This window comes from Hippocampus zosterae, chromosome 2 (assembly GCF_025434085.1).
Source record: "Hippocampus zosterae strain Florida chromosome 2, ASM2543408v3, whole genome shotgun sequence".
In the NCBI taxonomy this organism is placed as follows: domain Eukaryota; kingdom Metazoa; phylum Chordata; class Actinopteri; order Syngnathiformes; family Syngnathidae; genus Hippocampus; species Hippocampus zosterae.
In genome coordinates this window covers 23,882,908-23,987,636 of record NC_067452.1, presented here as the reverse complement: position 1 = coordinate 23,987,636, position 104,729 = coordinate 23,882,908, and the positions used below count along the sequence as shown (strand labels likewise).

Genomic DNA, 104,729 nt, shown 5'->3' with positions numbered 1-104,729 from the left:
GGCGATGTTTAATTTATGAGCCACATCATAAAATCCACACCGGCTATGGAGGAGTGGGACTGCAGGAAGCCGCCCAGAGACCTGCAACTATCTTTTGTATTCATTTTCAGTTTTGTAGGTAAGAAAGAATTTATTTTAACACACTTTCACAGTTTCTCATTTTCCAGCTACACAATGTAAAATGCAAGGGGGGAAACAACAACTATACAGTAACCACGATAGGCAACATAACAGGACGAATTGTTAAAATGCAGCAAATCATGCACATGCAGTGGTAATGACAGAAAGAAAAAAAGTCATAACTGAACTGACCAAGAATATTTACTGGACTGGGCCATAATTTTTCATCAGTGCCACATAGCACCACGCACTTCTTAACCAGATGTATGACAAAATGCCATTTTAAATATGGAGAAAATACGGGGGATACATGCAAAATATGTAATAATCTTTTGGATGAGCAAATAAAATATCAATTCCCCTAACGCAACAACAAAGGTTGTGATGCAAACAAAACAAACTATTGCATTAAAATGACCATTCAAGGGTGGCACAAACTACCGAACAACAAATCAGCAAGAATCATTTTGTGCACTTTTATTTCATGATAATCAATTCATTCAAAATCTTAATATTATCTGATGCACTATTTTTTATCCTACATTGTATTCCAAAGCCTAAAAAAAAATCATTAGACCTACTCACCTTGTAGAGTAGGGTAAGATAACATGATGTTACAACTTAAAACTACAGTCGATCCCAGCATATTTGCAGTGTGGCATCCATGCATTTGTATGTTCACAGATCTTTTTCTTTTTATATATTCTTTCGTATTTTGGAGGATCCCCTCCACTCCCCTTTTCTGTTCCTATTCAATGTTTATCAGCTCTTTTTTAAATATATAATTTTCAGAGTTTGTTAAAAGTTGCCTTGATTTACTGTTTAGACATTGGAGCTCAGTTATTCCAAACGGTACGTGCCTTGGGAAAACTGATGCAATTCTAACTTTACAAAAGACAAGAGAAATATGTGGCAACCAGTTGTCTGAAAGACTGTTGTTATAAGCTGTGTTTTCTTTTTCACTGACGTATTGCACAAAGATAATGCTCCGACAGCTGCTCCAGGAAGATAAACAGAAAATGGATGCATGTTGGGAAGCGTGTGGAAGTGCCCCCGCACTCGACTACAGCACTACACTAAGCGAGGAACCTTGCATCGACACCGATGTTCTCCTCTGGATGGTCATAGGCAGAGAAACATATCGCAGCTCCACACTTGCTTTCTTCTCACAGCCAAACCTCAGAACTTTCTTCACTTCACCCCAACCCTCCTGGCGGGGGCTGCAGACCAACATCGCCGCGGGCCCAGCAGGATCTCTTGGTACTCGCCATGCAAGCACCGCAGGGGAGCAGAGTGGCTTTTTTATTTTATTTTTATAGTGTATGCATCGCAGGTCAAAGCTGTGGGCTTGCCCAAGGAATGTTACCAGACCACAGCCTCAGTTGTTGGCACACGTTAACGTGGTGCAACAGAGGCCGAGTCCAAGAGGTGTCGCACATAGACAACCTGTCTGACTTAAAAGGCACAAATTTGCCTGTTAAAAATCTCATTTTGCAGCATCATTGCCAAAAAGAACTCCTGCGGAAAGAGAGACATCAAAAAATATACAAAAATAAATAAGCATGTGCCTTGCTCCCACTTTTTTCACCTGGGGAGTCCTGCTTTCATCTTTTTCTAGCTTATTTTCGTTCTCAATACTAACATCACTTCATCTGATGAATCTTCCATCTATTGATTGAGCCCATCAACTTGGAATAAACCGGTAGCCTCTTAAATCGCACACGATTGCTACTTTCCACTACATGTGTATGTACGACTTTCGTCTCGCTGTCTGACCTGTTCCCACTTTGTCTAAATGGCTTTTCTTTGAGTGTCCACCACCCTAAATCACAAATAAACTAAACTCTATACTCCAGGGGTCAGAGGTATCATCTGAGCACAGTAAGGGTCTCGAACATTTTAATGGCATTCTTAGTAAATAACTGCATAAGTGGCCAAAGCTTTTTGCAAATATACTTTTGGACAAACATTTGAAAGTAAGTACAAAAAGACTTTCAATCCCCCTAAAATTCATCCAACCACTTTATGTAAATACACAAAGCCAACAGGTTGAGGGTGTCCCAAAACACCACTTTTCTGACTCGGGAACCATTGCTACAGATGGAATTAACTTTGACTTTTGTGGACTTGTTGACCACATCCCCTTTGCATGAGACACACCTTACCATGGATGGGCTGAGTGATGCCCAATCTTTTGACTGACACTTTATCTCAAAAGTGGGGGAAGACCAAGTTCCAGAAATCTCTAGACTGACAATGGCCATGCACACAAAAAAGGCTGTATGATACAGGAAGGAACTACAAAAATAAATCTTATCATCTTACAGATATGGAAACAGCGCGTTAATGGCGGCCTGGTGGCGAAGTGCAACAAAAATTGTCAGCGATTAAAAGTATTTAAACATTTGACATGAATGAAAGTATAACCAACATCTGTAATTTTTGTAAATAAATCATTTGTGGTCAAGGACTGTGTGAATGGGCATCGCCAAATTCTCAGTGTCCTCTCTGCGGAATGCCAGGAAACTAATTCCTGAAGAAGTCATTCGCCAAGGGATTCGCATACTTTTTCAACCTGCTCTGTGAAAGTCTACACGTGTCGACAAAAATAAACGACAACAGCAACACTGAATTTTCCGTTACAGCGATCTATGCAAAGATGCTTCAGCCTCTGAAAATGGACGCAGTCTACCTGTAATTCCGCAATGGTAAAAACCACATTATGTAAACTGTTATGTTAAGGCTTTCATCATATCTACCTTGTTTTACTTCAAATGTAGCGCTGTTCTCGCTCGAGGCAAAAACATAAAAATCACTTCAGTGCCTGACATTTCAATTCTGTTGTTGGTGCTGTTCTGGGCCAATGTCAGATAGAACATTGTCACAGCAGGTCTCTGTGATGTTGTGTGATACACACACGAGTTGAAACTTCCAACTGGTGTTTTTGTCACAGACCCCTCAGGCTCTGATATTCTCCCCTCTCAAGTGAGATCCCCTTTTATGTTCCAAACGTACAGCCTATTCTTTGTATTGTTGCAGCAGGTCGACAATGCACAGACAGGCTTAATAGTCATGTGAGTGAACACACGAGCGCTTGAGGGGGTTCGGGTCATGTTTTGTCAGATGTGCAAGTGCGTGTCCAGCAGACAGGCAATAAAGTGGATCAGAAGAGTACTGCTATCCCGGTTACAATTCTAAATTATTCTTTCCCGACACGCCTGTACTATTTAAGGAATGTGTTTCAACACACAATTGTCTATTTCCCGACAAGAAGCACACTTTTCTAGAAACCTTGACTTAGATGTCTCGTTTTTGGTGGTGGTGTACTGTAGTATATATGTATATATGTTGAATTTACTCACTTTTATTTGCACAAAAATAAAAACAATCTGAATCCCCAATCCATTTTTTTAAAGTAGATGAACAGTCTACAAAGAAACCACCTGACAAAATAAAATTGAGTGAATGCAACACACCATTTTTTCCAGTGGAAGGATGATTTGATGAAGAACAACCAGTTTCATTTTCGCGAAGGTTTTGATTCCTGTAACCAGGATTACAAGACCATTTGGATTCAGATACATTTTATAAGTAGAATTATAGTCTTCTTACCAAAATGCATCTGGATCCAAATAATTTCATTCATACAACCACTTGACAAAATGAAATGGAGTAAATTCAAAACAACCTTTTTTTCAACGCAACATATCTTCAGTAAGCTTGAGGGTGAACTGGAGCCTGTCAAAGGTGACTATCGGGGAGAGGCAGGGCGCACCCTTGGAACAGTCACTATTCAACTGCAAGGAATTCATAATTCAATTCACTGTTTAGACAATCAACAGCGATTAAACGGCAAAAGTAAAAAACTTGAATTAATAAATGGAAGTATATTTAAAATGGAGTGAGGAATAAACCAGGACAATCACTGATCATGCCGTCTGCTATTGTTGGAAAGCTGCAGGATATTAGATTACATCCCGTGTGAGTAGAAACAATGTAATTTTCTTTGCTACGATAGATGCCAAGTTTCATTTATCTTCATCATTTGAATACCAAGGTCCTGCTGTCATAATAGTCAACTGTGTGTTTGCCCCCTCGCACAAAGCCATTAGGGTATCATAAATAAACTATTTCTGTGAGGCAGCTAGCAAAAAAAATGATGAAGCATTTCCTAAAAGCCAGCATGGGCTCATTATATTTTATTCTCTGCAAAATAAAGTAAAGAATAGCTGCTTTTTGTTGGATTGTGAAAAGGCAAAAAACAATTGCCCCCCCCCCCCACCCCGCATCGTTTGTACTTACTGAGCTCTGAGGCAAGTTTCCCAAAATAATCCATCAAGGACAACGTCTTGGGATTCCCATTAAACAAATTTAAAGAGCCAACGTAAATTATACTCTTTGGACTCCAACGTTTTAACAGCGGCACAGCGCGTTTCAAAAGACGTTTCTGGCCGCGAGTGGCTCAATGATGATTGCCTGAAACCATTTGGCAAAACTGTAATGGACATTCAATTATTGTTATGATTAGGTCAAAGTTCCACACTATCACTTCGAGTCGACTCGACTCAGCAGCCCCGAGTCGGGCATGTTTGAACCTCAGCGATGGCTTTGTGCCACTTTGTCTGCGCTAATCCTCTTTGATGGCCTTGCAAGTAAAGAAAGCAACAAGGCTTTTCAGAAGAAGCTATGTGAGGAGGTTTGCCTGTGCGTCATGAAATACCAAAGATTTTAGCCATGTTTAATACCCCCCTTTCCAGTGAAAGACCATATCTCGAAGCTCAACATTACCAGGCATTTTTATATTTGGGTCCTGATGACACCATGACGAATAAAATCCGTGAGCAACTTGCCCACCAATATAAAATGTAGTCATACTAAAAGCCAAGACTTACGGTAGTCGTCTAGTATAAAATGCAATTGCAAAACACTAAAAACAACGGGTTTAGCGTTGAAGTCCACATAAACGGATATTGACTTCAAGACATCGATTTTGCATTGTTCGCTCAGAGTTTAATGATCAGCAGTAAAGATCCAGACAATTACTTTCACACTGTTGAGGAGAACAATTTGCTAACATTTCCTGTGGCTCTTTCGTGACGTGTATGCTAATGCAATTTCGTTGCAAATATTAAAACACACTTTTCATGACAATGCCCTTATATCTGTATGTTGGAGAAGTGGTGAAGTGCGGGATTATGTTTGAACAAATTCAAATGATATAGTCTGCTGGGGGTTTTTTTCTGAGTAATGAGTAAAACAAGGTTGATCTCTTTCACACAGTCATACACTATAACAACGTGCACTAAAATGAAAACGGAGAGAATATGAGCATGTTTTATTGCTGTCTCAATAGATTGTTGGGTTAAGTAGGCAACAGTGTAGTTTAAATTTGGTTTGTCCAACATTTTGGCTCTCATCAACTCTTTTATCAAGTGGCGCTGGATCATGTTTGAATCAGGACCGCCCTCTAGTGGCCAGCATTATTTTATGTATTTGTTTTTAAATGAACATTTGTTTACCAGTGATTCCCAACCAGCGTGCCGTGAGAGCTCTTACGAATGATAACATTTCATTTCATTGATCAAAAAAATATTTCGAACTTAAAATATATGCCTTGGCTCTATAAAGGTTGTGAAAAAAAGTTTAGGCCAAGTTCACAGTATCCTACTGGCTAAGTTACCTTAGCGTGCCTTGTTAAGAATTTAAAAACACAACTTGTTCTTAAGCTCCATTACATCCAAATACACAAACCCAAAGTTAATATTTCGTCAGGCATGTTATTTAGACAGACACGCAGCTTGTCAACGTGCCGTACATGGCAAGGAAGTAAAAGTATAAGACAAAAAAAAAAAAACGGGTTGCACCAGTTCTCGCAACTTCACATTAGATAAGTGTTGTGCTGGAGGCGAGGCGGCGACATGTGCCTCAGTGTATGACGTGACACGACATAAATAGATTTCCATCCATCCATTATCTGATCTGCTTATCCTCATGAGGGTAGGGGGTCTGGGACCTATCACAGGCGTCTTCAGGCAGGAGGCTGAGGACACCCTTAATTGTTTGCCAACCAATTGCAGGGCACTTATAGACAAACGAACAGTCACACCCAGAATCTTAATCACACAAAATATGTCCTATTTCAAATGCACGTCAAAGTGAATCTGTATAATGACACTTTTCTGATCAACTCTAAAGCCACCGACACAGCTGATGGTGACACTCCAGAACTACAATGAAGACAAGAATTATTTACAGGCAACATCTGACATTCGTATCCCCTTGCAGCTATTGTAAAATCTTTGCACTTGTGTCACAAAAGGGAGGGACAAGCAATGCAGAACATAGTTTTTTTTTAATCACCACCTTCCTGCTGTTTGACTTCATATCCTGCCAAGTGCCTCAATGTGGTATCTTAAAAATGAAAATGATGCATGTTGCCAAAATTCCTGCCGTCAGCAGAGGCATAAAATAGATAGTAACAGACATCCGTCATTTCCTTTATCAGGATAATGTAATGTATTCTCTTTCTAAGATTTAAACATGAATTTTGAGTGCTTAACTGACAGTTTTAGGAGATATACTGAGTGCAATAGTGTGCATGTCTGCAATAAAGGCTAATGAGGCAGCTTATAAGGTACTCTAAGTGGATATGTAAATGTACACAGTACAGTGGAACCCCCCCCCCCCCCCCCCCCAACTATTCACTGGGGACAGGGAGCAGGCCGCCACACAGACAGCGAAAATCCTCGAATTCTGATGCATTTCAACTTTTTTTTCACCCCCCCCCCAAAAAAAATGACTCAGTGGAGAATACCACTATAAATGATTGGCTCCCCGCCAAAAGCAAATAAATAATAAAATACATAAATATTTTTAAAAGGCGAAAAAACAAATAAACAAACAAAAAAAACCAACTAAATCTGCAGGTGCCAAATCGAGAATATGTGGGGGTCCACTGTATAATATCGAGATGTTGATCAACACAGGATATCCATTGAGAAATACACCGGCTTCCTGCAGCTTTGAACATAAGATGGGAATGTTTGTCTGTATTTATTTACAGGTCATTAATTATGTGTAAGAACTTCATGGTATTTTGAGTGGGTGCCTGGCTCATCTTAGTCCCTAATCAGTCCGAGTTTCTTCAGGGCATCACGGCGGTCCATTCCATTTGCATCTCGAGGGGGGATTAGTACACTGATTCCATGCGGCCGAGGCAGCTTGTGAGAGTCTCTCGAGTGCTGCAGGGCAGAAGAGGAGGAGACACGTCGCCGAATGTCAGGGCTGGTGGCATGATTGAGGCACCGCTCAACACTAATTCTTTCATGATGATCTACAGGGCGGCTTAGGCGGAGCCCGGTGTGCTCCATGGCACCTGACCGGGAACCTGTAACCTTGGTTAACTGCTTGACCAGGTCTGATGATGTGAGAGAAGGCGATTTTAATTGAGTATACTTTGAACTCGCTAAAATATTGTTCACAGAAGATTGTTCCCGGCCTAACGAGCAAGGTCTGCCATGGTCACTGAAGGCAGTGGAGACAGACGGCCTTTCCGAGGCAGTCGAGAAGGAGCCAGGGGAAGCACTGCTTATGAAGCGATACGATGGTGTTAAATTGGATGGACTCGGGAGTGTCGGACTGCTCGGAGCTGGAAGAGGTACCCATGACCTTCGTGTTTGCGGGGAAAGTTTATGACTCGCCGTGGGGCCTGGATCAGTCACAGAACCTTTAAGCAGCCCAATCTTCTGGAGGGCCTCAAGGTGGATTCTCTCCTGGTTCAGCGGTTGTCGGTCGCTGTTCCCATTTGGCGTATTAGGTACTTCCGTTTGTGTTTGGTAGAGTGAGTGGAATGAAAGCCTTTTGGGTTTAGGGGCCACAGAGGGTGGGCTTTGGGGCTCTTTGGCTTCAGGATGAAGGTTCATTGGTAGAAGAGACTCCAAGGCGAGGGGACTCTGATGAGCTTTGATATCGAGCTTGTCTGTAGTTTTCTTGTTAGCAGGGGGGCTAACTGGTGGCCTCTTCTCCAAGGCTCTCTGATATAGCCGCTTCAAGTCAATAGAGACTGGCCTGCTGCTGTTGTCGTGAGGGGAGGCTTTGATGCTGTCAGGCTCTGGATCGGGCTCTGGGTCGGGCTCTGGGTAAAGTCCCGGATCATCCCTGAAAGCAGATGGTGGTGGGATCAGACCGAGGTCTAAGTCAGGAGTAATGTAAGGGATTATGTTTGGAGAGTCGTCAATGGTTGGTAAACCCAGTCCTTCAGTATGCGCATCGAGTGATTTGCTGAGGCCAGGGACCGAGTCAGTAACCAGAACTTGAGGTGGTGATATGACCGTCATAGATGCTTTAAGTGCTTCTGTGCTGGCTTTAGGAGCAGTGGTGAAGTTTGGTTCACAGGTTTGATTCCAAAGATTATGCCCCGCTATGTTTTCTTCAGTTACTGATATGTACACAGGTTTCTTGCCAACGGGAAAGCCACCCAGCAGAGTGGTCAAGGTCTCCGATCGCTGATCCATTCTGGTCTTGAAGTCCAATCTGGAAATAGCTACAAGACAAAAGCACAGTGCAAACGACTCAGATGACAATAAATAAACAAGCAAACATCTTGTCCACGAACAGAGATCATTTTCTTATATACCATTGACTTTATTTAGACCCATATTCTCTGGAGGGCGTCTAGAGTCTGGTTCGTCATTCGATAGTCCGCTGTCCTCCTGCACCTCCAATGCTTCAATGGTCTGCTCCAGATACATGATGCATGCCCTCTCCTCAGCAGATAAGTGTTCCATGCTGTCCTCACTCTGCAGACAAATATACCTTAGCGTTGGACACATCTCTTTCTCTCTTGACCTCTCCTTGCCTCTCTCGCTCTCTTTTTCATCATTATCATCCTGAATGTCACCGAGAAATGAGAGGAACCACAATGTAGTTAAGATCTTTTGATGTTCTAACAACTAGACGGGAACGAAAGAATACCATACCATGTTTTATTTTTTGTTGCTTGTGTTTCTTCATACTTTTACACTTTGTAGAACCAGCGAAATCCCAGAAGACCCTCTTTGACCATTTAATCCTAAAAAAATTGTTAAATTGGATGGTCTTCATGGTCTAATTGGGTTAACCATGGACAACAACGCAATTCAATACCACAAGGGGCCAGACGACATGTGTCTGTATGTGATGCAAGATGATTATAGTTCATGATAAGTCACTAAATAACTAGATCTAAAATTGAAAAAAATATTCCTATTCATAAAAATGACTATTCGTGTGCTTAATGATACTGTATTAATTAATTGAATCTACATTTTAAAATCATAAAACTACAGTGGAGTGCATACTTGCAGTTCAGCAATTCTTTTCCCCCTCCAAAAAATAATTAAATATCTTGTGTTCATTTATTAGTTTGAAATTTTGTGAGGGAACTCCTGATTTTTGGGGTATACACATATTGGAGGTTTATCTGCATATTTTGGTTCCGTTTTTGAGCTAAAAACAGCCACTGTATAATTATTTCATTATTGTATTTATCAATTCATGTCATAAATCAGATTTAGGGTTCATTTTAAACATTAATTTTGACATTGCCTCCGTACAGGAGAAGGAAGGCTGAACAATCGTTTGGGAATTGTAGTTTACTACATAGTACTACATTACCTTTGCTATGTCTTGAACCATATCTGAAACCAAGCCAATATTAATAATCAAACGAATAAAAACTAAACTAAAATGTGTTTTCTTTTTTGAAAAAACAAACAAAAACAACCCCACTCTAAAAACTAATTAAAACTACCTAGCTGTATTTTGTATAGAACGAAAAATAACCAACTATTATAACACTGATGTCATCTATTGCGTGCCGTACTGAAGTCGAATGAAATGGAAGGTAGTTTGACTTCTGTGCACATGAACAGAGATAATGGCTCGAGTCAAAAAATATCAGATACACAAGCCCTCTGGAGAGGAGATGATTGACTCACAAAGCCTGAGTTCATGCTGATCACACTGTCATGGCTTCCACTGCTCTCCTTGCTTCTCAAGCATGCGAAAGCGACAACATCCTTCATCGTATCACCCGTCGACATTGCACTGGGAAGAGGCTTGTGGGTAGTTCATCAAGCTGTGGAAATGGAGAAAATGAAAGAAAAAAATTGGTCCAGTACTACAGGGTCCGTCTATGTTAACAGAACAGTTTTAGTAGTAGCACAGGTGTTTTTTGTTCCCGGGCTCACCGTATACGGGCATCCTGGGTAATGGCATTTCCCATTAACGCTATGAAGAGCAATCAACAATGATCAGACACTGTATATGTACTGATGTCGTTGTGAGTTGTTTTACTAAACCCAAATTTAATGATTTAAGGATGTTATGAAGAATGCTTTGGCGTAAATATTGAAAGTGCAACCAGTGCATACACCTGGGCCCAGACGTCATCAGGGGGGCCCATGAAGGAAGGGGAAAAAAAAAGCCAGCTGTCCAGACCCCTGATTTTGGAACTAGAATAGCACGGGGCGAGTCAGTTACGATGAGTGGCTTGTATGGGAGGAGGAAATGATCATTTGTACAATTATCTGTCAGTCATGATTATTCTCAATGACGTGACTACAAACAGAATGCAATGATTCGCAAATTATTTTCAACCGAGAGGCAATTGAATACAGAGCAAAGGCAAGATTTGTTCCAACGGATTACCGTTTTTGTTCGCCACTCATTTTTTATTTGATGGCTGCAACACATTCATTAAAAAAAAAAAAAAAAGCTGGGACGTGGGCATGTTTACCACAACCTTTAAAAACACTCAATGAGCACTTGGTGACTGCAGACACTGACATTTGAACATTTTAGGCATAATTCTTTCGCATTCTCGCTTGAGGCGCTCAACTCTCCAGATTTCCCCTGTCGTAGTTTGCGGTTCATCATGGGTCACAGATCTTCAAAGAGAGACAGGTCTGGAATGCTGGCACTCTTTTTCAATGAAGCCACGTTGTTGTAACACATGCAGTGTGACTTGGCATTGTCTTGCTGAAATAAGCAGGAATGTCCCTGCAATAGAATTTGCTTGTATGGCAGCAGATGTTTCTCCAAAACCTCTATGTAGCCTTCACCATGAATGGTGCCTACACAAATGTGCCAATTAGCCGTGCCATGAGCAGAACTCCAAAGTGCCACAGATGCTGGCTTTTGAAGTTTGATAAATCTGCAGATTCTCACAATTTATTGATGGACCGTGGATAATGAAAACCCTACATTTCTTGCATTTTGTGCATTGATAAACATTCTTAAACTGTACCATTTGCTCATGTAGTATTCACAAAGTGGTGAAGTTAACCTCATCCTTGCTGGTGAACAACTGAGACTTTTGGGGATCCCCTGTGGAGTGTGCCAAACAGGTGTTTTTTGAGCATTCCTCAACTTTTCCAGGCTTTTGTTACCCCTGCCCCATCTTTTGTGGAACGTGTTGCAGGCGTCAAATTTAAAATGAGAGAATATTTGAAACACAAACAAAAAACAAGAATGTTCTTCAGGTTGAACCAAATATCTTGTCTTTGTAGTGTATTCAGTTGAATAGAAGTTGAAAGGGAGTTGTAAATAATTGTATTCTGTTTTTAATTTACATTTTACACTATATCCCTCCTTCAAAGGTGTTGGGGCTTCTATGTTTACACCTCAAATCACCAAATTAAGAAAATAATTTCAGGAAGAATCGCATTTGAATTTTGTAGAAAGAAATAGAAGAAAACATTATTACAGGTACCTGTGTGCCTGTACCACTTAAAAAAATTAGTGCGCAGCCAATTTTGTACAAGAACTGCAGTTAACTCATAATTGTAGCTTTCACAGAAAGTTAGTGTAACAACATCAGGTACTGTATTCTGGCCTGTCCATCAATATTACAGACCATTAAAGTGGTTGCTCCAGGGTCACCCTGACAACGAAAAAGAAAGTTATTTTTATTACAGTGTACAATCAATGCGAGTTTGAAGCATTAAGGTCAGTTTTGTATTAAATCATCACTGCTTTACCAACAAAGTTGAAAGAAATATGCAGTTATTTGTAGGAGGACCTTCAAAATCAAATCATTCCACATCTACCCACACACACACACACACACACACACACACACACACACATGTGTTCTTTGCATATTCATCACAGAGAAAGGTTTCTGTTCATCAAACCAATTTTAATATCACATAGAGAAGGAAATGCAACTCCTAAGTGATGATTTCATTTAGCAAATAGGTACAAAAATTAAAACCTATTAGGCTTTAGGTGAAAAAGCAATTGCACCCCCTTTGTTAAATCACAAAGTGACTGGCTAACTCCTGCTTTGGGAAAACGAGTTAAATTTCACAGGCAACACCGAAGCAACGCATTTGTTGGATCAAGAAATCACATAAATGGAATCTGTCAGACAAAGTAAAGTAGGCTACCAGATCTCAAGAAACAGACACATCGTGCCACGCTCTGAAGAAATAATAATAATTTAAAAAGTTATTGAAATCTATCAGTCTGGAAAAGGTTACAAGGCCATTTCCAAGAATCTGGGGCTACAGCTAACCACCGTCAGAGCCATTATCTACAAATGGAGAAAACTGTGAATAGGAGTGGTCGACAACAGTGGTCAACCAGCTAAAATTACTCCAAGAGTGCAACAGCGACTCATTCGGGAGATTGCAAAAGAACCTTGAACACCATCCAAAAAACTCCAGTTTGCCTCGATAACCCTAAAAACCTTTGGAAAGGCTGTGGATTAATGAGTCAAAAATTGAAAAAGTTACGTCTGGAGTATAAATGGCACAGCATTTGATGATAAAGAACATGATACCAACAATGAAGCATGGTGGTTGCAGTGTGATGGTCTAGGGCTACTTTACTACCACAGGACCAAGACAACCTGCTTTGATTGATGGGATAATGAATTCTGCTCTCTTCCAGAAAATCCTGAAGGAGAACGTCAAACCATCAGTTTGTACCCTCAAACGCAAACATTCTTAGATCATACAGCAGGAAAACGATCTGAGACACACTGGTGAGTTCATCTGTGACTGGCTCAAAAAATAAAAGTGGCCAAGTCAAAATCTGGGTATGAATCCAATTGAGATGCTGTGATGTGACCTTAAACGGGCAGTTCATGCTAGAAAACCCTCCAATATGGCGTAATAGAAGCAATTCCGCAAAGAAGAGTGGGCAAAAAATTCCTCCACAGCAATGTGGAAGACTCATCACCAATTATTGCAAATGCTTGATTTCAGTTGTTGCCGCCAAGGGTGGCACAGGCCATTTAAAGGTTCAGGGAGCAATTACTTTTCCACACAGGAACAGGTAATTTCGGATTTTTTTTTGTGCCTTAATAAATTGGCATTGAGAAACTGCATTTTGTATTTCCTTGAGCTGTCTCTGTGCAACGTTAAAATTGGTTTCATGAATTGAAATCTTTATGCGTGATAAATCTGCAAAGAACACAGAAATCAGGAAGGGGGTAAATACGTTTTCACTGCACTGTACATACGTTCAGAGAAGCAACCAGGCCTAACGCATTGGTTCATTTCAAGCAAACATTATGCAATCCAAAATACTAATTCACTCCTTATTTTTTCTGTCAGCAAATTACTATCCCTCCCATGAAGACAATCTGCAGAATGAAGGGAGAAAGTTCAGCACCTCAAAGCAGCCAACACCTGTGCGCTCAGGAAGGAAACTCGCAGGGTGCACCCACAGCTGTGACAGAATGAAGTCGTGAGTGGAATGTCACTTAGCTTGCTCAAATACCTTCATGACAACTGGGACATTAAAGTGAGCGCTGATATGTGCAGTTACTGGGCGTTGCACTCGAGGTACATGAAACATTTAAGTGGATCAGTCAGCCAAATGTATTTCAATGCGCGTTTCAAACAATAATTCTCGGTGTGATAGCATGGTATGGGTGTAACAATATGGTACAATTGCATTCAATGTAATGATTAACTTAAACATAAATTGTGTAACACAGAAGCGTTGTTTAATGTTTAAACTAAGTACACTTTCCCCTTACAGGCTTTCATTGGCAAATATTTGCAGTACGTAGATTCCTTAACTCAGCCTTTAAGCATGATAACCAATGATTACACAAGCTACAGTGGGTCCCTCACAAGAAAACCATTTCTATTTTGCATTAAACGATCATTACGAATGTTTTCAATTGTCATTTGGACTCAAAGAGAGAGAGAGAGAAACCAGGAAGTGCTGCAGACTATGTGGGGAGCGTCGTGTTGAGATAAAAAAAACCCCAACTAACATTCTCAGGAAACATTAAAAAAAAAGTTTTTAAAGACAAACTGATTCAGTGGAAGGACATAAGTAAAGGAGGGAAGAGATGAACACATCAAGTTGCGATTAACTCACATAACTCACCAGACAGTTGGACATGAATGTTGGCAGGTTGAGGTGAACTGTGTGTGGGTGTCATCCCATCTCTGAGGTTGTGCGTCCTGCCTCCACTGAAGCTGAGAAAAAGGGTGGGGCACTTTGGGTTCAACTGTCCTGTGCTAAACCAATCCGACTCTGCACATGTGGTCACGTGGAGACAATTAAGCAAACTGACTACTGCTGGAACTGAATGGTGTATAAATAAACTCCTAACAAGAAACACAGCAAGTGTTTCATGTCATCCTGTTGATGTATGCCAAACTGTTGGAGTATTTATTTTGATTCCAGCTGTTGTTTTCCCTCCACATTTAGAGGCAACTCGTTGAATGAAACCAAATAGTATAACTTTACGAGGGGTGTTATAATTGTCTACTAGCAGTTAGTTGCCCTCGTATGCCACAAAATTATTGGAGGTGTACTTTGAGGTGCGTTGTCAAATTTGACGGCATCAAACAAAGCACTGTTTCTTAATATTCGGAGGACAGTGCTACACCACCTTCAGTGTTGATTTTAAAATATTGAATGGTGGGTGTAATTCTAAATTTAGGGTGCCTTAAGGTTAATTCAAATCGGTTGGTGCAAGTGAAAAACCAGTTCTACCATGCTCCGTTTTTGTCAATGGTGTGCTTAACTGCCGTTTTGTTTTTTTTAAATTTATTTTTCCCCCAATCGATTCATTTTCTAATTCGCTCATCCTCTTAAGGGTCGTGGGCATGCTAGAGCATATCCCAGCTGTCTTTTGGGTAGTCGGCGGAGTGCACCCTGAACTCGTTGCCAGCCAATCGGAGTGCATGCATAGACGAACAACCGTCCGCGCTCACATTTACACCTCAGGGTATCAGGGTGCTCCATCTGGATATTATATAATAGTTAAACCAAACAAATAATTTCAGCAAAATTTCTCATTTGTTTCTTTTTTCCATTCTCTAATTCATTAAACCATTGGTTGTCTCTGCCCCTGACTCTAATAATATAAAATAAAATAAATCCAAGGCCCATTCAACATCATCATAAAAATGACTATTATGAATAAAGACAAACAAGGACAAACTCTCAAACTGCGCAATTTATTAATTGGACAATTATGAAAATAATCATTAAAAAAACGGGAAGCCCAAGATTATTTACAATCTTTTTTTTTCTGAAGTGAGGTTCCTCGTGTTCCCTCAGCCTCATGCAGGGTGTTTACGATATGTGTAACTTTATAAGACATAGTCCTTTTAATCTCTTTTGACATAAGTCAAAAATTACAAACATACATACTGTACATACATACATACATACTGTATAGAGATCTATAAAAGCAAAAATCATTCAAGTATCAAAATAAAGACCACTAGTTTCATGTAGAATGTTTTGCATCAAATTTGTCCCAAAATATTTATTCTTCGCCTCAGTGGCGTGCAAAGGCAAAATGGGACCATGCTTATGGCTGAAGGGGCCCTCATTAGCGTGTTCAAGACAGTGTACCATAAATTTATCCCCACTGGTCTGACGACGTACCAAACGAGTGTACAGTGCTCAACATAAACGAGTACAGCCACTTTGAAAAGAAAGCTTTTTATGCATTTCTCAGTGAACACAAGAAATATGGATATGACTCACTTATGGCTGATTTCTTGGATGCGCTTATCTATGTACTGCACTGTCAAGTGCACCCAAGTTGATATAGATATTATTGTATATTCATCAGCTGGCCAGCAAGTACAGTACCATTAACAGTGAGAAAAGTATTCTCCTTAATTTATTTTTGCACTGCAGCAAACAAAACAAAACAAAAAAAAGTCAAAGAAGTACCATCCTGCATGGCAGGTTTGGTGAATAATCACACAGGATTAATTGGACAAAGGAGCACGGAGACAAAGTAAGTTGCTGCATGAGGACAACTGTCCTATGAAATCACAATACATGGCAACAAGGTCAAATGCCAAAGCTGCACCCGGTTACATATCGAGAAAACAGTCTTTGTAGTGTTACCTCTGGTAAATTTAGTTTGGTTAAAATAAAGAAACCACTCCGTACAAGATTGCTGATCACAGTTACACATGTTGAGGATGAGATGATAAAGGACAAATTAAATTATGACTTACTTTTGTATCTTAAAAACACACACAAACCCACAAGATACTCCTCACTTTTAGGAGATCATAGATGCCCTCTGTACGTTATGAGATGGGCAGGAAGTGAAACTGAAGTGAAGGACGCTGTGATGTCGGACCAACAACCCCCGCTCTCCAGAGTGGTGGTGGTTCGGGAATACTCCTTTCTCCGCCCAAAAAACATAACATCCTACCCATCATTCAAAAGGGTTGTCCTTGAATACTGGCTGGCAGCCATGTTTAGCTACAGGGAAGATGACACATGCACCCAGTTAAAATATAGTAAAACTAACTGGACTAAAAGACATTAACAGAGTGATGTAGCACCCCCTCCCCCCTTTCCCATTTTCAAATAAGGCCAAAACACGGGAAGATACATTTGACTTGGGGAGTATGTAAAAGTGCTTCAATGCTAAGCTACATGACCATATCACAGTGTTTTGGGATGTTTCCCTCCTTTGGATTTATATTAACTGCTGAAAGTAAAGCAGACAGAATAGTTCAAGCCCAGTGATACATTAAAAAACAATAATAATAATAACAGGACTGCGGCATCCATGTGCAAGATGTGTGCAGCCTCTCAGCTGTGGGAAAGCGATGGGTGTCAGGAGTGAAAAGCCTCAGAGTGGCCGTCCCCTAGCAGAGCAGGAAAAGTACCGGGAAAATAAACCTCTTATCACCAAGAGTCAATAGTGAGATTCATGACTGGGGCTTGGAGGGAACAGGGTGACGGTGTCTTGTAGCGAGTTCAAGGAGCATACAAGGTAAACAGAGGCAACGAGCAGTGAAGGTGATTGGCAGGCTGGCAGTGGAAATAATACCAGCTGGAAGAGGAATTATAACATCAGACTGCTACAAGTGTTAAAGGAATGATTGGGAGGGTCGATGGAGTTGCAGTGAAAGGCACATGAAGGGCAATGGGAAGGAGAAAAATTGAGACCAGGCGCAAGTTCAGATGTCAGGAAGAGGGGAAGGTGGGGGGTCCACTCAGAATATGGTGGTCTCATACTTAGTGCTGATTGTACGCTTTGGTTCATTGGGATCCACGAGCCACGTGGCACCGCTCTGTGACTGGGAATCTCCCTCCTGTTCCAAAAGGGCGCCCTAGAAAAACAAATTAGATGACAATACGCATTTATCCTACTCTTTGCATAATGAGTTTATTGAGACTCCGATTCCTGAAATATATTTATCCCTGCGGGGCAAATAAGATATCCTTTATTTGTCCCACACTGGGGAAATTTACAGGCTCCAGCAGCAAGAATGTAGGTAGAAAGAAGAAAGAAGAAAAAAAAACAACAACAAACACCGTTCAATTAAGTGCAATATAAACACAAAATGGATAAATCGCAGTGCTATTTACAATTGTCGTTCACATCATTTAATTATTATTATTATTATTGTTATTTTTTATTCAGCAGCCTGACAGTAGTCGGTAGGAACGAGCGTCTGTATCTCTCCTTCTTGCAGCGCGGGTGTAACAGTCTCTGGCTGAAGGAGCTACCAAGTGCTGTCAGGGGGGGCTGGTGGGTGTGGGTGGGACTGGCCATCATAACTTTTAGCTTAGTTAGCAATGTTGACCTGACTCCAACGTGTGAGAACAGGCACTGCTCAAATCAGATCAATTCTAGTCAGGAGACTAAACTGTGACAGCCAAAAGTAACACTGTCACTCAAGTGTCACTAATACACCCCCCCCCCCAAAAAAAAATTGACTGTAAAACGAGTCACAAAAACAGAGACAATTATGTAGTCGCTTAGTGGGGAAGGGCATAAAAACAATGCCATGAGAAGCTGAAGGCAACATCACGTGAACTGGAGGAAGGAAGATTCATGCCGGCGTACAAGTTGCGACATTAACTCAACAGAGAAGGAGAGTCGTAGCCAACAGGGAAGGAGAGGCAAAAACGATAATATGAAAGTCATGATAAAAATGTGACAAGCATGCAACACCGACAGCTGAACACCCCATGATGCCTTTTAGCTCGCTAATTCAGCCCCAGTCGAAAATGTGTCCCTGAAGTGTACTTTGCTCAACCATATTCAGCAGCACACTCTCAGTCATGGTGTAATGCTCACTGTGGGCAAACATCAACATGAGGATGATTAGATTCTAGCATGTTACGTTTTGCTTTGTACACCCCGTCTGAGGATAGCGGCAGTAGCAAGATGTGATGTGGGAGGATAATGTGAAGTAGAAATGGTCAACCGACGATTATGATTGATTGGTGACTGCTTAGCACCTTTTCCTTGGTTCAAAGACCAACTCCTGCCTTTTGTTCATGTACGTTATGTTAATTGCAGTCTTTCAAATAAATCGTCCTTGGATAAGTGTCAGTGTTTGTTGGTCAATAAGTGACATTTGATCAGGCGGTGGCCAGCATTCGTTGGTTACGACAACTCCAGTGAGGACAAGCGGTTCGAGGAATGACTGAATCAAGTAATGTTAAAAATGTCTCCTGTGTCTTCTCGTAGGATGCTTTTCAAAATGCCAAATAATGGAATCTTGAATCCTGTGTTACTTAAATTCTTCTTCTGTGTTTTCTACACTAAAATTTTGACTCACCCCTGACCTCCGAACACTTCCTCGTGGTTTGGGCACAGGTCGGCTGGACTTGGTCTCGATGAGCTCTGAAGCAGCGCCCGCTGGTAGGATCTGCTGCTGTTTGGTCCTCTGGGCCTGCAGAGCCAGCTGATAGGCCACCTCAAATGCTTGACCCAGTGTCAGGATGATCTCATAGGTAAGGTTCTAAGAGAGCGTGATCACAAAGGGTGCATGCAGGTTTACGTTCTGTGAATGAGACATGTCCGAAAATATTTCATTTTTTGCCTTAGCTGTCTCCACGGCAAAACTATGGTTTGAGAAGACATTTTGCATGCATTAAGTCAATAGCTAAGGGGTTGTTTGCCACTTTGTGTTATACTGATAACAGAATTGTATTATTCTTTCAAATGTATTGGGCACAAGGCTCAAAACGTGTTTTGCATTGCGGAGCAATTTGGCAAATCAATGACTTAATTTGAGGAGCAATATTCTCATATAGAGGCAATGTTTTTTTAAACAATAAAATTACAATATAAGAAACTAACAACTGGTTTCCTTTTTTTTTCATTTCTTGAATTCACATCATGTACTGCAGCAAATTATTTTCTTTCTAGAAAAATTTTAAGGGGGGCAATTTCAAACATAAATATAAATTTGAGTTTCAACTTTGGATTTATAAACAGAATTTTGAGAACTGTTATTGTGCAGACTTCAAAAATCCAAATTAAAATTCTGGACTCTATCTTTAAAAAACAACAGTATTGACACTTTTTACTTTCTCTGCTATTTTGCTTTTCAGTTGTTGGGTGTTCTCGGCTTTAATGCGATTCCAGCCAATCATCTGTGAAAAATGAACTTGAATACCCAAGCACTTAATTCCAGTGGAACACACTAGCCGAGTCTACCTTGGGTTTGCTGAGCAATCAGCATGGCTTCTCCATCCTCTTTTGTCATCGCATCATGAGAACTGTAAGTGTCAGAAATGGAGCTTGCGGAGGCCTTGATTAATGATTTAAGAGCAACTCCGCAACATGTTTAGCCGCACCATTAGCCAGCCGAAGCTCATTGCTAGCTTAAGCTTCGAGCTTGCCTCAACCTCTGACAACATGTACAGTAGTAGGTGATGTAAGCAACACGGCTGCATCCAGCCTAGCAAAGCTATTAGGGGCCGTGTCCATTGTTGATTCTCAATCCTGCTATTCAATGTGTTTTGTTGAGGCACAAAATGTATATTTTGCCTCATGAACTGCAATGTGAAATGGCTTATTTTGATCCTTGAAGCACAGAATGTTTTGCTCTGACCGGAGTGACTGAGAAAAGGGCTCATTTTTTTCTGATTTTCAAATCCTTGACGGCAGCCCTGCCCATAAACAATAAAGAAGGGGGAGCCATGCAAAAAAAAAAAAAAAAACACAACCGGGGTTATACATTTCCTTTCGCAGTATTTTGATAATATTATGATCGCACTGCGAAAAGAAGTGCCGGTTGTCATTACCACATCAACAGTGCTGAACACGTGGCAGTAGTGATGGCTGGTCTGCAAGTCCTTGGTGATGTAGGCAAATGTGCACAAGTCTTCCGGGTCCTGGGCTGCACATGAAATGTTACGGATCTCATGCTCTGCGATGATATTCTGCAAGATGACGAGAAAGAGGTTAGCTCAAACTCTCAAATGTCTTCTGAGTTTCTACTTATATGAATATATTGTCGTTCTATTTTGTAAATGTGAAACACTGTTGCACAGCAGGTGCAACAACCATTTTTATTTGGGGGGGGGGGCACTTTGGGAGCAGGATAGAAGGTGAAAAATACATTCAAAAAAGCATCGACGTCATGAATCAATTTGCATATATTTAGCCATGGAGGTTACACTCCAGCTTGAACATACTCCAAAGACTCAAGCCACTGGTCGGTTAACAAGTAGTTTTGGCACCAAAATGAGTAGTGAAGCTGGAACCAGTAGGTGTCAGTAGAAGACCACAAGCCCCCCCCCACCCCCCCTTCATAATAGCAGAGTTCACCACCACTATTTTATTGTGTCTCGAGTTACACTGAATAAAACTACTTGAATATTTGTGCTAAGTATGCTACTACCCAACAAAGCACTGAAATCTACAGTTACTCACCAAAAAGTCGACCCTGACCCAAGCTTCAAATTCACTTTTCAGATGAAGTAGCATAACCAATTAGCATAACTGACCTTGTTGGCTGCATCAATGAACTTCACGCCTTTGTATGTAATCGAGAGGATAATGGTGGGGACTTTTCTCATTTGCTCTGTTGACCTCTGGAAGAAATAGCCAAATACACAAAGTGATAAGAACACACGGTTTGGACTAAAATGTAGAACATGTTACCTCTTGCACTCAGATCACATTATATCATCGTACTGACCCGCATTTTGGCACAGGCATCCTGGGTGGACTCAGTGCCCCGTAGCTCCTTGATAAGCATGGAACCCAAGTACTGTAAAGAAGCCCCGATCTGATTGTGGTTTGACATGTTCACCAAACAGTCAAAGCCAGTCGCTTTGCTGGCAGAAAGATCGTAACTCACGCTGGCTTCATAAGCGCAGGATTCAAAGATGAGCTTCTCTGGCTGATGATGCCAGCTCTGGACTGGAGCATATGGCGCTGCCAGACTAGGTGGGCGAAGAATCAGACGGGATTCCCGGTGCCGCTCCTCTTGCCGTTCCTGGAGAGCAACAGCAAGACCTCTGGCAGGTGCTTCTTACTAACATAGATACCTCTGGAAGAAGAAGTTGCTGACAAACGCACATGTGATCTGCGACGTTCATTGCGATGCCTTTGGGTGACGTCATAGTTGTTATCTGGCACTCTCTTCCTCACTGGTTCCCCGGCGGGAAGCAGAGGATCCATGGACTGACACATGGAGGACTCCATTTGACCAAGTGATAACGAGGACTGGGATGCTGGGAGGTCTTGGCACTGCAGACAATCACACATACCGGTAATTTGTTGATGATCAACGTAAATACGGTAAAATCCTGTATATTGTATAATACCTTCCTGCAACATCTAACTAAAAAAGGTGGGGTTTTTTTCTCTGTACCTGTGTATAATACGGGACCCTGATTTGCTGCTGTCCATTATCATCATCTGGTCACATTTGTGTTCCTCTATAAAATAAGATGGTTGAAAAATGTCCTCTTTTTCAGTTTTAGTCAAGTTTCTCCCTTTTACTTCTCCTGGTTTGAAGAGACTGCCAGGGGGGTTGGTGGGGACAGGAAAATACATCCTTGAGTGTTGATTTGTAATGAGCCTGTCAAGCTAAGTACTGACATATACGAGCTCATAAACGCACCACTTATTTGTAAAGTGACATCACAATGACTGTAGTGATGTCATCGGCTAAAAACAGCACATTTGAGTTAGCCTGGTTTGTTACAAAGTGAACAGTGGCAACAGCACCTGTACCGGGCTGTCAAGCATCCAAGTGCGCAGAGTCATTTGTGTCAAACAAAGTGCCTTTGAAAAGTAATTTGACAGCGCGCCCCAGCGCTGCTAGCCACTTGGGCGTCCGGCGCTGAGCGCTGGCAACAGGCGCGGTAAATCCCCAAAAGTTCTGCATAATTAAGTCATATTTTGCAGTGACCTTAATGAATGTTTTTTTCATTATGCCATTGTGTCGCAGCAAGTAGCCATAATTTCTGATGGCAATGCCTCAGGGTCTGGAAAACAAGTCAAGTCAGCCATTACGCCGCAAAATGTTTCAAATGAAAACAAATTGAAAATAAAAGCTGACTTAGGCATTGATGTCTGTCCATTATTTGCCTGGGCATGGTTTATTTTGAAGATGGCATCCTACCATGTTGGCGGCGTGACGCATTGCATGAAATATTGTTGCTACAATGCCTTGGTACTGTCTAGCACTGGTAAACATCATAAGCTGAAAAATGTTTGCGTTATATTAACACCTGTGTATACTACTCCCCCTCGATTCTGGAATATTGGGGGGGGGGTGCATCCTACACACGGCAATTTACCACAATCAAACGAGCCAAGCGTGGCTTTGTGTACAGATTATAGTGCTTTTGTACACAAAAGGTTGTACTCACCCTGATCTGAGACAACCGCGGTGGCTTAATGGGAGGTTCTTCATAAGGCCTCTCTGCTAATGATGCAATAATTCGCTTCCTGTGACCAAGCAGTGTAATCTTGAGGACCTGGATTCAAGAGAGCAGAGAGACATCCAGAATCAGAAGTCCCAATTTCCACAAACCCGCATTGACACCCCTCACAATCCATGTTCATCAGGCTTAATTACGCACATTGACAATTTCCAGTTCCCAAAGGTTCTTGACACAGTCCAGAGAGCGGTAACCGCTGGCCAGGAAGTTATGGAGGTACTCATTCAGGCCCAGATTCTCCAACCAAGAGGAGAGGGAACTGCTGCCGTCACAGCCCAGTGCTTTCACCTGCAAGAAGCAAGTCATTCCACCACAGTCACTCATATGAATCGAAGCGAGACTGGCACTTCAGTCTCTGCAGGCAACTGAATGTGGTTTTTACCTTGGGCAGGGAACGTGCTGCATGCAGGATCTTCTTTCTGTGGCCTGGGTCTGAGATCCCAATCTCTCGCAAGTCCTGCTCCTCCATTACATTACTCCCCTGGAATGCCACAGAAAGAAAAGTATGACGTTGCTACAAGTAAATGTACTTTTATTGAGTTCTGTATTTTGTTTTTGCAAAATGAACTGCGAGCCTGTGGGAATCAAGATGTGATGAATGATGAATGAACTGACTCCAAAAGCAATGTGCAATAAAATATCTGCATACATTGCATCATCGGACAAAGCCTGAGGTGCATTTATAAATTCATTCATTCATTCATCTTCCTAACCGCTTGATCCTCACTAGGGTTGCGGGGGGTGCTGCAGCCTATCCCAGCTGTCTCCGGGCAGTAGGCGGGGCACACCCTGAATCGGTTGCCAGCCAATCGCAGGGCACACAGAGACGAACAACCATCCACGCTCACACTCACACCTAGGGACAATTTAGAGTGCTCAATCAGCCTGCCATGCATATTTTTGGAATGTGGGAGGAAACCGGAGCACCCGGAGAAAACCCACGCAGAACATGCAAACTCCACACAGGGAGGGCGGAACAGGAATCGAACCCGGTACCTCTGCACTGTGAAGCTGACGTGCTAACCACTGGACTACCGGGCCGCCCCATTTATAAATGTAATCGTGCAAATGGCTTTTCTCTGTCAGGGATTACATCAGGATATTGCTGTCTGCAGGTTGGGGTTTTCTTTTTTTTTTTTAACCAAAAGTATACTTTGACTTTTGCTGTGAGATTTATGTATTTCTTATCAATGATTGATATTTAGCTGATGGTACAATAATGTCATTGTTAAATGTTTTGTAAAGTGCTTTGTTACTGCTGCAGCTGTTGTGAACGCGCTACATAAATTAAAGATGTCTTGTACTACATTGTAATTGATGTCCTATGACAATGCTCAATGCAGACAATGTTTGTGTTAAGGTTGAGTAAAAGTTGTCCTTAAAATTGGTGACTTAGAGTAGTGATTCCCAACCAGTGTGCCGTGAGAGCTCCAACGGTATGCCGTGGGAAATTACAACATTTTACTTCATTGATGAGAACATTATTTATTCATTCATTCATTCATTCATCTTCCGTACCGCCTGATCCTCACTAGGGTCGCGGGGGGTGCTGGAGCCTATCCCAGCTGTCTTCGGGCAGTAGGCGGGGGACACCCTGAATCGGTTGCCAGCCAATCGCAGGGCACACAGAGACGAACAACCATCCACGCTCACACTCACACCTCGGGACAATTTAGAGTGCTCAATCAGCCTGCCACGCATGTTTTTTGGAATGTGGGAGGAAACCGGAGCACCCGGAGAAAACCCACGCAGGCCCGGGGAGAACATGCAAACTCCACACAGGGAGGCCGGAGCTGGAATCGAACCCAGTACCTCTGCACTGTGAAGCCGACGTGCTAACCACTGGGCTACCGGGCCGCCCATTATTTATTCATAACAAATAAAGTAGCTTTGTCCATTTATCTATGCCAGCAACCTATAGTGACAGAAAGAACCAATAAAACATTGAATCTAAATGACGTATCTATGCTCTTTTTGTGAACATTTTGTTTGGTGGAGTCTTGTGCGATTTTTCAAACTTCACAAATGTGCCTTGTCTCAATTAAGGTTGTGAAGAGCTCTAAATGTAGTAATGTAAAACCCTGGATATATTGACTGCTACTTTCAGCCAATCAAAACAAGAGCCTGCACTGCAGGGTTAGCATTGATCACTACTAAACGTGACCCTTGGAGAAAAAAATGTTAATTCCTTCTAAGTAAGATGCTCAAACTCCTTTCTGTCACCCAATGTCTGTAAAATGCGGGGGTGTATCATGAGAACAGTCAAAGAGACATTAGAGCGCAGCGAGCGGCTGACAGTGTTAAATGATCTATCTCTGGTGACACACACTGTACACCTCTGAGACCATGTGCCACATTGATGGATAGCACAAAAAGGAAAGGCATTGTAAATCAATGACACAGAGCATGCTCATGTGTCACTTGGTGTTGACGAGCGTGTGGGGTCGATTTAAACGACCTTATATTTAAGGGTCTTAATGTGAGTAAACCCCACACCCCATATGTTTTAACGGCGAGGAAAATGTATCAATAATTGAAATAAAATGTATTAGTCTTCTGCAGCAGGGCCCACCAACACGGTATCCGTGGCCTCCCAAGGATCTCAAAGACTAGCCCGTGGGCCTGTTCTCAAAATAGCTCACCACTGATGGAACATTGTGATTTTCGAGGAATGTTGTAAAAGTCTTCGTTTGAAGACGTGAAACATTTATTTGAAGACGTGAAACAGTCATTTCCAAGCAATAAGGTACTTTCTCCCTCCAACAGTGGGAACCAACCAATAGAGTCTGCATGTGCCCAAGCATGACGGTAAGTAAGGCCTTATGTCAACGCTAGATTTAGGTGGGCATTTATTCTTAAGTGCCAATAAATAGTGTGGCATTGCTTTTTAACAAGGCCTTTCACTGTGTCCCTGCCTTCACAAAAACACTTCTGAGGAAAGAGGCTGTGGTCTGGGCAGAGACTGCAATGATCTCACTGGAAGAAGATTGGGGGTGGGGGGTGGGTGGGAAATGCATGAATTAGGAATCTTGCTGCACACTGACAGCTACAATCCGTTACTAAACCATTGTAGCTTTTTTTTTTGTAGGTCATTTTAAGATCATTCAAGTGAGTTTTTGCTACTTGACTAATCAGATCCTTTGATGGGAGCCCTGAGTGTGGTTTTGAAGTACCCAGAAAGTTAAAAAAAAAGGCGTAACATCTTGTCGCCTGCCATAGCAGCCACTGTATCAGAGCTAGACAGCGGGGGTTTTTTCCACATAAAGAGTAAAAAATGTTTTTATGAAGAGAAATGTTCTCTGTGCAGAAAACAATCAGGTAGTTTAAATCCTTAAGTCTGTGTTGTAGAGGTATACTGTATATTAGATATATACTGATCATGTTGAGTGAGCAAAAAAGCAAAACAATTATGGTTAGACAGCAAATTAAAAAAAAATGTGTTCACTCAATTCATCCGTCCATACAAAAGGCTTATCCTGACGAGGATCGCGGGCGTGCTTGAGCATATCCCAGCCGATTTCGGGCTGTAAGCACTGAACACCCTGAACCGATTGCCAGCCAATCGCAAGGCCTCCCTCAAATCATTCAACCCCAATGTGACAATTTAAGCAACGATATCTCTTGATTACTTCGGCTTACTTTCTAAATCATCAACAATCCATGAGTATTGAAATGTATGTTTTAATCTACAGATTCCAACAGGGAATTAGTGCTGGGGAAGCATTAAAAACATTCAACGAAGAGTAACTTTGAAGTATTGCTTGCTGTTAATAACATTATAGGGGGGAAGACGGAATTCAAAAGGAAAGAGGATTAAAAAGAAATGAATGCAAATCTTAATGTACACATCAGAGTGAAAGTAGACAACTAAAGCACACAACCTTCACATCCTTTCCCAACCCTGACAGCCACTCTTCGAGTAAGTATGACATTTTGATTTACAGCAGAAATAGTGTGTCAGTTATTATTTATATAGTGTGTGCTGCGCTAACACAAATCCATTCCATTGAAAAAGTGTTTTGATGAAACTGATTCAGGTCGATTGCACAGGTTACTCCATACCTTTCACTCATATTTGATCTTTTCAATGCTCTGCCTGCCAGCTACCCTATTAAGCATTTTCTTTCTCTGTCACTGTCAAAATTCATACGTCACTTAATTGAGATCACTCACTGAACAGAATCCTCTCTGAGTCATTAAATTCATATAACAGACAAGACAATGACCTATGCAGCCGCGAGAAAATGATGCAGAGGACAGCATTGTTACAAGGACTCAGTTTGAACTTGAAGCGAATGAACGGCAATGTAATTGTGTTGACAGGGTGCCAGGGCCCCAAAAAAAAGTTCAATATGAAATGAGACTTTACAAGGACAACAGGCACTCACCATGTAGTGAAGGTCATCGAAACCATTGAGGAGCAGCTTGCTTTCGTACTGAGGCAAACCCACCAGCTCCAGCCAGTCTCCAACAGGCTGCTGCAGCAGTCGGACAGCGGCACCTGTCGACAGTGGGACACGCCTCAGGAGCGAGAAACCATTCAGCCGGTAACAACGGCATATGGAGGATGAGATGTGACATAACCACATCATCTTTGACCAGCACTTCCGAGCACACCGGCAACAGGATGATGAAAGAGACGGTGTCCGCTGCGGGCAGGGGGCCATCTCCTGTGGGGCGGCGGCGACTGAACCACAGTTTCCAAAGACGCACCCAAGTACTCCCGTTCTCATGGGCAAAGACGATTGTGAACTTGCTGAGATCTTTTTGACTACCATTGAATCAGTCGTTGCTATGATACAGATTTTGGGACATGATAAAAAAAATTCAGGTCCTAAATTTTTGGTTCGTCAATGGGGAAGGTTCAGGAGAAACTGCCAATAATGCTCATTCATGACTGACAAAGATCAACCTTGCTCACCTTAAAACCCATCACTCATCACAGAGTGGCGATCACATTAGCTAGTGAAATCTTAGCCTACCACCTGGATGGGGTTGGACAGATTAGGACATATTAGCCTTAAATGAGATTACAGTATGTCAGTCATCCTCCTATGAACAGATTGAACCTTAAGTATTAAATGGAAAAAGTCACATTTACGGCTTAAATTTGTCCTTCTTCCTTGTATAGATCCAAGCACGCTCGTGATAATACTTGAACGTCATCAGACAAATCCATCAATGCAAATGCTCAGAAACAAACACAATTTATCCAGTCAAAGGTAGAATTAGTCACTTGGACATCAGTAAAAGCAGGAAATACGAATGCAATCTCATGGGAGATGCTAATTCAGCAAATTTATACCAGACTCCACCCGTCTCTGCTCAGCGAATGGAACTGATGTTGAGGTAGCGTCTGTCTTCTTTCCTGGTGGCTGCATGTGATGTCTCCCTTCCCTCCAGATCAACTCTCTCTCTCTCTCTCTCTCTCTCTCTCTCTCTCTCTCTCTCTCTCTCTCTCTCTCTCTCTCTCTCTCTCTCTCTCTCTCTCTCTCTCTCTCTCTCTCTCTCTCTCTCTCTCTCTCTCTCTCTCTCTCTCTCTCTCTCTCTCTCTCTCTCTCTCTCTCTCTCTCTCTCTCTCTCTCTCTCTCTCTCTCTCTCTCTCTCTCTCACTCAATCCTTGAATGTTACTCTTTCAATCTTAGCCTTGCTTCTTAAAGCCTGCAGGTGGTGATGTTTGTGTCGATGGGAGCAACCACATCCTTTAGAGACCCTGGACACCCTCATTATTATTAAGTTTGACTTCTTCTCATTCTGGGCTATTTCACACAACACCCTTTTCACCCTGACAGAAATCACTTGATCTGGCATGGGGCCAATCAAACACCAGAGTTCCCCAGACAAAACTAAAGGGGCGCAAACCTGGTCAAAATCCATCCGAGAGCACCTTCTGCTTGGGTAAAAGCTTGGATACTCAGATAGAAGCTTGAGACTTGAGCACACAGCAGAGCGAAGAGAGAAGGTGAGCAAGAGAGAAATGTGGCACCGACTGAATGACTGCAGTGCTCTCATCTTTCCTCAAGCCTACAAAGAAAGATGAGCTCATCCCCTGACATACGTAATGGTTAATATTTAAACAGCTCACTCCTGTACGTGGCATAACAAACAGGAGGTCTAGAATGACATACTGGTAGGAGGCTGGAGAGTACAGTATTTGTTTTGTCAATATACCGTATTTTCCGTACTATAAGAGGCACGTTCAATGAATGGCCTATTTTAACTGTTTTCATATACAGGGGGTACTGCATCATAAGACGCAGAGAATAGAAGAGCTCATCCGCCACTACACACCTGCCAGGCGCCTCAGGTCTGCGGACCAGACATTATTAGAAGTACCAAGAACTAAATGGAGGCTCAGAGGGGATCAAGCATTTTCCATTGCTGGTCCCTCTCTCTAGACTCCCCACTGAACATACGGCAAGCCCCCTTGATGCCCATCTTTAAAACCCACCTTAAAACTCACTTGTATTCTTTGGCGTTTGACTCAGCATGACTCAGATTTGATCTTAGTTTTACTGTTTGGTGCCTTCTACCATCTTCATTACTGATTTATTGCTTTATTGTTGGATATATTATATGTTGTATATATTGTTGTATATATTTTAGTTGTGATGGCTGTTTGAAAGTGCTCTATAAATACAGTTGAGTTGAGAAGCCACAATCATGGCTGAACTTGCGTTATGCATCCACTAGATCAGTGGTTCTTAGCCTAGGTTCGATCGAAGCCTACGGGTTCGGTGAATCAGTCTCAGGGGTTCGACGGAGTCTCTGCCATGGAAGTTAAGACACACCCGACTCAACATCGCAATTAATTATGATATGCCCGCTTGGCCATTACTGGCTGCTTCATTTTGTGCACAATTTAAAAATGTATACTTTATACTTATACTAATTGTATTTACTTTTTTCGGTTTTTAATAAATGTGTTTTTATGTCTTGAATTTGTAAAAAAAAAAAATCTGATTTGTATTATTCACTAATGAAGAGTTCGGTGAATGTGCATATGAACTAGTTGCGTTTGGAACCTCAAACAAGGTTAAGAACCACTGCACGAGATAGAGCTATGCAAAATGGAATACAATACATTACAGCTTAATTTATACAGAGCTTTCACAACCACTGCAGCTGTAACAAGGCTATTTATAGAACATGAAAAGTAGTCCAAGAAATCTAAATATTGATCCATATATAAGGTGCATCGGATTATATGGTGCACTTTCGACTTTTGAGAAAATTGAAAGCTTTTAGGTGCGCCATTTAGTGTGTAAAATAGGGTAATTTGTAGGGAGGGCTCTGGCAGACCTGATGAATCTGTAAACCGCAGGATTGCTATCCTCTTCCTAAAGTAATGCCAATTTTACTGTCAATTACCTGCGTTTGAATTATTTGAGTACAGTGGTACCTTTACATTTTTCAAGATACTAGCCATTGCTCTGTTTTTTTTTGTCTCAAATTGCGAGCCAAAATTTCACTTTGAGCTCCACTCACTCCACTACTACATGGCGGCAGCAAATTTTACGCCATACGAAAATTGAATATACAGCTCAACTGTACTTCTCTTCTTTGTACCAACAAAACTTGTAGAGATGCACTCAGATTTATTCATCTACCTATACAAATTAAATGTATTTTCAAAATATACCAACATTGAAAGAAAATTGTAATCTTACAAACAGCTGCAACAGGTTTGAATAATTGTTGAGGTCACTCCGTTGGAGTCATGGTTGTACTGTACCTGGTGTAGCGTATTGCTGATCTCTGGAAAAGTCAATGCCAGCACCAATTAGCGTCATGATCTTCTCTATCTGAGGACACAAGCGCAAGAGAGACATCAGTACCTGGAGGATCTATCGCTGTTTTCTCCTCCACCATCCACCAAAAATATCAACAAGATGCCCACATGCCAAAAAAAAAAAAACACCCCAAAACAAGTAAATAAATAAATAAAGGATTTTAAAAAAAAAAGAGCCTCTGCATTTTGGGTGAGAAGACTGCTTTTATCACCTTGACTGTTGTGTTCTTTCGGCTGAGAAGATGCTGCGTGTCCATTGTAGGACTCATAAAAATGTATGTTATATTAAAAAGGCACAGATGGTCTCAAAACAGGAAAAAAACTTGCAGAAAAGAGGACCAGCATAAGCCTTTGCAGTGTGTCCATGCATCGCTACACGATGCATGTGAAATCTTCCAGTCGTCAAGCACGATCATGATCCAACGGTGCTAAGAGCTTCTGTAAGTGACACTTGTTTACGATTTAATAAATAAGCAACTATTTTTAGACCCACGCCAACCCTGTTTCCTCTCCTTTGCTCCTCTGTTAAAAGAGAGCGAACTGTGCAAACTTTTGTAAAAACAGAAGGGAGACAGCTTTCTGATTTGGAAATCATTCAGTCACATCATTACGATAAATATTCCAAAAGAAATCACTAAAATACACAACTGAATTTTCTCAATCTTTCACGACACTGTTAAATTGCATATAGAATAACTTACAATTTGTACTTGATGTAGATTTTCTAATGCTTCGTAAATCTAAAATAAACCAAGTCATTTGGAAAGTCCAGAGGAGGAAAGGGAAAGATTTAATGCAAAATATTATAGGAAAATAAAATCAATTATCGTAATTCCAAACACATCCATGAATAAGTCAAAGAAACTGATCAAAGCCCCACAAAATGATTCCTCTGCAGAAGACAGGACCAAATACCAAGAGGACCATAAAATATTAAAAAGGATCGCCATCTTACGCTGTCATAGGAATTAGATCCTGGTGGATTTGTGCTGGGAGAAGACATCAGTTTCTGCTGAGAGAGAATCCACACTGTTTTTTATCCTTCCCAAACATACCTACACTCAGGTGTACCAAGTCTTAACAACAATCCTTTCCCCAAATGGGGTGAATAAAACCGCACATATAGAACATTGTGCAAAAAAATAATAAAAAGCCCTTGAACTTCATAAGGGAGTGTTGGGGGGCAACAGAAAGGAGAAGCAAGGGTGGCCAATGTGTTTTTGTGCTGCACTAAGACTTAAAATGAGAGGGGGGTGCATTGGGGGAAAGTCTGCCTATGAACAAGGACATACAATGGGTGGGGGCAAAAGTCAAAGGTGAGGTCGAGGTCAACAGCTGAAAAGCCCGCCGTGGCAAGGGATGGCGAGCTTGGGATTAAAGAGAAGGAAACACATTCATCAAGCTTTTCGCAGTCGGACTGCTGTTAGGATGACTACACAGCATAATTTAGCTGCTACTTTGTTGCTTATTAATAGACTCAAATGACACAGAAAGCTGAGATTCAGGCACACAACAAGCAATAGGTGAGTTTAAAGCGAAGGAGGCTTTTCCGGGTGAAAAAAGGTTGTCTCTGAGAATGCCCGAACCAGATAGCCTCAAATCAGCAAGTTGGCAGAAACACAGGGCTTGAATGCAAGCTGTGGACTAACTAACGACATTGTCAAGGGGAATGAATGCATCGCAGTAGCAAGCGGGTGTCAGCACCTCAATGGCACAGAGGGGCAAAGCGCTGCCAGCAATCCCATCAACTAGTCCAATGTCACGCTCACTATTTTAAAAACAAGGTCCACATGAAGCTACACACAGCAGTCGGTGGCATGTCAATCATCCCAAATCAGTTTGGTCCCGATATAGTTTGGCTCCACACTAAGGATAGAATAAACAAACTACGCTCGCTTTAGTCCAAATACGGTAGGTTTAAGCTTTCTGCAGTGTGTTCCAAATATATATATATATATATATATATATATATATATATATATATATATATATATATATATATATATATATATATATATATATATATATATATATTATTTATATATATATATATTCTGTATACCCCCCATGAGTTTGTAAATCTTTTCAGCACCAAATTCAATGTTTTGTTAAAAAGTGGAAGACATTCATTAAAGACTTGCCTGTCTTTATTTGTCTTGCCTCATTTCCCACATGATGGATCACATTCCTTTCTGAATAGAAAATACATTACTCAATTTATTTAATCAATTCTTATTAGATCTATTTATTTCTTTATTTTTTAGGTCGGAGAAGGCAGGGGTAGGTTACAGCACCGTGCTTGGGGTGTCAATAATTTTGGAAATCAAAATGTAGTATGTATAAAAAGTTTCAGCAAAAGGATTTTCGATCCTTTGGAATCCAAAGAATTATTCTTGCGTACGAATTCTTTTTGAGAGCAAAGATCTACGACTTGCTTTGGCCCAACACGAAGCTCCAATCGAAACAATATCAAACAAATTAATTTTGCGCAAAATACTGCAGCATCGACTTAGAAAAATTAACCTTCGGCCCGAAATCAATACTCACAAAAGCAGGCTTCATATATCAGGTCTTACGAGTGACATTCAAAAGTGACGGGTGTGCAGAAAAGAAGTGCCCCTTTTCCTCAGCCTTCCTTTCTCTAGTCCCGTCTGTGCTCTTCACATTGTGTCCTTCCCGGATTGTCATCTTAAAATCCGATCCCATTGACGGAGCCGAGCCCACGTTATCATGCACGTTACATACCAGCGCACACACTTTCGGAGTGCCTGAGATAGGCCAAGACCTCATGAAAGTCAAATATGCGTGTCTTTCAACCACAGAATGCATGAGTGTATAGCGCCAAAGCACAAAAAGATGTGAGGGTGGGGGGAGTTGTAGGTGTGGGAAAGATGGGGAAACAGAGTGTGTGTCTGAATGTGTATTTTAGCAAATTAGATGAAAAAGACGTGAAGTGATGTGTGCCTGCCTTCAAACCTACTTGATAGCGTGAGCGGTTGCTGGAGAAGGAAACACGGCGTAAAGGAAACAATTTGGGGGAGGATTTTCATTGTGTCTTATACTGAGGAACATGCAGACTGTGTTACAGTCATTCAAACTTCAACTACAACCAACACTCACTTGGCTGTTACAACCTAATCAAAGGCTGATTTTGGAATGGGCCTTTCTGATCAAGGAGAAGCACCGCTGCAGGAATGTTTCAGCTCACTGGCATATGCCCTTAAGAATGGGGCAAATAAAATGTTTACAATTTCAGAACAATCTCAGTTTGGGTTGCTAAGGAATAACAAATAATATTTTATCATCATTGGATTGAAATGTTATTTGGAGGATAATCTGATTTTGCCAGTGGGATTGCTAAAAATGCATCTCTTTAATCTCAGTAATTAATTTTACCAAACTTCAAAGTGATACATTTGTGGCTAATCGGCTGACCAATCCTGAAAGGACACAAGGGGTTTCAACTTTGGACAGAAGGTGACAAGACACTGTTGTGTTTGTCCACTCCATTTTTTTTTCATTTTCCAAACACCTTCCTGGATGATAAGGTAAAAAAAAAAAAAGTAAAAAAGCTAATAGAAAATCTTCAATGAATAATTAGGATAGTGTCCGAAACCTTGACGACACGAGTCTGGCAGTGTACGTTCCTCTGTGAAGCAGTCACTAATTAGCGGTGAGGAAAATAATAGCTTGGCTAAAAAAAGAGGCAACCAGGCAAACAACGTTTAGTGATCACACCTTTGACCCCACAGCCTTGCAATGAAAACTGTTCAATACGATTCAACAAAGAACTGTACTGATTTAACATTTGACCAGAACTAACTTAAACATTGTGTGGCGCACTCCATTCAGAATGAATACCGGTAGGGTCCTTCCTTGGATAACATCCACAAAACTGAAAACCCTCATACATTTGCAGAACATGACTGAAAGTCTGACAAGAAGAAGAAACTTCAAGGGATCCATGAACTGAGGCCAAATCTTACGCAGGTTGCTAAAAAACATTGATATGCAGTAAAACATCTAATTATGTCAAAATGTTCACTGAATTTGACACCGGAAGCACAATGTAGGCTATGGCGCCTTGACGTTGTGACAGGATTTCAACAAAGAGCTCAAACAAGAGCACTTTTGGGATTACAACAGTTTGAGCAAACACTTCATTGACACACGGAGAAAATCGTATAAAGCATGTTGACAAATTCAACATAGTTGAATCGGATGGAAAATAAGAGTGCCCGTACGGATACATGTTTATGTTCTATGTCAGCTGAGGTACCAAAACTGCATTTTTAAGATTTAGGAACAGCTTTGAGAATGGCACGTTCAATGTCAACTGCGGTGTGTTGGCATTGCTCGAATGGTGCTCTGTGCAGCGGGAAGCATATGCAAATAGAAGTGAGCGTAGCTGAAGGAAGATGTGCCCCTTCACTCCTTTTTGAATCTTGATTTACAAATCTCCGTATGTTGTCTTAGTTTCTCATCTTCTCTCCGGGTTTATTCCCGTATCCTTGTTCTGTCTAATCTCCTCCAGCACAGACTGAACATCAACATGCTGTTGGAGGGAGGGGCTGTGTTTGGCTCTGAATAGAAAGCAACACCCTGTTAACAACACCCTAGAAAAATGACAATGTAAAGAGATCTAAATTCAAAGTTGTATTACAACTAAGAAAACATTACGTTACCATACAAGACCATGGTTATGGCTTATCTTCAGGGCAACCTGGCAAATAAGAGAAGCTTTGTACATGGTGGTGGTGGTGGTGGGGGGGGGGGGTGTTCATGGTTCTTTGCTACACTTTTACAACACGTCTGATACTTTCCCCCGAATGAGTGAAATGATAGTAGTCACTCACTGTCTCAAATGTACAAATGTTAACGGTTAGCATTCTCTGCTTTCACAGTTGATCAAATTCAGCATCACTGCATTCAGCCAGCATTTTTAAAATGTAACTTTGTTCAAGGCAGTGGATTGATACTTTTGGATGACCTTTTTTTTAATGTCAATACTCACAATGGAACATTGAACTTACCTCATCCCATTCTGAGGTGAATGACGGCGATTTCTCAAGCCTTTTCTTCCCGCTGCTACAGTTAGAAACAGATTCACTTCGGTTGCCCAGTCCTCCGTCTTCCTCATTCGGAGGCGACACAAGCAGATCTGAGTCCGACTTGGAGAGGCTGCGGGCCAGCTTCAGGTCCCCGGGAGGACGCATCCTACCAGACACTGCCCCAGAGTCCCTGGGCTCCTTGTTCACAGTTGCATAAATGGCCTTTGGATCACAGTCTGTTAGGATGGAAGCCATACTGGGACGGCTAGGTGGGCTTGAAAGGGCTTGCTCTTTCACTTTGCCTCTTGACTGCGACTGGCTCTGACCAGGTGGCGAGACACCTGGAATCCTGAACGGCTCCTCACGGCAATCAAACACTGGCGACGATCCGTGCAGAAGTCCAGTAAACTGCTCTGGGATACCTGCACCCTGATCTGGGCTGAGCTGGGAGTTATCTAGACGAGAAAAAAACATCACAAGGTCAGCAAGGAGGGGAGAGTTGTTTGGGGCGACTGAAACTGGATGGAAGACCGAGCGTCAGATCCTTAGGGCAGGGCTCAAAAGAAACCGCCCGCCCACACAGGCGCTGAAACAGTTTTGTAATTGTTTCCTAGCAGGGGTGATGGAGAGAGGTGGGAGTGGAGGGGGAGAAAAGTTGGAGAAGACAGGAGGCACGTGTTTGCGAGAGAAATGTCAAGATTCCACAGCCGCTTTGCAGCAAGCTGAGGACAGGCTGGTGGTGCCGAACGCCTGCATTCTGTATGTGCTTTTATTCTCTATGGGAAACGTGACTGGCTGAGTCCGTAGGCTCACTTGTCTGCTGTTTCCTTTCGAGGGCTTTGCTGCATGCACACACGCATCATTCAGTATAAAACGTAGACCAGAAGGGAAGTGAATGCGTAGACTTACCAAAGGGGGTTCTCCACTTTAAAGAGGGCGCCTTCACCAACAAAAACAAATCCTTAATGTGACTGCATAGCAAGTGCAATTAAAAACAATTCGATTTTCCTCCTCCCTCCCCACAGGAATTTCGGCCACATGAGCCCGCTTTCCTCCATTAAGTCCACCACACAGCTTGGCTTTGCTTTAAAGAGGCCTAAACACGTTTTCCCGCCTGACTTCGTGTATGCACGGCTGTGTTGTGTGCGGCCGTCTGCTCGTGTGACGAGAATCTCTCTGTGTTTTCTGAATTCTAATTCTGGACTCGAATGAAGCTCAGGAATGGAAATTTGAATCTCTCCATCCTCAGTGGCCAGACCGGAGGTAATTAGCACAGTGACACATGCAGAGAGAAGGGAACGGACTGTCTCTGTCAGGGTCATGAGGTCAGGGTGTTTGGTGACTGGGAAACTGGGGCAGTGGTCACAAGAAAAACAGTGGAACAGTGGAGGTCAAGTCAAAAAGGACAACCTTGCATTGCCTTCCCTGGAGTCTGCCCACACCTTGAACTCCTCCTGTTACGCACTGCCAAACACTTGAACTTGAAGTGTGCATGTGATAAAAGAGGTGAATGGTTGTCAGGATACTTGCCAAACTCAAAGGAGTGTGAACGCCGTCTGAGCACATTGATCTGCTTTCTACAATGTCTCACCCGGTGAACCCTCTCCAGGATCACGACACTTTCTTCCTTTGCTCTTCACCTACCTTTTAGAGAGCACGACTCGATATTATTGCAGCTCATATGCTGCAGATTAGGTCACTACAGATGTGAAATACGTGTTTCCTTTGGCACAGCAAGCATCATGTTTGACGAATGATGTCATGTTTGGTTTGAAGAAATAGCTGCACTAGTGCCAACTAGCATTTCACCGCGCCACACTTCCTGACTGGACTTAGCTTGTGAGCCCATTTGTTCAGGTCAGCTACATGCCAGTTGCTTTCATTTTATCTGCAACACGATGTGTGCTTCTTCAACATATAACTGACCCATTTTAATCTGTGCCTTCAGTATGCTCCTATTTTTCAGCGGTCGCTTGAAGTTCAAGCAGAGCAGCAAGTTCCTTCAGGGAACAATATTGAATATTGTGTCTGATGATAAACACAACATTCGCTGACCACGCATTTATCTTCCACCTGCCCCATGCTGAGCGTACAGAGGGCTGGTGCATGGGACGAGTAATCAGATCTGCCAAACACACGGCAAAAGTCACGCCCACATGAGCAAAATGAAATATTTCGACTGAGACAGCTGCTTTGGATTACAATATGGCAAGTGAGTTCTGCCTTTCATTTGCTGGTATGTGTGAAGTTGGGAAGACCACGGTGTGACAAAACGTCTTTTGTAGTCTTCAGTTCAAATTGGAGTAGGGCATATAAATTAATTGAAACCCCCTCAAAAAATAACAAAAATGACGATTCCAAGTCATAGACCAAAGTCTTGGAAATCACCTCCAATTAATTGATGAATATATCACGGCTTTTGAGAGGGATGTCAGATGAAACCCATTTACAGCTTTACCTCAAAGGTGATTTACAAGGGGACCTTTTATGGAAGATTGACTTTTTGTTGCTTGTGGACAAAGAGTTGGGTCTCTTGGGTGAACCACAAGCCGTGAACTGTGACATGTGAACCACATATATCTGAGTTTATGAGCCCATTTTTACAAATGTGTCAATGCTGCTGCATCGTGATCCAACAGTGAGGATAATATACATAATAACCAAAGTCCACTCATAGTTTCTCTGTCCATGAGTAGCTAGGCTGTGAAAAGAAGCACCACTTTTAAGCCACGGCACTATTTGTCTGAAACACTACTGGTTCAAAGTCAAAATACCAGCAGAGCTGCATTTTGATAACTTTTTGATATTTTGTGACATGGGCTGCATTTTGCTAGCTTGTGATGACAGCACACGCAGCGGAACTTAAGTTCACGAAGCCCCTCTTCATGAACAAATGTAGCCTGGTTTACAAACTAAACTTCAGTTTGTAAACATTCACAGTATCCACACAGAATGCTCCAGTAACGCTTTCTCACCGCGTACCGGTAAATTTTCCTTCCTCCATGAATGAATGAAACGTTCAAGTGATTGTGTTTCGAAGGAAACCCCACAAAGTGTCACGGTTCCAGCCGTTTCCAATGAGCTCTCATTATGAGGGCTGGGCCCGCACTTCCATGCACTGGTTTGGTTTTGGTCGTCACGGTAACAACAGCCTACTACACATTTGGCTCCATAGTTGAGCAGATTAATTAAAGGAGCGTTTGGATGAAATACGACTCTCACCTCAAACCAGGCTGTGTTCCAGTACACTAAAAAGAATGAGGTGTTTAGGGTGCCATCTATTCATTCATCTAGTCATTTTGTCTTACCAGATAAAAATTGTGTCTACTCTGCTAAAAAAGTGGAAAAACGTGATTGACTTCACAATGAGTTAATGGTTATAATTTTTACCTTCAACGCCCATATTAAACAAAGTTTACAAAAGCAAACACCGCTAAAATCTTGCTCTTACGGAAAAGGATAAATTCATAGATTAAATTATATGATACAACTGTGCTCATGGATTAAGAAAGCAATAATTTGTTAAAAACATTTCGATTTTACCAACGAAATGAGTCTCATTCATTACCTGCTAGAGATTATCACTCAAGTCTACACGGACAAGCCAACCCCAGTCTGCTGTTCCAATCCATCAGCCGTGCATACCCTGGCAGGATACAATCTACAGTATTTGGCTGAAACGCTTGGTTTGCAATTTTAATAGCAGATTATCCCTGCTTTCATTTTTCTTCACAACACAAGCAGCTAGCCCAAAAGCAATTCCCTTAAAAAGAGCACTAATACATACAGCCCTCTCCCAAGAGGGAAACATTTGTTAGGTGCAAAAACAACGAGCGGACAAGAATAGCTTCATAGCTGAAATTGGGTAACCTTTTCTGTTGTGTGTGTACATGTATGAAATGAAGAGTCAACCTTAAATACAGCTAAGGTTAGCATGCCTTTAAGATGACCGCAGATGCAGTGTCTGAATGAAACTGAAATTTTAACTGTCCTACACAAGGACTGCTAAATGAGTAAACTGGATCGGTATTAGGAGATACCGAGTATGAATTATTACATTCTAATACTGTATATATACCATATCCAGTACACACACAAAGCTCACAATGGTTGATGCTGTGATCCTGTCGCAATGCTATTAATTAAATATGCATTGTATGTAGAAGGCTGCACACAAACAAATGAAAGGATTACAAACCAAAACAAGGACGTACCGGTACTTTCCTTGGCGGAGGTGGATGTAAGTGTCTCACCTTCTAATACTCGCAGGTCCACTCGTCCTGAGGGATGCAGTGTTTCTTTTGTCGAGTTTGGTGTGCCAGAGTTATATAGGGTGTTGGATTTGCACTATAATGTAACACAGAGCAGTAATGGTCAGTTTAATTCCAGCCATCCAAAAATCCTATGGAGTGCACAGTTTAAGCCAACTTGTCCGCCTCATGTTGCATCTGGCCAACGCCACATGCACCAAATTATCAAAATTGAAAATTAAACATAGCAAGCAAAATCATTGACAGTTCATAATTCTCAGGTTACCCAGGTGATGACATGGCCAATATCCTACTTGGTTTTCAAGATGTTTGGAGTGCATTTACAACACAGGGCTGTGTCAAAGTAAAAACTATTTCCTGTAAACAGTCATCGTCTAGCAACGTGACCGTGTTATTCATTGTAACTTGTAAACACAAATTCAAAATATGGAACGCACATAGCAGATCATTTCTGTTTGCCAAAGATTTACAAGTTCGACATGGATCTTCTAAAGGATTTGGCAGTTTTCAAAAGAAAACAGACATCGACAACAAAATTACATTTCATACATACCTGAGGTAGGACACTGTTGGATGACTGGATACATGTGTTTTCATCTGAGGAGGAACCATATGGATGGATTAACTAGAAACCCATTCTGCTTTTGTGAGTGTTTAATGTTGTGTGAAAGTGATGTATAATAAAAGCATGATTAGTGTATGGAGACATTGAGCAATACATCTGACAGGCTCTTGATTCATCTTTCTGCTAATTAAAGGACAATGTCTATGCAGCTGTGATGATGAGGTGGATTCATGAAATCGAAACTCATCCATTCATTTTCTTGCCACCTTAAGGGGAAAATTGCAAAACATTAATCTTTTGGGCAATGACCGAGGTTTCTATTGAAAGGAAACGGTCCGAAATTGATCCGATGTAATCTAATTAAGTATAATGCGCTTCAGTTGAGGAGAGTTTGCTTGACATTTAGGCTCCCCGGATTATTGAGAAAGGATCTTCACTGATGCCGCATCAATTTTAGACTTCACCCGTCGGTTATATGAATATATTATGACAGCTCATTATATGTGCGAAGATGACTATGGATGTTTGTCAAGGAACATTATATCACATTATCACCTTTATGAAATTGAGACTCTTGGCTTGGCGGTGGGACTTTGGTTTGGGCAGTTAGTAACAACTCATATGTGTGGTCCTCCTCCTCCACAGCAGTCTCTCCTCGCTCATCAATACTGCTATTAGTAAAGACAGCCTATGCAGAGCACAAGTGATGAGAAAGTCATTTGAGATGAACTTGACAATTTATTGTAAATAGCTAGCAAACCAGCTTTATAGAAATATATACAGTATATAGATAGATAGATAGAGATAGAGATAGAGATAGATAAGAGAGAGAGAGAGAGAGAGAGAGAGAGAGAGAGAGAGAGAGAGAGAGAGAGAGAGAGAGAGAGAGAGAAATGTCTGGTATGTGCCATGGTTCTGTTAGCACCAGTCATTCTCTTCTCTTGACTTCAGGAGACGATTGCTTTTTTTGTTTTGATTTAGAAACTGGAAAACTCCTCACCTCTGAGTTCACCTCCTCTTCAAAACCAGAGCCAGGGTGTGATGAGTGGACCAAGCGATCTTTCTGCAAGAGACATATGGTTCCAAATTTGAGAAGAGCAAGTCCCCCACCAAACATCCCGAGGAGCACTAGTACCCTCTAGTGGTAATTACTGATTCTCATTTTCCAGAAATGTATCTCTTCCTCAACTGGCGGACCGCGATCCACGACCGGACCGCCGACCTCCTCTGTCCGAACCTCCTCTGTCCGGCCCCTCGGCAAATTGCATAACATAATAAATTCTAAAGTGATTTTTACGTTATACATTTTCTATTTTTTGACTATAATCTGCGCATTACCGCGATCGCTTGTTAAAATTATCCGTTGAATTATTTGCGTGCACTTACAGATGTATTGCGGAGGACGCAGCAGCGCGACTGTGTGTGTATAATGTTTGACGAACTGGACACCCTTGCTGAGCAGGGCATGTTGGCGATAACATTGTGCTGATTGGCTCCTGTGAACTTAAGGTGTGCCCATACATAAGCGTCACGCATTCAAAATGGATGATTGTGTCAGGAGACAGACGCATGCGCAACGCCACAGAGTGCTCACAGCTTCAGCACAGGAGAGCCGCACACAGACAATTAGACAAGACGAAATGCGGGAGCCTCTCCGTGAGCAGTCACCTTAACGTGGTGGAGGGGTTTGTGTGTCCCAATGATCCTAGGAGCTAAGTTGTCTGGGGCTTTATGCCCCTGGCAGGGTCACCCATGGCAAACAGGGTGAGGGACCAGACAAAGCACGGCTCACAAAGCCCCTTATGGAAAACAAAATCGATGGTACTCAGTTTCCCTTGCCCGGACGCGGGTCACCGGGGCCCCCCTCTGGAGCCAGGCCTGGAGGTGGGGCTCATTGGCGAGCGCCTGGTGGCCGGGCCTACACCCACGGGGCCCGGCCGGGCTGAGCCCGAAGAGGCAACGTGGGTCCCCCTTCTCATGGTCTCACCACCCGTGGGAGGGGTCAAAGGGGTCGGGTGCTATGCGAGCTGGGCGGCAGCCAAAGGCGGGGACCCTGGCGGTCCGATCCTCGGCTGCAGAAGCTAGCTCTTGGGACATGGAATGTCACTTCTCTGGCAGGGAAGCAGCCCGAACTGGTGTGTGAGGCAGAGAAGTTCCGATTGGATATAGTCGGACTTGCCTGCACACACAGCCTAGGTTCTGGTACCAGTCCTCTCGAGAGGGGTTGGACTCTCTTTCACTCTGGAGTTGCTCACGGTGAGAGGCGCAGAGCAGGTGTGGGCATACTTATTGCCCCCCGGCTCAGTGCCTGTACATTGGGGTTCACACCGGTGGACGAGAGGGTTGCATCCCTCCGCCTGCGGGTGGGGGGACGGGTCCTGACTGTTGTTTTGCGTATGCACCAAACAGCAGCTCAGCATACCCACCCTTTTTGGAGTCCTTGGAGGGTGTGCTGGAGAGTACTCCTGCTGGGGACTCCCTTGTTCTACTGGGGGACTTCAATGCTCACGTGGTCAATGACAGTGAGACCTGGAGGGGCGTGATTGGGAGGAACGGCCCCCCCGATCAGAACTCGAGTGGTGTTTTGTTATTGGACTTCTGTGCTCGTCACAGACTGTCCATAACGAACACCTTGTTCAAACATAAGGGTGTCCACATGTGCACTTGGCACCAGGACACCCTAGGCCGTAGTTCGATGATCGACCTTGTGGTCGTGTCATCGGATTTGCGGCCGCATGTTCTGGACACTCGGGTGAAGAGAGGGGCGGAGCTGTCAACTGATCACCACCTGGTGGTGAGTAGGCTCCGATGGTGGGGGAAGATGCCGGTCCGTCCTGGCAGACCCAAACGTATTGTGAGGGTTTGTTGGGAGCGTCTGGCGGAATCCACTGTCAGAAGGAGTTTCAACTCCCACCTCCGACAGAGCTTTTCCCATGTTCCGGGGGAGGCGGGGGACATTGAGTCTGAGTGGACCATGTTCCGTGCCTCTATTGTTGAGGCGGCCAATCTGAGTTGTGGCCGTAAGGTGGTTGGTGCCTGTCGTGGCGGCAACCCTCGTACTCGCTGGTGGACACCAGCAGTAAGGGATGCCGTCAAGCTGAAGAAGGAGTCCTATCGAGCCTTTATGGCCTGTGGGACCCCAGAGGCAGCTGACGGGTATCGACTGGCCAAGCGGAACGCAGCTTTGGTGGTCGCCGAGGCAAAAACCCGAGCATGGGAAGAGTTCGGTGAGGCCATGGAAGCCGACTTCCGGACGGCTTCGAGGAAATTCTGGTCCACCATCCGACGTCTCAGGAGGGGGAAGCAGTGCACCACTAACACTGTGTACAGTGGGGATGGGGCGCTGCTGACTTCGACTCGAGACGTTGTGAACCGGTGGGCAGAGTACTTCGAAGGCCTCCTCAACTCCACCAACACGTCTTCCTTGAAGGAAGCAGAGCCCGGGGACTCTGAGGTGGGCTCTCCTATCTCTGTGGTTGAAGTAACCGATGTGGTTAAAAAGCTCCTCGGAGGCAAGGCCCCAGGGGTGGATGAGATCCGCCCGGAGTTCCTCAAGGTTCTGGATGTTGTGGGGCTGTCCTGGTTGACACGCCTCTGCAACATCGCGTGGTCAACGGGGAGAGTGCCTCTGGATTGGCAGACCGGGGTGGTAGTTTTTAAAAAGGGGGACCAGAGGGTGTGTTCCAACTACAGAGGGATCACACTCCTCAGCCTCCTTGGTAAGGTCTATTCAGGGGTGCTGGAGAGGAGGGTCCGTCAGGAAGTCGAGCCTCAGATTGAGGAGGAGCAGTGTGGTTTTCGTCCCGGCCGTGGAACAGTGGACCAGCTCTACACCCTTAGCAGGGTTCTCGAGGGTATGTGGGAATTCGCCCAACCAGTCTACATGTGTTTTGTGGACTTGGAGAAGGCGTTTGACCGTGTCCCTCGGGGGGTTCTGTGGGGGGTGCTTCGTGGGTATGGAGTACCGAACCCCCTGATACGGGCTGTTCGGTCACTATACCACCAATGTCAGAGTTTGGTTCGCATTGCCGGCAGTAAGTCGGAATCGTTTCCAGTGAGAGTAGGACTCCGCCAAGGCTGCCCTTTGTCACCGATTCTGTTCCTAACCTTTATGGACAAAATCTCTAGGCACAGCCGAAGCGTTGAGGGGGTCCGTTTTGGGGGCCTCAGTATTGCATCCCTGCTTTTTGCAGATGATGTGGTGCTGTTGGCTCCTTCAAACAGGGCTCTCCAACTCTCACTGGAGCGTTTCGCAGCCGAGTGTGAAGCGGTTGGGATGAAAATCAGCACCTCCAAATCTGAAACCATGGTCCTCAGTCGGAAAAGGGTGGAGTGCCCCCTCCGGGTCGGGGGGGAGATCTTGCCCCAAGTGGAGGAGTTTAAGTATCTTGGGGTCTTGTTCACGAGTGAGGGCAGGAGGGAGCGAGAGATCGACAGGCGGATCGGTGCAGCGTCTGCTGTGATGCGGACGTTGTATCGGTCTGTTGTGGTGAAGAAGGAGCTGAGCCAAAGGGCAAAGCTCTCAATTTACCGGTCGATCTACGTTCCAACCCTCATCTATGGTCACGAGCTGTGGGTCGTGACCGAAAGAACGAGATCCCGGATACAAGCGGCCGAAATGAGTTTTTTCCGCAGGGTGTCCGGGCTCTCCTTTAGAGATAAGGTGAGAAGCTCGGTAGCTAGGGAGAGGGAAGTCTGGGCTTCCCTGCTAAAGCTGTTGCTCCCGCGACCCGGTCCCGGGGGCAACAGCTATAGCGGATAAGCGGTAGAAGATGGATGGATGGATGAATCGCGGGAGGTTTCGATTGAGTGCAGTTTTGCTCCCGTTGACCCGGGGATCTTTGCAGCTGTTTAACAGTAGAACACCGCAACATGGTAAATGAACATCACAATGGCCTTCCTCAAATAATATTTGCATTCCTCAGACATTGAATTCACCTTTAGTGGAAGAACAGCACTGCACATTCCTGTGCTCACTTGTGTCAGTATTTAAAATGGTTCTTAACTCCTCTTCTGATATATTTTTCAGTGATTTCAGAGGGGATGTGAAAAGGGGAATTGTACAAATGAAAATAATATTTTTGTTTTCATGTTTAGTATTTATTTTGGTAAAATGAGTCTTTTGTTTTGCTTTTGTTAAATTATGGGGAAAAAAAGACAACTATTGTTTAACAAAGTTAAAGTAAAAACGTCTTATTTCCCTAAAAGGGCTATTTCTATTATTAAGCTGGCACAACCTAACAAAATAAAAGAGTTCCTGTGCCTTAACACAATACCTCCTTATTTTGCTGTGTACTGGTAAAGTGAATAATTGTTATTTTCATGCACCCCATTATTGGTTGGTTGTGAGGAGTGGTGATTTGTATAAGCTTGGCTAGACCATACTAAATTGGCATATAGCCCTGCTCCCCATGACCGCCGTGCATGGGACCGGACATTGGTCTTATAAAAAAAAAAAGTGGACCGACAGCATTTCTAGTTGAGGACCAATGGTCTATAGTCTACCAGTAGTCCCGCAAACGGTTTATGTACCATAGACCGGTAAAGACATGCCTTTCGCATAGCAGCAGCCATCTGCCGATTGGGTGGGTAGCTTTAAAAATTGCTATCATTATCACGACTTCACATTCATTTTAAATTGCATCAGCTTTCAATCATTGGCACTGAAAAATAGTACTGAAAAAGTACTTTAGCAGATTAGCATATAAAATACATTTTACAACAAAATAAGACTATTTTTTCCTTTTTTTAATGAAACAGTCAACAACTGAAGATCAATATAAAAGAGCACAGTGAACTATTTAAAAAAAATGACCCATCAGGAATAATGAACAATTTGTAAGTTATGATCCTCTGTATGCCGTTAACTTCATTGCTCCCTGTAGATGTGCATGATCAAAAGATGACACGATTGATTCCTCCTTTAGTCTGGTGGCTGAACAGCTTGTAGCAACTAAACGTCTAATGCTATAGTGACGGGTTTTGCATTTTCATGCTTTGTTAACTTGGGTTGTACTTGTTCAAATGAATCATTCGGATTGTTTGTGCTGCCTGTTTTTGAAGACAGCAAAACGGCTTCATTTACTTCATGCCGCTGTGAAAATACCACCACACTCATCTGTAAAGATGATCCACCAGCTGCACATTTATAAGCAAGTTCAGTTATTGTTTACATTTTACAATTACTTTGTTTCCCTCGACTTGCAAACCATAGTTAGAAGGAAGAGCTGGGCTCTGATTGGCTGCTGTCATGCATATTTTCACTACTTCTGAAAAAGTAAGATCGGTGGTTGGAGACCACTCGTCTAACCTTTCCCGCATCACTGTCTGGCCTCCCAGAGTCCCTGTCCGAGGATTTGCCGCTTGTAAGGCTGTCCAGAGAATGGCAAGAGGTAGCTTCAAACAGAGCTTCATAAGGACTCTCCTCCTCAGGCCCCGGGGCCAGCCCCGAGATGAGCTCGTTCACTTTTGCCAGATCGCCTGTAAAACAGTTCAAAATGTACCGTGTGCATGCAAAGTAATAAAATCTCAAATCAGGACAGAAGCAATTGTTGAACAAGCTGCTGCAATAATTGCACCGAACATTCATGCATTTAAAAATGTGTTTGTTTTTTTTCAACCTGGTAAATCATACCCTTGTTTCGAGGGCTCGGACTGTCCAGGGGTGGAGGGATTGGTGGAGGGGGGAGGTCAATGTCAGGAGGCTTTCCGCTCATGAGTCCTGCAGCAGGACAAGATTCAATCACAGTGAGCACATCAAAACAAGTTAAGAGGAGACTTCCAGTGTCGTTTCTGTGCCTCTTTTTCCATATGAATGCTCCTACTTTGGATAAGCCCTGCTATTGCTCTGCTCTTCTGAGAGGGCATGTCTTTGACAGTGTCCAGCGCTGTCAAGCCCTTCTGGTCCAAAATGTTCACATCGATACCTAAGAGTCATCACATGGAGGAGTTATGCTACCACGTTTCTGATCACTCATTGAATCAATTTGTCCGGGCAATCGGAAGGATTAAAGATGACGTCTGACCTGCGCTGAGAAGCTTCTGTACCACATCTATCTTCCCAAACAAGGCAGCTTCGTGGAGTGCGCTGCCTTTCTCCGTCTGACCAGAAAAGAAAGTGTAAGAAATGAGAGGAACAGAATGAGGAGGTTAAAAACTGCAACATGCTTCCTTAAACTGCTGAAATTTGGACTATTGGTTCCTCCACTATTGCGACACATAATCACCAAGTCACCAAGGAAGTTTGGCGTTAGCTCTCACGCAAAGCAATATAACCTGCAGTGCAGAACAGGTCCTTCAATTTCCACACCGATACATTCAGATATATTCAGGACATTAAAAGAGCATTCTCTATGATGTATTTACTTAGCACCAAGGAAGCACCCCTAATAGCAGCCTATTTTCCAGGTCGTGGGATCATGCTAATTACAACCAGCAGGATGCACGGCCTCAAGTCATGAAAACAAGCCTTGATTGAGAAGAAGAGGAGGGAAGAAGAAAAGACAAAACAGATGGATGGTACTCTTAGGTACAGACCGACCAACAGAAGCCCCTCCCCCTCGTATGGGTGCCTGACCCAGCTCAACTTTTTAATCATCGTGATATGCTATTATTAGCAGATGTTGTCTCATATTGCAGAAGTAGAGCGAGAAGTAGCATGAGCCAAAGGAAATGCTGCAAGACTAGTTTGGGCTTGCATCTTGGGTAACATTGACAGTTGTGATTAAAAAACACACACACTTACACACACACATTATTAGAGCCGAAAGTAAGAGAAAATAAGGATTTGGTCACACTAGGGCCAGGCAATATGAACTAAAATGCACATTACAGTATACACCGAACCCCGAAATGGTGACGGTATGTACTGCAACATTAATTTAAGGGTAAAATTGTGAATGGGAGTATTTCTGAATGGGTCCTCCAGCTACATAGCAGGGCTTGCTTGATTAATTGAAAACATAAAATATAAAATGTAACTTTGAGAATATTTATCGTCCAGATGACAAAACCCCAAATCTCAGCATTCCGTGGTGCAAAGTACTGCAATAGAACACAAACAACATATCTGATATTTAAAAAAAACAATCATTCAGCTGTACATAGTCATAACATAAAGTCCCAAGGTTCCCCCAACGAGATCCTCGGGAGTGTCTAGTTTATATAATATTAATCAATAAAATATCGAAGGAAGGGACTGGCTCACAATCTCAGTTCTTGCTTATTCCAAAGGGGTTTGCTGTCGATGAGGTGAGCACTCTTAAGTTCTTCCACACCAAACTCCTCCAAGCACATCTTGATGAAAATTATTTTGTGCAATGGGCATTGTCACACTGGGACAGAAAAGTGCCGACCCCGAAAAGCTGAACAAGAGCTCTTGATGAGATGAAGAATTAAGATTGAAAGTGAATTTGGTAATGTGAATAAAAACACACCTCATAGTTAATGTCCATGCCAGCATCAAGCAGCACCTCCACCACAGACAGATGTCCGTTTCGGGAAGCCAGATGCAGCGGTGTGTGCTTCTTAGTGTTGCAGCTGAGCAGGTTGGGGTGAGCGCTGAGCAGCAGCTTGACGACCTCTAGCCGGCCATATAGTGCAGCCAGGTCTAGGGGAGTCTCAAATTTGTTGTTCCTCATGGTTGGGTCCGTCAGCTCTTCCAGCAGCAGCCGCACTACCTGTGAGTGTCCGTACTGGGCGGCACAGTGCAGTGGCGTCTCATTGTCGTTGTTCTGTCGAGGAGTAGACAGGTGTGTGTAACAGCAGCAACACCGACACACACACGTAGAGTAAATTAAGAGAGACAGAACATGGGACAAATTGTTATTTGCATGAAATTAGACTCAATTAAAAATGTTGTAAAAGCCCCAACCACCAATATAACGCACAGTGTACAAGGCAGCGAATGGAGGATGATGACTCGAGGTACACAGAGACTAATAGGGACAGGTGCGGCAGAAAGGATTGCCACAAGCAAAGAGGCGAGGACAGAGACAGAGGCACCAAGGTAGGTGGGGACTTGGAAGACGAATTGACAACTTGGAATGATGACCATCACACCAAACATCATGTTCACATTTAATCTGGCATTGCAATAATTAATCCTGCTTGTGCAAAAATGACCTTGTGGGTGCGAGCTCATTCCATGAATCCGCCTTGATGAAGCAAACTCAGCAGTTGTTAATTGGTTGCGATATAAATGCTGGTTTCTGGATGGAATGGCTCACAATGCAGCAGCAAAATCAGCACAGATTGAGGTTACTCGCATAAATCATGGCCAGCAGGGGGCGAAATTTGCAGCGCTGAGCTGAAGCATGTCATCCCAACAGCACAGCTACACCGAGACAGTCTGAACCGAGACATGTGCCGCACTGAACATTTTGTACCGTCCAAGTCAAAGTCATTTTACGTGATATCCACCGCAGCAAAGTCAACAGAAAAGAGTGATCTTGCCCCACAATTGTAAACAGCTCACTCAATGTACCCGGAAGACTTGTGTTATAGTCAGAGTGGAGAAATGGGTGTGACAGATAAGGCTAGAGAGTATGGCCAGTCACTCAACAGATAAGCCCCTAACCCTATCCCACTTATGCCTGCACGCCTGACAACACATGATGGCTGGGTTTTGTGCTGTGTGGCCTCAGAACACCATTTGACAAATCAAAAACCTGTTCTCTGGTGGGGATCAGCGCCTAGTTCCTAAGCATGAGGTCAGGACAGATACTAGCGAAGCAGGTGGCCCCTTGGAAGGGGGCCAGGAGTGGAGCTTAAATAGAAATAGCCCCGTCATCACAAAGACATAGTTGACACTTGAGCGAAACGCAAATTAGCACGACTGGACTTCATCCACTTTGTTCCTCCTTCCCGTGGCAATACAAAGTCACGTGCAAGCAAAGAAAAGGCGGCGCCTCGCCTAAGAGGAGCGTGCCGACTTTCATCTGTGGTGCATCGTCAAGTATTTGCTTATTAGTGAGAAAAACTCAGAGGGTGTAGATGACTTCAGCATGCAAAACATAAATGCTGAGATGACATCAGCATGATTCACTTCCTCACATATTAACATCTGCTGCCTCAGTGGTCAAATTTGAGATTCTGGCACGTATTAGCCATCCACAAACAAGTGATTCTACATTAAGCTATAGCAGCGGTCACAAATGCAGTGCCTCTAGGCACCTTGTAGTGCCCGTGGACCGCATGGGAAGCCCACGGTGCTGTTCTAGGAAAAGTGATGGAACATTGTGATTTTCTAGGAATCTTGTAGAAGTGATCATTTGGAAAGTGAGAACAGTGGCAGACATAGAGAGAGAAAGATGAGTGTTGACTGTTGATAATATTCTGTTTATGAATACTCATGAGAACTCAAACATGATCAGTGTCTTTTCATAAAGTAATATCATTAATGTTTAATAATAATAAGATCAATAAAAGTCATTAGAGAAGTGTGTATCAAACTGGTAGCACTTGGCATTGATCCGTACCCGAGCAGTAGCCCTTAGCTTCCAAAAGGTTGATGATCCCTGAACTTGACAGATGTCAATGTGTGTATCTGTATCCAAATTGAAACATTTACTCTCAGGTGACGACGGGAGCAGTGGAACATACGACACTTGGTGAGCTGATTCTGTGTTTGCTGGGATGCGTTAGAACAGCAACTCCACAAATGGCCTGTCCTGGAACTCTCAAACACCATCCCCAAATAACAAAACATCAATTTGCGATGCTCTTTGAATGCTGCTTGTGGCTAAGATGCAAGTGGGTAATATTGTATTTTTCACATTATTGAGTTTGATTAAATAATCAAAGGCCCGTCATCCACATGATTTTTGTTTACCAGTAAAATTTACATGATCCCTCCAAAATGTGATGGAGTGGAAACTCCAAAATGCACACCAAATGCTGAATGCATAATGGCTAATAAACAGCGTGAAAATGACAGCTTGCCAGTCATGGCATATCTTATTTCAAAAATGTTACTCAAACGTTGCCTCTGCAGTTAATGAAGGTTCAATGTCGGCAACTGTATGAGCCTAAAACAAATTCACTTTACATCATTTTCAATGTAAACATTGTTTCGAAAGTCAGTCAATGTATTGCACTGTGTTTTGCAAACGCTTTCTGAAAAAGCTTGAAATGTGTGGTGCAATTAAAATAGCATGAACAAAATAACAGCAAACAGGAGGCTGTTGCAAACATTCGAAAAACAATCCCGATTGTCACATCAACCACGGCTGCGCTCGCTTACATGTCAACAGTCAAGTAAGTCAATAAAATACTTTTCACACAAGGGGGCTGTCAAAATAGCCACAACACCAAAACCTAGACACAGTACTGGACTTCAGTTACTGTAAACAAAGACTACTATGATCATGACACGTAAGACTATGAAAGGACAGTTGATCATGTGACCATTGCAATAAATATGTACCAACAAAATTCAGACATTCAAAGTTATGTGCAAATGGCACCGATGCCTCGCAGCCTCACTGAGAGCGAGAGATTAAAATTCAAGTGGCACAAGCAGACTTCCTGGACAGAGCATGTTTACATGGAAACCTTTTTGTCAAGGCACTGCACAGCACAAAACCTCATTCTGATTGATATCAGGATCCCATCACATCAAACAAGATAAGCTTATGATTTTTGTTGCTTATTGATCATCTCTGTAAAGGAACATCTGGCCATTACATTTGTTGTGTCTTTTCCATATTGTGCGAGCGAGAGTTTTTGTGACAGAGAGAAGCAAAGAAGTTGTTGTGGTTCCACAACCTGCGGCCCCAGAGACGATAACGTGGTCTGACGAGCGACCTCTGTCACGTGACAAACTGGCTGGTGGCACAGTGAGGTTACGTCACCATGGCCCCCAGGGGTGGCAAAGGAGGCGTGCGCTTGAGCAGCTGTTGTTGCTTGTGCACCAAGAGACTGTGTGTGCCAGGGTCTCATCTGTCCATGGCCACAATCAAATCATGGTTTTAAAGACATTCAGTACGCTTTGGATTTTTAAGTGAGACAACAAAAAAGAAAATGGACTCTGGGAAACTCATTTTGTCAAGTCAAGTCAAGTCAACAGTATTTATAGAGCACTTTCAAACAGCCATCACTGCATACAAAGTGCTGTACATGGAGCGATTTAACATACACAATAAACAGTAAGACGAAATGGTAATAAAGGCGGTAGAAAGCACCAAGCAGTAAAATCATGCAGAGTCGAACGCCAAAGAATACAAGTGGGTTTTGAGGAGGGCTTTAAAGATGGGCAGCGAGGAGGCTTGCCGAATGTTCAGTGGGAGGTCATTCCAGAGAGAGGGACCAGCAACAGAAAAGGCTCGATCCCCTCTGAGCCTCAGTTTAGTTCTTGGTACTTCTAACAAAGACTTGAACAGATCTGATGATACTCAGTGTTGTGGGAACTATCACGATAACTTTTTTCTTTTAAATTTGGACACTGTCACACATTCCTGAGTAAATAAGCCATGCAGCCTTCGGGTGAGATAAATCTCCTTCTGGACACAAACTATGGTTCTGTGGACTGGACTAAGACTCCCTTTTACGTTCATAGTGCTTGGGACTGATTGAGATGCGCCCTGTAAACACAGCTGACACAAAAGCCTTTAAAATTTTCAGTGCAATTTCAAAAAGTAATTTCTTGAATTACAAATGGACCTGCCAAACACTCCTGCATCTGCTGAAAATAAGGGCTTACAAGAAGGACCCCGGAGAGCCTAGTGTGGTCACAATACCATAATTTATGACTTTGATACTATTCCTGAAAATAGTACCTTGATACTGATACTAACTGCACCCCACCCCCACCCCACCCCAAATGCCAGTACTAAAAATTATGGTCTTTTTTTTTTGCCAGCTAAAAATGTTGGTTTAGGAGCGGGATCGAAACTTGGTGCAACACTCATAGAGCCGAGTTTACATTTCAAATGTGACGCGCTCAGATGCGCACGCATGGTCAGAGGAATTCATCGTAACGTATATTCAATTAGACAAGTGACCTATATAGCGATATGAAGCCTGCATGAGAGGTACTGTGACATGAGACTGAGGAGACCAATGGCCATAATGTTTTACTGAAACTATGATGACTACTGTACGCACCTGCATTTCACGAAAAACCCTTGAATGGCAATGACAATTAACCAATTCACTGACAGTTATTTGTTTAATATTATTTTGTTTAGAATGGAAGAAATTCTATCGCAATATTCTTAGCTCTTGTTGCACAATCAGGCATTTAAAACAATAAATGTACGGTGGAAATAACAACAGTAAGGCAGTCCCAAGATGTTTGGTCATCTGTACTGCATACAGTCCATATGGGTTGCATCTGATGCTAATAAGCGTTTACGGCAGTGTTGGTGGAGCATGGATGGAAACATATTACACTATGCATGTTCTCCCTGTGCCTGCGTGGGTTTTCTCCAGGTACTCCAGTTTCCTCGCACATTCAAAAAACATGAAGGGTACAATTGGGGTAGCCTAGTAGGTACTGCCCCTATGACAAGCCATTGGACCCTTCAAGGAAGAAATTTAGCATTGTAGTGTGTATCGCAACTCCAAGATTTTGGCGTTTGTGACTGCTGTTCCAGGATGACAGACAACCGGTTTCACTTCAGATGGGAACATTTTCCAATGACTGAGGTAGACCACCCTTCCTTTCAACTTCCAGCCCACACCTGGCTCATTCTTTCGACTGGGTCATTTGCCTCCACTGTATGGCCAATGACAATGTTACCATGACAACGGTATGCCCTGTCCTCTCCTGAGCAACCTTATAAACACCAAGTGGGAGGTGGGGCCAATCCGCCCATTTCCACCCTCCACACAGACAAGCGTGCCATGGAAATCTCTGTTTGATGTTGATGTAAAGCGATGGCGACACTGAACACTACCATCCTCCTCCCCACTGGAAGTAGGATCCCCCCACGCCCTCCACTGAGTCACATGATGCCATCAACCAACGCTAAAGCACCTTCGTTTTTTATTTATTCATAACAATGACTCAATTATTCAGCCACAAAAGTAGGTAGTAACCTCATCAAACTGCCATGATGTGCTTACTTAGACGGCATGCATAGCCACAAGTCAAATAGATAAAACAGAAATGGAAGGAGAAGGTAAATTGCTGAATGAGACTGCATCGTGCTCGAGAGGAAAGTCATCCTTCCCCATCCAAACACTAAAAGGATTAGTTGACCATGTTCAAAAATAGTGTGCGGCTTTATCTACAGGCCTTGGTGGGCTTCCAGCTACGCCTGCTCCGAACACAATTATGGTTGGGCTGACATGTTTGCACTGCTACACAGGAAAGGGGGAGCTGCTGTCAAAGTCAACAGGTGAATTCAAACATGGATGCAGGTAATGGGTGTCCTTCTTTAAATAGATGCAGGTAATGGGTGACCCTCTTTAAATGATGAGCATATTATTTAACACGGATAAGGACCCAAGTGGCTCTGTGCTTTGTAACAGTGCCACTTGGGTTCCTGTGTTCATAAATTTACTATATTAAAATATGAGCGTGCGATTACTCAGAATCTGGAAGAGATGGTCTGCCACCCTTCTTTGCTGACATGGACATAAAACACTTAAGGAATTGCAATAATAAATTTTGAAGTGTGCGCATTGGTGCCCTGGTCATACCACCTCCAGTGTTGTGCTGGCAATACCATGAGTGCTAAAACTACGACTGTTTAGAGTGCAGTGCATAAACTCTTGCTTTTCGGATTCATATGCATACCCTCAATGCCATCCTACCATTGACTTTAATTAAATCCAGCGTAATGATTAGCGAGATGCTAACCATTGAACAAACAGTAACTGCAAATCAAATTTGGATACAATGAAAACCAGTTAGTTAATTATAATGAATATTGGGTCCTCTCTGTGGGCTGTCTTTTCATATTCTAGTGAAAATTACTAACACGTCAAAAAGCAGTAGCCAATGACATGGCTCATATAAATAAATATATACGAATAACTTTTGTCACCTAGTCAGCTTTTCAAAAAAAATAATGTTTACCGCTGTAAATTATTTAAACAGTATTTACCTTCATGTCTTCAAAGTAAATCAACCGGGGGGGGAAAAAGTTTGTCAAATACATTTTGTTTACACCAAAGTAATTTGTTTACTCTTTCCATCTTACCTCCCAAAAAGTACAGTAAAATTAAATATACAGTATAAATCTCCATAAATAAGTCTGGCAGCTTCTCTCACATGTAAGGATTGTTGTCATAATGCACAAGCAGCTCGATAAAATTTGGGATTATGAGCATGGGTGAGCAAGTGATCCACTGACAGAGCAAATAGCTTCCCTGAGGTTCTATGGCAGAGTGGCCCTCAAAGCAGCAGCAGCAAACCCACAGCAAGCCAACAGCAGCGAAGCAGACAAGCACTCAAAGGAAATATTGTAGCAGCACAGTGTACACACCTTGGCATTAATATAAGGGTCAAAGGGCCCGCAGCGTTTGAACTCTTTATGGTCTACAGAGCTCTGGGAGGGAGGAAAAAAAGATAAGCTGATGGTTTCGGTTCAGACAAGAAATGAATACATGAATGATTATCACGACTAAATATGACAACACAACAGTGATGTGTTAATGACCAATCAGATGTCGTGATTAGTTTCGGAGAAATGGCCCACAATGAGAATGATATTATGGTCTGTGTTTTTTAACCGAAAATATTTGACGTCAGCTCCAGTATAGAGCTCAGAGTGGGTCATTTCTGCATGTCCAAAACAGGCCTGTCTACAGTGACTGGCTCAGCAAAAATTGTTAACGAAGTTAGCGCAAACAAGCACTTCTCACGCAAACTGCGCATCAAAGCACCTCCAAGTAGCACAGTATCAGTATCAAGTGTGAGTCATGATGCTGAGAGAGTGCACGCAAGTCAAATTTTTAGAAACATCCATATTGTGCATCACACATGCAGTGCGGTGGTAGCAATTGACATAATGATGACTCAAATGACTTATTTGTTGAAAATCTTGTCGGAGGTTAAATGGCCCAAAGTTATCAAACAAATGGCCTGTGGGCCAAAGCCAGTCCTCTAGATAGTTCAATCCAGCACGCAGGAAGAATTTGAAAGTGAAAACAAGTGTGTTTTGTTAACAGTTCTACATTTTCTAACCGTCTATGAGGCTAGAAATTTATATAAGATGACTCTGACAGGTGATTGGATGAGTAAGCCAAGGCGGCGGGCGCAGTGTGAGTATGTCAACGAACAAGGGGTTGAAGAGAATATTCGGTTGGTTTCTTCTAATTTTGGCATGGGCAGGGCCGATAGTGACCCATCTTGAGGGCATTAAAGACATTGTTGATCAACCACTTCCTTGTTATCCTTTTAACAAGTGGCTTCCCACAAGACAAATGATGGGGTGCTTTTCGGCACCCGTTGTGACTGAACGGCATTCAGTTAATCTCACAGCGCCAGTTCTGCTTATTGTTCTGTAAAAAGGAAGCCTTGCTATAGTAAGTCAATGTTAATCAAACATCTTCACAACAAAAGATCTTAGTTTGGTGAAATCCTATTTATGTAATGCCAGACAATTCATTATTGTATTCTTTATGGATGTTTAGTGTATAAAATGTATGCCCATTTATCGTAAAATCCAACGAATTAGAGACTATTTTCTATTAAAATAAAAGATCTATTAAAAAAGCATCATCTTATCGTTGTTTTCTTGTACCTATAGATATTTAAAACAAATTAAAAACTGACTTCACCAACACAATGTCACCTTGAAATCAAGTTCAATCTCTAATTAAGGACACATAAAAAAACTACTTAATCATGCTGACATTGTATTATATGGTGCCTGATGCCAGCGTTAGCCATTAAACAAAAGCCCTATACCAGCTGGTTTACCACACTCGTTGAGGAAAAGCATCTGGTGCTTCAGGCAAACGGTGGCAGGGTTTTTACTTTCTGGACCTGGATTTGCCACCTCTGCATGTTTCACTTTTCTTAAAGAATAAACAATGAGCATTTCAGATCGCACCGAATGAATTATCAAGCAGTTAACTGTTAAAAATATTAATATCCGTAAAACAAGAGCGAATTCAAAGAAACGTGTCATTTTCTGATTGAGATTTTAGGGCTAATTTTGGGAGGACATATTATGCATGGGTGTGTGTGATAAATAGGATTTTATGGTGTCGGCAGGTGACCACATTATTTTGCATTTATTATATTATATATTTGAATTTTTTTGTAATTGTTCTGTTGTTGATAATGACGTGTAAAACGACAAAAAAAAACATCAAGTAAATGTTATTTGCGGGATGTTAATCATGCTGGGATTTTACTGGCCCAGCTCACTTGCCATCAAATTAGACAGTATGTGGCACCCGCTCTCGCCGAAGTGTACGACCGCTGTTGAAACATTTCATTCTGCTGAGACTAGCTGACCTGTTCTAATAACAACACCGACACACACCAGTACAATGTAAATCCAGGGCCCAACCTGTTCGTTGAGTTTCGGGTGGGAGGGTCCTTGGTGGATGAGCAACCTGACAATTTGCTCGTCTCCCTTCCATGCTGCCAGGTGCAAAGGGTAGCAGCCCTTGTTGTCGGCAATGTTGGTCAAGGCCTCGTTTCGTAGGAGCAATTCCACCACTTCACTGACAGTTAAAGAAGGGATAGGGCACGTCGGGTTTTAAAGAGCGATAACAAATACAGACAACGTTACAAACGGGTAATCAATAGCTTTATAGTCCCACCGGGACTGGTTTGCGGTGTGCGTAGGCCTCGTGGAATGTGGAGGCCGAATAGATATGGCAACAGCCACTACCTGTGTCCATTTAAGGCGGCGTGATGGAGCGGGCTGTATCCGGTGCTGTCCACACAATTCACGTTGGGACCTCTCCAGATGCTGGTCGAAAAAAAAGAGAGCAATAATAAGTACACACAAAAAAAAAAGCTAAATACTCACTTTGTCATGATGTGAAGTCACAATTGTTATGGTTATTTTGGTTATAATTGAACAACTATGGTATCTTCAATCAACAATCGTGTTGATGTTGAACGTTGAATATAACATGACCACAGACTATATTTGTCAAAACATTTTACAATCAAACCTGTGTATCGATCCACAGACCAACCATTGCAGCTTAAACCTAAACGTCCATGGTGGGAGGAGGGTGCAGACTCCTTCTCAAGCAAGTTCAAGAGGACAACGTCGAAGCACAGGCATGCTGCAGTTTTCAACCAGGAATGAAAATCACCAGATTGCTGCCTACTAAAATTAGCTCATCACATCTAATTGACGGTAACTTTGTTATTCCCGGCTATTTCCCCATACACAAAAGGCCTTTGTGCAGCATGAGCACCCACAAATAGCACTGAAATACCAAAGAGGTAAAACTTTGGACATCTCAAATGCAGATCTCTTCCAACACAGTAGCTGCACTCAGCTGTCAACTAACACTGGTTTGCTTCTTTTAACTTGCAAAGTGCAATGTTTTCTTTACAGAAGGGAGACGATCGAGTGGGTGAATAAAAAGCAAGAAAGAGAGACCAAAGAAGCCAAAGGATGTCTGGTGTGATGAAGTGACTGAGCGGGGATGCAAAGCACTCTGAAAGACCTTAACAGCGCTAAATAATAAATCATTAGACTAGAAAATACAAGCACTAGTGAACCAAATGTCTGAGTCACATTCTTTGCTTCAGAGATAAATGAATGCATCATTCAAGTATCCTTTCTTATTTACATTGCTATTTTCAATGCTACAGGGCTCCTGAATGTTTAGAAAAAGACACAACATTGAAATAAACCAGTCCGGGAAATGAAAGCCAATGTAACACATGGTTCATTGCTACTTCAGGTGTCTTCAGGGAACTCGTGCACATTTTTATTTCGACGTCAGTGCTAAGATGATTAAGGTGGATAAGGAGAGACAACTATTGTGACTCACATTCACACCGTCACTGAATGGGAACGGAACCCACACTGCCTGCACCAAAGTCAGGTTGAATGAACCACTCGTTCACTACACCATCAGGGATTTGATCTGCATGAATATAACTTTGCTTCACACACTTATCTCTGCCTTAGGCACCCCACCACAAAATATATCCCTCATAGTAGTTCTTAGCAGTGTGTAATTATACAGCCACTGCTGTGGATCTGTGGCTCTTGGAACAATGAGCTTGACACTGCGCATTCAAAGAGATGCAACCCTTTCCAAGTCACAGACCGCTTATTCCCTCCAGCACGTCTTCAGAGTTTATTCATCCCAAGAGGCAGCCATGAGGATGCACTAAAAAAGCAGAATGTGCGAGGAGGAATTGCTCGAGTGTGAGGAAAAGCTGGGCATTTCTCAACTTCCGTAAGTCAGTGAAGGAAGCGATGATCATGCCAGATATTAAAACCAACATGTTTCCTTGTCGTTCCTCTAAGAACCAGCAATGACATTTTAGGGTCGGACATTAATGTTCCCAAGTCACTACGGCCCTGTCTTGGGCCACTACAGAACATACCCTGAAAACAGTGGCCCGACCAGGCCCAGGAGACATTTCATAAATGATAATGAAATCAACATGTTCTTGCATTTCTTTTCTTTCTTTTTTTTTTTTTACATGCAAACGAATGAACTCCGCAGAAATATCTTCAAAGATTCTTTGAATAATTAATAGAACAATGCTAAATATGAAATAATCACTGAGATTTACCATATCACAGTGTTGCCTTGCTAAACTGCGGTTCAGTTATCGCAGCGTCAGTCTAATTGCAGGGTTTTCATATGTGACCAAAATTTCCTCTACTGTGAATTTACCACACTATTTTGTGTTTTCTTACTATTTTTCTTCCTTCTAAGTTAGACCAGGCGAAATTTGTTTTATTTATATAAATAAATAAATAAATACTGATACCTTGAACATAATAGCCAGTCGCCTTCCAAATCCCCTCATCGTGGGAGCATTCGGAAAGACGCTACAAGCACACTGCTTGACAGAGACCGTTGGCAAACTGAGAACGTTATTCAAATGGGCTATTTGCTTTTTCAGAGTAGCCCAAAAAAGAGACCCCAGTGCATCAGGCGGTACAGGGAAGTATCCAGCTAAAGCATGAACTGCTGACGATAGGTTACGTTCAGAAATTAGTGTGATCAGACCGCATTCTGCCATCGACAGTACACGAGGAATAAACAACATCAGCTTAATAGCTACGTTTACATTTTTATTTATTTTTGTTGTTGTCTAAATTGGCTCACCTAAACCAGGATCCTGTGTCATATTGTAGTCAAAGGTACAATGGTGGTTTAATGCGCCTTTTGGCTCTGTAAATCTTTGCTGTGGGAGCCCAAAGCTGGTTGTCGATGCTACCATTCTTCTTCTTCCATTTAGAAGAAATTCCGATGAAAGTACGGTACAAGGATTTACAGAGCGTGTATTCTTCATTCATCATTTTTTAAAGTTATATTTATTAAATGTAAAAAGTGTTTGGAAGGGTGGAATCCATGTAGAGGGTTTTGTAATTACTTGTTAGCGCATCACACCCAAAAAAGGCAATCTCTACTTTGTGGAAATTCACCTAACCCGGGGAATTATAGAACATATCACCATGAAATGGGAGGGAACACTGTTTCTCATTATATAGGGCCACCACAACGTGGCTCATCATGGCCCCACTGGGTCGCCACTCAAAAGGCTTAATGTTGGACCCTGCATTTGCAGTCCTCTTGGGCGCCAATGCCACATTTGCGTGGCCACTGAACACATCACAAGCACAAGTGGAGACAGAAACCGACTTTTGGTTTATGTCCTAGATAAAAGAATTACATAACAGCTTACATCAGGAAAAAAAAGCTCATAAACACATTAACAAACATAAACAGAGCAGCAACTAGGACAGGAGAAGTTAACGAAATCAGGCAGAGTGCAGAAAGCATTACCAGATACGTGCAAGACATCCTGCCTTAGCATCAAGCACGCAATTAGTATGACTTTGACTTTATTGCACTGATGGTCTCACTCATGAACACTGATAGCTTCTTTCCAGACATTGTAGTTTAAAATTGTGAGGCTCTCATTCAAGGCTTAGTCGAGTTTAATCAGACATTTTTAGCTATATTTACTCATCGTTCACAGTATTTGCAGATAGATGTCACAAAATCGGCAACAGGAATTTGAAGTGTGTCTATTTTAATATTTAGCTGGACTTATATTTCTTTCTAAAAGGAATTACATATTTTATTTGTAGCACTCGAATTTTGAATGACCTCTCCGTGAGCCGTCACCTTACCGTGGTGGAGGGGTTTGTGTGTCCCAATGATCCTAGGAGCTAAGTTGTCTGGGGCTTTATGCCCCTGGCAGGGTCACCCATGGCAAACAGGTCCTAGGTGAGGGACCAGACAGAACACGGCTCACAAAGCCCCTTATGAAAAATAAAATCGATGGTACTCAGTTTCCCTTGCCCGGACGCGGGTCACCGGGGCCCCACTCTGGAGCCAGGCGTGGAGGTGGGGCTCGTTGGCGAGCGCCTGGTGGCCGGGCCTACACCCATGGGGCCTGGCCGGGCTAAGCCCGAAGAGGCAACGTGGGTCCCCCTTCTCATGGTCTCACCACCCGTGGGAGGGGTCAAAGGGGTCGGGTGCAATGCGAGCTGGGCAGCAGACAAAGGCGGGGACCCTGGCGGTCCGATCCTCGGCTGCAGAAGCTAGCTCTTGGGACATGGAATGTCACCTCTCTGGCAGGGAAGGAGCCCGAACTGGTGTGTGAGGCAGAGAAGTTCCGACTGGATATAGTCGGACTTGCCTCCCCACACAGCCTAGGTTCTGGTACCAGTCCTCTCGAGAGGGGTTGGACTCTCTTTCACTCTGGAGTTGCCCACGGTGAGAGGCGCAGAGCAGGTGTGGGCATACTTATTGCCCCCCGGCTCAGTGCCTGTACATTGGGGTTCACACCGGTGGACGAGAGGGTTGCATCCCTCCGCCTGCGGGTGGGGGGACGGGTCCTGACTGTTGTTTGTGCATATGCACCAAACAGCAGCTCAGCATACCCACCCTTTTTGGAGTCCTTGGAGGGTGTGCTGGAGAGTACTCCTGCTGGGGACTCCCTTGTTCTACTGGGGGACTTCAATGCTCACGTGGGCAATGACAGTGAGACCTGGAGGGGCGTGATTGGGAGGAACGGCCCCCCCGATCAGAACTCGAGTGGTGTTTTGTTATTGGACTTCTGTGCTCGTCACGGACTGTCCATAACGAACAGCTTGTTCAAACATAAGGGTGTCCACATGTGCACTTGGCACCAGGACACCCTAGGCTGTAGTTCGATGATCGACCTTGTGGTCATGTCATCAGATTTGCGGCCGCATGTTCTGGACACTCGGGAAGAGAGGGGCGGAGCTGTCAACTGATCACCACCTGGTGGTGAGTAGGCTCCGATGGTGGGGGAAGATGCCGGTCCGTCCTGGCAGACCCAAACGTATTGTGAGGGTTTGTTGGGAGCTTCTGGCGGAATCCCCTGTCAGAAGGAGTTTCAACTCCCACCTCCGACAGAGATTTTCCCATGTTCCGGGGGACATCGAGTCCGAGTGGACCATGTTCCGTGCCTCTATTGTTGAGGCGGCCAATCTGAGTTGTGGCCGTAAGGTGGTTGGTGCCTGTCGTGGCGGCAACCCTCGTACTCGCTGGTGGACACCAGCAGTAAGGGATGCCGTCAAGCTGAAGAAGGAGTCCTATCGAGCCTTTATGGCCTGTGGGACCCCAGAGGCAGCTGACGGGTATCGACTGGCCAAGCGGAACGCAGCTTTGGTGGTCGCCGAGGCAAAAACCCGAGCATGGGAAGAGTTCGGTGAGGCCATGGAAGCCGACTTCCGGACGGCTTCGAGGAAATTCTGGTCCACCATCCGACGTCTCAGGAGGGGGCAGCAGTGCACCACTAACACTGTGTACACTGGGGATGGGGCGCTGCTGACTTCGACTCGGGACTTTGTGAACCGGTGGGCAGAGTACTTTGAAGACATCCTCAACTCCACCAACACGCCTTCCTTGGAGGAAGCAGAGCCTGGAGATCTGGGGATCTCTGTGGTTGAAGTCACCGATGTGGTTAAAAAGCTCCTCGGTGGCAAGGCCCGAGGGGTGGATGAGATCCGCCCGGAGTTCCTCAAGGTTCTGGATGTTGTGGGGCTGTCCTGGTTGACACGCCTCTGCAACATGGCGTGGTCAACGGGGAGAGTGCCTCTGGATTGGCAGACCGTGGTGGTAGTTTTTAAAAAGGGGGACCGGAGGGTGTGTTCCAACTACAGAGGGATCACACTCCTCAGCCTCCCTGGTAAGGTCTATTCAGGGGTGCTGGAGAGGAGGGTCCGTCAGGAAGTCGAGCCTCAGATTGAGGAGGAGCAGTGTGGTTTTCGTCCCGGCCGTGGAACAGTGGACCAGCTCTACACCCTTAGCAGGGTTCTCGAGGGTATGTGGGAATTCGCCAAACCAGTCTACATGTGTTTTGTGGACTTGGAGAAGGCGTTTGACCGTGTCCCTCGGGGAGTTCTGTGGGGGGTGCTTCGTGGGTATGGAGTACCGAACCCCCTGATACGGGCTGTTCGGTCACTATACCACCGATGTCAGAGTTTGGTTCGCATTGCCGGCAGTAAGTCGGAATCGTTTCCAGTGAGGGTAGGACTCCGCCAAGGCTGCCCTTTGTCACCGATTCTATTCATAACCTTCATGGACAGAATCTCTAGGCGCAGCCGAAGCGTTGAGGGGGTCCGTTTTGGTGGCCTCAGTATTGCATCCCTGCTTTTTGCAGATGATGTGGTGCTGTTGGCTCCTTCAAACAGGGCTCTCCAACTCTCACTGGAGCGTTTCGCAGCCGAGTGTGAAGCGGTTGGGATGAAAATCAGCACCTCCAAATCTGAAACCATGGTCCTCAGTCGGAAAAGGGTGGAGTGCCCCCTCCGGGTCGGGGGGGGAGATCTTGCCCCAAGTGGAGGAGTTTAAGTATCTTGGGGTCTTGTTCACGAGTGAGGGCAGGAGGGAGCGAGAGATTGACAGGCGGATCGGTGCAGCGTCTGCTGTGATGCGGACGTTGTATCGGTCTGTCGTGGTGAAGAAGGAGCTGAGCCAAAGGGCGAAGCTCTCAATTTACCGGTCGATCTACGTTCCAACCCTCATCTATGGTCACGAGCTATGGGTCGTGAGCCCGGGAGGGGCTCCGAGTCCAGCCACTTCTCCTCCACATCGAGAGGAGCCAGATGAGGTGGCTTGGGCATCTGATTCGGATGCCTCCTGAACGCCTCCCTGGTGAGGTGTTCCGGGCATGTCCCACCGGGAGGAGACCCCGAGGAAGACCCAGGACACGCTGGAGAGACTATGTCACCCAGCTGGCCTGGGAACGCCTCGGGATCCCCCGGGGAGAGCTGGAAGAAGTAGCTAGGCAGAGGGAAGTCTGGGCTTCCCTGCTAAAGCTGTTGCCCCCGCGACCCGGCCCCGGATAAGCGGTAGAAGATGGATGGATGGATGGATGGATGGATGAATTTTGAATGAGAACCACTTTTGGTTGAGTCAAGTTACAACATTAGTCAAGAAATTGATGGCATAGACCTGAAGTAAGCATGCAGACAGAGGTGACTTCAGAAAACAGTTCCAATATATGACAATATGTTTCTACGAATGACTGGTATTGATCATTAAACAAATCAAACACCATCTATTATTGTATACATTAGCAATAAAAATGCAAAGCAAAAACACCTTTTTATTTGTCACATGCTTTTATAGTAGAACTTTTGGGAATAGTATATTTAATAATCATTGGTGGCACTCTTTCAAGACACAGTTATTAGTTTTGTGTAGCTTCAGGGGGTCAAAAAATGCATGGAAGCTTTTATATATTGGCCAAGTCAGAGTTGCGTGATAGTGGGTATGAGTGGAGTGTCATTGCTTAGAGCAGTGTTTTTCAAACTTTTTTGAGCCAAGGCACACTTCTTTCATTGTTTGTCACCGTTTTTAACATTGAAGAATGATGTTATAACAGCTTGAATTGGAATCAAATGAACACAAAGGAAACTGTATTTTATCATCTTTCATATTTATTGTTTCACCATCATCCTACATTCATGCGTCACAAATTCGCTTGTCTCTCGTCGAAACACAAGGCAATTGGCTAGCTGTTGCTGCTCCCTAGCGGTATGGGAGGGTATCACATGATTACTTTCTGGGCGAAAGACCGCACAGGCATACTGACAATGTCTCGCGGCACACCGGTGTGCCGCGGCACACGGGTTGAAAAACACTGGCTTAGAGTAGGGTCCCCAACCGCCGGACCCAGCACCAAATGACCCGCGGACCGGGTGCCAGGCCACACAGAAAGAATTAAAAACTTACATTCCTTCCGTTTTATTCATTTCGGAATCTGAAAGATGTTTCATTTTGAAAAATTACTGGATTCTCTACTAGATCAGTCTCCAGTATGTCATTCTTGACGCAGGTCACATGATAGGCTAACCGCATAAAAAACGTCTTTAAAAAGTTTTTTGGGGGGAAGGAGAAAAGGCCATGCCTGGAGACCGAAGAGGAGCCTACGACTTTCAAGAAAGAGAAGGCTGCATTTAATAGACAATATAAGGCCTCATATTTCAAATACGGCTATATCTCAACGGGAGATTCGCATGCAACAATCCTACTCCGCATAATAAGTGGCGATGGTGAGTCGTATTTTTCATGCACTTTTTATTTGCCGCGCATCTTATTTTGAAGGCATGTTTAAATGTTACCATAGCGACCAGAGAACGTTGTGGCCAGATAGGATGTTCCTCGTGTCATGATTCGTGTTTATTATTATGTTTCGAAAATACCACACTTTTCATGCAGGTCATGTCATTTTATATTGTTGTATCTATCCGGCCTTAAAGGCCGGTCCCTGAAAATATTGTCTGACATGAAACCGGGCCGCAGAGCAAAAAAGGTTGGGGACCTCTGGCCTAGAGTTCTCATGCTACTCAGATAAAACATTGTGTCATGGATGCCACATTAGCAGAGGAGCTGCAGTGTCACAATTTTACATCACCTTTTTCATTTGTTACAGAGTCCACAATCATTTAGAGCGGCCAGTCAGATAAGCCACAACACCTCATCTGCTCAGCATTTTGGTGAAGTGGCACTCGAGGGCAGGAATCAGCATGTAGCCGGACAATCCACTGTCATCCTCTTACTACGGCTCACAACCGATGTAGCAGAGAGACAGGGTTTAAATCCCATAGCTGGGCGGTGGGCAAAACACAACACACAATTTGGATTGGAAGCGAGGATGGTGTATGTGTGTATGTGTGCGTGTGTTCGTGTGTGTGTGTCTGTTCGTGTGGTTGTAGGGGCATTCATGGGAAGCGACGAAGGAATTCCTCTTTGAAAGGGCCACGCTAATCCTTAATTTCCCTGAGGGAATATCAGCGGGATGAAACTAGAGTTCGAAAGAGATTCTGGGGGGCTGTAATTCCGTGCTGCATAAAGCTTGATTTTAAAGAGAGGACAGATAATATTTCCCTCCTGTCCTTTCCATGAGCCTACTGATGATAGTCAAATGCTGGCATGTTGCATAAAAGTACAGTTAGATGAATCATAAATCCTCACAGTTCTTCTTAAATCCTCAGTTATTTGTCTTAAAATGTCAGACATACTATACGATTGTCAAGTTTGTATTGATAATCTGTGCCATCCTAACTGTTCCAGTCAGTGCAGGAGGATTACCAGTTATATTTAAACATAGCGGTGTCATGGTGATCGACTGGTGAACACGTCGGCCTCACAGTGCAGAGGTGCACGGTTCGATTTCCTGTGTGAAGTGGACATGTTCTCCCCATGCCTGTGTGGGTTTTCTCTGGCTACTCCGGTTACCACATTCCAAAATCATGCAGGGCAGGCGGATTGAATACTGCAAATTGTCCCTAGGTGTGAGTGTGAGTGTGAGCGCGAATGGTTGTTCGTCTATGTGTGCCCTGCGATGGACGAGCAACCAGTTCAGAGGGCATCCCGTCTACTGCTCGAAGACAGCTGGGATAGGCCTTCCATTGTTGTCCTTGCGCCATTCTGCAATCTACCCTGCGGTGAGAGCCGCAAAAACCAAAGTTCGGTGTGAAAAGGAGTTCATTGTAACAGAGACACTGAAGAACCTGCTTGGTATTCTGCTCCATCAAACTCTTAGTGGCTTTAATGTATGAAAATATCAGACAAAAGGCAGAGGATATACACACATTTGCATGTTGAAAGAGATAAAACACCAACAGCATGATTGCTCTGCAGCAATATTGAACAAATTGTGCAACAGTTCGATGAGAATGATGATGAGTCCTCGAGATGTCTGTGACATTTACGTCCGTAAACCACAAGATGAATTTGTGATGTCATGGTCTGCCCAGTTACAGTTTAGATCTAGACTTTCTCGAAAGACGTATGACCTCCGAGTCCAAAAGAATGACTCATGAAAATGTAACATGGCAAAGGAAAACAACAGCATGCCTACTCAATATATTCATTCTGCTTATGCTTACTTTAGAGTTCTATTTCAGTTTTCATAAGATGTTACAGCACCAGGATTATTTTTTTTTCTACTTATACCTTTTAGGGACATGTGCATATGTAACATTGTTTAATTTAACTCCTGGAAATAATATATTGACATTCCAAAGCCTAAACTGTTAATGGTTTTATGTCATGTAAATTTGATTAAAGCGCTATCTTAATTTAGTATGTTAACACTACTTACTTCAAAGCGATGACTTGGCAATTTGTTTGTTATACTATAGTAGATCTGTGCAATATAATGACATATCATAGTGCCATATGAACATCTCTACTGTACCGTCTGACATAAACCTTGATAGTTTACTATGCATCGTTATTGGGATATAAAATTATCCATATTGGGATATAAGATTTGGTCCACACATGCACTGTGTTCCTAGCAGCTATACATTTTAAATAACTGGACAAGAACATCTGAGATCCTTAAATTAAATGTATAGGAGATGCAAGAGATTATAATGCTCCATTACTGAAATGAAAACGAACGTACAGTAGCACGACTGTAGGTTCAGTTGTGGCCCGGTCAATTCAAGGCCTACAGAGGGGGTCATCAACACATCACACAATATTACATATTGCATTTCACAGAGCGTGAGTGGTCATAGGAGATGTTAATTAACTACTGGTGGTCACAGATTAAGAAGGCAGCAGTCAGAAGGCCTGCAGCACAACTAACAAGATGGGCATGAAAAGCAACGTGGGCAACAGGGAAAGATGGCTTGTAGAAAAGAAGGATAGCAAGCCATTAAAAAATACATTTCAAAAACAATTAAATCCCAGTCTATTTTCTAGCTGGCATTTCCCCAAACAGTGAACGCCTGACTCTCGCAACAGCAGTTTTCAAGTGTTTTGTTTAAATTTGAATGACATATGTGGGTACCGGTACTTGAAACACAATTGCAAATCATTGTTACGTACAAAAAATAAATCTATAATCATCTATTTGTACACCAGCCAAATCATCGTTTCATTTTTTTCCTTTTATATATTAATACATATTCTCTGATGATTCAATTAAGTGTGCCTTATTAGTCAACCTCAGGATGTCTCATTCCAGAAAACTCTTATTTGACTTCTTTTATATAACAAAATTGATGTGAAAAGTGAACCTCTTGAGAAGAAAGTAATTTGTTTCCTGTAAAGCAAGGGCCATAACTAGAGGGCAACTAGAGGGACTGCACACGTCCATAACTGGGGCCCATATCTCAATGCGCCCTTCCCCCAAATAAAAACAAAAGACACACTCACAACCCTCATAGTTCTTATCGTTTCCTCTCGACTATTTGTTATTGCAAGATTTTCAATGGAGGAATGAACTGGAATTTACGGTAGCAAGCACACATGGGAGTACTCAAGTCTAATGTAACCTTTCATTCACCATACCAGCAACATTCTAGGTCAGGATGGCGAAGTAGACGACAAGACAGGTTTTGTCATTTCGTATCAAGGAAGATATATGATTTTAATCAAAGGTTTGGGGGGTTTTTAGCACTTTGTGCCTGGGACTCATTCATGTATATATGTCTGTGTGTGTGTGGGTGTGTAATGGTGGTAGACTGGTTAGTAAGTCCGCCTCACAGTGTAGTGGCGCAGGGTTTGATTCCGGCTCCAGCCTTCCTGTGTGGAGTTTGCATGTTCTCCCCGTGGCTGCGTGGGTTTTCTCCCGGTATTCTGGTTTTCTCCCACATTCCAAAAACATGCACGGCAGGTTAATGGCACACTCGAAATTGTCCATAGGTGTAATTGTGAGTGTAATTTATCACTGTTCAGACGTGTCTTGTTCTGACACTACATAAACACGTGCCGCAAACGTCACACGCCGAGCAGCTCACCCCAAACTCAGATGCTCCTGCAATGCTAACATGGCAGTGTAAGATTTCCCAACGACCCACGTTGAACTAGACACAGTGTCTCCAAGTTCAGAGGTTAGAATTGATGCAATGTGAGTGGCAAGCCTGCCGCTCACCAGCTCGACATTAACTTCAGAATGAGACATTGCAGGGGAGTACTCTAGAATAACTTGGAACTCGGATTTTGCATGATTTCTATATGCTACAGTGAAACAGTAAGAAGAGTTTTCCTCAGCAGGGTGTGCACTGACACACCACTCTGGCTACCTTCAAACTGCACTGATATACGTGCACACACTCGTCTCAAGAGACATACTAGGGTGCTAGTTTTTTTTTTTTAAGAGCAGACTGGGTTAGTTCTCACTGAGCAGATTTTTTTTAAAGGTGACTTCAATTTGTCTTACGTGTGGGTCTGTATAGATAGAACGACCTAGACATAGCAGACCTAATAGTAGGCAAGCATCTGGAGTCAGGCCCAGACAAAATTAAAATGCAAACCAAATCATTATAACTCTTAAGAAAACGGACCCTGCAAGACAATAAACAATATTCATCCACAGAACATTTTACAGCTGTTCCGGTCCTAAAATACTGCAGACTTCTCTTGGCCAACGGGGAGTCTAATGAAGAGGGCGCTCTAAATAGGTGGTCCAGTTCCAGCCAGATGAGAACTCAGCTTTCTTTGTAAGACTGAAACAGGCGAGAAACCCCCGCGCCAAATGGTCTTATATGAATATGAAAAGCTATCCGGCAAGGCTTTGTCAGCTGGACAAAGGATGTGGCTGTGAAGCTACAAGACAAGCCCTCAATCTGGCTAAGCTCTCAGGGTGTCTGTCCAGATATCCTACAATTCCTCAGTTAATTTCCCCCTCAATGGGCACAGGGTTTGTTTTTCTTGCCAGGTATTTCATCTGAGCTCCAGCTCACTCAGATCCACCGCTTATGTTGTTACAAAGTGGACCAGAAAATCGGGGGGGGGGGGGGGGGGTGTATTCTTGCAGGGCATCATTAAACACGCCGGGGTCGGTGCCTGTCCCATGGCAACCGCTGGTGTGAGGCCTCCTGGGAAAGCTGACATTCCGCAGAGCCTCGCTGCACTACTGCGTGCATATAACAACACTGCAGGTCTTGACATGTGCCCCATTCCAAAGCAAGAACACCAAAAGCTAGTGAAAACACACGTCAGACAGCGTTAAATGATAATAGCGATTGAAGTTAGATTGTTTATAACAGGTAGCCTTAATGACAAAAGCTGCATTACTTTGGAACAAAATTCTGTGAATCTGAAACCTGCCTGTCCTTAAATGGTGGAATAGTCAATCCAATCTGGGAAAACTAATTTCACAATGGTCTCATTAATCTGACTGAGAAGGTGGCATGACAGACTCCAGTGGTCATCAGTCAAATTGGCTAGGATGCTTTGACTAACAGACATTCATCCGGATTTGATGATGACGATGCATCGTAGCCAAGATCACTTTGAGTGGATGAAAGACTCACACTTAGAACACGTTGAGGTAGTGTGTGCTGCTTTGGCTCACTAATATATCAGGTCATGGGAAGAACTTGGCAAAAACAATCAGACTCATACCATGACAGAACTGGATATTATGGCACACAACCAATTCTGACTCCATTTAGTGCTGTATACCAAGCATTTGGATGAGAGACTCCTGGCAGGCAAACAGACTTGAGATGACATGTACAGACTTGATGGACTATAGTTTGTATCGAAATAAACATCATTCAATTTAGCAGGAAGACAAAATCCTCAAGATGGTGACTAAAACCTCATCAAACGTTTACCTCACCAAGGACTTCCCCCTTCTTACGACCTCTGCCATTATGTTCCCAAGCAGCTGAATTCAGTCAACACACACACACACATAAATGCGCGCACACACACACACGCACACACACACAAACACACACACACGAATAATCCACACACATTTGAATGGTTAGATCAGGGGTGGGCAAAATACGGCCCGCGGGTCGGATCCGGCCCGTTGGTCTTTTTAATCCGGCCCGCCGAAGATTGGTGCACAATTAAGATTTGATTGCATTCATTTCGTTGGGACTTGTAATGACAGGTATTTCAACACCAGGTGGCGCAGTTACTTCAAGTTGCAGAGCACAGGGAGGGAGGGGAAGACGAAGAAAGAGGGAGAGAGTAATGACCATGGAAGGGAAAGTGATATGTATCTGATTAAACGAAGCGCGTAACAAAGTACGAAACATTCAGGAGACGCCTGGAGTCGGAAAGAGTCAAATCTACGAGACTTTGAAAAACAAAGAAGCGATTCTTACTCAGTCCGATTCTGGCAATGTCCATGCTCAGAATGAATTGCTTGTGGCTCGAGTAAATGAACATTTCCTAGAATAGTTTGGTTGTTATCATGTTAAAAACTTTCCGCAAACTGGACCGCTAATAAGAGCCGGAGCCGGAGAGCAGTCAAATGTGTCGAGCGTGAACAACAGGGGGCTCAGTACACATCCTTGAGGAGAACCGGTGCTAAGTGTGATGGTGGAGGAGAACGTTACATTATTACTGGCATACAAAGACATTTATTTTCTATTTCTAACTTTTGGCCCGGCTCTCCACAATATTTTCTGCTTCTCATTTGCCCCCTCCCCCAAAAAATAATTGCCCACCCCTGGGTTAGATGAAAGTTGGGCTGCTCGTTCACCTTCACCAGTGAGAATACTGTATAGACATTCAATAATGTCTGGTCGTCCTTTTTTAACAGCATGTACTATTTTATAATAGATAATAAAAAGATTCATGATAGCCTGCCAGCGGTTTATGCATTACAGTACAACTGTCTTGGAGCTAACAAAGAAGCATGCGCTGGGCTGCCTTGGACAAAATGTTTCCTTTGTATATAAATAATAATAATAATAATAATAAATTAGCAGAAGTGATTAGTCTACATAATAAAACGGGGTAGGCCAGGACGATATTTGACTGAGAAACACTGCTGGACTCGTTCCGTTTACAGCGCCTGCTTCTCTCCAATGGAGCCTACCTGAGCAGACTGGAGAGCGGATGCGAGGAGGCAGCGTGGCCGCCGCTGTTGCCGCTTCCACCAGTTCCATACGACCCGCTGCCGGTGCCGGCCGACGGTCGTTTCCCGGATAAAAGCTTCTCCACCGCGGCCAGGTTGCCCGTGCGCGCCGCTTCGAGGAGCTCCTGCTCCTTCCCCATTGTGGATGCGTTAAAAACAAAAACAAAAACAAAATAGAAGGATGGGCTTTTCTTGTGAAATTCCTCTGCGACAGCCCTCCTTTCCCCCCGATCTCGAGTTAGTATTCCTCAATTGTGGGGAAACAAAAAGCTGCCTCCACCTCTTATCTCTTCGCCCGCACGCTCCACGGCGTTGCTGCTGGTGCCGAAAAGGGGGAAAAGTTTCGCTGAGGCGCACGGCACCACCATGGAGCAAACTTCCTCTGGCCAGTCCCCTGAGTGGCGTCCGTCACTTCCTCGAATCTGCTCCCACTTGCTGCATCTCCAAGCCGAGCCCCCAGCAGGCAGACAAACGCGCACAGCCCCGGACACCACACGACACACACCCTCCCCGAGCTGCTTAAAGCTCGATACAGTACTGGAGATTTCGGTCAGATGGAGCCACAAACGCAAGTGGGCACCACAGACCGTGTTGGTGATGTTCTATTTAACGATGAACCGAATTGTTGAAAAATGACGAGAACGTCATTCCTGTAACCCCTGTCATTTTTTTTTTGTATGTTTGTTCGAACCAGTGAAATTGTCCCGTGGGTGTGAACAGGAACGTTTCACAACAGCTCATCAGGTGACAGTGAGTGAACGGTAACAATAGGCGGGGTTGGTTGATATTAGATTAATCATAAGGTTTTGGTTAAAAAAACTAATAAAACACAAAAGGCATCCCTGGTGAAAATACTGTAATTTGATTGAATAGTTTGATTATAGTTTACGAAGAGTGCATATAAAAGTGATTACAACAGGATTGTTTTTTTTTTACTTCTACCCTCGATGGATTCAAAATGTAAGAATTACCTTTAAAATGAAAAAGCACCAAAATCACGAGTCAATGACAATTTTAAAAATAAACATTCTTTACATGTACAGTTTCAATAAAGGTTTGGCAAAAAAAACAGTCTCTGTTAAAAATTATACTGTTAATAAAGGTTTCAGAACAGCGACCGGAACTGACGTTAGGTAGCAGCAAGTTGCCTGATTCTGTCCTCACGAAAAATGAAAAGTCGCTAGCATAATTAGAGAATAAATTGTTACTTTCTGAAGGAAACTTTTGTTTTAGGCCGTGTGTTTACTTGATTGTAACCAGTTAAAAAGAACGTTTGTTACCTTAGCTGCTATTTTGTTGACGCCGGACCCCAGTGAAGGTAAGCGATTATTACTTTTTTAAGTTAGCCAGCCTACAAACATTGCTTGTATTTAAACATAACCCTGACGTGGTTTGATGTTTGGGTTGTGGTCCAGTATTGTTCTAACCCTATAACTCGTGTTTACCGTAATGTTAGTAATATTAAAATGGGCGTCACCTCCACAGCGCTCAATTTAGAAATTAAATAGTTAGTTTACTTTCACACGATCGGTCAAATGTAAACGGTGGTAGACTAACTAATGGACAGATGGACTAACCATGGTTAACTCCTGCAGAATCTGACCCTGTAGAGGCTGAAGCTGTCTGTCATCGTGATTGTGTGATAATGGCGGATCCTGCGCGGATCAAAACCGAGGTCACACTTGAGAGCCCAGTAGCCTGCCAAGATGAGAAGCCTAAAGCTAAGGCGACAAATGACACAACGTCCCCTGCCCCAGAAAAGCCTGCCGACGAACTAAAGGAGTCTTCTTCGCAAGACCAGCAGAAACAGGACGATGCATCTGTAAATAAATGTTATGGTTAGACCGATATAATTGGATTACTGGCTGTTAATATATGTCCACCGTTTTATTTTTTCGTGTAAAGGAGCCAGCAGCAGCAGAGGATGAAGAGGAAGGGACTTCAGGTCAGCCTGCATCGAAAAGACTGAAGGTGGAACCAGAAAAGAAAAAGGAGAAGAAGCAAAAGGTTGATGAGGACGAAATACAAAAAATGCAGTAAGATATTTTCAACCAAACACAAACTATTTTCAATAGATTTCCATTAACACATTTCTTCCACTGTTTTTGAAGGGTTTTGGTGTCATCTTTCTCTGAAGACCAGTTGAATCGTTATGAAATGTACAGGCGTTCTGCCTTCCCTAAGGCAGCTATTAAGAGGGTATGTTGCTTCTAACCTTTGTTTAGTGCAGTGTGTCCAAAACTTTATTGAGCTAAGAAACCACAATCCCATGGTACACCACAAAATAATAATGTTAAGTAATAATAAGATAAGATATCCTTTATTCGTCCCACACTGGGGAAATTTACAGCCTCCAGCAGCAAAAATGTATGTAGAAAGAAGAAAGAGAACAAAATGGGAAGAAGTAATAAATAAAGTAAAAGGGACGAAAAGAAACTCAAACAGGGATATGAGCTGCTGGAGAGGCAGCCACTCAGGGGGCGCCATGACCTTAATGTGAAGTCTGGTCCTTTTTAGTTAAATACAAAGTTGATATACCGTACTTGCAGGAAGCCAAGCCTTATGTTGTTTGAACTGGAACAGGTAGGTTCATTGTACAATACATTACAGGCATAGATACTGTAGATTAACCAAATTATTCATAGTTCCAATTTGTAAGGTGAAGTTTTGACACACTGATTTCCTGCAGCACAGTGGTTTGGAGTCACTGTATTCTCAAATAATAACAGGAGTATTTTTTTTCTTCTAGCTGATCCAGTCCATAACAGGATCCTCTGTTTCCCAAAACGTGGTGATCGCCATGTCTGGTATCTCCAAAGTTTTTGCTGGGGAAATAGTTGAGGAAGGTAAGAATATAGCACACTAGTTTCCTGTGAATAAATAAATTACGAATAGTAAATAATTTGGGTTTTCACAGCGCTGGATGTTTGTGAAAAGTGGGGAGACACACCACCTCTTCAGCCCAAACACATGAGGGAGGCGGTGAGGAGGTTGAAGAGCCGCCATCAGATTTCCAACACCAAGTACAAAAACATTCTGTTCCACTGAGGTTTGCAGCCTCAAATAACATGTCATTGATGATCAAAATGCCCCTACTACGAAAGTGGTGCCGTTGCTCCAAGGAAACGTTGCGCCAGTTGTCAGACTACTTCCAACTTGTTGAGCCAACATCAAGATCAGTCTGCATACTGCCGAAGAAACTTTGATGTGCACGACCAATGACTTTGAAAGGGAAGCAACACACCTGGTTCTTGTCCAACTGTCAGTGTAAATGATTGCTACCACATTCAGTTCAATTGATATGGAGTTGTACTGTCAAGTATGGTTGTAAATACAGTCAATTTTATTATTGATAGAATTAAGGGTTGGCCTTTTTACAAAATATTTAAAATATGAATTCATTGCAATGTCCACCATAAACCGATGCATAGGCTCCTGTCTGTTGGTGAGTCAGGAGGTGGTTGCAATGATGGACCACAGAAGCACAACTTAAATATGTTGAAGCAAGTGTTCATTTATTCTGTTAAAATACTTTACACTCACCATTGGTTCACAGAACCAATTTCATATTAGTCTTAAGTGATAAAGACAAAAATTGCAATATTCCACACAAGTACTGTCCACAGAGTTCAAAACCCTTGCGTCATATGGAAGCTCTCACCTGCCATCTTTTATAGTTTGTCAAGATGAGTAGAAAAAAAAATCCAGTGAGTATACTCACACAAGTGCAAACACGATGACACTTAAGTTCATGCATTAGAGCGGAAACAAAGACACTTTACTGACCATCCCGTTTCTGCACCTCACACTTGCTTTGGAGGGCAGACATGGAGTTGACCAAGTTGCGACCAAGAAGCTTTCACACTTGATTGAATCACTTACTGCTAAAGGACCATGTATGAATTCAACACCTGTTCTTTGATTTTGGTTGATCAAGAGGTGATATTGCTAAGATTCCTTGGAATAACCTTGAAATGAGTGCATTGGTGAGTTACAACCATAAGAGGTCTGACCCACACGCACTGAATATGAGGTGACCTAAGAGGTCAGTCAGTAAATTGCCTCTAGAGGCAAAACGCCAGACCACATATGACAAGATGGAATAGGTCAACATTTTAAATAAAGCATTCATGTCATGAACAACATACTGTGCAGTTTTAGAACGAATGGCTACATCATTATTCTGCATTAAATAGAAAATGCAAGCATTAGGTCTAATACATCGATCCTACTTCACAGTCACAAATGTTCAGAAAAGTGCTTTACGTGACACACTACATGAGCATGCATAATTAGTACCACAAAGCCATCTTTGAATTGTATGATTCCAAAATACTGCGCCGGAATGGTGAACCATAAAATTGCTTCGCACCGTCTTGCACTCACGCAAGTAAACTTAACGGGCATGTTGTGTGGTCACTGTCCACAGGTAATAACACGAGCAGCCACAAAGGTGCTGAATTCTAAATGCAATACATTTCAATACTTCAACAACACTGCACAGAAATAAAACAACTCAAAGATGGCAACGAGGTGAACTTCAACGTGTCTATGCTCATGTACAGTATGTTTATACTTTATAAAAAGTGAATTGTTTTCTTTACAACCTGTGACACTACTATGCTACATCATAATTTTATAAATAAATACAGGTCTTTCGTATAGTTAGGATCTACAGTACCAAGACGTGCGCTTATCATGTTTTTCCACACACGATCAACCTTGAATATCTCCACCCAAAACTATGAAGTGGAACGAATTGAACAACTGATAGTATCTAACTAATCATGCTGCGTGACAAAAAAACAATGAGTTTTCTGTCCATGCTAATGTGGGCAGAAAACACCTGATTCACTGTCTGATATGAGTATTGCCGTTGCCTACTTGGCTAGCTCTAGAATTATTTGGACATTGACATATTCAAAAACAATGTATGGCCTCTTTTGAGTCTCATGATGGATTTGAAGTTATAGCAATTGTTTAGATTTGTTTGCGTCTTTCAAGGTAGGACACACATTCGGTATTAGAGGCACAAACATATTTGGACAAATGTGGCTCTTTCTGACCTTCACTGAAAGGCATTTTTAATTGATGTGCTGTGCACAACACATTCTTTAAATTAAAGCTGAAAGTCAATATTTGAAACACACAGTTTTATTTCAAATCCACCGGATCAAGAGGAAAAAGTCATTGTCCAGATAATTACAAGTTCCCCTTTAGTAATTGCAGCAATTTAAAGTCATCATGATGTAATCACCTCCACTTTGCAGTCGTCACCTTCTTACAGTGCTCTTGTACGAGATCACCACGGAGGCTTCAAGGTCATTGGGCTCAGAGCGTGAACCCAGGGTCATACTTCTTTATTTCCAGAAGGAGGCGATCTCGGTCACTGAGGGCCTGTGTGAGGGCCACCTGGGAGTCAGAAAGTTTCGACTGCAGGCTTTGCCTCTGTAATGGCAGGATGAATAGATCAGTTCATAGCACATCATTTGTAAATGATGATGCCGCAAGCAAACTTATCTAATCTCGAGGTTTTGTTTTTCACGATGAGTACAACTAGACTCCGGAGTTAAAAGAAACCCCCCCCAAAAAACTCAAAAGGTGTGGTACGATTACCACGAGTGTTACGCAGGCTCTCTCTTGTGGTATGCAAAACATCGCTAGATTAAGTGTTTAAACTTTTTTTTATTTCACTACAATACACTCACATGAATCGTATTGAAATGTTTTTCAAAAATGTAGGTACAATTTTTATTCTTTTAAGTGTTTGACTCCTTATTTAAATAGTTTTTATTTTCCTATATTTAAGTGGACTACTAATGCTTAAACTGTTATGGTGGCTAACAATTAGATGTGTCAAAATTAATCCACAATTTAAAAAAATAAATAAATCGAGCTACCCTATTGTGCCATTTTTAACTAATTTCAAACCGTCAAATTTTAACCACTAAACTGTAAGTATTCTCTGATTTCTCTACTCCTTCATGAAAGGAAACAGACTCTTATATGTTGGTCCAAAATAAGAAAACATTTGCAAACATCTGCTTTTACTTTGGAAAACAATTAACTGAATGAGTCTCCAAAAGTGTGATAAGTACAACATCAATCCCTCTTGTAATGCAGTATTGCTAATCATAATTGTTGTTTAGTTTGTTTTAAATCACTATAAACAACAATTGGTTCATAAGCCATAATTGAGGAATTTGTAATACACCTAACCGCAAAATAAAATGTCAGATTATATGATGAATCAATGGTATAATCGATAGAATAATCAATTCTAAAAATATTACATAGTGACGGCCTTACCAACACTAATATTAAATAAAAGCTCTGCCTCATTTTTTAACGCTTTGGCCAACGACGCTACTGTATTTTAATTCTCATAATGATGGTTGTACTTGTGGAGCCAAGTATTTTTTGTGATGGCACTTGGTGTCAAAGGTTTAAGAACCACTGTGTTGGTGCGTCACAGATCATGCTGATAAGATCTTTTTTTTTTTTTAATGATCCCGCCCAGAAGGGAAATTCAGGCAATACAGCTAGGAATAAAAAGCAATCAGTTAGAAATGGCTATATATATTTTTTTTAGGACAACAAAATGACAGTTCTACAGCGCTACTAATTAAAATTACTATACAACAAATTTAAATAAACCTGGGCATTTTCTGAAAATGTGTTTTTCCTGTACAGTATTGGATCTCATTAGATTGTGTGAGTGTAACAAATGTGGACTATGATTGTGTATGGTTGTGCACGCGCAGAAATTGCTTACCTCACATTGCTGATTACCAGAGCAGGAATAGTTTGGACTGTCCAGAACTTCAGCTGTAGTCAATTAAAAAAATAAAACAAAACATAAATGGGTGCCCCATCGCATCCAACATTTAGAGATGAAAACGCTGTTTTGCCCACCTTTCAGCCTCATGATGCCATCATCACTGCGCTCAAAAAGCAGATGATCTACCACAAACGTGACTGAGGTTGGTTGAGGAGCTGTTGGGTAAATTCTTGGGCTATCATCCTAATGAAAACAAAAACAAGACAACAGCTTACAAAATAAAACAAAGCTTTACAGTTTTTTCATTCGAATCACGTTCAAGTAACATGGAGAAACATTTCAAAATTAAAAAGGACTTCAATTACCCACCTTAATAGTAATGGTTACATTGCTGAAGTGTACGTTTATTGGCAGACCATCCATGTTCAATTCATCCTCCAGAAAAGGCCCAATGTTTGCTACGGTAGAGGCGAGCAACTCCACGTGACAGTCTTGCACTCTCACATCCAGCAGGCCTAAAGACTCTGTCGTTTCAGAGTGTCGTGCTGCAGATGGACCGCTTTCTGCTCGCATACACACTGCGGGAGAGCCCCTGCTACAATCTCCATTCTGCTTGTGGGCAGGAGCTGCACAAAGGGAATGTTGTGGGCAAAACAGACAAATGTAGTGACTAATCAGCTTACCATTAAGCAGTGTGTCAGTAATGTCTGTCAGTGGCCGTCTGTGTTACCTTGAATGAGACCAGCTAGCAGGTCAAAAACCTTGACGTTACCCATCTGTACTGAGCTTAGATTCTGGGCTTGTACAGCAAAAACTTGGTCCTCGCCCTTTATTTCCAATGTGCAGGATGTCCCATTCAGAATAAGTAACAACACAGAGGACTGGAAAGACCATACAAAAGAATGTTAATTGTGAAAATCCAATCTGTTTAGAAACTCCACAACTTACATTGTCTGAACCCAAGAACCTACCATATCTGTCGATACATCCTCTGTACTGAATGATAAGGAGCTGCTGAGATCAGCTGATGACCCTCCCTCTGTGCCAAGAGCCGGGCTGCCTCGGTTGGCTGAAGGATTGACAGTGACACGTGCAGAATCTACACCAGATTCTAGAAACGTCAAACAACACGCTGAAGGCCTGACTTATAAAAGGTTTGGACATGCATTAATGGGGGCAAACTCGACTGCACTTGCAAAGAGATGTCTGGGTCTTTTTAGTGTACTGTGGTTATTGGTGCTGGCTTCTTTTTTTTTTAATGCAGTGTTAAGCAGATGCATCCACTTTTCTCACACTCATGTCTAACTTCTTCTGATTTCAAACAGAGTTTTCATAGCCTGATCATCAGCACCAACATTCTTGTTATGAGCAACCTGCGTGTGATTCAGAACGATCCATGCGCACCAAATCCAGCAGACACTTAAACAGCTTCTTCCCTCTAGCCATTAACTTCCTAAACAGTCAATGATGTCACTCTTCTTGTACAACAAATACTGCAACTGGTCACTCTCAAATGGTTCAATGATTTTCTGCCCCAACTGTACAACTGTCATAGTATTGTATTCCACCACTGCCACTGATCACTTTAGCTCTGCTTGATACTTTGCACATTGTCTCACAGTTGTGACTGGGTGGTACCACCGCACTACGGTTCACTTACATTACGAAACGTCCTTCCATACCTATTTGTCATCTCCTTGTTTATGATGATACTAATGCAGCGTGCTATACCGAAGACAAATTCCTTGTGTGTTCTACATACTTGGCCAATAAAGATGATTCTGATTCGGCAAACTATCCACAGTTTGTTCGCTCGTCCACGAGAAGTTACATTTCCATCACTTCAAAATTTCATTTTGCACTTACACTTGCTACCTCATACAAATAGGGTGGTGTGAACCATTTTTTACATCTTACAAATTAGTAGAGCACTTACTTGTAACCCATCCACTACACGTGTGTGCAATATGTCAGAGTGAATTTAGCGTCCGTTATTTGGGATGTCAAGCTGCTTTACCATTAGAAGGGTTCAATTTCGAAATAGCCGGGCTCCGCCCTACGTGGTCGCTTTTCCATGACACTTTTTTCAGGGCGATGTGGTCGTAATGGAACCGCTTTCAGAACCATGTCTGAGGTGCTTGTAATACACAGGCAGAGCAGAGCCGCGATGTCACTCATCTGATTGGCCAACACATGTGGGTGTTTCTTGAAGCAATGCGACATGAAACTCCACTGCACATGCCAACTTCCTTATTTTGGGCGAGCAAGAAGTGGCCGGCGACCGCCAAGTTGTGGAGAAGCACTGTGCATAAGTGTTGCATTTTGTCACAGAACTTAACCTTATTTGCAATGTCAAACGTCTATGAGTGACATACATTGTACGTATATTGTGGGTGTGAAATTTCACAAGATACGACATGTCATTTTTATTTGGCTCCTATCAGCGCTAGAAATGTTGAATTACAGCAAAACAAGTGTCCAACAGTCAGCCAAGTGTCAAACTCTGCAGACTGTGCACACTGCAACATTTCAGCTGCATCCTTTGATGTGCAGCAGATCTAGGGCGATATTGTTTCAAATGGAAATGTCCCAAGTACCTGATTCCATGAGAACAACTAAATTGTCGCCGACATCACTGCCCACAGACAGACTTTCATCAGGCAGACTGCCATCCAAAATCGCACTGTCAAAGGAATGCTGGGAAGGTGACTGCTTCATCACTTGGTGCCTAAGGCTAGCCACCAGGGTGGGGGAGGACTCTTCTGGATTTTGGACTTGCTCCCTGTGAATGTGCAAAAACACACACTCATCTGTTAAGATCATCAGGCGCTAATAAAAGCATGTGATGCACAAACGCCTGGTTACAATGTCACCAGCTCAGCCAGAAAGCACGAGCACTTACTTGACATGTGGACTGAACAGTTTGCTCATCCCAGAGCCACGACTCAATATGCTAAAGGCGTCCCTTGTTATTGAAAAAGCGCCTTTGGTTAAGTCCAGCGAGGCACTGATGGCATCCTTGGTCACATCTTTGGTGACATTGATGGCGCTTGATAGTTCTCCCTCCAGGCTGAAGGTGGAGGGATCTCGGGAGAGGATAGGGGAGTTGATAGGTGAGAGCTGAGGTGACAGGACTGGAGTGTCCTCGAGGAACGCCAAGGCATCGCCTTCCAGTCCCTCTTCAACAGCCTCACATGCCTCCTCCACAGTACCATCTTGTTCAGCGTGATCAAATGCAGTGTGGGCCATGCTGAGGGAGGATACACCGTTTTGTAACCCATTATCCTCATGGATCAAATCTGCCGAATGATGAGAAGGGGAGATGTCAGAGTCTGCGAGACTCGGGCTGTCAGTCTCTGGAGTATGGGGTACCTCTTCCTCAGGTTCTGTGCTGGCTGGTGGTAAGAGGAGACCCATCTCCACCGAGTCCAAAAGCAGAGCAAGACAAACAGTGGCTGGTTTTGACTTTTGGTCGCGACACTGCTTAATGTCGTTTAGATCCCGACTTAATTCCACCCCCAAACGTGCCATGGAATCCTTCATTCTGAGCAAGGCAACATACTGGTAGTGGTTGAGCCACATCTTGACTGGAGTGATGACATGGGCCAAGACGTGGATAAAGGCAAGCGCAGCATCTTCGTGGGGAAGTTGTTCTGAGGGGGGTTGATGAGCCCTGCAAGGGCTAGCGGGATGACATGATGAACGCCTGACCCAGGCAGCAGGCTGGCACATCCATACAGACATAGCAAAGGGCTCCACAAAAGGGTACGTTTTGCCTTTGGGGAGTCCTCGAGTTCCTTCGAAACCTAGCGCAACACGGGACAGGCTTAGGGACCAGACATCTTGGGATCTTAGTTGTTTTGTAACGATCGCCGAAGGTGTCGACTCTTGAGAGTGCTGGGAGAAGATGGAGGGTATGGCGCAGAAGGCACTGCGGTCTCTGGGGTAAGGACATGGTGGCTCGTGCTGGAAGAATGAACAGCTTGCAAAGGTGTCACAGGTCATGCTGAGGTCAGCTCTGGAGCCATGGGGACAGTGGCGGGTGTTGCTGAAAGCCATCTGCGGGACAGTAACAGAAAGGGACCGAGGACGCTCGGGATGGTCCAGTATAGAAGAATCTAGGGGTATCACCACCTAAGAAAAGCAACATAAAACATGACAACTAACCGTTCAGACTTCTTTTTGTTGTTGTTGTTGTTGTTTTTTTTTAAATTAAATTACTCTTCAACTTCACCTTGAGCTGAGCTGCATCCAGACGGATATCAACATGCTCGTCTGCTTTGCCACCATCTTGCAAATGGTAGAAAGCTTTGACCTGGTCTAGAGTGTGCAGCAGCCCTCTTGAGAATAGATTAATCCACAACACACTTTCTGGGTCAACACACAGCTGGAGGCCATTTGCCTGGGCATACAGGTTCGAGGTTGGCACTGGGAGTATGAAACAAGGCAGGGGTTCAGTTCACATTTCAGGAGAGGCTTGCAAATACATTGTAGATGAAACCAAGGTTTCAGTCGTGGAGAAGATGCAGTACTAACTTATTTAATAACCGAGAGTGAAAAAGACAACACAAGACAGTTACCTGAGAAACTGGGGCCGTTGGGAAAGTAGTATTCGGTGAACTGCAAATGAACTGCTGGTATATTATCCGGCAGATTCAAAACTTTACGATTACATGACAACAAAGGCTGGGATTTCTTGTTTTGACGGCTCTTTGTAGACAACTGAATTGGGGGGGGGGGGGGGTTGAGAAAGAAAGTCATCGAAGTTTTAGTCATTTGTGGCAAAAAAAAGGGTAGAAAAGATAAATTCCTTAAACAAAAACAACATCAAAAAAATACAGCCAATAACAATTCCCCAAGGGTCTCACTCTGCCTAAAGGGGAACTAAAAGCCCCTTTTAATAACCCTGGAAATAACAATTGAAACACAAACACATGGTAATGAAAATTTATTTTAGGTTGTGTTTTTATTGCTTTGAATGAAAAAAAAAGTCTAAAATACTACAGTAATATCGCATGTGGCCTAACCGACCTGAATAAGTGCACATTAGACTCCCTGAAAAAAAACTGTATTTGCATTTGTTTTAAATTCGTATTTGTGTATCCCTGCTTTCAAATAAATCCATGTTTACCATTTCTGTTGTTAGCAGCAAACCTTTGTAGCTTGTTCAACTAATTGACTGCATGCAGAGCGCAACAGTAAGCAGGTAAATCAAATCAGAGAATGATAAAATCTTGCCTGGTAAATGTCAACGTCATCTATCCGGACCACCATGCAGCTTGACCGCAATCTCTTCAGTGCTGCGCTTGAAGGACTCATGCTAGAGTTGTTTTTGGCTGAGTGTTCTTTGTCGGAGAGATCTGACCTTGGGCTTGTTGTTCCATCTGGATTGAGAGAATGCACAATTAAAGCTGTTTTGGGTATTAAGACACAGTTGGGATCGCCCGCACTCTCAAAAGAGTGGAGTAATTTCATTTACTCCACTTTTGGATTGTTTGTGTTTGTTGAATAGAATTATTGATTCTAAAAAGATTCATTTTTACTGTTACTATACCTCAGATGGCTTTCAGTGTGAAATTGTGAAATTAATTCTGCATCCATACCTCGGGGCCTCTTTGCGGGCGAATCGTTGCGTGGCTCCGGCACCTCAGTACATGGACCCGGAAACCCCGACGACTCTGCCCTCCTCTGGAAGTCATGCAGCAGTTTGCCTGCCCACTGCGCCTGAGCTTCCATAGTTCCACTATAGCGTTCCCAGTGGCGACATCCATCAGCTAGAGAGCAGCAGCATTAAATGGCAGCAAAACACAGTCCTCAAATTTAGTCCTAATACAAGGAGAGTGACTGGACCGAACTACTTCCAGTTGGCTACTCACACAGTCTCAGAACATTTATCCAAAAAAAATAATGCACTAAAACAGCACTGACAGAAATGGTGGATAAGAGAGTCGCGTCACTAGTTTGGTAATATTCAGGATATTTTAAGTGGTAGAAATGTGTTTTTAGAGAGAGAAAGAGAGAGAGATGAAAATTATAGTTCATAAACACCACACGCATGCGAGTCGGTTTCGTCATGTGGGCCTTTGAGTCTGAAGACAATTTCAGCAGATACAATCAAAAAATGAAGACTATCATGAAGATTCCTTCTGAAATAAATCAGATAAATGACAACTATGGCAAATAGTTAAATGTAAATGATTCAGAATGATAAACTTTTCTGGGTGCAGAATAGCATCATTGGCCAGTGGTAAACTATGCATTATTATTATTATTACAATATAATTGTCACGGAACACTGATTCACAAATGAATGTGTGGCAGGACACCGTTTAACAAAGGGTAATAAAATGGAGAGGGGTTCATCCAACTCACCAGGTCTGTGAACAGGATAGTAGTCAAAGCCCAACTTCTTGAAGGTCAACTGCATTGCACCCTGCAAACCTGGAGGCTCTTCTCGATCTGTCAATATATTATAGTTGTTGGGAGTGGGAGTGACAGACCCATATGATTTTACTTGAATACAAGTCTGATTCGTGTACCTTCAGCAACTGAGGAACTGTCATTGCATACATGTAGGTCCAAGCGGGAAATGAAAGTGTGGTAAGAAGATTCTTTCACATCAAAGCGATCAAAATATTGACTCATGTTGTTGGGTGAGCCAGTATGAGCGGCTGTAGACTCGGCCCAAAGGTTGTGGAGCCCAGGTGATGGAGAAGCAGTCTATAAAATACAAGTGGTCATAGTAATTATCTCGTACTGAAAAGAGACAGACTTCAGCCCACATTTGAAGCTAACATGTTGAAGAAAGGAATGCAATTCTTAAGATGTGTGCAAGAAAAGCACAGGAAATGGTCATTTTCAAGACTTCAAATATGCTTTTCAGATTACATAAAATCAAGCTCTTTAATGCTCAATCTGAGTTTCTTTGACTCGATCACACTCGGCAGGAGGACCTGCAGGGAATCTGCAGTCAAGCTCTTCCTCTGCTGAGCGGACTTCTCCATGGCCTCGCTGAGGGACTTGGCATAGCGGATGATGGCTTTGAGCTGAGAGTCGGTCAGCACCCACAACAAGTCATCCAGAATGAAAAGCAGTTTGGAGGCCAACACGTTGCAGTCCTTTATCTGGGTGGAACAAGGAAGCATTTGTGACCCAAATGCATGGACAGCAAGAGAAGATGCTTTGATCCTCACATCCGCATTACATTACTCTCAATAAATATGATACTGCAGCTCGCATACTTTCATGCAACGTAATGTAAAAATTATCTGACAAGAATATCAATTCAAAGATCATATCTCACTCTGCGTTTTAGAGCAATGCGGATGCGCCCCTGGTTAGTGATGAGGCGCAACGGGGTGCTCCCCAAATCCTGCTCGTCACTCTCAATGGCGTCTGCCTCAATGCGCAAAGTCTGCCAATTAATTTCCTTGAACGTCAACACCTGAAGCAGAGAGAAGAGACACAACACACGCAGCAGTCAAACATGGCAGCCATCATTGGGAAGAAGAGGTGAAACTTGGGTCAAATAGGCTTTATTTAATTCTGAGTTCCTACAGCTAAAGGCAAGTTAAATTCAAGCCTTTTTAATTCCATTCGAAATTAAATTGGAGACCAACAACTTCACAATGTCCCAATATTGTTCAAAGTTGCTCCAGTCCATAAATGACTCTGCGCTTCAGAGTTCAAACTAAAAACCACATTCCTTTTTTTTTTTGGTTCCGCTGTTATGATTGTGTGACGTTAAAATTAATGACATTCCGGATTTTATTTTTCAAGAATGTTAATTTATTTAAAGATTTTAGACTATTTACAATCATAAAATCTTACTTATTACATGACAAGACTTTTTATAGCAATTAAGGGCTCATTTTTAGATTGTGTTATTCTATTTCTTTTCATACTTTAAGTATTTGCGGGAACCTTGTCATCACTTCATCAACTGGGTACATAGCATAGCAGAATTGGCTAGGGGTGTGAATCTCTCCACAAAAGATGATTTGATATGGCCTTCGATACATAGGGTGCGAAATGATTCGTGGACGGTGTAATTTGAAAGTGGAAATGATTCGTTTCGTTTCAACTCAGTGGGATTATGATTCGATTCAATATGGTACATCTCAGTTTAAGACGGTATAATGTCAGGACTTTTTTGTGGTCATTTTACATATAATTGAATGAAATGGTCACTACTGTTAATGTGCCATTTCTTAGTAAGATACAGTGTACCTCTTCAATAAGCGATTTTCCAGTTCAAGACGTATTTTGTTACACCCCTAAGTATGGATTTAATTTGCTTCCTAAAGTAACAATGCGGAGATGATTATATGCATTTTGAATATTTCTCACAGCCCTGACACTAACTACATGCACACATGCAGACAAAATAAACGAAATACAATGTGGACAGAATTCGATGCTGCACTGGTACCTCTCCTCTCTTTGGGTCTGTGATGCGCGTGAAGCGGAGGTCGCTGTGCTGCCATTTAGGGTTGAGGCTGTTGCCTTGCAGCTGCCACAGCTCAAAAGAGGCATGGAAGGCCCGAGCCTGCACTTTGATGGTGATGGAGTTGATCCGAACAGACATGCCCTCTACCACTTTCTCAGCAAAGCCGTACTCGCTGTGAACAGTCAGAGCACACGTGAGCCAATGTGCTCCCTTTCAAGCAGGATCCCTGCAGGCTTACCTCTGGCCTGCTGTGATGGCGATAGGAGAGGGGCCATTGGGTGGACGTGGCTCCTCACATGTCCTCATTTCTACCTCCACCTTATCCAGAAACTGCACAAAAGAGGAAATAGAATTGGCCGTGGATAAAAAAGAAATGTGGGCAAATGTTTATTTAGGATAAAGAACACAAAAGGCCGATGCTAGAATCACTGGGATATAACGAGAGAAGTAATGCTGAAAAGTACTGCAAGTCGGAAGCAAATTCTTACCAGACAGATGGGGCTTGTTTTTAATTTGGTCCATTGTATCTGCAAAGACAGTAGGACTACAAAGTTAGTCAAGGCTTTGGGAAAAAAAATTCACAGAATTCAACAGTCTTTTGTACTCAGTGGGCACAAAAGACTCTCAAAGCATGACGTAAGCAAGCAAGCATATTCCCGGCACTTCTCGATGCATCATGCCAATAAGGAATAAAGAAAATGCATTCATAAAGAGATTTTTATTATTGGATTGAAAGGCCGCGACCATTGTGAGGATACATGGCTCAGAAGATGGATGGCTTAATAGGTCCAGGATTTATACAGGCAGCTTTCGTGAAATTCAACATTTGTTTCCATAATATTTTTCCTTCATGAAAAATGTGCTGCACTACAAGCTTGGAATTTGCCGACATAACAACCTCTTTAACTTACAACATGGCATCTGATAACAAAAAGTGATGCTCCTTTCCTCTGATTCTCGGAGTCCCCAACCTTTTTGGCATCACAGACCAGTTGAGACAAGTACACACTGTTCACGGAGTGGCAACCATTCACCGATGTTGGTCTTGTGGTATGGAAATCTTTCTTTTTTTTCCCATTGCTTTTACTTGCCAGTTTTAAATCATTGGTACTGACAAAAAATTGCATATGTTTACATTTTAATTAAAAAAATAAAATAATCTAGAACGATATAAAATAACACCGTTAACTAGTAAAAACATCTTAAGAAGTAAGCAAACCCAGAAATGTTCTTTACAGTAATACGTTCTCTGCACCTCCGCTAGTCTAAACACAGCATTGTGATTAATATTGGGTTGGTGGAATACAGTAAAAGGCAGGGGTCCCCTACTGCCGGTCCGCGGACCGTTACCGGTCCACAGGGCATTTGGTACCAGGCCGTACAGAAAGAACTTGCCTTCATTCCGTTTTATTTATTTCGGAATACGAAAGATGTTTTATTTAGAAAAATTACCGGATTCTCCGTTACATCCGTCTGTGTCACGCTTGACTCACGTCAAGCCACGCTTCTCTGTCACGTGACCGATTACTCTAAAAGCAAAGCGCTGGAGCTTGCAAAATGAGTAAAAAAAAAACTGCTGGAGATCGCAAATGACGGCGGCCTTAAAAGTACGTTCGAGACAACTGGATTAAAGTTATGGCTGAATACTCTGACATTGCCACAATAGCAATGTTGCTATTTCCGACATCCTACCTGTGTGAGGTGGGCGGTTTCTGCAGCAGCGGCGACTATAACAAAATTACGAAGTACCGGTAGACTGGACATAAACCACACACTTGAGGTGTCATTGTCTCCTATTACCCCGAGATGGGACCGTCTGGTTGCAGAATATCAAGCTCGGGGCCGTGGTGAGTCGTCATTTTCATGCACTTTGAATTTGCGTTGTATCGTATTTTGAAGGCATTAAACATTACCATAGCGATCAGAGTGTTGCGGCCAGATTAGACACTCCTTGTGTTTCTTATTATATTTCAAAAACACCACAGTTTTCATGCAGCTCATACCATATTATTTTGTTGTATTAATCCGCCACACCTTAAATGCCGGTCCCTGAAAATATTGTCTGACATAAACCGGTCCGTGGGGCTAAAAAGGTTGGGGACCCCTGGTATAAGGAACGAAATCCCCCCCCCCCACCCCCCTCCATTTTAGCCATCTCAGGGCGCGCCCATTTTGCCATTTTCTGTACACTGAAAATGACATCACAGTTGCTCAGGGCTCAGGCAACGACCAATCAAGGCTCACCCATTTTTTGAAGCTGAGCCAGCTAAACTGTTACGGTCTACTGGGCAAAATCTGCTGGCATTTTTAAGCGATCCGCTTGGGTGCTACTTGTTTAAATGATTCAACAGGTTTGGTATATCGCCTTGCTTTTCACGACGGCTTTATCTTCCCCGTCACTCTGGAGATACCACCACAAAAGCGACGGGAAGAAATACCTTTCTCTTTAGATGTTAAGATCGCACTGGTCGGTCATTTTATTACCATTACATTCCGTTTTCTGCTGCTACTTTCATTTATTGGCGAATTATGTTCAACTTTTTAGCGAAACTTACAAGGAAAAGCTGAACTCTGACTGGCTGAAGTCATGCACATTTCAGCCACGGATGGCGTAAATATGCTCATAGCTGGTCACGTAGTAATGTTTCATGATTCTCAATCATATAATCACCCAGCGCTACTTGTAATACCTCTTTGGAAGGTAATCAAGCTGGAGGGCTGTCCACCGGTGACCCCATCATCCCGAAAAAAATTACAGGGTTCTGACTTTGCGCGGCCTGGTCCGACCTGCAGACCAGTGATTGGGGACCACTGTTGATTCTTCATGTATTTTTAAAAGTTAAAAAGTGTGAGTAAAAACATAATGACTCATATGATGTATGACAAAATAAAACTGCTACCCCTCGACAAACTTCCTTGGTCTACACTTTGTCAAAGATTACCGGTAGATATAACTGAAGAAAATCATTTTGATTATTTTTGAACAGGTATGATAAAGAATACTTGCATCAGTCATTTTTTAATACTTTGCCGTTTACAACCAGGTCGGCATTGCAAATGAAATCTGCTCCCACTCCCTTAGCTGATAAATAAAGGTAAAAAAAAATGTCGTTTCTGCTTAACGGTTCAGTTGTGCACTTATCTGTCAAACCGGTTCGCTGGTCTTTTTAGGAGTGACTCACTCTAATGGCAGCTTTGTTGCAGTAGACACGTGTGACGGCCAGCCAGGTAGGAAGGTCGAGCATGTTCTGCAGAACCTCTTCATCGAGCTCAAGGTTGGACAGTTGCCCCTCCCCCTTCAAGGTACTCAGGTTGATCTTGTCTGGGGACAGATTCTTGGTGAACCTAAGCAGAAGAACCGGAACAAAGACAATTGTCATTTTATCTCAGAAGGTCACAGATTTGTGGGGCACAAAAAAAATCATGCATTTCAGGATTCCTTTAAGACTAAAGAAAATTGCTATTTTATATGCACACATCTGGATGAGAAGTCAATAAAAGGAGAGTGAGAAAACAACTGTAGGGAAAAGGAACACAACATCAATCACAGCACCTTCATTTGTTCAATATCTCTTGATTTCACACGCAAAACACGATTGACGCGGCATTGTGACATTTCGGAGAATTGTGCAAAATATCAAACAAGAGGTTTAGGGAATAGTTGACACACAGATCTTGTGAATTTGGCCAAATTGTTAACTTCGTTAGTAAACACCATGATGTGCCTGAAAGACCTGACAGACCAGTTCAAAACTAAGCTCCCACATCCCACTGAGCATACAACACCCAACTTTACATGTCCGTGACAAATCTGTGGTTTGCTTTAATATCTGCTTCAAGTGCATTTTTACTACTTTCTAAATGATGGACTAGATGAAAAAAGTAGTGTTTGATGGAATTAAATATTATATTTAATTCCAATATTAGTTCAAAACACTACATGGCCACCGATTAACAGACTTGAAATGAGTGCAAACATTTAAGTTGATCTCACTAGAAAAAAAAACCTGGCACTCTAAAAACTGGTGGCCTGAAAATTAAACAGCACTACAGTTGATCTTAAACAATTTACAAATAGGCTCTTTGTTTAAAAACCTAATGGGACCTACATGCTGGATTGGATTGGAATACTTACCAAACTACTTGAAATTATGATGATATGATGAATTAGCCACATTATGGTATTGGTATTGTTAGACAATGTCTTACATAAATATTACTTTTGTGTCTGCATTAGGACAAAAACTAAAAAATAAATGTGACCAAGTACTGCATGTCCAAAACTCATGATGATTCTCACAAAGATGTCACGTTCCTTTATTTTTAGGCTTTCTGGCTCAAGTCAAACCTGTAAATCTGCAAAAGCACTGCAATTCAATCATTGACTTGGTGTGTAAGAATTGGAGTGAAAACTGTGATTGTACCAAAATGAATTATAGTAAATCGTTTTTTCATGCAGGTGCTTGTGGATCTTAAGAAGGGGCTTGCACGTTTCAGAAATAATGTGCAAGATCATGCCTGCTTACGCGCAAATAGAAATTCTCTTCTCGTCTGAAGTTCGGCAATCGGAAAATTACAACACGTTCGAAAAAACAAGTGTCCCCTAAAGTGTCAATACGAGCCAGCGAGAAGCGTTTGTTGATGTCGCCAGCATCCAGCAAGGCTAGCAGGCTAACCAACATGACACCTACCTTGACAAATGTTTCAGAATTTGCTTTTTGATAATCCCGGCCATTTCTGCTGCGGTTGTGCCTTATCTCTGCCGATGGGTTTCTACTGGTCGACATTTACTAGTTTGGAAATCGTGCTATACAGAATGTATAATTGGCTGGGGTAATCTTAAAAGCCATGGCGATGCTGCTCGGCTAGGAAGTACCTCGCTCCACATCGGACCCCCACCTCCCCCTTGCTCCTTTGAGCCCCCACCCTCTCTCTCTCTCTCTCTCTCTCTCTCTCTCTCTCTCTCTCTCTCTCTCTCTCTTTCTCTCTCTCTCTCTCTCTCTCTCTTTCTCTCTCTCTCTCTCTGTCTCTCTCTATCTCACGCACGCGCACACACACACACGCGCGCACGCGCACACACGCACGCGCACGCACGCACACGCACGAATCGCACTGAAAATGCAATAGCGCTATCTGTCGGACAATACAAGTAAATACGGTATTAGGTTAAACCCGGAAGCATGCTGTCGTGGTGGGAAGCGGTTAATTTAACCACTAAAACGATACTGCACACAAATTATTCGATTGTAATTGAGTTGAGAAACACATCTGAAACTATGTTATTAATTAATTAATTATATTTATGTATCTTGAGATCATATGCATTATTCTCTCATTATCTACAATTATTTAACATGATGGAAAACACCTAGATATCAATATGCAACCCTTTATCTCTATAAATCTTTGTAAATTGTAACATTTTTAATTGATCACTTCATCAGTGAGCCTTTTTTAGAACAGACCTGGGTGCCCGCGGTCACCACGTTGGTGGCATCTGCACGAGACGAAGTCTCAACTTGTACAAACCTACCCGGTATTGGGGGAGAAGGTGGAAAGAAGAAGGGAAAGAGACTGCAGTCAAGCCCTGGAAAAGCATTCAAATGAAGAACAGTGTTGAAGTCAGTGGGTCAGAGACTTGATGCAGTTTTTCCAAGTATGGGTTATGCCACCAAATATTAAATGTTATTCACTTTAATTTGATAATGTGGGTTCCAATACTTTTGCTAATTTGAAAAGTGAGTGGCTTTAAACAAAACGTTTTAGAGTAGAATCCTGTCAGTGTGCACTTATGGATGCATGTGTACGTTTTTATTTTATTTTTTGCGTGCGTACGTTGAATTTGACAGTCACATGGCCGCGGCGGTGTCAGGGGTGAGCGTTGTGGTTGTGACGGTTGTGACATGCGCACTGGTCGCTGTTATTCGGTTTGTTATGACAAGCGCAGGCCTTCATCTTTATTAGGGGTTTCTTTTGTAAAAAGAAAAAAAAACATTTTCAGGAGGCCAAGTGACGATGGAGGGAATGGACCTGGACGTAGACCAGGAACTCACGCAGAAATTTAGCTGCATGGGCACAACCGACAAAGACATCCTCATCTCGGAGTTCCAGAGGCTGCTCGGTTTTCAGCTTAACCCCGCCGGATGCGCCTTCTTTCTGGACATGACCAACTGGTAAGCCCGAGGACTGGACTGGCCTATTGAGCACCTTCGTGCGAGCCGTTGCACTCCGGGTAGCTAACATTACATTCGCAGATATGAAACAATACATACACTCGGGGAAGAACCATTCCTATTTATGGAGTGTGCGTTAGTTCGAATTCAATGTTATAATAATTTACATAATATACCCGAAAGTGAAACAACAGACGCTAACGTTTACAGAGGAATGTACATGCATATTAACCCTGGTACAGTGATTTGATTGTACTTTCAGAAACAATTAGCCAAACGCAAGGAAAATACGCTATTGTCCCATCTGCGTCTGTTTTCACGGGTTCTGCGATTTTATATTTTTAGCCACAGAAGCAACTAATTATTTAACTCGCAAACCGGAACGTAGTAATTAACTACCGTGTTTCCCCCGAGATACAAGTTTAGCGCGGATCATGTGAAACACACTATTAATTCACGAAAGGAAGGAAGTTGAGAGTCTTGTACTCTGTAACCTAACAGCAACCCCCAAACGTGTCGCAAACCTGGGTGTAATTTCATGTTTCTACAATCGTAATTTACAGTTAACAGAATAGGAAAGGTAGAATGCGCAACCGACTATGCAATCTGGCCAAATTCTGTTCCATTCTGCTCTGTCGTGTCGTGTCAGTATTCAGTTGAGTTAGCACCAGTCACGTGACGCCGTGGAAGCGCTCATCGCAACCAGTTTGCTAAAAATACAATCTGATGGTTTATAGATGTCGAGCGCGTTACGTGAAACACCCACTTGCGTATTCAGTGGACTGAAATATGACAAGACGATTCAACGTTTACAAACTAAATTTGACTGTCCGGGTTTAGCATCATAAATAACATATTTCCGTCGAGTCGTAATTAATATTTTGAATAATCTCACTTTTCATTCAATGCAGTTCGAATAGGCAATGTCATTTTTTCTCGGGAGAAATGACGTCTCTTTCGTCTACGAATCAATTGCAGCTAGCCTCGTGCCGCTTGTGATTTATGGGTATGTGCGACTGAATTGGAATGAATCTGGAACTCCAGTTTTAGATATCTACAATATAAATTTGACGATTCATAGTTACAGTTAGATATATTTCAAAAGTAATCGTTTTTTTAACGTTATAATTTGGATGTTTTAATGGCACAGCAAATTGATTTGATTGTCTTGTCCAGGGAAGCCAAGACAACAAGTATTATAAAAAATGATGAGATTTATTTGAGAAAGGAAAAAAACATGGCAAGACACCATTCACAGATCTGTCAAGGTAGCCCTCTCTCCCCTGGTAAATGAAATGCACGAGTTGAGGGAATTGCTGTGATTATTTCCTTGTCATTTGTCAGTGTCAAAGATAATGTATTTTCCTGGCCATCATCAAATTAATGACATCCCACTGGTTGCTTTTGTAATTATAATCTTCACTGTTGACGACGCAGGCTTTCGAGGTTCTACACAGAAAAACAATTGTGCTACTCACTGTTGTCCTTTCTGTTTCAGGAATTTACAAGCAGCCATTGGAGCCTACTATGACTTTGAGAGTCCTAATATCAGTGCGCCTTGCATGTCGCTTGTGAAAGATGTGACTATTGGTGAAGGCGAATCAGTTCCACCTGAAACACATTTCACCAAGACTTGGCGGATACAGAACACAGGTAGAGCCCTAACAACCATCATTTATCCACCACATACAGTATATTTCTTTTGGCAACAGCTATAAATGTGTTGGAGACCATTTAACTTAAAAGAGGGTCTACCATTTTAGGTAGCTCGAATGGTTTTCTTTGTGGAATATCTAGGAGAGTACCATATGTGTAGAAGTTCAAGTACAACTTTATTGTCAAATGTGCTGTATGTGCAAGATATAGCACAGATGAAATTTCTTCCCTCTCAAGACAACATGCAACAAGAGGAGCCACTGCGGGTGCCTGCACCGCCATCAAAAGAAAGTTAACATAAAATGACAAAATAATACAAGACAACACATAAGACACAGACAATTGTGCAATCAGAACCACTTTCCTGCATATACTTTGTTGTTTGAAGCAGTTATAGATGAAAGAGGAGCGAATCAAATCAATCCTTTTCACCAGTGGATCAAAGACATCATGCTGAATGGATGCACACGTCTGCTACAAGCTAAGTTGAAAGCAACAAGAAGCTGTAGCACCCATTAAAGAAAAAGAGCTTGGCTCTCTTCTCCTGTCCCATGTAAATCCGCTTCAATTCCAAGCCACGACTCGCAGTTCCACATACGCATTGGCGCTCTGCGCTAACGCTCTTTTCTTCTCATCGGCCCATTCCAGGCGCAAGACACAAGCGCCCGAAGCTGTCCAGCAACGACAGTCAAATGTTTCCGACATTCCTCCCAATCAAAATCAGTGCTGGTACATGCGAGCTGCCAAGAAGGTGCAACCACCAAGCACAGATTCTTCTTATTTGACGAATGTCGTGGCCGAAAATGCTGAAAACAGTCCACATCAGGTCCACAAACGACATACCAGTAACACCATGTGACAAAACAAAAGACAAAAACAACAAAAAACGCAAGGTTCTTGAAGAGCACTTGCCGACGGCTCCGTACTCGGGCGCCATCTTGAAGAAAAAAAAAAGAATAAAGGTTGGAGTGATGGATTCCGAAGCGAAACACAAGCAAATTTACTACTGAGTTACAGTAACCTCTCATTCTAATAATTTGGGGTAAGACAGCACCTACATAAATTCATTTTTTGTTGATTTAACTCACCCCAAGTCCGTGTCAGTTCGATATAACGTATCTGCTTGTTGTACGTATCACTGTTTAAAGCTTATACAATACCTTATACAAGCTTATACAATACCTTCTAATATCTTTATTTATACAGCGCTTTCACAACAGCTGCTGCTGTAACAAAGCGTAAAATAAGAAAATAATATGACAACACAACACATAAGACACAGACAGGCATGCAATCTTAACCACTTTTCTGCATACACTTTGTTGTTTGAAGCAGTTCTACATGAAAGAGGAGAGAATCAAAGTGTCCTTTCACCAGGGGATTAAAGACGTCATGCTCAAAATGTGCACGCGTCTGCTATAAGCTAAGTTTGAAAGTAAACACGAAGCTATAGCGTCCATTGAGGAAAAAAAGAGATTGGTTTGGTTCACTTCTCCCGTTTCATGTCAAATTTGTTTCAATTCCAAGCGGCGACTCTCAGTTCCCAACACGCATCCGTGCTCCAAGCCGACCCTCCTCTATCCTCATCCTCAACTCCACCAGCCATCCATCTAGCCACTCCAACGCAGACCGTCCAAAATGGGTCTGTTAAAAATGCTGCCCATTACAGGTGCTAAAAAACACAAGCGCCCCGGTTCTGCCGAGCGGCGACTATCAAATAGCGCCGACACCCAACCCGTCGAAATCAAAAGCAGCGCTTGTACATGCGTGCCGCCCTAGAAGCGAACTTGTCAAACACAGATTCTTCTCCTTCGATTCCAGTCTGCATCACAGATCGCCTCAGGTTTGATAAATCACGTTGCATGTGCCAAATGGATTTTTTGCATGTGCCCCTCCAAGCACATGCAAAATGAACGTGAAGTAGTTTTGCATCTTTGCATACACGATCCTGCGTAAATCCAGTAAGTGGATTAGATTCCGCATCTGTTTGCCTGAGCAAGCAAGTTGGTACCCCTTTTTGCACGTGCAAACCTTCACTAAATCAGACCCATTGTGTTCACCCAGTTGCGTATTGGAATGAATTGAGAAGGTCTAGATTTTCAGCAGGTCCACTATCGGTGGGGCCTCGAGCTTTGGTCCGATTATCAATGCATCTTGAATTGATGCAACTTTATTTACTGCCTGTGTCCGAATGCTTCTAGGAATCTATTATATGTAGCGCTTGTCATTTACAACCATGTATTTCTCACTGTTAGGTGCAGAGTCTTGGCCTCCTGGCGTTTGCTTGAAGTATGTTGGAGGAGATGAGTTTGGTCATATAAACATGGTAATGGTGCGGTCACTAGCCCCTCAGGAAATGACGGACGTGAGTGTGCCTATGCAGAGCCCAGTGTCTCCTGGTATGTACCAGGGCCAGTGGAGAATGTGTACAGCAACGGGACTTTACTACGGCGGTATGTGTAACTGTACACACAAAATACCATGCAGTTTTTGCTTTTTATAGAATATTTGCCTTATTTTTAAATTCTGAAACTTTTTCAAATAAAATATCGGAACCTTTTACACCCTGCAGTTTTCCCTTAGTAGCCGCAAAGATAGACATTTTAGAAGTACTATGACTGTCAGAGCCACATGGCACCAAATTTGGTACATTGGATCCAAAGCCATTTTGTGCAATTCAGGTTTCATTATTGAGATACAGATATAAGTCAACCAAAGACTGACGTGTTGCAAAATTTTTGTGACAGAAAGTTCGTAACAACTAAGTCGGCAAGATGAGAAGGTGGTAAGCCGTTTAATATTTTACGAGTAACAAAACATTAACCCTTCATGCCGTGCAAGGAGGTTTTTGATATAATTAGGAAGCAATTTACTAAGCTAGTCCAGTGGTTAGCACGTCGGCTTCACAGTGCAGAGGTACCGGGTTCGATTCCAGCTCCGGCCTCCCTGTGTGGAGTTTGCATGTTCTCCCCGGGCCTGCGTGGGTTTTCTCCGGGTGCTCCGGTTTCCTCCCACATTCCAAAAATATGCATGGCAGGCTGATTGAACACTCTAAATTGTCCCTAGGTGTGAGTGTGAGCGTGGATGGTTGTTTGTCTATGTGTGCCCTGCGATTGGCTGGCAACCGATTCAGGGTGTCCCCCGCCTACTGCCCGGAGACGGCTGGGATGGGCTCCAGCACCCCCCGCGACCCTAGTGAGGATCAAGCGGTACGGAAGATTTACTAAGCTTACTAACAAAAACACAGTTCTGTCTTACATAACAGTTGAGTTGTGTAATCCACCCTGTATTTTTGACAGATATTATTTGGGTGATCCTGAGCGTGGAGGTCGGTGGCCTTCTCGGTGTCACACAGCAGCTTTCGTCCTTCCAAGCAGAGTTCAACACCCAACCTCACCGCAACGTAGAAGGAAATTACAACCCCTTCGCCTCACCAGAGAGAAGCAAATGGTCCAACAGCAACACCAGCCTCCACCATGACAGCAGCCATAAAGTCACAGAGGAACACTGGCAGATAAGCCCGAACCAGCTGCAGCAAGATCAGAATGGACTTTCACACAACTCTGTGGATATAGTAGCAAACAGCCTACAAAGCAATCTGTCAATAGTCACTTATAATCAGGTAAGGTGTCACAAGGCCCACGGAGATATTTTGTATTGGCACTGTCAGACTGGTTCTGTGTACGTACTGTGACTTTCAAGCACAGAGCAAATTACAGAGCCCCTCAGGCACACGTGTCAAAGGACAGTCCTCGAAGGCCGCTATCCTGTATATTTTTCATCTCTCCCTGTTGCAACACACCTGATTCAAATGAAAAGGATCAATATCAGGCTTCTGCAGAGCTTGCGGATGAGATTTTTTTTTTTTAATGTGTTCCTTCACTAAGATTAACACCATCTTTGCGAGGGATCGCCATAGAATATAGATGTGGTCAATTTCATTTTATTCTCACAAATTGCTACTCTTGGTTGTTGAGAATGGATCTATTAACTCTGTTGATTACTAGAACTAACAAGTGTCGTGTAACTTCACCACTTTCTCATTCCACGGCAGTCTTGCGCCATTACATTGCCTCAAGATTGAACGTCTGGACGTTTTTTTATTTATTATTATTTATATTCTATTTATTTATTTGGGGGGGACAATAGTGAGAGAAAACAGTTTAGACACCTGTGTGCAAGCTTTTTTGTATTAAAAATCAATATTATAATGCTTTGTTATAGAAGGAAGCACATCAGCCAAAAAGGGAAATTTGTTTGCAGTAGTCCGTCAATGACGTTTCTCTGTCAGTGGATCATTTGTACTCATGACACTTAGGCTGTAGAAAAAGAGTTTTGGAATATGATGTAACCACAGACATTAGTGTAATGTTAAAGCATTTTTGTGTTGTTGGGGGTCAGCTCGAGCGCAGACTTTGATGTTTTAATCAAAGACAGCGGTAATAAAGTATTGTTTCAATTTTGCATATTATATGACCAGGTATTTTCAGTGGTGGTGATGTGTTGATGTTGGTACACACTGGTATATGATAGTATGATAGCTATATAAAGTGGAATAGAAACTTAAATGATGTGGCATTTGTTGACTAAGAATTTGGGGCATTCGAGGATTCTGCCCGACAGCAGTGATATGTTAAAGGAATACCTTTGTCAGTGTCTCTAAAAACGGATTTACATATAGGCAGAATTTAAATCCAATTTAATGTGTACATTGCCCCCCTCTCTTCTCCCTCCAAAGTGTAAGCTAACATCTTTGCTATACAAGTCTGCATGTGTACTATGAGCTCAATCGAGTTACAGTGATCTAGGAAAAGAAAAGCCTTGCTCTGTATCCTTGATGTTTTCTAACTGTTCCTCTTCCTTGCAGGGTTTACAAGAGCCTTCCCATTTTGGTCACTCATGAATCTTGGGACTTGTTCTAGAGAAGCTGCAGCAATAAACGTCTCTGGAGCGACCGTTTGGAAAAGAGAAGAGGTTTTATCAGTTGCTGCAGGAAAATCTGTCATGATTTTATGCAAAGTGGATGTACCCTGCAGCCAGCACTCTTGAGCAGTAGAAGGTCTCTGAAGTTGGATCCACCAACGTCCGACAGCCACTGCATGCTCACATGAATGCTAAGTTAAAAAAGTAGCGCAATCAGTCTTTTGAGTGACACCCTTTTTTTTCATACAATTTAGTTGTCAGAGTGCAGAGTTGTGTGTATTTGTCAAGTAATGTGTGTGTGCGGGTAGAAAGAGGAACTTTGGAGGAAAAGCCATTTATTTAGCCAATTTATGCTCCGGTTTCTGCCCCGACTGCCCAATGCATCGATTGGTTGGGTTTCTGAAAGGTTTTCCTTTTATAAAGAAATATAATGTGGTCATGACACAAAATGCATGTCTTATTTTTATATTGCATGGAGAAATGCTCCAGAAAATCTGAGAAGCTGAGGCCACATAGTGTACTTATAATACACGCACGCGCGCACACAGTCGTCCGTGAAATTTAAGCAATAGTTTCAGAAATAGAATGCACTACAAAGATCCTCCACTTGAGGGTGTCATGTTGCTGTCAGCCGCTTCAATAGATTCTCAGTCTCGCAGTCATCTGGGTTTTTCGACTATGTTGATTACCTGTGTGGAAGACGCTTTTTATGAGTGTTCGTACCCTCTTTGTGTCAGAACTAAAATGGGAAAGCTAGTGTGGCATGATTGAACTGTTTTGCTGGATGTAATTAATTTGGACCTCAGAGTATTATCCAATGACTAAAAAGCATTATGATTGGTAATATTGCAAGGAAATGGGTAATATTACTAAATTATAACTATAGACTTTAGATACGTTGTCGAGAGATCATTTGGACACAAGCATCCATTTTTCTTCTGGCGCAATGCAATTAACCTCACGTATATTTTGGGAATGTGGGAGGAAGCCAGAGTATCCAGGGAATATCCATTATGTCGGAGGAGACTCTACAGAGAAAGGCTGACATTCGAACCCACAACCTTTGACTGTGAGGTTTATGTGCTCACAAGCAACTGCACACTTCACCTTGCTGCCTTTGAAATGACCCATATTTTACTTAAACATGTATGCTGTTTTAAAGTCAACACTATCTTGGCCATGTCTCCGTCATATTATCTTAAGTATTGCATGATTTATCGTAATTCCTAAGTGATCCATTATATCACTGGATGGCAATGCATATTAGTATCAATCGAATCAGTTTTCATGCCCATTTCATTTTAAAGCACTTGGACAGTATCTTTTGATTTGAATGTATTTGATGAATGTAGAGAAGGAAAACATTTGGTCAGTCCAAATCGGCAACAAATCAGCCCAAACAGGATATCCATTTGTGTTTGTGTTGAATAGCATTCTGTCTCTTTGGTTTCCTTTGCTGGATGCAAACATCACCGATCCCGTAAGTGACATCAGAACTGACACATTGGTGGTGGTCTAATTTTTTTCACTGCAAATTTAGTAGCACTGGACTAGCTGATCTATGCACTGAGTAACGTGACCGTCGAAGGCCCGTGCGTGTGTGCATGTTTCTTCCTACCGATGAATTCCAAAGGGCTAATTGACTCTTGTCAGTTAAAGCCATTGACTGGTGAAGAACTTCAATGCAGCTGTAACTTGTAAATCCCAAAACGAGGGGGAACTTTGACAACGCAAGCTAACACCCGAAGCAGGCCACAAAGACAACAATTCTTGCAAGTGGTCAAAGAGTAACACTTTTAGTTGCTCTCGGTAGTGTGCAATGTGTTTATCTGAAGTTTTCCATGATGAATCATACAGCAGCACCTTGTGAATGAGGGAGTGTTAAAGACTTTTTTTCTCTTGTAAGTTTGATGAATGTTTGTATGAATAAATTATCACTGAAAATTGAGCGCTTTCTGTCTTGTTTGTATCAAACAAGGAACGTCGCTGATGGTGTCGTGATACACTCGCCTGACTCAGTGATGGTGTGAATGGTTGTTCATCTCCAGATGTGCCCTGCGATTGATTCCCGACCAGTTGAGGGTATCGTCCACCTTCCACCCCGAAGTCAGCTGGGACAAGCTCCAGCACACGCTACACCCCAACCCTATGCCCTGGGTAATGGGTGTTGAAAATGGATAGATGGCTGTATTGAACAAATGTGGAACACTGCTCCACCCGGGCATGAACACAAATGGATGTGGTCCACGGCAACACATTAGCCCAGTGGCTCTTATCCTTATTCGAGGTACCGAACCCAAACAGTTCATATGCACATTCATCGAACCCTTCATTACTGAAAAATACAAATTCAACATATGTTCCTTCAGTTTTGCCGGTGCGAGATGAGAGTTGCTCAATCTGGCATGACAAATCATTCAGATAGGATGCTGAGTCCCATCACGTTCCGTGATGCATATGAATCCATGTGGTGCATATTTGTCCGACCACTTTGGGTTTTTTTTTTTGCTCGACATAGCATGTATTAAATCAGTCTTTAAAAAAAAAAAATCACATGTTGACTACTGAGCGAACTAAATTTCCCACAGCACTGATTGGACAAGCAATGTAATGTGATCATCTGCAGCCAGAGATAGCTGTGCGGACGTCTCATAACCAACTGACATGTTGATGTTGATTGGTGTGTCTTAACCTCCATGGCAGGCTCTCCGTCGAACCCCTGAGACGATTCACCGAACCCCTGGGATTCAATCGAACCCAGGTTAAAAACCACTACTCTAGATACTGTTCTTCTATTGGATGGTGATGCCATCTTTGAAGGCGTTGTAGTGCCCTTGAGTCCTTTGAAAGAGAACGAAGGGCCCTATTTTCATAGAGAGGCGCACATGCGCTCAGTGCTTAAAAAGTGTTAAAAAAGAGTGCATCTTCATTTTCATGGTGGGGTCAGTCTTGTTGACTGTCTTGGGGAATTTGGCAGACCAGGCTGCACCAGACTAAGCATACCAAGAGTTGTGTCTGTGACAATGGTGTATTAAACCCTCTGAATCATTTTAGAACTCAATTAATTGTATTATCTTGCATATATTTTAATAGCACCTCCCTGACTGCAGCACAACTGTTGTGTGTGTTCGGGTTGTCACAGAGATGCCCGATTGGGTATGGAAGGTGCGGTCTCCATATGCCCACTTCGCAACAGCCAACTCATCCACAAGTGGAGATCTACAGTTACTAATAAATGTAGTTTGTGCACTCCAATCTCCTGCACGGACTCCAGCGAGTCTGTTATGCTTCCTCTATGCAGAC

The 104,729-nt window shown here is 42.8% G+C and overlaps 5 protein-coding genes across 14 annotated transcripts; 2 read left to right on the top strand and 3 right to left on the bottom strand.

The window, feature by feature from the left end:
* Positions 1-5,108: 5,108 nt before the first annotated feature.
* On the bottom strand, positions 5,109-16,237 carry LOC127595602 (specifically androgen-regulated gene protein-like). 2 transcript variants are annotated; one of them, XM_052057224.1, is made up of 6 exons: positions 16,132-16,237; positions 14,512-14,603; positions 10,098-10,237; positions 8,756-8,918; positions 8,569-8,662; positions 5,109-8,277 (listed from the first exon to the last, which is right to left on the bottom strand). In XM_052057224.1, exons 3-6 carry the CDS (start codon positions 10,200-10,202, stop codon positions 7,239-7,241), a joined length of 1,401 nt encoding a protein of 466 aa, XP_051913184.1. In that variant the 5' UTR covers positions 10,203-10,237; positions 14,512-14,603; positions 16,132-16,237; the 3' UTR covers positions 5,109-7,238. The 2 variants fall into 2 exon arrangements, with proteins under 2 accessions (XP_051913184.1, XP_051913183.1); XM_052057223.1 differs by having other exon boundaries at positions 5,109-8,662.
* Positions 15,575-74,189, bottom strand: LOC127595577 (ankyrin repeat and SAM domain-containing protein 1A-like). 9 transcript variants are annotated; one of them, XM_052057177.1, is made up of 28 exons: positions 73,406-74,187; positions 58,797-58,877; positions 58,470-58,626; positions 56,433-56,495; positions 49,434-49,730; positions 48,024-48,099; positions 47,823-47,924; positions 47,633-47,719; positions 47,309-47,478; positions 41,999-42,061; positions 41,554-41,686; positions 40,987-41,030; positions 40,416-40,509; positions 36,145-36,617; positions 32,067-32,123; positions 31,055-31,124; positions 27,708-27,820; positions 23,702-23,800; positions 23,461-23,607; positions 23,248-23,355; positions 21,947-22,117; positions 21,726-21,863; positions 21,564-21,635; positions 21,370-21,456; positions 20,665-20,802; positions 19,191-19,373; positions 17,635-17,729; positions 15,575-16,869 (listed from the first exon to the last, which is right to left on the bottom strand). In XM_052057177.1, exons 1-28 carry the CDS (start codon positions 73,582-73,584, stop codon positions 16,866-16,868), a joined length of 3,501 nt encoding a protein of 1,166 aa, XP_051913137.1. In that variant the 5' UTR covers positions 73,585-74,187; the 3' UTR covers positions 15,575-16,865. The 9 variants fall into 9 exon arrangements, with proteins under 9 accessions (XP_051913137.1, XP_051913135.1, XP_051913136.1 ...); XM_052057175.1 differs by having other exon boundaries at positions 15,575-17,729; XM_052057176.1 differs by having other exon boundaries at positions 15,575-17,729; positions 32,067-32,120.
* Positions 74,190-74,543: 354 nt separating this feature from the next.
* Positions 74,544-76,802, top strand: taf11 (TAF11 RNA polymerase II, TATA box binding protein (TBP)-associated factor). Its single transcript, XM_052057290.1, has 6 exons — positions 74,544-74,762; positions 75,040-75,266; positions 75,350-75,480; positions 75,556-75,643; positions 76,194-76,290; positions 76,362-76,802. Exons 2-6 carry the CDS (start codon positions 75,090-75,092, stop codon positions 76,490-76,492), a joined length of 624 nt encoding a protein of 207 aa, XP_051913250.1. The 5' UTR covers positions 74,544-74,762; positions 75,040-75,089; the 3' UTR covers positions 76,493-76,802.
* Positions 76,803-76,938: 136 nt separating this feature from the next.
* Positions 76,939-93,587, bottom strand: bltp3a (bridge-like lipid transfer protein family member 3A). Its single transcript, XM_052057173.1, has 21 exons — positions 93,366-93,587; positions 91,857-92,019; positions 89,163-89,201; positions 88,913-89,004; positions 88,657-88,846; positions 87,529-87,669; positions 87,179-87,349; positions 86,765-86,945; positions 86,598-86,684; positions 85,829-85,999; positions 85,464-85,609; positions 84,806-84,947; positions 84,460-84,653; positions 83,128-84,359; positions 82,823-83,007; positions 81,197-81,336; positions 80,956-81,106; positions 80,595-80,851; positions 80,360-80,468; positions 80,220-80,272; positions 76,939-78,892 (listed from the first exon to the last, which is right to left on the bottom strand). Exons 1-21 carry the CDS (start codon positions 93,407-93,409, stop codon positions 78,776-78,778), a joined length of 4,005 nt encoding a protein of 1,334 aa, XP_051913133.1. The 5' UTR covers positions 93,410-93,587; the 3' UTR covers positions 76,939-78,775.
* Positions 93,588-94,561: 974 nt separating this feature from the next.
* Positions 94,562-103,374, top strand: LOC127595632 (protein ILRUN-like). Its single transcript, XM_052057282.1, has 5 exons — positions 94,562-94,847; positions 96,346-96,500; positions 98,759-98,956; positions 99,803-100,125; positions 101,371-103,374. Exons 1-5 carry the CDS (start codon positions 94,690-94,692, stop codon positions 101,404-101,406), a joined length of 870 nt encoding a protein of 289 aa, XP_051913242.1. The 5' UTR covers positions 94,562-94,689; the 3' UTR covers positions 101,407-103,374.
* The last annotated feature ends 1,355 nt before the right edge of the window (positions 103,375-104,729 follow it).

Coding starts and splice junctions, on each gene's coding strand:
- LOC127595602 (XM_052057223.1), bottom strand. CDS start 10,202: ATGTCGACGGGTGATACGATGAAGGATGTTGTCGCTTTCGCATGCTTG. Junction 8,919..10,097: donor TCAGCATGAACTCAGGCTTT/GTGAGTCAATCA, acceptor ATTTGTCTGCAG/AGTGAGGACAGCATGGAACA. Junction 8,663..8,755: donor GGGTCTAAATAAAGTCAATG/GTATATAAGAAA, acceptor TTTGTCTTGTAG/CTATTTCCAGATTGGACTTC.
- LOC127595577 (XM_052057175.1), bottom strand. CDS start 73,584: ATGGGGAAGGAGCAGGAGCTCCTCGAAGCGGCGCGCACGGGCAACCTG. Junction 27,821..31,054: donor TCAGCAATACGCTACACCAG/GTACAGTACAAC, acceptor CACTGTCGACAG/GTGCCGCTGTCCGACTGCTG. Junction 20,803..21,369: donor TCATTGATGCAGCCAACAAG/GTCAGTTATGCT, acceptor GTCATCTTGCAG/AATATCATCGCAGAGCATGA.
- taf11 (XM_052057290.1), top strand. CDS start 75,090: ATGGCGGATCCTGCGCGGATCAAAACCGAGGTCACACTTGAGAGCCCA. Junction 75,481..75,555: donor GACGAAATACAAAAAATGCA/GTAAGATATTTT, acceptor CTGTTTTTGAAG/GGTTTTGGTGTCATCTTTCT. Junction 76,291..76,361: donor TGGGGAAATAGTTGAGGAAG/GTAAGAATATAG, acceptor GGGTTTTCACAG/CGCTGGATGTTTGTGAAAAG.
- bltp3a (XM_052057173.1), bottom strand. CDS start 93,409: ATGGCCGGGATTATCAAAAAGCAAATTCTGAAACATTTGTCAAG. Junction 84,654..84,805: donor CAACGGCCCCAGTTTCTCAG/GTAACTGTCTTG, acceptor TCATACTCCCAG/TGCCAACCTCGAACCTGTAT. Junction 81,337..82,822: donor AGTTGTTCTCATGGAATCAG/GTACTTGGGACA, acceptor TGACGTTTCTAG/AATCTGGTGTAGATTCTGCA.
- LOC127595632 (XM_052057282.1), top strand. CDS start 94,690: ATGGAGGGAATGGACCTGGACGTAGACCAGGAACTCACGCAGAAATTT. Junction 94,848..96,345: donor TTTCTGGACATGACCAACTG/GTAAGCCCGAGG, acceptor TTTCTGTTTCAG/GAATTTACAAGCAGCCATTG. Junction 98,957..99,802: donor AACGGGACTTTACTACGGCG/GTATGTGTAACT, acceptor TATTTTTGACAG/ATATTATTTGGGTGATCCTG.